At 49.8% G+C, this 144,179-nt stretch overlaps 1 long non-coding RNA gene across 1 annotated transcript; it reads left to right on the top strand.

Annotated features, from left to right (window-relative positions):
* The first annotated feature begins 45,301 nt into the window (after positions 1-45,301).
* On the top strand, positions 45,302-107,289 carry LOC144142700 (uncharacterized). The gene is made up of 2 exons (XR_013317032.1): positions 45,302-48,472; positions 107,149-107,289. It is a non-coding gene; the product is annotated as an uncharacterized LOC144142700 (long non-coding RNA).
* Positions 107,290-144,179: the final 36,890 nt, after the last annotated feature.

The following is a 144,179-nucleotide window of genomic DNA, read 5'->3' as shown; positions in this document are numbered from 1 at the left end:
TCGGACGTGAAGCCCCCGGCCACCCCGGGCGGCACGCCAGGATCCAAGATCCTCCACCGTCGGAAGCAGCAGCGGCGGAAGACGCGTCATCGATCGGCTGGGAACTCCACCCCAGAGGACCTCTTGAACGAGTGATGACTGCCATCAGTTGCGCGTCGCCCAACCTGCAGGTGAACTAGGCGCGCACGTCGAACGCGCTGGCATCTGGGCAGACCACCCCTGCCGATCCAGGACCCAGAGCGCAGATCGTAGCAGCCCCAACGGTTGCCCTGGAGACCTTCTGCGCCTGGCGTCCAAGATGCTGCTTCACTCAGCTCGCGCCTTCACTCGCACCGTGCACACTGCGAGCTCCGGCCGGCCCCCTGTAAGTTCCTACGGCGACGCCGTTGCTCTCCACCGCCGGCAGCATAAATTCTGGAGAGGAACGCCGACGAGTCATCTACGCAGCCCCGGCCTCCCCAGCTGCGTCTCGCCATCGCCGATTCCTGCTGGCCATTGGTTGCAATGCCATCAGTGCACAGCGGCGCTCAGTGACCGTGAGCGTCTCTTGGCGTCGGGTCGACAACGGCCGCTTGCATGGCTTGGATAACGGTCGTGATAGCCACCAGGTAGTGGATCGCACCCCTGTGAACTTGGGAGACCAAGCCCCCGGCTACCCCGGGTGGGACACCCGCGATTACCCGCACTCCACCGTCGTCAGAAGCTCCGAGGAGCAACACGCCACCCAGTGGCGTGTTGCTGGAGCCTGACCTTGGAGGCAGCCCTTAGCGAGCCATGAGTGCCGCCGATGCGCAACCGCTGGTGGAAAGCGGTTGCGCATCGGCCAACGTCGAACGTGCGGACATTTGGGCAGGCCACCCCACCCGATCCCGAACCATCGGCCGAGTCCCCTACAACTTCCAGGCGGCCCTGCAGGCAGGATGCGAGTGCGAGCCAGAGAATATAGAGCCACTGACATGTATATGGTCGCAGCCCCAACGATTGCCCTGGAGACCTCTGGGCCCGGGGTCCAAGGTACTGCCACGCCCAGCATGCCCCTTCACTCCCACCATGCACATGACGAGCTCCGGCCAGCCCCCTGCATCTTTCTACCGCGATGCTGTCTGCCCTCCACAAAGGCTTCTGCGGCATTGCATCGTCGTAACCCGTTCACCCCTTGCCCCATCCTCCAAGAAACGTTACGTGACACGCCTTTTCCACGGCACGTCGTTCACCGCCGCTGAAGACGGTCGGCGCGGCTCGACCATTTCGCTGTTGTGCGGTACTTCCATGACTGGTGCCACGTTCGCCTGGCAACTCGGCGGTTCGGAGCCTGTCTACTGCCTCGACGAGGATAACATGTGTTGGGGTCTTGACACCACTTTGATTACAACAAATCATGCAAATAAATGATATTTCGGCTCCCACATTGCCTCATTCCTTATGACTCGGCAACGCCACTTGCAGTACCGCTCTGTTGTAGCGTATCGAAAAGAAACACTTTGGTGTTCTCATCTCGTAAGAATATGATAATTGATTTTTTGCAACTGTGTTTAGAACCATGAGCTCAGATAAGGGCGATGATACGCCTATTAATGTATGGGTATCACATACGCGTTACTATAGGGTCACTTACAATTGTCTTAGGTCGCCTCTCCGCATAATACCCCCGCATGGGGATTGAGTGACCGGCAGTGTAACGACCGTTACAGGCACGTAGACAGAAATTTACAAGTTATTTTATGATGCGCGTCATGCAACAGCTTTGGGTCCATCTGAAAGTTATCTTTCGCTGTACATTACGGTCTCTGTACAGCTCCACCGATCCCAAACAAGGCGCCTACATCCTAAAACGCCCCCACAACTGAACCAGCATGAACCATGCATCCGGATGGTGCACTTTCTATGTTGCCAGAGCAGTGAAGATCAGTGCAGGACAAGAGTGGTTGGAGGCCAATTGGGGAGGCTAGTGTCACCCCCACCCGGGGGTAGGCATGAGTAGGTGACGGAAGCCGATTGGCCGGCTGACACGACGTGAGGCCGCGTCGCGTTTGCAGGACAAATAAAGATGTTTTCTCTCTCTCTCTCTCTCCTCTTGCAGTGGGCCTGAGCAGGCTGATGACGATGATTACGACGAGTTGAAGAGAGGGCTTTCCATGTCGCGGCTTGAGGACCGGGAATACCTTCCCAATAAATCCCGACCAGCGGCGGGACCCCGCGGCCTCCTGAAATGAGAAATGCCTTCCGCTTTTAGAGTGAAGTTGCCCCGGTTTCCGCGTATCATGTCCATCAGCAAAATCGCACAGAACGGAATATTTTGTCTCCAGAGCTTAATTTTGAATTGCCTTCTTGAAGGGCTCTGGGAGTGATGTTTAGGTCAGTGTGTTTTCCGTCCAGGCACGAGCATCTTCAAGGTTCAATGCATACCAACTAGCTCGATCCCATTCGTAATAGAGTTATTACTTTGAAAGTCTTCCGGAGTGACGTTTTGGCCCGTGTCTTTCTCGTCAAAGCAGAAGCATATCACCGGTGGCCCCTTTATGCGCGTGGACAGGGCGATGGTGGAGGGGCCGCACACACGTATCTAGGCTTCACGCGGTCACCGATGACATGTTCCACTAGAAGAGGAACAACAACAACGACGACGACGACGACATGTCTGTTGTGCTGGAGGGAGATTTCAACATGGACGTCTTCAATGCCCACTGCGACCCGACTGCCGTCCTAGCGGTCGAGCGGTTTGGGTTGGCGTGCTACACAGACAGTAAGATGCCTAAGACGAAAGAGGAAAACTGAGGGGCCCATTTTTGTTGTCCACTAGAAGAAAACCCTAGATTCATCGAAGTTTCATTCAGCTAATTAGCTATACGCTGTACGGTTAATCGCAAATTACGAAAACGTCGTTTGTTTCGTCCACTCCTTGGAGAGCGCCCAGCTTTGCTTGAAGTTGAAGTTTGAAGTTGAAGTTTATTTTTATTTTCACGATTTACGTTTCACGTTTCACGTTATCATCCTTCTTCGCGGAAGGGAAGGAAACTGATTATTTTTTTTGTCGGCTTCAAGAAATGTTTTTCTCTCCTATGTGCCCCTTGAACATTAAAGAAACCTTTGTTCGTCCCACCCTGCTTTCACAATTTTTCCCTCTGGACAACCGGCCTTCCCTCTTCCGATTTAGGACTTTAGTTCTACGCTCCTACTCGGCCCCGCTGCCGGGTAAGAGCGTAGTGGAGGCGAAGAGCGAAAACGTCCTCGTGTTCGAGATTAAGGTCAAAGTCAATCCGCAGCCCCCCCCCCAACCATCTGTGCAGCGTTGGCGTGTTAAACCTCATCATCAATCAATTTAACTACTGGTTTAGTATTTCTCCTTTTCCTCCGCCGGTCTGCAGCGCCTTCTGTCACGACGACGAGGAGGATAATGATGGTGATGATGAAGGCCCACAAAAAATGGCCCTACTACTATGAGCCAAGAAGAACTTGGTTTAACTGGGGAGTTTTATTACACACGATGAAAGCTGCAGAGCGCAAGGAAAGACTTAGTGTGAGTGTGAAAAAAAAACATTTCTGGCCGTTACGATACTCCCTAATGCGATATTTGTGCGCAGCAGCAGTGCGCTGAGGCAGCACTCACTCGTGGGTTCTCTCGACGGCAGCTTTGGTGAGCCTGTGTGGTGGCGGCGGCGCAAATTGCGTCTCAGTAAGGCACCGAGGAGGGCGTCTTAAGCGAACGCACGCGCACGCTCCCCTGACGTTTTCGCCCCAGCGTCGCGCCGTAGAGCGCCTCGTGCATCCACAGCATACCACCCCCTCCTCTCCCCCACCGCATATTTTGGGAGCGCGTTGGCTCGCACCGCCATGGCGAACCGCCCTCCCTTTCAATTTCGCGAAACTCATCCTTCGCTTTCTCTCATCGTTCCATTTTTGTAGCGTGAGCTACACTGGCCGACGTTGAACAGGTTCGCGTGGCTCCTGGAAAGCCATGCTGCGCAGGCGCGACACGTGGCGGCCCGGTCCACTTGATGATCATGCGAGGGGTGGCCGGGTGTGCAACCGATGGCTCGTGCGTCACAGCAACACCGGCGTGCTCCTGTGGAGAGAGAGAGAGAATAAACGTTTATTTAAATCAACAGGGAGGGATTGTACTGAAGCTTGAAGGAGGCGTCCTCAGTCCAGGATGCCTTGAGCGCGGGCAGCATCGACAGCCCTTTGAGCCAGCCGAAGCTGGTCGTCCAGGCTGGTGCTCGCCAAGGCGCTCTCCCAAAGCTCGACAGTGGGAAGTTGCAGGTTGGGAGGAATCAGTGGAGATTGGTCACATCCTCCGACCATATGGCGTAGCGTTCCGGGTTCTCCGCAAAATCGGCAAAGCGGGGACTTCTGTCGGTCGAAAAGGTGAAGCCGGATAGGATGGGGGAATGTATTAGTCTGGAGAGCACGTAAATGACGTTCGTGCTCTCGGGGTAGAGATTTATGTGGGGGAGCGAGTGTCTGACGCGACAGCCTGTAGTGCTGCGTGATCTCTGAGTAAGATGTCAAGGGCTGCATGCGCTCGGGTTCGGCAACGCTGCTCTCGGCGCCCGCTCGGTGGGTCAATTCTCGAGCGATGGCGTCCGCCGCCTCGTTTCCAGGGATGCCGTGATGTGCGGGAGCCCATACAATCCTGATTAGCCTCTTCAGGGGCTGCTGCTGAATGATGCGTAGAGTTGTTGTATGAAGGCGTCCCCTAGCGAAATTCCGACAAGCCTGCTGCGAGTCGGTGACAATGACCGCTGCATTAGTTTGTACGACGGCGAGGGCGATTGCTACTTCCTCTGCTTGTATAGTATTGTCGCCGGCAAGCGAGAGGCTGCTACGGGGCTTGTTTTCGACAACTACGGTGGAAACCGCCGCGGACCTACGTGAACCAGCTTAGCTTTGGGGCAATTGGTGACGCTGCGCTGGAGCCGCTTGGTAAATATACATGTGTCACATACTTCAGATACCGTGTGTGTGTCATAGAAGCAGCAGTAAGCATGATAATCAAGCTAATCCTACAGAACCAGGAAAGCTAAGAATAACCAGCTGAACCTTAACTCATGCTACGTATATCCGGGCATAGCCGAGCTAATTAGCCACTGCTAATTTTTCTTTCGCTCGTCGCTCCAGACCCTCGTTCCCTCTGTTACGCCGACAATAAGCTCAGCCCAGAGACGGCCGCCAAAGGGCTGAGCCCCCCCAAAAAAAGCCCGGGCAGCTTGCACTAGTAGTGGTGCAAGGCTGAAGAAACAGCAGAGCTGGCGGTCCCTCTCCCTTCGTTGAAGACGCGATGTTGCACCTCAAATTTCGTTCCGAGCTTGCCGCTGAAGGCTCTCTAAGACTGGCAAACCCGAATCGTTTTATCCGCAGCCTTTCACATCTCTTGCAAAGCAGACTGAGATAGCACGCGTTACAACCCGCGCCAACCGGTTTCGAGAACTCGGTGTCTGTGCTCCCTACATCAGGCGCCCATATCGCAGGCGAGAGATCACGCCATGACATGACATGACAAAGACTTTATTAAATCGCCTGCAGTAGGCACCCCGTTGCCGGGATACCTAGACGCGGCCTAACGTCGGTCCTGTCTGGACCCTCTACTCGTCAGCGTCCTCGCTACTCGCCCCCAGGCTAGTCGCCGTTACCCCGAGGGGTGGCTGACGCCTCGCAGCTTTCACTCGGTCGCTGTCTTTGGAGGGCCTCCAGGATCTGCTGGACGGCCAGGAGTTGGTCTTCCTTGTTATAGCTCCGCGCCGCGTCTTGAAGCCACGGCGGGATCACAGTCTCTGTTTCCGCTTCTGCTGGTCTTGCTGCACAATCCCACAGGATGTGGATCATAGTGGCCCGAGCTCTGCGGCACACCTTACACGTGTCGTCCGGATACTGTTCTGGGTATATGTGCTTCATTATGACCGGAGTCAGTAACGAGCCTGTTTGCAGCTGTCTAAATAACGCCGCCTGCTCCCTGGTAAGATCAGGGTGCGGCGGTGCCATTACTCGTCTGTTCATGCGATAATACTTTGTAATTTCGTGGAACGTGCCCATCCTATCTTTAGTTTCCGCCCACAGCTCTGGAGACAGGCTCGTTTCTGCTGCGCGGCCAGATAATTCTCGCGCAACAGAGTTCGCCGTCTCGTTGTGGTTGTCCGCAAGTTTAGACACATCTGTCCCCACGTGGGCGGGGAATCACTTCACTGTTACTTTTCTGCCCGTAAAATCCAACGCGGTGAGCACCCGCACTGCTCCACGACACAGCCTGCCCTTGGCAAAGTTCCTCACGGCTCCCTTTGAGTCACAGAGGACTGTCTTGGTGTTTGGGTCCGCGATGGCCAAGGCTATGGCCACCTCTTCGGCGCTCTGCGCCTCACATGTTTTAACGCTCGTTGCAGAGACTGTCTCTCCGGTTACGGCGTCGATCACCACTGCAGTGAAGGCTTCCCGGTTACGGTACTCCGCTGCGTCGACGTATCGGGTGCCAGGTGCGTTGGCGTGTTGCTCGATCATGGCTTTGGCTCTCGCCTTTCTTCTCTCCCCGTTGTGGATAGGGTCTATGTTCCTGGGGAGGGGTTGTACCCGCGTCCCGCTCCTGATGTTAGCCGGTATGTCCTCTTGTCTGTTAAGTGGTCTACCGCTCGTTCCGGGCTCGAGTCCTAGCTTGGCTAAGATGGCTCGACCGGTCTTCGATCCCGTTGAGCCTCTCCATCTGGGCGGCTCGCTGGGCTTCGCTGATTTCCTCGAGCGTGTTGTGCACGCCGAGGTCCATGAGCTTCTCGGTGCTTGCGCTGTCGGGAAGACCGAGTGCTGCTCTGTATGCTTTGCGTATAGCTGCATTTAAACGATTGCTTTCCGCCGCTTTCCAGTTGTGGTAGGAAGCGACATACGTTATATGGCTAACGGAAAACGATTGGATCAGCCGTATCAGACTGTCCTCCCGCATGCCGGCTTTCTTGTTGGCCACCCGCTTTATGAGACGAGTGGCCGCTGTGACTTTAGTTAGGAGTCGGTGGACCGTCTCCCCGTTGGTGCGATTCTTTTCGATTTGAAAGCCCAGCACTCGGATCTTCCTGACCTCAGGAATCTTTTGTCCGTTGCCGGTCCGTACCACGATTCGGTTGTTGACCGTGTTGTCCTCGCTCGTCTTTAATTTCCATCTGGGTGGAACCACCAGGAGCTCCGATTTGCTTGGCGAGCAGATAAGCCCCGTTCCTTTCAGCTGGTCTTCGATGGTATCGACTGCTTGCTGTAGTGTTGACTCGATATGTCCGTCGCTGCCGCCTGGAACCCATAGCGTTATATCATCGGCGTATATGGTGTGCCGTACGCCCGCTAGCGACTCAAGGCGGCGAGCAACCCCAATCATGACGAGGTTGAAGAGCAACGGCGAGATAACCGAGCCCTGTGGGGTCCCGACGCTGCCGAGCTTCTTCTCCTCGAGGGTTTCGTCACCTGCTTGGATCTTTGTCGTGCGCCCCGTTAGGAAGTCCCTAACGTAGTCGTACGTCCGGGCTCCCATGTTCAGGGCGCAGACTTGTGCTAGAATTGCCGAGTGCTTCAATTTATCGAAGGCACTTTGCAAGTCCAGCCCCAGTATTGCCTTGTTGTCCTTGGTCCTGGTCTCGTCGTCCAGGATATCCGCCTTTAGTTGGAGCATCGCGTCCTGCGTGCTCAGCTTGTTCCTGAATCCGATCATGGAGTCGGGATACAGGTCATTGTCCTCGAGGTATTCCTGCCATCTGTTCGTCAGAACATGCTCCAGCACTTTGCCGACGCACGAGGTCAGAGATATGGGACGGAGGTTCTCGATACCCGGCGGCTTTCCTGGCTTTGGTATGAGGATAGTCTTGGCTGTCTTCCAGGTCTGGGGTAGCTTGCCCTCCCTCCAACACTTGTTGAAAAGAGCCGTCAAGCTTGCGATCGCAGCCTCGTTGAGATGCTTGAGTGCCTTGTTCGTAACATTGTCTGGACCGGCTGCGGATCGGCAGTTCAGCTCGTGTACCGCCGTCCGTACCTCCCATATCTCGATGTCTCTGTCCAGGTTCTCGTTCACCATGCCCCAGTAGTCTGGATGCGTTTCCTCTGGGTGTTCCAGTAGATACTTGTCGTTGATTCGTTTGTGCATCTCTTCCTTTCCCAGTTCCCGTAACGCCTTGTTTAGGGTCTTGTTCAGACTGTCTCTCTGGTAAGACTTCGTCTTTGTTTCGTCCAGTAGGTGACGGAGCATGGCCCACGTCTTTCCTACGTGTAATTGGCCTTCGGCTGCGCTGCACATCTCGTTCCACTGCTGTCGGCAGAGCGATCGGCAGTGTTTCTCGATGGCGTGATTTAGCTCGGCCACCTTCTTTCGTAGTCTCCGGTTGGTGCGTTGTTTCTGCCATCTCTTGTGGATGGAGGTCTTTGCCTCCAGCATGTGCGCTAGGTGGCTATCCATCTTTACGATTTCCACATCCGTTTCAATTTCCTTGGTTGCTGCTGTGACGTTTTCCATGATCTTGTTAGACCACTCGTTCACGTCCTGTATCTCTTCCTCTTCGCTCGGTAATAGGGTTCTGTAGAGGTCCCAGTCTGTGAGCTTGTGGATGCGCTTCTCGTCCGATTTTCCTTTAAGCGGTAGCGTCACCTCGATTATTAAGTGGTCGCTGCCTAGGTTGTGACCAGTGTTGATCCAAGATGGGGTTCGACCGTCTTGTGGTATTCTAACGAAGGTAAGGTCTGGCGTGGTGTCTCGGCACGTTGAATTGCCGATCCGCGTGGGGTACGTTGGGTCTGTTATGAGTGTAAGTCCCTCTTCCGTAGCATCGGTTAGAAGACTGTTTCCCTTGGCGTTGTTTGTGATGTAGCCCCATGCTTGGTTGTGTGCGTTGAAGTCCCCACATATGATTAGGTTGTCGTCCCTGCCCGCAGTTCTGCAAGCCTTATGGAGGAGTGCCTTGAATTTCTGCCTGCGGTGGCTCGGGCTGCTGTAGATGTTCATGATGAAGGTGCTCTGTTTCCGCTTCTGTCCGGTGATAACTTCTATCATCGTGTGTTCAATCAGTGATTTCTTTAGTCCTTCCCTTTCCTCGTACTTCAGTCCCTTCCTCACCAGGGTGCACACGCCGCGTCCCTTGCCGTTGGCAACTCGGCTGGGCGGGCTGGCGTAGGTCTTGTACCCTGGGAGGTGGGTCTCCTCTACGAGGGTCTCCTGAATCAGAATGATGTCGGGCTTCCTGGTTGAGTGTCGAATGTGCTGTTGTAGGACTGCCTTCTTACTTGCGAAACCGTGGCAGTTCCATTGCCAGACCACGAGACTGTTAGCGTTTACTGTGCTGGTTGTGCTGCGGTCCATGTTGGGTTGCTCATGTTTAACTCTTCTCTGAGTTGTTGTAATGCTGCCGCCATGCTCTGTTGCACGGCCGCTGCTACACACTGTTGTACTGCTGCCGCCACGCTCTGCTGCACTGCTGCCGCCACGCTCTGCTGTACAGCTGCTGCGATGTTCTCTTGCATCGATTCCGTTTGGCTTTGAAGCGCTTGTTCCAGTCTTGCGAACCGTGCTGCTTGTTGAGCCTCGTTCTGTGTCATGCGTGTTGTTATCTTCTCTATACTGTCTTCCGTTCTGTCCATTCTGTCGGCGAGCTTGCGTTCCTTGAGGAGCTCGAGAGCTCTCCTCTTTGGCGCCGGCTCTGAGGTTGGTGATGGTTTCCCCGCTGCCTCGCTGTTGTCTGCGGTCGCTGGAGCCGCTTGCAGTATCTGTGGCACTTGCTGTTGTTGGCTAATGCTCTTCTTCATTAATTCTATGGTCTCTGTTAGCTTCCGTTCCAAATTTTCAATGGTTTTGCGCTGTTGCGCGTTCTCCCTGGTTAGCCTCTCCACTGTTTCCTGTAATGCCCTGTATGCTCCGATTTCCACGCCTTGTCCGATCTTCCCGCTGGCCGGGGTGTTCGGTCCTCTCGACGTGCTTGGCTGTGGCTCTGCTTTCCTCTTCCCGTTGTCTTGGGCTATTTGACTCCAGCTGACTCTGTCTTTTGACTTGGATCGTCCACTGCTCACGTCCCGGCTAATGCTGCCGCTTGCTAACCTTTCCGATTTACGGCTTAGCGAGCGGGGCGCTCGTTCCTGGCTTTTAGCTCTTCCGTTGTTCCCCAGTGCTGGGAAGCTACTTGGCGCGAGATTTTCCTGTTCTTGCCTACGTCTTTCCTCCTCAGCCTCCTTTCTTGCCCATCTCCTTTTGGTGACCACGTACGGACGTCTTGTACCTGTTCTTGCATGACTTGCTTCCGGTCGGGTGCATGCCGTTGCATAGCTTACACCTCGGTTTGCAAACCTCCGCGTGTCCTTCTTTCGGATTCTTCATTCCGCAGTCGAAACACACTCGTACATTTGGAGTTGGGCATACGTCTCTTCTGTGGCCTACTTCTCCGCAGATTGTGCAGAAATCAAAGTGTTTGCGATACAGACTGCATTTCATTACACCCGATCCGTAGAACACCACGTTCGGTACCTTGTCGCCTTCGAAGGTGACGATGACCGTGGTTGTAGTTCCAATTCGTCTAGCGCCCGTTACTGTTGGATTCTTTTCCGTTATGATCCTTTCCATTATGTCTTCTTGCGTGTGTTGTATTGGTACTCCTCGGATTACTCCTTTCGTCATGCTATCGGGGGCCGTTGCGTATGCCCCTACCTCGTGTTTCTGTCCTCCGATCATGATCTCTTTAACCCTTTCAGCCCTGAATTTTTCCTTTCTATAGGAAAACACATTTCGGTGTGTTTTCTTTATTATTTGGATGGCACAAGCTTACAAACTGAAAATTGAGCTTCTAATGCAAGTATTTAGCTATTTATAGGCATGACATCTAATTAGGTGATCAGGTAATTAAAATTTAAATTTTCAGCAAAAACTGTTTTTTTGCTTATTTTCTTAAATGTTCTAAAGCTGTGAGCCCACACACAAAAAACACGGCTGGTGGTGCAAGTAGTTTTAGATTTTCAGCTATGTCATCAAACTGGGACTTCGGTCCTTGGGGTCGCACGGACGCCAGTTTGGCCTTCCCTGCAACGCCTTCCCTTTTCTAGCATTCAGTTTTAGCAAAAAACGAACAATTGTGATATCTATCAAGCGATGCATCCTTGGAGAACTATTTTCCAGAAAACTAGCTGTTTTGGTTTTGTTCTCAAATTTCTAGAAATGTTTTGGTTCATGTCCTAAATATAGGACGCCAGGGCCGAAAGGGTTAATTGTAGAGTACTTGCATTCTCTAGAAGAGTCCGGGGTACTCACAATTACGATGTTTTGCTCGTTGTTGGGCAGAAAGGTGTCTTTCGCCAGTTCTTCTTTGGTGATGCCGGCCGCTGCTGCGATCGCCTCTTCGATGATCGCGATGGGCGTCTTCGCAATGCACAGTCCGCCTCGCGAGCGCACGACCACTTTGTTGTCCTCCTTCGGCAACACGTTGGGCATCCTTGCTGCCATCGTTGCCGCTGCTGCTGCTTTCCTTGCGAATGTCTTCGTGTCCGACCGCGTCTGGGGCGAGGTTCCCTGCGCTCGTTCCTCCTTGGGCTTTTTATTGCGGCTGACTACCTTCCAGCCCACCTTTTCCAAGTAATCCTCTGTCGTCACTTCCTCTCCGGTAACCTCCATGCACGATCGGGATCGGGATCGTGCACGATCGGGATCGGGATCGTCTACGATCGGGATCGATGACTACTCGGGCGACGAGGCCGTTTCCATCGCATCAACCATGCTTGCGTTCCTCGGTGGCAGTTGGACGCTGGGGAGCCAGCACGTGCACGTGGCGTTCGTCCACGGCGGGCTCCGGTGCACGCGCAGGTGGCTGCTATGCTCGCTCGTGAGTTCTATTGACAGTTCTATATGTTCATGGCAGGCCTCGCTTCAGAAATTCAAATCGTCGTAGATATTCTTGCAGTCCACTCACCGACTTGAGAATAGGTTTGTTCGACGCCGCTCGCAGCGAGGAATCGGGAGGGGCCCAGTAATCCACTGGATGGCAGATTTGGCTGAAGATTGGGCGAAATTTAACGGGAGCCCACGCACCGCATGTCAACACGACTCGGCCACCTGGTGGCGTCCTTCGAGATCACGCCACGAATGCTCAGCAGAGGTTCTCGAAGGTCGACGCAGGGCACTTCTCACGAGGCGCACGGTGATGTTTTTTAAATGCAGAGCATTTTAGTAGCTCACGATGTCACCCGCGTTCGCGTCCGTAGTCCGCATCACTACGTAGTCCGCACCCTACACCAGATAAAGAAATAATGCCTTCCGGCCCCAGGTTTCGATCCCACGACTCTGCGGGCGGAACGCAAGGTACACGGCACTTTACCGACTGCTCCACGGAGCCGACACAGAATGGAAGGTTACGCACGCGCCTTATATCCTTGACTCATTCAACCGTCGGCCACAGGTGCGCCCCCTCCCCCGCGTCCTCCTCGCCTTCTCTCCGCTCGGAACACCTTCTCTCGCCGCGTTCGGTTCGCGTTCATGTGGTGGCGCGATTTCGGCGCTATAACACTCTCTCGCGAAGGGCATTGGATTGGATTCGATTGGATTGCATTGGATTGGCTTGGCTTGGCTTGGATTGGGTTTGGATTGGGTTGGATTAAAGTGCATTGTGTTGGATTGTGTTGCGTCATAGCCGCGCCACGTTGCGTCGTAGCCTCTCCACGTTGCGTAATAGCCGCGGCAGGGGGTTCACGGCACGTTTCACGTTTCACCATCGACTTCATCGACAATGTCTACGCTGGAAGACAACAATTACAACAACAACAACCAATACGTAATCCATAAGACTTGCAGGCACGCCCCCGCGGAAATGCTCTGCATTTGATCATGCCCCTCGCGAGGGGGATGTTTTGATTTTTTGTTGCATTTTTTTGTGGGAACGCTATACAGAAGAGCTGAAAGCTTAAACAGCTCTGCTGTTAAAAATTTAAGCTGAGGTTCACTGGCCTAGCACAACACATGAGACGCGTCTCCAAAATGAATAAGTGGATGGCGTGGCACACATACCGACAGCAGTGGCTTATATTTGTGCAACCAAAAGATAGAAGCACAGTTGTGAGGGAGTGAGTGAAACAGTTAATGGCCCACAGGCATTCCCGCCATGCTCATTTCGAATCGGAGCAACGCGCCTTTTTTCTTTGACCTACAGTGGGCACGAACGGGCAGTGGAGTATGATGATGATGAATGTGGCGGCAAAGCCATGAATGAAATCGGAAAAGGATTCCTTGCAGCTCTCAGCGTTATATTTCAGCGTTATAAATCTTGCCGCACATGATCTGAACGCTCGCAAGATTTCTTCACATTGTTGTATTGGCTACGTGTTGCTACCAGAAGACGACGACTTAGCGGAAGCGCGATGCAACGAGCGCACGGCGTGGCACAGCTTGATTGGACCACGCCCGCCACGGCTGCGTTGACGTCTTCCTCTCCACTGCCGGCAACAGTCATAGCAGCCCTGGCCTCCCCTGCTGCGTCTGTTCCTCGCTGATTCCCGCCGGCTGTTCGCTGCAATACCATCAGTGCACAGCCGCGCTGAGTAACGGCGCACGTCAAGCATCTATGGGCATCGGGTTGCCAACGGCAGCTGGCGTAGCGGGACCTCGGAAGCGACGCCCGCAAGGGAAGGGATCGTCCTCTGCATGCTTCAGAACTTAAGCCCCGGCCACCCCGAACGCACACAATCGAACCCCGTTTCTCCGCCGTCAGCATCCTCTGCAATGAACTACACGTCGCCGAAGGGCCGCTGGAGCCCGATCCGAGCGGCAGACCGGGGCCGGCCATGAATCGGCGGTGGGAGGCGGTTCTGCATCGCCCATCGTCTAACATGCTGGCATCCACCCCTGCCGATTCAGAAACGTCGACCAAGTTCCATCCACCACGCGATGGCTCTTGATAAGATGTGAGTGTCAGGTTGGAGGATGCCAGCCGGGAGTGATCGAGTCACTGACCCTGGGCCGTGGACGTGGTAGAAGCCCCAACGGTTGCCCTGCCGATGTCTGCGAGCTTTGGAGATGAAGCCCCCGGCCACCGCGGGCGGCGCGCGCCCCTATTCCCAGTTCCTCCACCGTCGCAGCAGCAGCGGCGGACGACGCGTCATCGACTGCCCATGAACCTAGAACCCAGAGGGCCTCTCGAACGAGCGATAACTGCCACCAGTTGCGCATCGCCCAACCTGCAGGTGAATTAAGCGTGAACGTTGCACGCGCTGGCATATCTGGGCAGGCCACCCCTGCCGATACAGAACCGTGGGCGCAGATGTGAGCAGCCCCAGTGGTTGAGACCTCTGTGCTCGGGGTCCGAGATGCCGCCACGCCCAGCACTCGCCTTCCGTGGCACCATGCACATCGCGAGCTCCGACCAGCCCCCTGCAAGTTCCTTCTGCGCCGCCGTCCGGCCTCCACGAAGGCTACTACTGCAGCCTCATCGCACGTCCCGGTCACCTCTTCCACCATCTGCACAAATAACATTACGTCACTCGTCTTCGCGACGGCACCGGCGCTGGAGGCGGTCGGCGCGTCTCAACCTTTTCGAAGTTGTGCGGTGCTTCCATGGCTGGTGCCGCGTTCGTCCGACAGCTCGGTTGTGTGGGGACTGGAATGTAGACTGTGTCTAGGAAGTAGACAAGGACATGTAAAGTAGTGTTACTTTTTTGATTACACCGCATTATGTTAATAAACGAAATTCCTACTCTCACATTGGCTTCTTTTACAACAACGCCACATTGAAGCACCCTTCCGTAACAACCTAGCCAAAAAAAAACCTCTTGTTCTCAAATAATCTGAATGCACTTCCTGCAACATTTGTGAGAACTACCTGGACATACAGGGTGTCCCAGATATCATGCACGCAGATTTTAAAAAGCAATGGCGTTACTCGAAGAAAACTTAGTGCATAATGTTTGCAGTACTGTGAACAAGCGGACAGTAATTTTTTCGTTAATAAGACTTAACTAAGTAATTGTAATTAATTATCTAACTCGAGAATTACTGTCCTAGTTACTAAAGTGCCAACGAGGCACTTGTAGGTACGCACGAGGGGCATCCAACTGCGGTATTCTCAGCGAAGAAGTAATTGCGTGCTCATTTATCCTGACTGATTAAGGAAACCGGCAAAATATGAGAAATACCACGTGGCGGCGCTTCCGCGTGCATTGTAAAGCAGCGTCCCCAAATAAGGTGATTGGAAGCAACTGCTTCGCCTGTCATGCGCCCGAAGAGACAGCACATCATCTTGACAATGGCATGCAAGGAAGGAGCAGCAACAGCAAGATTCGCGGGGTGCGTGTGGCAGATAAGGCACCAACTCGGTGGCGATTTCTTCTTTCTTTCTTTTGTTTATTTCATTCTGGCTAACTCAGAGACAGCCTGTGTTCAAGCATTGCTTTACGGTGCGCCCGGAGGCGGCGTCACGTGATATTTTTCATTATTCGCTGGTTTTCTTTATCAGTCAGAATAACTGTGTTCGCAATTAGTTCGTCGCTGCAAATACCGCAGTTAGATGCTCTTCATAGGTACCTACAAGTGCTCATTGACTCGTTAGTGACTAGGACAGTACTTATCGAGTTAGATAATTAATTACATATATTAGTTAAGTCTCATTAACGAAAAAATGCTAACCGCTTCTTCACAGTGCTGCAAACATTATGCACTAGGTTTTCTTCAAGTTACGCCATTACTCTTTTTTTAAATCTTGGTGCATGGTAGCTGGGACACCCTGTATAAGGACGACATGCACGGCACGCCCGTAAGTGCATGAGCATCACGCGCGCATTACTTGGTTCACTTGGAATGTCTTGGTTGGCCTCTATCCGTAATCCACTTAATAGAGACCCTGTGACTTCATGGCCGTGACTGTTACGGGCGCGTAGACAAAGTTACGGGTTGTCTTAGTATAGTTTGCGTGATCCAACCACGCTGTTTGCACCTGAGAGGCATATTTAGCTCTGAAGTAGGGATCGCGGAGGATGGTGGGATGTCTGTGCAGCTCAGCGGATCCAAAATGGCGCCTTCTTCCTAAAACTCACCCATACAACTGCCCTGTTTGCGAAGTACCAGAATCTGCATTTAATTCTCCTTTGAGCATGTCCTCCACCACCCACGCCCCTCTACTCTACCCTTCACCAATGCAGTGGAAGGGGGTGATTTCCATCTCGCAGCTTGAGGACCGGGAATACCTTGCCAATAGAGCCCGAGCAGCGGCGGCAGCCCGCGGCCTTCTGAAATGAAACGATGGCAGGCACTTTTACAGTGAAGTTCTTAATTGGGAGTGATAGCAAAGCGGAGAACCGGTACCGGTACGGTACCTGCAAACCTACGCATGCGCACAGTGAGTTTTTCCGTCTCTGCGTACGCGCTGAAGCGCTGGTCGCCTACCGGATACCGCACCGAAACCGGTTCTCCGCTTTGCTTTACCTGTCCAATGTCTCGCTTTCCACATATCGTGTCCGTCAGAAGAATATCGCAGAACAGAATTTTTTTGTCTCCAGAGCTTATTGCGTTGAATTGCCTTCTTGAAGGGTTCCGGTAACGATGTTTTGGCCGGTGTTTTTCCCGTCTAAGCATAAGGATGCCACCGGTGGCCCCTTTATGCATGCACGGCAAGTTTCGGAGGGTAAGGGGGGGGGGGTGCACTTGCAGCCAGCCGCATTTCACGCGTTCACCAATGACACGTCCGTTGTTCTGGTTGGAGATTTCAAAGTGGACGTCTCGCAGCCCTGTGCGACCTGACTGCTGCCCTCGTGGTCGAGCGGTGTCGGTTGGTATATACACAGACAGTAAGATGCCGAATACGAAAGAGAGAAGCCGAGAGTCTATGTTTGTCCCCTTCAGTATAACTACAGTCATTCCAAGATTCATTCAGCTAATTAGTTCAATCGAAAGCGCAAAAACATTTGTTTTATTTCATGCACTCCTTCGAATGCGCACAGCTTCGCTAATCATCCTTCTTCAACGGAGTGGAAAGGAACTGATCTTTTTTTTTTTTAAATACCGGATACAATTAACGTTTTTTTTTCATTTTTCCCTCCTCCGATCTGCAGCCCCCGCTCGCTACCTATTTCCAGACTCTTCGCGGCACAGAGCACCAAGGTGACATGTCTGTTCGGCGATGCAGAACGGTAAATAAATGTCGTCATTGACTGCTTCCCAATCTAAAGCGACCTTTAAGATGCCAAATTACTATTATTAACAAAAACAGCACATATATTTCTGTTTAAAAAAATCAATTTAGAAAAAAAGGTAAGCAATGAAAACAAAACTACGCGATACAGCTGCTGGGGCTCGAACCCAAACCGTCAGCACTAGTAATCAGTGCTTTACATCTAGGCCACAGAGCCCGAACCTTGGTCTTCTTTTAGCGGGCGTCAAAGAATAGCGCGCGCAGTGACATCACAGATGTCACGTGGGTGCTCTGTGCAGCGAATCGTTTGGAGAGAGAGAGGATAAACTTTAATAAGATCCGGAAAATGCTTGAGAGAGGTATCCTCATTCCAGGATGCCTTTAGCTCGGGCCGCGTCGACAGCTCTTTCGAACAGGCGCAGCTGATCTTCGAGGCCGGTGCTGGCCAAGGCTCTCTCCCAAAGCTCCGTGGAAAGGTGGATGTTAGGGGGGTCTAGGGTAGACTTATCGGAGCCGCCCACTATGTGTCTGAGAGTCCCAGGCTCTCAACAGAAGCGACAAATTGGAGAAAAGTGTATCTGGTCAAAGAGGTGAAGTCTGGTGGGATGTGGGAAGGTGTTGACCTGCAGGGCACGCAATGATCTTTCCTGATCCCTCGGTTGCGATTTGTGGGGTGAAGAGTAGGTTTGGAAACAACCCGCCCGCCACGGGACTCGCTCAGCTCGAAGGCAGCCCATAAATGATGATGATGAGGGCCTACCGGAAATGCACATGCCCACTCTGGGAGATTGGCCAAGAATAATTTGGTTTAATTAGCGAGCCGATTTACACGAGATAAAAACCGAATAGTGAGAGGAAAGATTTCACGTGAATGGTAAAAAAAGAGCGCCAATAGAAGAAAAACGATTCGAGATGACCTGATCAGCTCTAGCGCAACACGAGCCGTCTCCAGAATGAATAAGTGGACGACGTGGAATATACATGGCAGTGGCGTAACTTTGCCGCACCGAAAGATAAAACCACAGGGACAGTTAATGGCGTACAGGCATTCCCGCCAATCGCATTTCGAATCGAAGCAACGCGCCTTCTTTTGTGACTTGCGGTTGACTCGAATGAGCAGAGGATGATGATGATGACTGGCGGCAAAGCCCTGAATAAAATCCGAAAACGAGTCCTTACAGCTTCCGTGTTGAACTGGAAGGGAGATAATCTGTTCCTTACTTGTACCATTTTTACCACCGACGCTGAGCAGTTCTGTCTTTGTGGGGAAATTCAAATTACCCACCCTTCGCAGTGCTCGCATGACCCCTGCCTAAACAGCACGAGCGGAAGCTCTGTTCTTTTTATTCTTGTTTTCATGCCGCACTTGCGGCACCTTTCTGCGCAGTTTGGAAAGCGCCTTTTCTGGCGGCCACTTTTAGCGTCTTTCGAAGGGTGAAAAGAAGGGCGACACCGCGTCTTTAGCGTCATCTCTCTCCCTGCTTGCCGCTCACTCTTGTTTCATGCGTCGCCCTCCACTTCCCCACGCGCTGAATACGAACCGTCGGTCTCCTCCTACTTACTACACGTCTGACCGTAGCTTAGTCGTCAAGACGACAGGCTCTCACTCCTCTTCTCTACGGGGGCCCAGGTTCGATCCCTGGCAGTGCCAGCAGTTTGTGTAGCCAGAGTGTAGCCAGTAGCCAGTAGTAGCCTGGGGTGTACGTTTGCGTAGCCAGTAGAAGCCTGGGAGTTTTCTGCTGACGCGGACACGAAAATTTCTTCGGATGGTTGAAGGTATACTGCTTGGCATTAATAAAACAATCTGAAACTTTGGCTAGGAGCGTTTAACGGCCACAAAGGTCCCAACGAAGTTAATTACGCGAACAGGCCACCTGAGACAATATGAGTGCGTGATGCTCATGAGTCAGTCAATAGGCGTGTCATCGTCCTCCCTTGAGCATAGTCTTACAAAATGAGAACGCGAAGATGGTGTTGCGGAGGGGTGCTGCAAAGTGGTGTTCCGAAGTAATTAGGAAGGAGGCAATGGGGGAGTCGGAATTGCGTTTATTTGCAACGCCCCTATAGATGTGTCTTCTACATCCTTGTCGAGGCAGTAGGTGTCCCAGGCTTCGGAGAGCCAAGTTGCCGGGCGAAGGTGGCGCCAACCATTGAAGTACCGCACAACTGCGAAATGATCGAGCTGCGCCGACCGCCTTCACCGCTGGTGCACGTGCCGTCGCAAAGACGTGTGACATGCATGTATTTGCTCGGATGCTGGAAGGGGTGGACGGGTTACGACATCGCAGCCCCGGTGGTAGCCTTCCTGGAGGGCGTCGCCGCAGGAACTTGCCGGACACTTCCTGGAGCTCGTCGTGTGTACGGTGCGACGGAAGCCGTGGGCTAGGCGAGCATCTTGGACCCCGGGCACAGAGGTCTCCAGGGCAACCGTTGGGGCTGCGACCATATTCACGGCCCGGGGTCAGTGGCTTGGTCTCCGTTGCTTGGCACTAGCATCCTGCCAGAAGGGCGGCCTGGGTGTCGGAGGGAACCCGGTCGACGGTTTTGGATCGGGAGGAGTGGCCTTCCCGGGTTCCACAATATCGGTCGCCCGCGCCGAATTCGCTTGCAGGTTGGGTGACGGGCAATTGCCTCCCACCGGTGATAGCCCGGTGGCAGTCATCGCTGTTTCTATCGACACTCCGGGGTCGAGTTCCAGATGCCAGTCGATGTCCCGTCGCTTGCCGCAGCTGCTGTCGACGCCGGAGTACCGGGGATCCGGGGTGTGCCGCCCGGGGTGGCCGGGGGCTTGATCTCCGAAGCTCGATGACGACGATATTTTCCCCGCAGGCGAGTACGCTGGTGAGGCCTAACTATGCCGTTGGCGATGTGATGGCCAGAGATGCTTGAAGTGTGCCGTCACTCAGCGCCGCGTTGGACTGATGGTATCGCAACGAATGGCCGGGCGAACTCAGCGAGGGCCAGACGCAGCCGGGGAGGCCAGGGCTGCGCGGGAGGCTCGCCGGCGTTCCTCTTCAGAATGAGCTTGGCCAGCGGTGGAGGGAAAGACGACGCAGCCTGAGCGCACCTCGTCCAATCAGGTTTCGCCAACACATGCGCTCGTGATTTCGCGCTTCCGCAACGCCGTCATTTTCTTGCAGCATTACGTGGCCAATACATGAGGGAATGTTGCGAGTATTTATCTCATTTGCGACAATACTTGTTGAACTCTAAAAATATGTCGATATATTTTACACGGAAGCAGTAAGGACTCGTTTTCGGATTTTGTGCAGGGCTTTGCCGCCAGTCATCATCATCATCCACTGCTCATTCGTGTCCACCGCAAGTCAAAAAGAAGGCGCGTTGCTCCGTTTCAAAATGCGATAGGCGGGAATGCCTATACGCCATTAACTCTCCCTGTGGTTTTATCTTTCGGTGCCACAAAGCTAGCACACTGCCATGTATATTCCACGCCGTCCATTCATTCATTCTGGAGACGGCTCGTTCTGTGCTAGAGCTGATGAGGTCATCTTGAATCGTTTTTCTTCTATTTGCGCTCTTTTTTTTTCACCATTGACGTGAACTCTTTCTTTTTGCTATTCGGTTTTTATCTCGTGTAAATACACTCGCTAGTTAAGCCAAATTACTCTTGGCCAATCTCCCAGAGTGGGCATGTGCATTTCCGGTAGGCCCTCATCATCATCATCATTTATAGGCCGCCTTCGAGCCGAGCGAGTCCCGTGGCGGGCGGGGGTGCAGATCGAAAAGGGGAAGGATGCAAAAACGTTAATTTAATGCGGTATTTTAAAAAAATCAGTTCCTTTCCACTCTGTGAAGAAGGATGAATAGCGAAGCTGTGCGCAGTCCAAGGAGAGCATGAAATAAAACATATTTTTTGCACTTTCGATTGAACTAATTAGCTGAATGAATCGTGGAAGGAATGCAGTTGTAATGAAGGGGACAAACATGGACTCTCGGTTTCTCTCTTTCGTATTGGGCATCTTACTGCTAGCTATAATACACAGCCATGTCTGTGTATTATACCAACCCACACCGCTCGACCACGAGGGCAACAGTCAGGTCGCATAGGGCTACGAGACGTCCACTTTGAAGATCCAAGCAGAACAACGGGCGTGTCATTGGTGAACGCGTGAAATGCGGCTGGCTGCAAGTGCACCCCCCCCCCCCCCCGAAACTTGCCGTGCATGCATAAATGGGCCCCGGTGGCGTCCTTATGCTTAGACGGGGAAAACACCGGCCAAAACATCGTCCCCGGAACCTTTCAATTAAGGCAATTCAAAACAGTAAGCTCTGGAGACGAAAAAATTCTGTTCTGACGGACGCGATATGTGGAAAGCCATACATTGGGCAGGTATATCAAAGCGAAGAACCGGTTTCGGTACGGTATCCGGTAGGCGACCAGCGCTACTGCGCGTACGTAGAGACGGAAAAAGTGATTGTGCGCAAGCATATAGGTTTGCTGGTATACTGTACCAGTACCGGTTCTCCGCTTTGCTATCACACCTAATTAAGAACTTCGCTGTAAAAGTGGGTGCCATCTTTTCATTTCAGAAGGCCGCTGGCTGCCGCCGCTGCTCGGGCTCTATTGGCCAGGTATTCCCGGTACTCAAGCCGCGAGCTGGAAATCCCGCTCTTCCACTGCATTGGTGAAGGGTATTGTACATCGTGTTGGTGGGGGGGACATTCTCATAGGAGAATTATTTGCAGATCCCGGTACTCTTCGCAGGCAGGGCTGTTGTATGGGTGAGTTTTAGGAACAAGGCACCATTTTGGATCCGCTGAGCTGCACAGACATCCCACCATCCTCCGCGATCCCTACTTCATAGCTAAATATGCCTCTCAGGCGCAAACAGCGCTGTTGGATCACGCAAACTATACTAAGACAACCCGTAACTTTATCTAGGCGCCCGTAACTGCCACGGCCGTGAAGTGACAGGGTCTCTATTAAGTGGATTACGGATAGAGGCCAACCAAGACATTCCAAGTGAACCAAGTAATGCGCACGTGATACTCATGCATTTACAGGCGTGCCGTGCATGTCGTCCTTTTCCAGGGTGTCCCAGCTATCATGCACCAACATTTTAAAAAAGAGTAATGACGTAACTCGAAGAAAACCTAGTGCATAATGTTTGCAGCACTGTGAAGAAGCGGTTAGCATTTTTTCATTAATGACACCTAACTAATATTTCTAATTAATTATCTAACTCAATAAGTACGGCCCTAGCCACTAAAGTGTCAATGAGCCACTTGTAGGTACCCACGAGGAACAACTAACTGCGGTATTTTAAGCGACGAACTATTTGCGTACACATTTATTCTGACTGACAGAGAAAACCCGCGAAAAAAGTTACAGCCGTTCCACTCTACGTGAAAACTGTCGGAAATGCAGAGCACTGATTCGCCATAATGGGCAGTAGCGCCGTTATCCGCTCACTGCTACTACCCGACGCATTTCAAATTTCCCGCCTTCGCAGTGCTGGCGCGCCCCCTGCCTGAAACTGCGCCAGCAGGAGTTGTGTTCTTTTTGTGCTTGTTTTCCCTCCCGCGCATGCTGGCGTTGCACTGCCACTTTATTTGGAGTTTGGTGGTAGTGAATGCGTTGTATCAGCAGCTTCTTGACGTAGTTTGAATGAGTCAAGGATATAAGGCGCGTTCGTAGCCTCCCATTCTGTGTCGGCTTTGTGGCGCAGTGGGTAGAGCACCAGGTACATTGAAATGTTCCGCCCGCAGGGTCGAGGGATCGAAACCAGGCGCCGGATAGTATTTTTTTTTATATAGTGTAGGGGGAGGGGTGCGGACTACGACTACGGACGTCAACGCGGGTGACATCGTGAGTTACTGAAATGCTCTGCATTTAATATGAAAAATACCACGTGACGGCGCCTCCGCGCGCACCGTAAAATGCTTTAACCCAGGCTGCCTCTGAGTTAGCCAGAACGAAATAAACAAAAGAAAGAAAGAAGAAATCGTGACCGAGTTGGTGCCTTATCTGCCACACGCACCCCGCGAATCTTGCTGTTGCTGCTCCTTCAATGCATGTCATTGTCAAGGTGATGCGCTGTCTCTGCCGGCGGGTGACAGGCGATGGAGGGGCTTTGAATCAGCTTATTTGGGGACGCTGCTTTACCATGCACGCGGAAGCACCGTCACGTGGTATTTCTCATATTTTGCAGGTTTTCTTAATCAGTCAGAATAAATGAGTACGCAGTTAGTTCGTCGCTGAAAATACCGCAGTTGGGTGACCCTCGTGGGTACCTTCAAGTGCCTCATTGACACTTCAGTGATCAGGACAGTAATTCTCGAGTTGGATAATTAATTACAATTAGTTAAGTCTCAATAACAAAAAATTACCCTCCGCTTCTCCACAGTACTGCAAACATTATGCACTAGGTTTTCTTCGAGTAACGTCATTGCATTTTTTTTAAATCTGGGTGCATGATAGCTGGGAGACCCTGTATAGGCAGGTGGTTCTCAAAAATGTTGCAGGAAGTGCACTCAGGTGAGATGAGAACACGAGGTTTTTTGGCGAGGCTGTTACGGAAGGGTGCTTCAATGTGGCGTGAGAGTCGGAACTGCGTTTATTAACATAACTCGGTGTAGTCAAAATAGAGTCAGCACCACTTTACATACCCTTGTCTATATCCTCGACACAGTCTACATCCCAGTCTCCACACAGCCGAGTTGTCGGACGAACGTGGCGACAGCCATGGAAGCACATCACAACTGCAAAAAGGTTGAGCCGCGCCGACCGCCTCCATCGCCGGTGCCGTCGCGAAGACGAGTGCCGTAACGTTATTTGTGCGGATAGTGTAAGAGGGGGACGTGGCGATGCGGCCGTGGTGGTAGCCTTTGTGGAGGCCGGACGGCGGCGCACACGGAACTTGCAGGGGGCTGGCCGAAGCTCGCGATGTGCATGGTGCCGCGGAAGGCGATTTGTGGGCCTGGCGGTATCTCTGGCTCCGAGCACAGAGGTCTCCAGGGCAACCGTCGGGCCTGCTCCCATCTGCGCGAAGGGTTCTGTATCGACAGGGGTGGCCTGCCCAGATATGGCAGCGCGTTCCACGTTCGCGCCTAATTCACCTGCAGGTCGGGCGAGGCGCAATTGGTGGCCGTGATTGCTCGTCCAAGAGGCACTCTAGGGTCGAGTTCCAGGGGCCAATCGATGACGCTTAGCCCACCGCTACTGCTGCCGACGGTGGAGGAACTGGGATTCGGCGCGGTCCGCCCCGGTTTGCCGGGGGATTCATTTCCGAAGCTTGCAGACACCGGCAGGGCAACCGTTGGGGCTGCTACCACATCCACGGCTCAGGGTCAGTGACTCGATCACTCCCGGCTGGCGTCCTCCAAGCTGGCACTCACGTCTTACCCAGAGCTATCGGTGTGCTGGATGGAACTTGGTGCACGGTTTAGGATCGGCAGGGGTGGATGCCAGCACGTTCGACGATGGGCGATGCGGAACCGCCTCCCGTCGCCGATAGCTCGGTGGAATTCATGGCTCGCCCCGGTTTGCCTCTCGGATCGGGCACCAGCGGCCTTTCGGCGACGTGTAGTTCATTGCAGAGGATACTGACGGTGGAGAAACGGGGATCGTGGTGTGCCGCCCGGGGTGGCCGGGGCTTAAACTTTGAAGCTCACAGAGGACGATCCCTTCCCTTGCAGGCGTCGCTTCCGAAGTTCCCCACCGCCAGCTGCCGATGGAGATCCGATGCCTAGAGATGCTTGACACCCGCAGTCATTCAGCACCGCTATGCACCGTTGGATTGCTGCGAACATCCGGCGGGAATCAGCGAGGAACAGACGCAGCAGGGGAGGCCAGTGCTGCGCAGAGTGCTGCCGGCGGTGGAGAGGAAGTCGTCGTCAACGCTGCGGAAGTGGCCGTGGTGCAATGAAACTGTGCCACCCCGTGCGCTGGAGGACTCGGGCTTCCGCTAAGTCGTCGTCTTCTAGTATCAACACGTAGCCAATACCACATGACGAAATCTTTCGAGCGTTCAGATTATTTGCTGCAAGATTTCTAACATTGAAAGATCTTTTAATATAGCGTGCGCGGGAGCTGTATGGGATCATTTTCCGATTTTATTCATGGCTTTGCCGCCATTAATAACATTCATCATCATCATAATCCACTGCCCGTTCGTGTCCACTGGAGGTGTAAAAAAAAAGACGTGTTCCTCCGATTCGAAATGAGCGTGGCGGGAACGCCTATGGGCCATTAACTGTTTCACTCACTCACTCACTTCTATACGTTCATCTTTTGATTGCACAAATCTACGCCACTGCCATCGGCCTGTGCGCCCTGCCATCCACCCATTCTTTTTGGAGACGCGGCTGTGGTGCTGTATTAGGGCTGTTCTGGTCACTTCAATTTTTAACACAAGAGGCGTTTAAGCTTTTGGTTCCGCTGCATAGCGTTACAAGAAAAAAAATACGCCGAAAAAAAAATACCCAGTGCATGTGAGCTTGCGCCTCGTGAGGAGCCCCCAGCGTCGGTCACCTCGTACTTCGAGAACACTTTGCGCAGCGTCCGTGGCGTGATCTCTCGCATGCTCTTTTCCTCGCCATTTATCGTGCATTGGCGCCTGAAATGGGGAGCACAGACGCCGAGTTCTCGAAACAGGCTACCGCGGGTTGTAACGCGTGCTATCTCAGTCTACTTTGCGAGAGATGTGAAAGGCTGCGGATAAAACGATCCGCGTCTGCCAGTCTTGGAGAGCCTTCAGCGGCACGCTCGGAACGAAATGTGGGGTGCAACAACGGGTCTTCGACGAAAGGAGAAGGGCCGCCAGCTCTGGTGTTTCTCCATCCTTGCACCATTAGAGCAAGCTGCCCTTTTTTTTTTTCATTATTCTGTTTGCGCTGTTTTAACATCTGAGCTGTCCTAGAACCGACCCTGATGACAATGTCGGCTGGTGTCGTGTCACGGAGCAGGTTTCTCCTCCGTGCAAATACTGGTTTCAAGTATTAAAAAATCTTTAAAGAATAAAAAAAGATCCTACGGCCTCCATATATTCATGCAGGACGGTTTATATTTCGCCTGGAAAAGTGTCTTCCTCAGCAATGCAGTTGTGTTTGGAGGTGAAGGCGACTTAAAAGAAGCGTTGTAAGCTGGCTTTGCCACCTCGTGGGTTGCGCAGTGAAGCATAACCCAACTCCAGAAAAGGGCTCTGACTCTTGTGTTATCGAAAGTATCCCGAAAAAAATTATATTGCTACGAGGGGTAGGCCGGATACAAATTGTATTTATAGTATGTACACAGAACTTAGGACGCAGTGTAAAACACCACCGAATCAGCTAGAACAAGGCGATGACGATTTCTCAAAATGCCGTCGTTGTTGTTACCCTGTTATTGGCGCATACCCAAGCCAGCCACCGGAGATGTGCTTCTGCTGTGACGGGAAAGACACCTGCCAAGACGTCGCTCCTGAAGCCCTTCGAAGTAAAAATGACCGCGTATCTGCTCCTTTCGTTACAAATGTCGACGAAAGACAACAGTCGTCTGGCGCCCCTGCCAAGTAAAGGCCTCCCTTCTCTTTCCCGCTCACCTGTCATGCTGTTGCTCTCCCGTCTCGTTCCTCCCAAGATAACACGCTGGAGGGTTGCTCAAGTCAGTTAAAATTCTCCGCGTTTCACTGCTCCAAGTCGGGTGCCTCGATGACAGCTCTGCCATACGGCAGAAACGCGCGCCAATTGAGGCACCCCACTACAACGTTTATAGAACCACATTGCCCTACCCCACGAGCGTTACAAGCGAACGTGGAACCTATCTAGTGGAACCTGTCGTTGCTACTGCCGTTTGATTTCTAAATGCCGCCAGGTCGCGCGGAGAACAGCAGGCGACGGTTTGCGGCAGTTGTTGTAGCATTTCATTTGCCAACGCAAAAACCAAGCTTCCATGAATTTTAATAAAGGAGCGCTGCAAATATGACTCAGGTATTGATTTTCTGCCTTATATTAGAGGAATGTCTTGTTCTTGCTAAACAATGGTCACAATTATGAACATTGACGCCGGGCTTAGACGTTTAACTTTGGGTGTGGATATATAAGACTATTGCGCAGCTTCCATTTCACTTTGGCCAGGTGGCTGAATCGAGTCACAGACAGACAGACAGACGGACCAAAATTTCTGTGTTCAAGAAGCCCAAGAAACACTATCGTCTTAATAACTTCATTAGTAATTACGAATGGGCTCGAGCTAGTTGGTACGCCACTTGGTGAGCAATGGAGCGGTGCACCGGGTAGCTCCGCCCCGGCCGTACAGATCGCCTTGATGGAACGAGCTACCGCCGATCTCCAACCGGCGGGCGGCCACCACGCTTCCCTAACCCCAGTCGCTCAATAAAAGTTTTCTTTCTCTCTCCCTCCCTCTCTCTCTGGACGGCAAACACACCGGCTTAACCGTCATTCCAGTAGCCCTTCAGGAAGACAATTCAAAACTATATGCTCTGGAGACAAAAAAGTTTCCGTTTTCCGCCTACGCTATTTTGCTGAAGGATATATCTGCATATTTTGCTGAAGGATATATCTGCAAACTGAGACATTAACAACATCGCTGTAAAAGTGAGCGCCATCTTGTCATTTCAGAAGAAGGCGGGCCACTGCCGCTGCTCGGGCTTTACTCGCAAAGTATTCCCGTTTCTCAAGCCGCTACCCGGGAAGCCCTCTCTTCCACTGCTCTGGCGAAGTAGAAAGTTCAGAGTGCGGGTGCTTGGTGCACGCCCTTACAAGGTGATACAGATACCTGTTCGCAACAGGTAGGGCAGTTGTGGGGGCTTTTTAGGATGTAGGCGCCTTATTTGGGATCGGAAGAGCTGTACAGACATCATAATTTACAGCGAAAGATGACTTACAGGCCGAGCCAAAGCTGTCGCATGACACGAATCATAAAACTTGTAATTTTCTATCTACGCGCCCTTAACGGTCATGGCCGCGCCGGTCACAAAGTTCCTTTGAGGTTATTACGTGTAGAGGCCACCCAATACAATTATAAGTTGTTCTAGTAACGCGTATGTGTAGCCCATACATTAATTGCCGTACCATCATCCTCATCTGTGCTCATGGTTCTAAACAAAGTAGTAGAAAATACATAATGACGTGAAGACGAAACTGTTACTTTTGGCTATGTTACTACAGAGTGGTGCTGCAAGTGGCGTTGCCGAGTCAAAAGGCATGAGGCAATATGGGAGCCGAAATATTGTTTATTTGCATTATTTGTTGTAATCAAAGTGGTGTCGACAGCACTGCACATACCCTGTTCTATATTCTCGTAGAGGTAGTAGGCGACACCGGCTCCGGACCGCCGATTTGACGGGCGAACGTGGCGCCACTCATGGAAGCTCCGCAAAACAGCGAAATGGTCGAGCCGCGCCGACCGCCTTCAGCACCGCTGAACGACGTGCCATGGCAAAGGCGTGTCACGTAACGTTACTTGCGAGTGCGGGGGAAGGGGAGAACGGAATGCGACGATTCAGCCGTGCTGGCAGCCTTCGTAAAGTGCAGACAGCGTCGCGGTACGGAGTTGCAGGGGGCTGGCCGGAGCTCGTCGCGTGCACGGTGTGAGTCAAGGCGCGTGCTGGGCGTGGCAGCATCTTGGACCCGGGGCCCAGAGGTCTCCAGGGCAATCGTTGGGGCTGCTACCATATTCACGGCCCGGGGTCAGTGACTATATTCTCTGGCTCGCACTCGCATCCTGCCTGCAGTCCGGGCAGCCTGGCAGTCGTGGGGTACACGCCCGAGGGTTCGGGATCGGGACGGGTAGCCTGTCCAATGCCCGCACGTTCGACGTCGAGCCATTCGGAACCGCCTTCCACCGGCGATAGCTCGGTGGCAGTCATGGATCGCTAGGGGCTGCCTCCCAGATCAGGCTCCGGCGGCCACTGGGTGACGTGTTGCTCCTCGGAGCTCCCGACGGTGGCGGAGTGCCGGGGATAGCAGTGTCCCACCCGGGGTGGCCGGGGGCATGATCTCCGAAGCTCACAGGGGGGCGATCCAATACCTGGCTGGGATTACGACCGAGGCCCCGCCATTCCAGCTGCCGTTGACGATCCGTCGGCCAGAGACGCTCGCAGTCACTCAGCGCCTGTGCAGGCATTACCACGAATGCAAGCAGGAATCGGCGAAGGCGAGACGGAGCTGGGGAGGCCGGTGCTGCGTTGGACTCGTTGGCGTTCCTCACCAGAATGGATGCTGCCACCGGTTGAGGGCAGACAGCGTCGCAAAGGAACTTGCAGGGGGCTGGCCGGAACTCGCAGTGTGCATGGTGCGACGGAAGGCGCGTGCTGGTCAAGGCAGCATCTTGGACCCCGGGAGCAGAAGGTCTCCAGGGCAACCGCTGGGGCTGCTGCCATCTGCGCCCAAGGTTCTGGATAGGCAGGGGTGGCCCGCCCAGATGCCAGCGCGTTTGACGTGCGCGCCTAGTTCACCTGCAGGTTGGGCGACGCGCAACTGACGGCAGTCATCACTCGTTCAAGAGGCCCTCTGGGGTGGAGTTCCCCGCCGATCGATGACCCGTCGTCCGCCGCTGCTGCTTCCGACGGTGGAGGATCTTGGATCCTGGCGTGCCGCCCGGGTTGGCCGGGGGCTTCATCCCCGAAGCTCTAAGACGACGATACCTTCAAGGCGAGCATAAAGATCTCCGTCCCGCCATGCCAGCGGCCGTTGACGATCCGACGCCTAGACGCTGGTTGTGTGCCGTCACTCAGCACCGCTCCGGCGAACGCCCGACGCAGCCGGGGAGGCCAGGGCTGTGTAGAAGACTCGCCGGCGTTCCAGAAGTAAGTCGTGCCAGCGGTGCAGGGGAAGACGTCAACGCAGCCGCAGTGGACGTTGCCCAATCAGGCTGTGCCAGCGCATACGCTCGTGCTCTCGCGCTCAGCGCTGCTGCTTCGTCGTCATCTCGAGTACCTACCTCATTTGCGACAATATTTCCAATGATGTAACACATAATCACAGTAGCTGTAAAAGAGTTTTTACTGATTTCCTCTATGGCTTTGTAACCTATCACCATCATCCACAGCTTATTAGTGCCCACTGCAGGAGAAAGGAACAAAAAGAGAATTGCTCAAACTCGGAAGAGCACGTGGCGGCAACTTCTACGCGCGGCTTCGAACTGCTCAAGGCACGTCGGGGGGGGGGGGGGGGGGGGGAGGGAGCTTCTGGCCGCGTGCCTGGCGCCGTTTTTAAACAGCTAAGCTGCAGTAGACATTAGAGAGTTTTAGCAGTCCGTACGTTCCGTCGCGTACGTAGCTAGCGTGTTTACCGGACCCGTCTGGGCACTTGGGCATTCGTCACGGTGGGGGGATTAGTTCCGCGCGCCTGCCTTCGCCATGTCCGCGCCTCCTCGCCCTTCCGCGCGCGCAGTCGCAGACCGTCCCGGTAAACCCGGTAACAACGTAACGAACGGAACGGACGGTCTGCTAAAACTCTCTATTCTACTTTGTAGATAACCTTCCGGCAGAGCCGGGTGTGCTCGATGACACATTTTGACACCTGATTGCGCAAGATCTCCATACTAAATGCACACACTTCAATCGGGCACACGCGCAGTGTGTGATGCTTCCTCTCCATCGAAAATTAAAGCCGACGCATGTTTCTTTCCATCATCACCCTGTTTTCTACTTACAGACAAAATATAGTTTTTTTTATTCGAAAGACTTAGTCTTTTATATATATATATATATATATATATATATATATATATATATATATGTATGTATATATATATATATATATATATATATATATATATCTGTATATATATATATATATGTATCCTTGATATGTATCTTTACCGAGTCCCTCGTCCCGTATCTCTCTGTTCTGCTACATATATATATATATATATATATATATATATATATATATATATATATATATATATATATATATGCGCTCAACGCTTGTCCAGCAGCAAACGATGCTTTATTAACTGATAAACTAAACATAGTAAGCCAAAATTTCAAATGTCCCGCAAATTCGTGTTTTTATGACGGCGACAATGACGTATCCATGGCAGAGCCTTAAAACTAAAGACAGCGAGTCCCTATAACCCATCCAAGAGGTTGAGCAGTCCTTTGTACACAGGTTTCAAAATAAATTTTCTCTCTCTTTCTGCTTACCACGGCTGCTTCTATCTCACAGACAGCCGTTTTGTTATCTTGTTTATCGCCCACTTTCAGAGATGGCGCTGAAATAGTGCTGAAGTGCTGCAGGCTATGCGGAGAGACTTCTACCCTCTTCCATGCCACGTGGGCCTGCCCACACCTCTGGGCAAGGGCCGAACACCAAAAGGACCCGCCACTGACTTCCCGTGAATCATGGGAGGCCGCCCTCGTCAGCCCCGACTTACAGATCCAAGAGGACCTAATCAGCCGGGCGAAGACGGGAGCAGAAGCCACTGGAGCTCTGGACAAAGGGTTCCACTTATGATTCTCGTATGCTTTTCTCCTCTTCCCCCTTTCCTCCATCTTTACTTCAATAACCTCTTCAGTCCCAAGAATGCGCAAATACAAAAATCTTTTGCAACACACTTTTTTTCGATTCGTTATCCATCGAAATAAACACAAAAAATTACAATAGCAAAAAACCAAACGAAAGTAATAGAATTTGATGGTACCCATTTGAGTACTCTAGGTCTTCTTACCCAGTGGACGCATTTGAGCGCTCGCGCCGTTGAAAGCCAATTTTGCAGCCTGCCTCTTCAGAAATGACTTGACACATCGCCCCACCTGGGGGGGTTAGTGAAAGCAAGGCATGCTTTTTGCGGGGAAACAACTTTTGACGCGCGAATTTCGAATGGGGGAAAGCTTTTGCCTTTATGGTTATGGTACCCATTTGGGTACCCCGGGACCGCGGAGGGTAAAGTTTATTCAGACAGTCAGTGCCTGTGTTCACGCTTTGCTTCTGTCCGGACTTCTATAATCTGTGTTTTTATTAGGATTCATACTAATCGTTTCCTAAAGCGTAAGCTACGACTCAACAAACATGGTCATGTAAGTGCCCGTGCCGCTTATGTCATTTGGTCAGTGTTGTGTCAGAGAAGTCCAACGTATCCGATGGGTGTGTCAAGCAGTGTCAGCCGGCAAAGTGCCACACTAACTGCTTTGGTGTTTAGGTGTTCGTTCGTAAGTTTAATTTTTCAGTGCACCATAGTTACTGCTATAAAAAGAATAAGACTAAATTTAAGCGCAAATAGCTCGTTCGCCAAGTTAGTACCTAATTTTCGTTTCGGGCCCTTTTCCCCCCTCTTTCCCCCCCTCAAAACCTATTAGCTTAGCTTTGCCGGCCTCCGCCAATCGCAGAGCTGGGCATATGACATCATAGGTTCTGTTGCGGGAAATGAGCTAGTGGGCCGCATGGCCATTCTCTTTTTTCATGGTTATGTAGCATATTTGAGCGAAGTTTACGTTGAAAGTGTTGTCTGAAGACTGTAGCGAGGCAATCATTCGAATGAACCAGACTTGTGTTCTGTCTGCATGACCCCTTTAAAGCCAATAGCGTGAACCTTATAACATACATGTCTACCCCTGCACCTTACCAAGTAAGACCGGTTTGTTGAACAATAGCCCTCCCTTGTATGTGCATATGTACAAAACGGGGCGGCAACTACGAGAAGCACCGAATAACACTTCCAGTGTGTACTAAATAACAAAATACGCTACCACATATCACTCAGTCTTCCCGTGCCCACACAGCTCACCCCCCCCCCCCCCCCCTTCCCACCTTCCCCTTGAGCAATAGAGACCACACGGACCGCGTGGTCCGTGTGGTCTCTATTGCTCAAGGGGAAGGGGGGAAGGGGGGTGTGAGCTGTGTGGGCACGGGAAGACATCACCAAAGAAACAGCAAGCCGTCGTGACTACAGCATTGGAAGCAACACGGACTCGCAGGAGGCTGAACTCGCCTCCATACTTTCCATCTGAAGTCACTGAATGTTTATTACTACTATTACTCTACGACAATATACCTGCCTACCAACCTCGTGCTCTCCGCTTCCATTGGGCACCTCCTGCAAGTTCCTGTTGGAAATATCCGCCACACTTCACGGAGGCTATGACCACTGCTTCATCATTCCAGAGCCACTAAACAGGCCTTCTGTAGTGGCTCAAATGTGAATTATTCGTTAAAGAAAACACAATATAACCATCCAAAACGAAGCTTGATATATAACCCAACATGAACTAAAAATCAAAACTACCCCAATTCATCTAATGATAGGCAAATTGGGCTATAAAAAACTGAAAATGAGGAAGAGCCACTTTACAATCTTTCCCCCACATTGAATTAACTCAAAGGTCATGTGTTTCATGGCCCTCTCAGATTTTGTTTAACAGTCAATGATGCGTTGTTTGTTGGAAAATAGAGAATGAAAGCTGGTATTTCTGCCATTTCCCAGCCGCTCTTTGGAGCGCGTCAAAGAGTGCCCAGAGCGAGCCGGTACCCAACTTTGCTTAATCATTGCCACTTTGCTGAAAGCCTCTTCTGGTTGGCTTTCCCTTTCGTCACAAAGACGGTAAGCTAATCAGAAAGGGTTTTTTTTTAATGCCATCTTAATATGTCGGCGCCTAAGCAAAGTTGGCCATCAAGCCTCGCCCCTGTATGTCCCCCCAACGGGAAACTTTCCAGTGGGGGGCTGCCGCTTAGATGAATGTGTAGAAAATCCTGCAGTAAAGTTTGCTACCACTGTGGCCCAGACGAGCAGCCGACCTCAATAACTCGAAAAGTTCGAACTGTTGCTACTGGCTCTTGCGTATACATAAATGTATGCACTACTACTCAGTAGGTACGGTAGGCTTTTGCGTTCATCCGAATATATCTTCCTTCCTGGAAATAGGAAGTCGGCTGGTAATATGGGCAAGCTTAAGAGCAACTATAAACGAGCTAGCTATCGGGTACGCACTCACAGCCCAGCAGGGTATCATTACCCCCAACACGGACGAGATAATAAAAGTAGCGGAACGATTTTACACCAGGCTGTATGCCAGTGCCGTTAGACCAAGGGAAATTACTGAGCGTACATGCTTATCTCGCGATGATCCCACTAGTAACCAAAAACGAATTATAGAAGGTTCTCAAGGGCATAAAATGAGAAAAAGCTGCAGGTGACGACGGCATAACCGCGGACCTTTTAAAGGAGGGGGGAGGCGATTTACTGTAAAAGCTTACTGCACTACTTTCGGAATGATTAACGGTTCTAAAAGTGCCCATGGCGTTGGAAGCGCCACTGCAATTCTGATTCACAGGAAAGAGGACACAAAAGATTTTAAGAACTACAGACCCATATCAGCGTATACTCTCAGTTGTATACGAGCTGTTCACCAAAGTAATAGTTAACCACATATGTTACAGCCTATAGATTCCCAACAACCCAGCGATAAGGCTTGGTTAAGGAAAGGATGCTCAACAATTGACCACATCCGTGTCGTCAATCAAGTGATAGAAAGCAGAGTATAACGAACATGGCCCTCATAGACTACTGAAAAGCGTGTGATTTAGTAAACACCACAGCAGTGCTGGAAGCATCGAAAGACCAGATGGTTGAAGATACTCTTTCAAGGAATAGACATAAGACTCATAAACGACATATGCAAAGGATTTACGGGAAGAATAATCCTTCACGAGCAAAGCGACAAATTACCGATCCGTGAGGGCGTACGATAAGGAGATACCATCTCTCCAAAAATGTTCACAGCATGTCTATAGGGGGTATTCACGAAGCTTGAGTGAGAAAGCACAGGATTACGGATAAAGGGAGAATACTTGATCCCTTTCAGGTTTGCAGACGACACGGTCTGGCTGAGTGAGTCTGCAGAACACATGCAAAGATTGCTTGAGGAACTACAATTAGAAACCGTGGCCGTGGGGATAAATATAACTATGAATAAATTTAAAGTAATTACGAATAAACATGCCGCAAGCGTCCTGTTCAGCCTGTGTAACAAAGCGCTAGCACAAGTAAACGATTATAACTACCTCGGACAGGTTGTCCGTGCTGATCGCAACCACGAGAAAGAAATCTGGCGCAGAATAGGAATGGGCTGGGATGCCCTCGGCAAGCATCCCCAAAAGCTAGGCTACGTACTGAAAAAAAAAAAAAATTCGCTCCGAGATAGAACACAGTGGGCCCCTGGCGGCGGCGGTACGAACCGCTCCCAGTGTGGATGGCGCTCTCGCGTCGTCTGCTCGTTCACGTTACGCGCGGCGCAAGACTCGTGCTGCACACGATCAAACAACGAATATGTGTACTTTTTTGGCAGTAAGCAATGACATAGTTTCCTCTGCTTGCGCATTTCCTCTAGAGACTCAATAATCAGCGGCCGTTGCAGGTTAATGCGCTGGTTTAATTCCACGAAACATCTTCACCGTGGTGAAACGTGTTATACGTGTGAAACGTGTTATAAACATTGCTTCGACACATTTCACTTTTCTTATTGATGAGTGCAGTCGTCTGCCGTCCCGGGAACGTCAAAGGGTGCTTTTTGAAGGTGGCGTGGTGGTTATTTAAAGGATAAAAGTGAAACGGGTAAGAATCGACAAGACCAGCGCTTACCCGTGCATTTGCCACACCCTTCTACAATGGCGCTGTGTAATATATAGAAAGAAGAAACAAACAAAAACAATTACACTGCACACGACCCGTGCGCTATCGCCCATACATTACTGGGGCCGTATTTTACACCCGCAAGCGCCTGTGTGATCGAATGCTTGCCGTACCCTTTCGAAAATAAATACCATTTTTGGACAGTCATTGGTTATTACGTTATATTTAAAATACGTTTCTGTGGATGCGCAAGAGTATTTCGGGAAGATTTATCGGTAAGATTAAGCAGTTGTGAGTTTGAGCCTGTCCTGTGGCATTTCGTGTGTAATTTTCATATATCCCATTTTCAAATCCCGACATGAACCACCTTGTCTAGAAAGGTGTTTCACTCAGCATAACCAAATGCCTAATATGGTCACGTCCTAACCTCTTAAAGGGACACTGAAGTGATATGTAAACATCGCGGGATTACTAGCGCAAATTGTAGTCCGGAGTCCCCAGGCCATGTTTCGACCACTCTAGGCGCGTTTACGCGATTTTATTTAGTAGAAAAACTAATTCGAAAATGCTGTCCTCCTCTCTTTACGCTCGCCCATTTTCTGTGGCGTTTTCGTGTGACGTCAGGAGGGGATGAGCTGGCAATTGGCTGCGCCACGGCTGCGCTACTGCACGGCTCCCCGGCCGACAGAGTCAGTCGGGCCAGCGTTTCGTCCGCCGGCCGCCGGCGGGTCGTCGCAATCAAGGAGGTTAAAAAAAAATTGCTTGGTCGCAATTCGTTCGCTTAGTTGAAACGAAGCCAGGACACGTTTGTGAATGGAAGAATGTGCCTTTCTTTACTTGGTTTGTTTGTACTCTGTATCTAGCTCCAAGTCAAGGTCGCTTCACACAAGTGCTGCACAAGCGCACATGCGACGCTTCGCTGACTGGTACGCCAGTAGGAAAATATAAGGCCTCTTGAAGGCGGGAGAAGAGTCAGCGAAGTCAATATAGGTACTAAGGAAATAAAATCAACTGATATTTTTACCGTACAGCGTAAAACTAGGGCGCGGGAAGCACTTTTTTGCGCTGGGCGAACAAGCACAGCGGTCAGCAGCCCGACTACGCATCTGCGAACGCTTTTCCGTCTACGAAATGCAATTGCTAGACGTGAGCTACTGTGGAAACTCGGGCGACGCTTACTGCACGATCGCAGTACAACAAATAGTCACCTAAGCTGCTTGAAATGCCAAAACTAAATAAAAATGTAAACCGGTTGTACAATATATACCATATATTAGCAAGGTCTCCGCGTTTCGCTCCGTGGCTCAGTGGTCTGAGGCGTAGGTATGTCGCCGCGAATTTTTTGCAAGTTACGAGGTCGAATCCCCACAGGTACGTGCTTTTTTTTTTTTTGTAAGTTAACTTTTTTGTTTTCCGCCGATGTTTTCTATATTGAGTTCACCTTTTTTTGGGCCGCAACGTGCATGGCTACACGAACTAGTTCACAAAACGCGCGCAGGCTGGCACTGGCGCGCTAGCGAGTTCTCGTTGGCGTGCTGTTGCCATAAGCACCGACTGCTTGCAGGCAGTGGGCACAGGCCAGAATGAACAGACCCTTGGCCTGGTGCGAACACGCTTTTTACGATACAGGCATGAGGGAGGCAAGCTCCAAATATGGGGGAAAAGCGCATGACATTTGGGCGTCTGCGGGTACGCGGAGGGCGTTCATGCACTGCGTAGGTCTCGGCTAGTGAATGCTACGACTACAAGCCGTCCTGGGAGGCTTATCTTGTGCATTTTACAGCCGACAACATGGCAGAAGCGCGGTACGATGATTACTGAGATATTGAGAATGCCCATCCAACAACGCCATTGGTTATGTTTTACAGAACCGAAACCGAAACCGAAACTTGTGTGATTGCTAACCTTGGGCATCGCCCAATCACGGCGCCCCTCCTCTCAACGTCACAGCCTTAGTTGGTGCGGCCGCCGCAAACCGCGCATGGTAGTTTTTCTTCTTTCGCGCTTTGTAAAATAATTACCGATTTGTCAACCGGATAAACGATGAAAAGTGTGCTAATTTGAGCCAGTCTACGCAGTGCAAGCAAAAACGGGAGCTTGACAAATTCACTTCAGTGTCCCTTTAACTAAGTCTACAGAAGGAGGAAAAATCGCATAATATAATGCGCGTTGTTGCCCACATGTGTGGAGGGTGTGTGCCATGACTCACTGGATTTTTTTAATATTTTCCACGATGCTCGGTTTCAATACAGTTTTGAAAAAGGCGAGCCATCATTCCTGATCAATCTCGGACCAAAAGGTGGGTTAATCAGTTTTGAAAATACTGGCGTCTACTCGTTGAAGTACTGCTTTTTCACCGCTACCGAACACGACGCCTAACGTACTTTCAATTGCAATGCTGATAACCAACGTTTGGCTTTTCGCGTTACATGCATTCTCTTTTCGCTGCGCTTGGAACGTCGGCAGAACCCCCCCCCTCCCCCCCAAAAAAACAAAAAAAAAACAACTTAATGCACAGAAAAGTTTATCCGTGCCGTTTTTAGTAAATCTTCAAGATATAAATGCTAAGACAAAAGCGAGGTTCAGTTTACAGCACAAAGTAGTCACCGGGAACCCGTTGCGCTGTTTCGTATCGAGAAATAAAAAGGGAACGTTTTACTACATGTGGAACAGGTCAACTTCATTTGCCATCTTTATGGTTCGTAAGCGACATTACGCAAGGATGCAAACATATCTCGCTGTTCTGTTCGATTTTAAAAGGAACGCAAATGGTCAACAGAGCAGCCGCAACAGAAAATCTGTGCTCACTGTGAGGTCCCATAAGCTTGGTATTACACACTGTACACCTGCTTGTCACTTTGCAAGTCTAGCTAAACAGGAGATGTTGATTGTACAGCGCGCATTAGCAATTAAATTCGCAAGTTCACTTGCGACGAAAGCCTTGCATAAGTGATTCGACACCGTTATTCATCAAACCTGCCTTCACAATCACTAAAATTTGATTTGAATAAAGCTGCGCGCAAAGAACCCGTTAGAACGGTAAAATTCAGTAATTTTATGTTGCGTTTCGAACACAGAAAAATATTGTAATCCCTTAGAAAACATTTCGGGGCAGTTAAGTCGTGTTACCACTTCAGGGCATCCCACAAACGCAATAATGCGTCATATGCTACCAGTGAAAGCGATTGAAACTGCTGTTGTAAACTAAATTCCGGAGATCAAGGCTGCCTGATTTTTTGCCATTTGTGATTTTATTTAAGGCTCAAAGCCATACTATGGAAAGATCGAGCTTGCTACGAGCCACGGCGTACAAGTTCATTGTCATTATTGCGGCCGTTCTGAGATTCCCGATGGGTTGCCGCTTTATTGGCGTAACAATGAAAACTTATTGGCGCTTCTATGCTATACATTGAACGTTGAGGAACCGAACTACAGCGTACCACTCTCGTCTGCGCCTCTTTCGTGCGCACATACGGCACGAGAAAGGCACGAAGCGCGCCCACAGCGTGCGTTCTCCCGGGCCGCTCAGCGGAGCATCAGCGCGACGCTGTCGCCACCTACATGTCGATCTCGCGCCAGCGTCCTGCAGGTGATGACATATGGAGTGGAACCATGGCGCGTTACTAAACAACTTGAAAGCAAACCTAGGTCGCTTTACGGAAGGAAGGAAGGAAGGAAGGAAGGAAGGAAGGAAGGAAGGAAGGAAATAGATAAATAAATAAATAAATAAATTTTTCAAGCACCCTTAGTCCAGGCTGCGTTCAAGCCAGGAAACCTGGGAAGGAATGAAGGAAGGAAGGAAGGAAGGAAGGAAGGAAGGAAGGAAGGAAGGAAGGAAGGAAGGAAGGAAATAGATAAATAAATAAATAAATAAATAAATAAATAAATAAATAAATAAATAAATAAATAAATAAATAAATTTTTCAAGCACCCTTAGTCCAGGCTGCGTTCAAGCCAGGAAACCTGGGAAGGAATGAAGGAAGGAAGGAAGAAAGGAAGAAAGGAAGAAAGGAAGGAAGGAAGGAAGGAAGGAAGGAAGGAAGGAAGGAAGGAAGGAAGGAAGGAAGGAAGGAAGGAAGGAAGGAAAAATAAATAAATAAATAAATAAATAAATAAATAAACTTCAAATTTCAGGCACCGTTCGTCCAGGGTGCCTTCTTTGGGAGCCAAGGAACCTGACAAAATTATATTTAAATGCCGCAGACATGAATACGGGGCAGCTGTTTGTATCACGGTTGATTTTCTTAGTGTAGATATCTGCAACACAAAGTAGACAGCGGCTTGGATTACATTTCGACCCGAGGACACCTTCGTCGCCTTAGACAAAACAGCGTGAAGCTTACCTTCCTTTCGAAGGCCGGCAAACATGTAGACCAGCCTTATCTGCGAGCCCTCCCACTCACCTCTCACGTTGGTATTTATGGAGAACATGGTTCTCTATTGCCTTCAGCAATATCTCAATAATGGAGTGCACCGACCTGCATTGCCTTCATCAATATCTCGACGAAACCCAAGCGCTTCCTCAGTCTATGACTGGCTATCGCTCACACCTATACAGCCAGGGCACACTGCTTCAAATATACGAGGACCTGTCGCAGTCTGCTAGTTTTGTACGAAGGAATAAGCTTGCGCAAAAGACGAGGACGAAGAGAAGAGAGGAAGAGGCGAGCGCACTCGTGCTAGTTTTGGTTAGCTTAAAGCCTTCCTCTCTACGTACCTCACAAGGGCGTGTAACTGTGAGGATCACAATGTTCTGCACTCAAAGCTAAGTGACATATTGGGGTCGCACATGCACAATTACATGATGGACTTACTGCGATCGCGTATCCTTACCGTACAAAGCGGTGACCATATATGGTCGAGGCTGTACCTCACCCTTTGATAGGCATTCCTCAGGGAGCAGTCTCTTCTCCTACATTATTCAACCGTGCAACGCGTCATACCCACCGTGCTCTAGCGCTAATGCCAGAGATCCGGTAGTCTCTTTATGCTGATAAAGTCACTATCTGAGCACAAAAGTGTTTTTAAAAGGAAAAAGTTGGGCAATAAAAACGTTGCCTTGTTTTGATGTTTCAGACGGGACCCCCCTTTTTCAAGGGCCATCGACGAACGAAACGTTAAAATAACCGGAAAGTTTAAGTGCGCCCTTTTTACCTCTCTCCCTCTCTCCGCCAACTCCGTACATATGAAGACCTGACTCAGGTCGAAACGTTGGAATAAAGTCTCAGAAGAGTGTACTTTTACTTTGTGCATATTCCTGTTGCAACTAAGTACTACACTTCATAACTATATATATATATATATATATATATATATATATATATATATATATATATATATATATATATATATATATATATATATATATATATACGTGTGTGTGTGTGTGTGTGTGTGTGTGTGTTCGCAAATATATAGAACCATAGAACAGACACGTACGTACAGGCGCAGAGCCATAGTTAAACTCCCTCTTTCTCCCACCCAGACTGCACGTTCCGTCGAGACGACGAATTCGATCCGCCGATTACACATCGACTTTCGCCGCGGCTTGCTTCGCAAGACGCCTCTACGTTCTTTTTTTTTTGTTAACTTGCTGCTCAGCTCGGCCATCATTCCGCATATGGCGCCACCAGGAGAGGCTCTCGGAGCAGGCGTATAGTGAAAGCACACGAGAGGAGGAGAGAGGGTGAGAGAGAGAGAGAAGAAAAAAAGAGGAGACCCACTTTGTGTGCCCGAATGGACTCGGTAATGCCGTAATGATAGTCAAGGATCCAATTTTGAAACGCCGAGAAAGGGGGACATGATGGGTGCGTGTGCGTGCGTGTGTGCGTGCGCGCAGTCGTTGAGCGTGCAGCAGCAGCTGCCTTGGTTTCTTCCCACCCCTCCTTCCTCTGTCATGTTTGCTTCTTTTCCCCTCCCTCTCTCGCTGAACTAAAATTACAGGCGGATGCAAAAATGGCCGGTTGTTGATTTGCAAAACTGCGTACTTGAGACGAAAGTTGGGGGCTTCGTCAGACGCTCTACCTCTCCACTTTCTTTCACGGCGCGCTGGCGTGTAGTGTGTCACACTCCGCTTATTGTGAATGAACGCGTAGACACACCGTAGCGCGGGCTGTGACTTCGGTGGAATTGTGGGAAATTAGGCATACGAAGACCGCGTGGGGAAGACTGCGGGCTGTATCGAGCAATTAAGGTTAACTATTTGGGAATCCTCGTTAAAGAAATTAATCGGAACTGGAGTCTGGCTTCGTTATAAATGATACTTTGTTAAAATTGGATGGGGTGTCCTCTCTACACTCTGCAATGGAGGCCATAAAACACTTCGAATTCAGCGAGATTTTGTAATAACGAGGGGTATGAAACACAAACAAAATGGAGTCTTGAGCCACTGAAGGTTTGGTGGCGCTTGTGTGAATTAAGAACACGGCAGCATTTATGAGGATTAGGCTTCACCTCTTCGTGTTTAACGTGATGACGAAAACGCTTTCGTGCTTCTCTTTCCATTATGTATACTGTCATGCGAAATAAAGGCAAGAAGAGAAAATAGGTCTGACACCTGTCCCCGTATACCTCTTCCCTTCTGAAATGAAAATTGATCCCCAAAAGTGCATCAACTTCATTTCATCCTGCACAACAGTCGAGGCTGTGAGCACTTACTAGGGCTAGGTTGAGGCTACAGTTCTCGGCAACGTGCTCTCATCCACGTGCGATTGGGACCACGGCCCACGCCTTTCCAGTCCTTGTGCATACCGTCACCTAAAGCGACTACTGGGTACGCTATCTTTTGGCGTTATAGCGTACGCTACCTTTTGGCCAAAAGATCTATAGTCAAAAGATAGCGAACGCTATCTTTTGGCTTTCCTTCCCGGAACCCGCAGCACCAGTCGTCGGTGACCGGCTTTGCGGCGACGCGCAGGATACGACGACGCCTGGGACTCCAAGCGACCGAAGAGTTGCATTCAGTCCCTTACCACTTTCCCCTCCCCTACAAATCTCCTTACCAACCCACCGCTTTTCTATAGCTGATCCCAAGCGGAACAAAATGGAATAAGCGTGTTCTCGCTCGCTCGCTCACTCACTCACTCACTCACTCACTCACTCACTCACTCACTCACTCACTCACTCACTCACTCACTCACTCACTCACTCACTCACTCACTCACTCACTCACTCACTCACAAAGTAACTTACTAACTTTACTAACTAGCTAACTAATTAACTGAATAACCAACCAGCCAACCAACCAACCAACCGACTGACTGACTGACTGACTGACCACTTGCTACACTAACAAACTAAACTAACCAACTAGCTTGTCCATGCCTTGACACGGGGGGGTCTCTCCGCCGTATACACTCCGCGTGTCTTCATGGGGAGACCACCGGAGTGCACTTAATTTACCCTATGCACTTGGTAGGCGTGCCTTCCTTGCCCTGCCTGGCTGCATAGCAGTGGGCTTACCGCGCCCATAGTGTGAGAACGCAAATAGCTTTCCACCACCATATGTAATAGTGTGTGAAATTATGGCACTCTACCGCGAGTACACCCTGTGCGTATGAGTACTTGGTGGAGGCACTGTAGCGGTCCCCCCCTCTGTGTTTGTGTAAGCTGAGGGGACTCCACCACGTGTGAACGCGTGTTGGCCTCTCCGTAGTGCACTGCGCTCTTCCCGTGAAAGTTCGTAAGTGGCATAGAGTGATTTCTAAACCTTGCATCCAGTTCCTTAGCACCACCAAGGCATTATATGTTCCATGTCCTAACTAAGTTCAAGGCACGTGGTGAGTGAAGGGAAAAATGCGCACGCATTTTGCAATGTACCCGGAAATGTAGACAAACAATGCCTTTAAGGCCCGTTGAAAAAGTCTTCGGTACATCGGATAATTCGTTTCAGGTTCCAGGTTTCAGGTTTTATTGAAAAATATTTGCATACAAGAAAGAATAATAGCAATTAGTATTACAGATGGAGGTCCCCGAGTTTACACTGCCGGGGGGTCCTCCTGTGCCAAGTACAAAAAAAAAAAAAACGTACACACAGGCAGGTAGAGCAGGCAGGTAAGCAGTATGAACCAATTACACCTTAACGATGGCAGTGCACTGTTAAGTGCAGAGCACTTTAGGCGCTAGCTTTGTCGTCCTAGCTCGCTCGCTCGACCCAAGTATATAAAGCCCAAGGCGGCGTCCCCGGGGTAACGCTGTTGTTCGCGGCGTACCCCTTCACGCCTTCACGCTTGTAAAACGTGTCAGCGCTTGTCCTGTTTCCATCGCCCTTAGTGCTGTCTGCCTTGAGCTGAGAAGATGAACATTTCCGATTCGTTAGATTTTCAACGTGACCACCGAAGTCGACTGCGACGTTGCTCGCTGGGCTTGTCTGCTTGGAACCCGCGGATGAATGGTAATCGTAGACCATGAGATATCTTGCACCTTGGCGTAGTAGTAGTAATGAACGTTTAATGAGCATGAGGTGTAGAACAGGGGAGTGGAGTCATCTTCCTTGGTCCAGGAGGCCGCGAGTCCGCGCTGACTCCAGGGCTTTAGTCACCAGGCCTTGCCAGATGCCGGTTTCGGCACAAACAGGGGAAAATGACGTTGGAGATTCCATCACCACACACTTAAAAATGGATATATGATATTGTTAGGAAACTTTTCTTGCACGTTATACCAAATCCCTTCCCTTGCACTCTGAAATACCACCAGAGCAAGGAACACTTTTCGGGCTACCACAATCGTCTTGAAGAAATCGCGTGTCGCTATTAGAAATTAGAAACATTTTTTTGCTCTCACAATGTTAAGGAACGCATTCGCAAGCATAACTTAATTCAGAACTAAACAACTACGCATCCGGGATTAATATTGCGAGACATTTCACGCAGCTGTATAGTCGCGTATTCTAGTGTGATTGCCGATTGCATCGTGCGAGACGTGACGTCGAGGTCTGCGCCGTGTAGTTAATCATCCTCGACCACGTCGAGCGGGAGCAGCTATCTGCGGAAATGACAACCCTTTCATTCACGCCGACGCTGGCCTGGCATACATATCGTGAGACCGCGTATACTATAAACTTCGCTTACTGCGGACAGCTCCGAGTTCGCTTAGGGCGCGCAACCCGCCCGGACTTCCGCCTATTGTGGAGGCAAAATTGACAGCGCACACTAACCAACGGAAAACGACGACGATTGGCGTTATTTGGGGCCGCTTTGCTCGCCCTTTCCCCCCTCCGTCTCCCCCCGAGCCCACCCGACGGCGAAATATCGACGCCGTGAAATAAGCCGTAATTTCCGCCTGCGGAAGACGAAGGCGAGGAGGGTTGTGCGTAGCGAAGCCCTCGGAGAAAAAAAATACTAATAAAACGTTGGAAGAAGAGGGGGTGAGGGCTCGACGTCGGCCGGGGTTTTCGCGAAATGATAGTGTTCCGTGTGGCACACACACGATTGTTAATTGTGGAACACGAAAAAGATGATGCGCGCCGCGCGTGCGTGTTGTACACGCCGCGGACGAGAGGGACAGACAACGCGTCCGGACTCTTCGTCGGAGGCAGGGAGGAGAGACAGCGACTTCTCTTAAAGTCCTGTAAGAGGGAGAGGAGGCGGGATCTACGGACCGATTTGGTTCCCCTGCCTCCCCCCTTCAGCGAGACGAAATGGTCTGGCAGCTCGCTATGGGCCAGTGTACTTAAGCCGGCGTTCGTGTCTCTCGCCGCCGCGTGCACTGGGGCGATTATTATTATACGGTACTTTTCGTGCGGGCAATTTGCACTTTTATGATATCGCGTGGAAATAAGCGCCAAAGTGGCGGGGACCCCCCCTCCCGTCCGTCGTTGTCGGCGGCGTGGAGGGGGAGAGAAAAGTGCAGCATAGGAGGAGAGAAGAAATGATAGTGGAAGAGTGGTCCCGGAGAAATAATACGCGAGCGCCGGCGCCAGCGAGCGCGAGCCTCTGGCGCACCGCGGCTGCAGAGGCCCGCCAGAGCCGGGCACCGGCACCGGAGGAGAGACAACGTGCCGTTGTTTCCGCGGCAGTCCACGGAACCCCGAGACGACCGACACGCCGGGGTGAAGACGTCGTCGTCCCGGTAAGAGACCGGAAGGGAAAAGTCGACCAGCTGTCGTGGGCTCCGTGTGGTACAACGCGGACGTGGAGGCCACCTGAACACTTCAAAGCAGCAACCTGAAAGCATCTCATGGGATGTGGAAGAGGCTGTGGAGTAGGGGATGACCTGGCTGCATGCTCTGAAGACGTCGTCGTCCCGGTAGGAGACCGGAAGGGGAAAGTCAACCAGCTGTCGTGGGCTCCGTGTGGTACAACGCGGACGTGGAGACCACTTGAACCCTTCAAAGCAGCAACCTGAAAGCATCTCATGGGATGTGGAAGAGGCTGTTGAGTAGGGGATGACCTGGCTGCATGATCTCCGGCCTGACACGCCAGGGGAATGCGTCGTCGACCCTGCAAAAGGCCGGCAGGGGAAAGGCTACCAGCTGTCGAGGACTCTTGGGTGCAAAGCGGACGTGGAGGTCACCTGAACTACTGGAAACAGCAACCTGGAAGTGTTTCGTCGGATGTGGAAGCTCTAGAGTACAGGATGACCTGGCCGCATGCGCTCCGGACTGACACGCTCGAATGAAGACGTCGTCTACCGTTCCGATACCGGAAAGGGAATGTCGACCGGATGTGGTGCGCTTGGTGTTACACAGTGGACGTGGAGGTCACCTGAACCGTTTGTGGTGCTAGGTGGACTTGGAAGTCACCTGTATCCATGACGGGAGCAACCTGGCAGCGTCTCATCGGATGTGGAAGAGGCTCTAGAGTATGATGTGAACTGGGCGCATGCGCCCTGGGTGCTTTGTGGCGCAGCGAGAGTCTGCAACGTGGACCAAGGAGAAATCATCCGCCTGGTAACTAACCGTCTGGAAGTCCAACTACGAAATGTGAGAGAAAGCGACCAGCTGAATTGTGCTCTGTGGCGTTTAATGATCCTGGACCTCAGCCGTGACATCCCACTGTCTCGTGCGACGTCCCCCTGGTGGTGGAATGTTGAATCTTTGGAGTATGACGAAAGCCTATCGCATGCTGTGGATTCTGGCACCGATCTGACGTGGAGTTACGGCGCTACGGATCAGGGCGAAGGTTTAGGATGCTGCGAGGTCATCATTTCGCCGCATGTGGTTGTATACGCTCTTCCGGCACAGCAACAAGTCAGCATAGAAATCTGGGAAAGGCGGATACGCCTCGGCAATACGAGCCGTAAGAAGCACCACCTTAGTGGTAGGTGGGAGCCGTATATAGTCGCGGAGAAAGCGGGGGAATTCGACGTACCCCGAGAAAAACAGACCCCACTGTGCGCAGATTGTGGTGGTGGCGTAGGCATTCGAATACTATTCAACCCTAAGAAACAAGCTAACCGATGCAAACTCCCGTGGTGTCGACGGGCAATCGTGGCTGCGGCATGTGGATTATGGCGATCTATGTGGAAGCTTGATGGTTAAAGCACGAGATACAGACAGCATAGAACCTTCAGCGCCGAGCAATGTATTTCCAGCAGTATACGTAGAAAGCTGTCAACGAGTGTGCGTTCGGGTTAATGACACGGAAGGAGTACTGAATGGAGTACCTGAGGGAAGAGAAGGGATATTTGTGAATCATAGAGTCATTTTAAGGATGCTAGCATTCGGTAGAAGGTGGAAACAAGAAGGTGTAGAGTGCCGCCCGTTTAGGGAACGCACGCATATAATAGTGTGAAAGGAGACCTCCTCACTCGGGAGGGAACGAGCCAAGGGAAAGGAGTCGTACGAGCCAGAGTATCCGGATAAAGATGCCCGAGCAGCACGAGAGATTGATGGGGCATGTCCCAGATCCGACGCCCAGCTGGGAAGCTGCAAGGCTATTGAGTTGCAAAGCAGCACGCCAGTTGAGGTACGGTTTATGCCGCTTTCTTGGGGGCGAGAGCTGTTGCATTGCAGATTCCCCGACCCGCTTGGATGTAGAAACCCAGCAGTTCCACGGCTACAATACAACGGGCATGAGGTTTTGACACGCTCATTATTTACATTGTAATCGTAGATCTGCAAGGCATAGCACGCCAAGAATGCATTAACCCACCATGATGAGCGTCTCTATGACTCGCGAACCTTTCGAAATCCCGATGCTAATGAAAAGATATAAAAGAATACCGAAGAAGGCTGCAAAAGCGCCCGTCTGGCATGTGCTTTGTGACATTTTCCACCGAAATATCACAGCCCACAGGCCGACACCACACTCCAGCCACCGCATGGGTTACAGTCATGGCATGACGACTGGAAATTTTTGTAGGACGATCGTGCCAGCTTCAGTGTCCACCTAATACTGAACGGAAGTGTTTTCGCTCTATGTGTGCGTTGAAGAACCTCTACCGCCGCCTCGAGCACGACGGTGGGTGTTCATTGGACAGGTAAAACGCGTGTCTGCTGACCAGCGCGCCGCCTGTCGCCTCGTTCAGCAACCTCACTCAGAGCGCAATCGTTGCCTTGCAAGTGGACCAACATCGTACCAAGCGGGCCTCTTTCATCTAGGTGCATTGTGTCAGCATGTGTTGCAATGCATATGATTTACACCCGAAATGAAATACGAAAAGAAAAGAGAGCATAGATTTTAGGTACAGAAAGTGCGCAGCAAGAACTTGTTACGAGTTGTGCTGCACCGACTGCTGCGGGAGCGACTGCGGATTGTACAAAAAGGTGTGTGGTTACTGCACGACGTGATCGCCGTCCTTGGCGTATGTGCTTCCAGTGACGACGTCATCCCTGGAGGGACTTACGAAGAGCGAAGGATTTCTCGCCTCTTCAAGAGCAGCAAAGAGGTGAAACGAGGTTTGTATATCTCACGCGCTCTTGTTGCCTTTCGGTCTATGCGTGATTTGAATGGCGTGTCAGGTGCAGGCAAACACTGTTCGAACATTCGATATTTTAACTTTTTTTAAATAAATTATACAAGATTGCTTTGCTCTAGTGCTTTGCACAGTTTTATTCTGTAAGAAGCGGTGTTTCCTTCACCCAGAAGTTCGGACTTTAGGGGGAGTATTTTGAATCCAACCGCATAATAAGCAACTTTTATGTCATACCAAAGTCGACATCACATAATTGTGGAATCAGGCAACTACTGGCAGACAATACACTGACAACATGTTTATGAATGCGGTCCAGCAGGAACTGCAATTCGGGCTGTATAGCCTCTTATACTAATGAAACATATGCTCCAACTGTGTTGCGATGCGCATGTGGGTTTCGTGCTTCTTGAGCCCAGGTTCATTTATGGCTGGAATGGGACAACTCTATTCCACCGGAACTCTCAATGTCCCCATGTGAAAAGATGCCAGAATTTCAGATACCTCTATGAAACTTCAATTGCGTCGTGCAAAACGAGATGGCGCCACGTCTCTAGCCTGCGGGATTTTCTCTTCCGTCACGGTTATCTTTTGCACCGTCACCATTCGTTGCTAGTGTTAGCGCTTTAAACGAGCACCGTTTCAAATTTGGAACAGAATTTTTAGACCTGGAAGCCCACAGTTCTTCCAACTGAAAGTTTGCGTTTGTTTCCAAACGGCATCAATGGATTAGTACGGGCAGCCTGGTAACATCATTCGGCGACTCCGCAAAAGTGCCTGGAAGAGTCACCATGCCCTTCTAAATACAATAGACTTTCTTGGGATGCCTAAACGCGAAATTTTTTTGTCCATCTCTCTGTTACTCGATTCAATAGCCTGGCTAAGAACAGTCCAAAGAACACCTCAACACCAAGTGTGTTTATGCCAGAACGTTCAAAACTGTGAAAACTGCTGCTATGACCCATGCATGTCCAAATTATTCAGCGCAAAGTAAACACTAGTCATATTTGAGGCAGAATACAAGTACGCAATCGAAAATGCCAGCGTTCTTTTAATTAAGAGTACACGTGGAACTCGTTTTTTTTTCTATTACAAAAATACATTAATAGCGGTGTCGATGATAAGCGAGATCAACGCAAACACAGAAACATAACGTGTCGTCTGCTTCAGCTGATCCAAGGACAATAGAAACAACAGTTCCCAACAGATGGCGTGCGAGCGGTGCGAACGCGGGAAAATTGAACTTAATTGAACGAGACTCCATTGCATTCATTATGTGAGGAGAAAAAAGTAAAAGGGAAAAGGGTGAGGGGTGGGATGATAATGGGGAGAGAGGGCTTGTTGTTATGTGGCGCGGCGGCGGAAGCCTGTCGTCTTTTGACGACTTTTGCAGCGAAGCGGGCGTATACGCGGCCTGTCTTTTCTATGTTTCCTAATTTTCTAGCTCTTTAAGTAAATGCAGTATGCGCTTTAGATTGCCGTATTCGATATCCTGCCATAGCAATGTCTATGTTGAAACGAGGCTGTATGCTGCTGTGGTTATAGACCCTGCAAATGTGAAATCATTTCTTTTATTTGAGTTTTTCTGAACCTCGTACGAGAGAGGCACACTCTACGAACGAAGACAATGCTTCGTTAGGCATTTAGATCAACAGTACATCAGCTAGCATACTACTTAGGCGAGAATGTACCGCGCAGAATCGACGTCTTCACCCGCAATGACGCAGCTGGCCATTTCGATGCTCTTACTTTTATGTATTTTTTGCAAATGGAGGTCACGTACCAGGATTTCACGGCGCGATACCGCGACGTAATATTAACTTTTTAAAGCCTTTTCGCGAACATTAAGTCGCGTTCGTTGTACGTGGTCACCAGACACGTATGCAGTTGAACCTCGTTATAACAAAGTAGTATCGTGGTAGTAAATTAGTTCGTTATACCCGATATTCGTTGTAACAGAACAGGTAAAACTCGGCTGCAACAAATCAGCCATCTGGCTCGCGCAAAAATTCTAGAAACTAAAACGCATCATTCTAGGTTTTGAACCTGCTATAAACGAGGTAATCCTTAGCTTTCTCCTCGTGCAATTTCAGGCTAAACAAACCATATCATGAGAACGCGAAATTACAACAGAACGAAGTTCGTTTGACAAAACGGGCATGCGTTCTTATTTATTTGAAGAAAGATGTGATCGACGTCTGTTTGATTTTCACATCACTGAGCACGATGAAGTTTTTCACAGTATCCACCCACGAAAGGGCGTTTCTACTTTTGTAGTTTTACAAACTATGAAAAAAATGCTGTTTTCTATTTTTATTTTCTGTTTTAGCGCTATATTTCTAGTTTTGACCGTCGCGCGAGCCAAATATTACTTCGTTATAACCGATATCACACGCTGCTCTCGCGGCTTTTATTTCGCTATAAAAATCATCAGTATCAGTGAAATAAAGCCTGACCAAGCAAAGTTCGTATTTAGTTCGCTATAGCCGATGTTTTGCTACGTCAGTGTTCATTATAACGAGGTTAGACTGTAATACGAATGGCGGACAACAGGGAACGGACAACGGACGGACAAGGGACGGACAACGCGAAAGCGCGGCTATCAGGATACTCAAGGAATGCTGAAGGCCAAAGAGAGTGATGGGGTGATGAAAAAAAGATCGCGCGAAAGGAAATGGTCGAGCTGGCACGCAAAGGATAGAAACGAGTTGAATGGAGTCGGTGTCGGTAGAGTCCATTCGAAGAGGCCCACGTTTAGCAGTGGACATTACTACCTATTTTATAAAGATGGTTATAACGATTATAGGATAACAATCAGCATAGGTATAATTGAGAATTCTGCAATTGGTAAAAACAATTTGCAAAGGTTTAGGTTTCAAGTAACGTGGGGATATCAACAGGGAAATATCCTTCGTCTTTAAGCCGGCCACCTGAAAATATTTGGAAGCAACATAAACTGTAAGTGTATATTATCAAGTTCGGCACTGCGAATCGAATACGAATAGCAAAAACTGATTGCACAACGAATCGAATGCCTTAGGGTTATATTATCTTTGGTATGGTATGTAGATATCTTCTGAAGCATTCCTACAAATAAAAATCATACACCTTTCCGGTAAACGAGGACGATGGTTGACCGCGAAGGTTTCTCATGACGGATTCTGTGGTTGTCGTCTGAGTTCCGGACAACACATCGGGGCTTTAATGTACCGCTGCTTAATAAGAAAATGCACAGCAAATTTACAATAAAAGATTAAGACAATACGACAAAGCATTTGGACAGAACTTTGGCATACACTGCCATGGTGAAATGTGCGTAGCTCATACATGCTGTGAATACGCGGAGCAAGCATTTGGTGGTCCTCCTGTCCCTAAAAAGAGAATAGGCAAACTCTGGCTGGTATGACCTTACTGCAAGCCATCAAGCCATAACTCTCGATTCCTCACCTATGACAGGAAACTTCTTTTCAGCTTGTAAATTTAAGTTGTTTTCCACCCCAACCAAGATACGCCATCTACTAGTTTTAGCGTAAAGCTACACCGGGGTAGGCTTTTCGCACAGCTTAGGCGTCCTGCCAGAAAGCTAACCCAGAGGGCCTTGCCGTGCAGTGAAGCTTGAAAGCTTGCTTGTCGTGCGGCAAAGCCACCCTTTATACCTCTACTGTTCGGAGTATTTCTTCTTAAATTTCGAATATTAGAAAACTTCGCATACTTCGAAAGGTAAAATCGCGCTGCGAACCAAAGCGCACAGCGAACACTGTTCGCACACTGCCCGTGTTTTATTTGGTGGCACCGCCATAAAAGAAATAACAATCTGATTCGGGAAGAGTAAGCTGAAGAGTGCGTCCCTCAGGGAAAGAGCGAATTTAGAGAGGGAGAGAAAACCAGAAAGAAAGAGGCGTGTGGGAGAGCGAGTGATAAACAAAAAGAGAAAGAGAATTTAGCGTGTTCGTCGCGTTTCCACCAGATGGCAGCACCCGTTCTTTCACGTCGAAAGCGGGGCGTATGCAGGCGCAGACGGGGTCGTCCGGATCTGCCTCCATGCGGATCTGCTCCGATCGCTCCAGCCGCGGGATTTGAGGAGTGTCTTGGGTGCACTCAAAACCTAAAATTTGAGCACAATAATATCCTCAGTGCACTCCCCTTTTCACACTCAACCGAGTGCATTCAAAAACGTAGCCTGTGCCACGTTTTTCCCGGCGAAAGGCCGTCCTTCAAGGCGGACCGGTGCAATAGCTTACCTGACAGACTTGCACCGCTTCGCCCACAAAGCTTTGCCCACAAAATAGTCACTGTGTGCACTATATATTAGAGCTTTCAATATTTCGAAAAGTGCAGAAGGAAGGTTCCTGTGGTGTTCTTTGCAGGCAAATTTGTAGCGCGTATTCCGTGGTTCACTGATATCGTAGCCGTGAGATGGGTAGCGCACTAAGGGTAACTTCGGGCGTACGGGTGTTAGGGGGGGCGTGTTGGCTGCTCCCTCGCATCGAAGTTGGGGCTTCAGTTACCCGCATAAGATGAGCTTAGGAACAATTAGCCCTTAATTTCCGGCAGAAAGGATCCTGAGCACGTGGTCACGGTTCGGTTCCATGTCGCGGGCGCTTTAGGGGCGAAGCCACTTAAGACCGGGGCTGTTGGCGTCTCCTGTCGTCGTCGTAATCTTCGCCTCATGTAGTCACGGCACTACAACATCGGGAAACTCGTGTACGCCTCGCGCTAGAACGTAAAGCGTACTAAAAGACACCGGGGCACTAGTTTACGACTCGCGCTACAGAGCTTCGTGCTTCAAAGACAAGAGACTTTTACAGCGAAGCTGTCTAACTCTACCCCCAACGGTTTCATCTCCGTTGGCAAAAACGCCAAGGCGCCTAGAATACACTTATACACTGCATGCTTCGCCCCTTCCCGGGTTCACGTTACTGGAGATGGCCCGGGATATTTTTGTTGGGGCACTTGTGTGAAGTTGGGATTCCTGTGCAGAGGTTTTGCCGTGCGCCAGGCGCCATCAGGCCGGCATAGAATGCTTCTCTTTGAAAACACGGGCTTTTTTATGATGTATGTAAAGAAAAAAAAGAACCACATGTGTGTCAAGATTGCGGAGAGCGTTAAAGATTCCCACTTGGTCTACAGAATCTCGTGGCTCTCTTCGGCCCGTAAAACCCAGATTTGAACTTTAGTTGTTCCACGAAACGACTTACACCCCCTACACCATTCTCGGCCTCCAAACCAATTATGTAGACGCCCATGCCCGCAACCCAATGTTGAGCCTTATATAGTATACCCTCAAAAGCAAAAACTTACTTTACGATCTCGCGCAAAGTTATCTTTCAGCAAAGTAACAAAATAATTACCTTTCAACTTTGGGTGTCTCCGGCTGGCGTGTTTGAAGCGTAAAAGGCTAATTGTCGCGAGAACGAATTTACATAACATTTGCTATGCGCCGTCTGAAAACAAAAGTGCTCTCCGAGGCACGCGTGGAGATGGAGCAATTAGCGCATAAATTATTTTAATTACGTAACCTTGAATATCATTACTCGGAGCTGTTGGCGACGGGAACATGCAGGCTGTTAAGACCGCGGCAACTATTACACTGTATGTGACTCAGTTCAGCTACGTAGTATCAAGTCACATAATCTTTTCTGTGACTGTTGGCGCCATCTAGCGTTCGAGTTCACCAGGAATGAAGAAAATGGCAGTCAGGGATTGCTTACTAATCGCGAGTTTGGTTTACAGAATATACACCACGTAAGGCAGTGACCTGTAACTGAAGTGCTTGCGCGTGCACTAAGTAGAATTAAACCCTTCCATATGTTATAACGAAGTTTTAACGAAATCGCCTTGTTCAATTTCTCGTGTTACCCGTAGTTTTTCGCGGTCCCCGCTACGCTGATAGACAGTAAACCATCCCCCCTTTTAACGAATTACCCTTATAACGAAGTTCGTTTTCTGAACCGTGGACTACCTAATAGTGAGACCCGCCGCGGTGGCTCAGTGGCTAAGGCACTGAGCACGAGGACGCGGGTTCGATTGCCGGCCGCGGCGGCCGCTTTTCTGATGGAGGCGAAAAGCAAAAACTCCCGTGTGTAGAGATTTCGGCGCACGTTAAAGATCCTGCAGGTGGTCAAAATTAATCTGGAGCCCTCCACTACGGCGCGCATCATCGCCTGCGTTGCGTCGGCACGTTAAACCTTAAAACCAATCAATCACAGAGAGGGTTTGCTGCCCTTCTATGCTGTCAATATGAGGAGTGCGCCCGAAAAAATAGAAAATATAGACAAGATTGTGCGCACAGGCAGTTTTTCTGCTGGGTGGAGGCGCATATCTCGTTATATGACTGAACACGATAAACGCGATAATCCGCATCCCTACGCCGCAAGTACGCATCCGTTCCGCAGATACTATTTCTGTAGAGATCTTGCAGAGCAGTCGGTTGTGAAGGGAGCGGGATTGTCACAGTTAAGCCTTTTCGAGCTTTGTAAACAAACGCCGAGGAGGACCCATGTATTCGATGCGTTGAACGATATATGGTTTTAACTGCTGTTAGGCCTAACCCTGTGTGTTACAAGCACTGCCACACCCGGTATTATGTGGCTATTGTGAGGCATATTCCATTTTTTTTTTACCGGTGTAGCCATGCTAAAAAGGAACCCTTACACGCAGGTATGTGTGCATGCACGTCTGGTTAGCTGGAGAAGAAAACTGAAGAGATGAATTTGGCTGAAGCAGGATGGGAACTTCATCTTGTAGCAACCGATGAACGGAGATTACGGTGATGGTAATTATGCATGTAATAAAAACATCGTTTCAATTCAACTCGTGCGAGTGGTATATTTGTTGTGCATGCGGCCTTTACTCTAACGATATAAAACAACACGTTGTTTTGGGCATGTGCGGGGGTGGGGGGAGTTCCTTCAACCGTTTTCTTCAACCACGGTGATATCCAAAGACGAAGCGTGCACAGCCGTATATGGCATAGAGCGTGCTCAGGGATCACAAGTGTGTCGTGGTGTACGTCTGTTGCTTAGGGCCAGAGATAAGAAAAATGAAAAGAATGTGCTATCACGCATGCTGTGCTGCCCATCGCTACGAAGGGCACCCGAATCCTACAAACGAAACCGAAACCACCTTCCGGCTGTCTGCCGCCATCTGGCGTGTTCCCCCCATTGGCACACAACACTGGGGCAAACCCTCGCCCTGCTTCGACTATGAACCCGGGTGTGGTAGCCCACTTCAGAGACAATGAGCCAAGGTGTGGCAGCTGGTCGCACACCACTGCCTTTTTACGGCATGGACTGTTGATTTTAACCACCATGTGTATTCTTATTCAGTTTATCATAAAGTTTCGGTTTTAATCGTCAGTACTGTCGTCATCAATCAGGAAAGCAGGCGTTCTTGGCGTGAGTCGAGGGCTGCCTGTGAGGCCTGCATAGTAAAAAGGCAAGGTTTCGTCGCCACCGGACGCCAACCCACGCTTTCGGACGCCATCGGAAGTTTACGGACGTTTAAGCAACGCTCCAGTGCTTGAGGATACGTCGTTACTGCAAGGCATCTTTCTGCTTCGCCGCGACAATCGCCTACACCAAGCACGGTGCACGCTACAAGCGCTCCAACTCCCGACGGCACGCGAAACGCAAGGTGGGCTCATATCACGTTTCTCCGCACGGCGTGCGTCCACGAGAGACTCAGGCGCTGCATGAAATACGAGCCTTCCCGCCGCTGGCATGGACGACGTTGAATCAACATGCCGGGGCGCCAGCGCGGGAGCTGCGAGTGGGGCCAGACCACGGCGAGCAGTCAAGCTCTCGTTGAAGGCGAAAGAGCAGTACGAGGCCGACCGGGAAGAACACTGCACCGAACTAGATGCAGCTTGGTCAAATGTTGAACGCGTCTTGCGAAAGCTGTCGGGCGCGGAGCAAAGGGAGTTTGAAACCACCGAGGACACGCTTCGTGCGAGCTTCGCAGAATATAAAGACGCAGCTGCCAAATACGAGGCTTTCTTGGTGACCACGAACTGTCCTGAAAGCTTACTACAACGCGACCAACAAAAGGAAATTGACGCCAAGCGTGAGGAGCTCGTCATGGGAGGCCTAGACAAGTTCCGTGCGGTTCGCAACACCGCGCAGGACACAACGTCGCAGAGCTCTCGGTCCACCCGTTCCGAGCGGTCTTCGTCATCCCAGCAAACCAGCTCGTCTACGATTACCGTAGCGGCGGCGCAGGCACGCGCAGCAGCAGAAGCGGCCAAAGCGAAGGTGCTTTTCAGTCGAAAAGAAGCAGCCATGAAGTTGGAGAGGGCCAAACTCGACGCTGAGCTCGATATTTTGCACCACGAAAAAGAGGCAGCTGCGGCAGACGCGCATGCGGGTGTTCTGGAGGCTGCCGCGGAGCAGGATGGCGGGGAGAGCCTTCGTGCGCTCCCCTTGCTTGACTCAAATAAGCGCACTGAGGGCTACGTTCTGGCCCAAGCCACCACGCATGACCCAAGGCATGTCTCTCCGGAACCTCGCATGACTGAGGCCGATCACGGAGATGTCCATGATGAAGTGAATGTGCATGCCCGGATTGAGGAGCACCAGACTAGCCGACAGGCGGATCAGCTATCAATGAACGCCTTGGCCTCAGGCGGCGCCAGTTCCGAAATGACCGGCGTCGTAAAATTTCTGTGCCGGAAGGACCTCCTGTCAACTAGGATGACACGGTTTGATGACCGCCCCGATGGTTTTCGGGCATGGGCATCCTCCTTCAAGGCAATGACGAGTGACCTCGACCTTTCTGCCCAGGAAGAGCTAGACCTGCTCATCAAGTGGCTTGGGCCGGAGTCGTCTGCACAATCTAGTAGGCTCCGGTCCGTGTACGTGCAAGACTACGAGGCAGGGCTAAATGCTGTCTGGAAACGGCTGAACGACACCTATGGCAGTCCTGAGGTCGTTGAAGATGCCCTCATGAAGCGTCTAGAAGACTTACAGAGAATACCCTATAGGGACAACGTGAAGCTCCGAGAACTTGGCGACCTCCTCCTTGAACTGGAGACAGCGAAGGCTGACCCATACCTTGCTGGTTTAAAGTACTTGGACACAGCACGAGGTGTCAACGCCATCGTTGCAAAGCTTCCACCTGGGCTTCAGGAGAAATGGATGTCGGCGGGCTCAAAGTATAAAAAAGACAATAACACCGCATTCCCACCATTTTCATTCTTCTCAAAATTCGTTAGAGACGAAGCTGAAATGCGGAATGACCCGAGCTTCATACTCCGTCAGCAGAATACTTTGTCTGACATCCAACCAAGGAGGGAGAAGCAGGCTTCCAACGCCGTCAAAGGAAAGACAACAGTGTCCTCCAGGAAAACTGATGTGGATTCGAAACCAGAAAGCTGCTACGCGACAACCCTGAATGCCGACGGACAAAAAGAAAAGGAATTGAGGGACCTAAGTAAGTGGTGTCCCATCCATAAGAGACCACATTCTCTCGAAAAATGCCGTGTGTTCCTTGGGAAGACATTCGACGACAGCATCACCTTTCTGCGAAAGCAAAGGATTTGCTTCAAGTGCCTGAAGTCTACGAGCCACTTCTCGAAGCAATGTGAGACAGCCGTTAGGTGCTCTGTGTGTGACTCTACCGAACACCATGCAGCGCTTCACCCGATGGTTACACGCACATACAGCCCTTCTAAAGCTGCAGAAGGAGAAGACAACACTCAAGAGACAGGAGGAAGCGTAACTGCTACGCGCACCGAAGTGGGTGACAAGGGAGATCAAAGCAAGTCTTGTGCGAGGATCTGCCTGGTGAACGTAACCCATGACTCTCAACCGCAAAAGGCAGTAAAGGCTTACGCCATTTTAGACGACCAGAGCAATCGGTCACTGGTGACGTCGGAGCTCCTAGATCTCTTCCGTGTTGATGGGGTACCCACAGGCTACACTTTGAGGACATGCTCTGGAATAACGGAAGTCACTGCAAGGTTGGCGAGCGGCTTCTCGGTTCAAAGTGTGAGTGGTGACGTCGATCTGAAGCTTCCACCGTTGCTTGAGTGCAATGACATTCCTAACAGCAGGAGCGAAATACCAACACCTGAAGCTGCTCGGTGCTACCCACATCTCCAGTCGATAGCCTGTTTCATCCCTCCGCTGGAACCAGAGGCAGAGATATCGCTTCTTCTTGGCCGGGACATCATTAGGGCCCATAAGGTGCGTCAGACATGCAACGGTCCGCATGATGCGCCTTACGCCCAGAAGCACGACTTAGGCTGGGTGATAGTTGGGAATATTTGCATCGGCCGGACGCGGAAGCCAGGTACCATCAACGTGCTGAAGACTCACATCTTGAGCGACGGACGTCCATCTCTGCTAGAACCTTGTGACAACCATTTTGTGGTGAAAGAGCACCCTGTCCTGGCGTCACCCGGCAAGCATGATCCCACGCTGGATTACGGGTTGGCAACGGAACCGAAGAACTTTGCCTGTACGCTGTTCCAAACGACTAGTGAGGACAACGAGCTCGCTCCCTCTATAGAAGATAGAGCATTCCTTGACATAATGGAAAACGAGTTCGTCCAAGATCAGTCTAACAGCTGGGTTGGTCCCCTTCCGTTTCGCATACCGAGACCCCGGCTGCCAAACAACAGGCAACAAGCCTTGTCCCGCCTTCTCGGACTACGTCGCACTTTGCGTAGGAATCCTGAAATGAACGCGCACTTCGTGGCCTTCATGAAGGAACTGTTTGTGAATGACTATGCAGAACCTGTTCCACCTCTCGCTGATGGCAAGGAGTGCTGGTACTTGCCTTTGTTCGGGGTGTACCACCCTCACAAGCCAGAGAAGATCAGGGTCGTCTTCGACTCCAGTGCTCAGTACAAAGGAGTGTCTTTGAACAGTGTCCTTCTCACAGGTCCGGATCTCACAAACAGTCTCATAGGAGTGCTGATACGCTTCAGGAAGGAGCCAGTGGCAGTGATGGCAGACATTCAGCAAATGTTTTACAGTTTCTTTGTCCGTGAAGATCATCGCGATTTTCTTAGGTTCTTGTGGTTCGAGAACAACGACATGTCAAAAGAGATTGTTGAATACCGCATGAAAGTGCACGTCTTTGGGAACAGCCCATCGCCCGCTGTGGCTACCTATGGACTTCGGCGAACGGCTCGACAAGGCTCACTGCTGTACGGGGAGGAAGCGGCGAAGTTCGTGGAAAGAGATTTCTACGTCGACGATGGCCTCAAGTCAGTTCCCACCGAGGAAGACGCCATCAACCTGCTGCGAAACACACAGGAGATGCTGGCAACGGCGAACATACGACTGCACAAGATCGCTTCAAACAGGGAGAACGTGCTAAAAGCATTTCCGGTTGAAGATCACGCAAAGGACTTAAAGGAACTCGACTTTACTGCAGAGACGATGCCCGCGCAACGCAGTCTTGGGCTCCTTTGGAATGTGCGCGAGGATACGTTCGTATACCGTGCTCCACCTCAGGGCAGACCCTGCACGCGGCGTGGTGTTCTGTCCACTGTTAATGGCCTCTATGACCCGTTGGGTTTTGTGGCTCCAGTGACAGCACGGGCAAAACACTTTTTGCGTGAGATCACAGCGGAAGGCTACGACTGGGATGCTCCGCTTCCAGCTCACAGAGCGCAAGATTGGGAAGACTGGAAGAGCTCGCTTGGGGCACTGGAAGACCTGCAGATTCCCCGGACTTACGCAACTTCAACAATGCTTGAAGCTGAGCGAAAGGAAATTCACATCTTTTGCGATGCGTCCACAAAAGCCGTCGCAGCTGTGGCGTACCTCAGAGTTGTTGACAAAGAGGGAACGCGACATGTGGGTTTCATAATGGGAAAAACAAAGCTGGCACCCCTGGCCGAACCTACTGTTCCAAGACTCGACTTATGTGGAGCTGTCCTTGCAGTCGAACTGGCTGAACTCGTGCAACGCGAGCTGGACATTCAGCCGGATGCAGTGAAGTTCTACATCGACAGCAGGGTCGTTTTAGGCTACATCTACAATGAGACCAGAAGATTCTACGTTTATGTGGCAAATAGAGTGTTACGTATACGTAAGACCACACGGCCAGAACAGTGGACATACATCCACACGAGTGAGAATCCTGCGGACCACGGCACAAGAATGGTGTCAGCGATGAAGCTCAAGCACACGACCTGGCTCAGTGGCCCCCACTTTCTCCGACAAGGCGATGAACCAGCCCTACCGTCACCTGTCTTCAATCTTGTACCTCCAAGTGAGGACAAAGAATTATGCCCGGAAGTCAACACGCTGGCCACAGCAGTTACGTCATCCAGGCAACTGGGTGCGGAGCGCTTCCTTAGGTTTTCGAGCTGGAAAACACTTGTTCGCGCAGTGGCATTTCTTCTTAGAGCTGCGCAGCATGTCAAGGGTCTGACCGCGCAGCAAAGTGCCGCCGAATATCTTTCTACAGCGAGAACTGTAGTAATTCGTGCTGTTCAGCAAGACTGCTTCTCTCAAGAAATAAGCCTCCTCGAGAACAAAAGACCTGTTCCCAAGAAAAGTCCCCTTCGAAGACTCGACCCATTCATTGATGGGAACGGCCTTGTGCGAGTCGGTGGCCGCCTCAGCAGAGGGGATCTACCCGAAGAGGAAAAGCATCCTCTTATCATACCGAGCCGACACCACGTCGCCACACTGCTCATACGTTACTACCACGAGCAAGTGCAGCATCAAGGCCGACACTTTACTGAAGGAGCAGTCAGGTCGGCTGGTCTGTGGATCATCGGCGGCAAGGGACGCATCTCGTCCATCGTAGGGAAGTGCGTCACGTGCAAAAAACTGCGAGGTCGGTCACAGGAGCAGAAGATGGCCGATTTACCAGTAGACCGGCTGACCACCGAGCCCCCTTTCACCAACGTAGCCGTCGATGTCTTCGGACCATGGCTGGTTGTTGCTCGCCGTACAAGAGGTGGAATGTCCAACACTAAACGCTGGGCGGTGTTGTTCACGTGCCTAAGTATTCGTGCAGTGCACATCGAGGTGATCGAGGCGATGGACACGTCCAGTTTCATCAATGCACTCCGAAGATTCCTGGCAATCCGGGGACCCGTCAAACAAATCCGCTCTGACTGTGGCACAAACTTTGTGGGAGCGTGCAGAGAGATGGGAATCAACCCAAATGATCTGGGAAGCTCGACACCGGGGAAGTTTCTCAACGAGAAAGGCTGTACGTGGGTATTCAACCCTCCGCATGGGTCTCACATGGGTGGAGTTTGGGAGAGAATGATAGGTATCGCTCGTCGGATATTGGATTCCATGTTGCTTCAGACGCACCATAACCGTCTGACCCACGAGGTCCTCACGACATTCATGGCAGAGGTCTCAGCTATCATAAACGCAAGGCCTCTCGTTCCCGTATCCTCTGACCCGGAAAACCCCATCATCCTCACACCAACGGCGATCTTGACGCAGAAGCTGGGAGCTTCAACTTCAGCCTTTGGGGAAGCTCTACCAAGCAATCTGTACCGACGTCAGTGGCACCAGGTGCAAAACTTGGCCAGTGAGTTCTGGAAGAAATGGCGCACCGGGTATTTGACTACCTTGCAACAGCGAAGGAAGTGGCAGATCGCTCTACCTGACATCAAGGTCGGAGACTTCGTCTTGCTCAAGGAGAAACAAGCCAACCGGTGTGAATGGCCGGTCGGGGTCGTCACTCAGTGCATACTCAGCGCCGACGGGCACAGTCGAAAGGCTGAAGTCAAGACAGCAAAAAACGGGATCGTTAAGATGTTCATCCGTCCCATATCATACATTGTTCGTCTGATGACTACCTGATACCATTGTGGCGCCCACGAAGCGGTGCACCAGACGGGGAGTGTGCTGCCCATCGCTACGAAGGGCACCCGAATCCTACAAACGAAACCGAAACCACCTTCCGGCTGTCTGCCGCCATCTGGCGTGTTCCCCCCATTGGCACACAACACTGGGGCAAACCCTCGCCCTGCTTCGACTATGAACCCGGGTGTGGTAGCCCACTTCAGAGACAATGAGCCAAGGTGTGGCAGCTGGTCGCACACCACTGCCTTTTTACGGCATGGACTGTTGATTTTAACCACCATGTGTATTCTTATTCAGTTTATCATAAAGTTTCGGTTTTAATCGTCAGTACTGTCGTCATCAATCAGGAAAGCAGGCGTTCTTGGCGTGAGTCGAGGGCTGCCTGTGAGGCCTGCATACATGCCAATTGCGCGGCTTCGTTGACGCCGGTATACGCACCATTATGTTTGTTCGTTTGTTCAATCCATAGCATTGCGTGCAATACACGGTTTTGTTTTTCGGTAGCGTTGCGGGTGGCGCTAAAAGGCAACGACGACCACGCAAAGTACGTTACTTGTCAGCGTTAAATAAGGGGTGCGCGCTAAGACCTCGGCCACCACGGAGTTTCATGGTCCGATGATACTGCCTTCGGAGCGACCGATGCGACGCTGTTTGTTTCGTTGTTTGCAAACACCACTTATACTTTGAACATGTCTTTTTTTAATTCCTTTGCGGGGGGAGTGGGGGGGGAGGCATACTAAAGGCATAAATGATCAACAACTTTAATTCACTTGTTTCTCCTTCCACTGTTATGATAACAGCTTTCGCGGCAGTCATTTTATGCCTGTTCTTTTTTTTTTTTTTTTCAGGACGGTACAACGTTAACCGGTGGCGCAGGAAAATTATTCGGACGTTTAGCCGGTATGTGATTGACTGTTCCGTGCAGAATTTCAATATAAGCTTATATTCAAAACGTTCAACGTTAACTGTAACAGACTCGCAGCAGGGCCAGCTACATCAAGGCGCTAATCAGTCAGATTTTAAGAGGAGGTGCTGTATATATATATATATATATATATATATATATATATATATATATATATATATATATATATATATAACGTTAACTATATTGATGTCCGAACATTTTTTTCATCGCATAAAGAAAGTAAAGACAAGAAATAGACTTGGGATGGGCATGTATTGAGAAGCAATGACAACCGGTGGAGCACCGCAAAGTAACAAAGTGAGAGTGTATGCCGAGAGATGGCGCTAAAAGAAGGAGAACGCCAATAACTCGATGGAAGTATGAAATACGGAACTTCGGGGCTAAACTGTGGACTTAGTAGCGCAGAACGAGGAGCGGTTGGAGGTCAGTGCGAGAGGCCTTCGTGCTGCAGTTGACCCGAGTAGGCTGTTAATAATGTTGATGATAAAAATGTTAACTTCACCAACCGTATTACTAAGTCAAATAATGAAATTATTCCCTTGTGCCTTCCTTAGCCATATCACCATATCCCCATACGTGGTGATATGATGATAGTGTTATCACCGCCTGTATTGGGAAAGGATGCATGGCGTTCAACTCCAGAAGTATGACGGTCTACTAAAGATGGAGTTGTCGACTACGAATAAGTTTAAAAACGAAACGAAATTATTGGATCTGGGGACAGCAGTGTCCGGGCAAAAAGTGTCAACACTTTTTGTTGTTGCGTACGCACTGAATCTCTGTGAACTATACATCCAATTTTTCCTTCTGCCCAAGTGTCGTGTTTCCTACAAAAATGACTGACTTCCGAGTGCATTTAGCATAATCTTCTTTTTTTTTTTTGCACGCTATTCGCACAACTAACCTGGAAGAAATAACTAAAAGGAGCGACCGGATGGTAGAGGCACGTATAGAAGGGCTCTTAATGGGGAGAGCGTCCTGCCACGGCCCCTGCACGGATAGGTCGGATGATCCGCAGTGTGGTAAAAACGTTTAGCGTTTATTACAGCAAAAGTTTTGTCTTTTGAATTTAAACTCGGCAAACGCACGCTTCGCCAAAAAAGCCGACTAATGTGCGACATCCTGCAGTTACAACGGCACATCCTTCCGACAACCTGTTTTCGGACCGAGAGGCATGTTTTAACGTATGCGAGTGAAAATAAGCTTGGTATACACTTTTTTACAGGAAATCTGTGCAGAAGGTACTTTTTACGGGGACGCGTTGTTTCCGGTTATTTGTAAGCACGGTCAGCCACTCATTGAACGAAGGGAAAGAAAGAAGTCCAGGAAATTCAGAGTGTAAATTGTCTGACAAATGCGCACTCAAATGCACGGGGACCTTTGAAGTTAGCTTTGGTGCTGTACAGAATTGCATTGCTGAAAAGGCATTTTCCAGGGTAATATAAGGAACCTGGTATCAAAACATTTTTTGCGGGGCAATATAGAAATCTGGTATAAATATAGAAGGTCCCTACAGCCTTTTGGTAAATACCTTCATTAGAGATAAAATATGCCCCTACGAAGTGCTATACTTCAGTAGAACACGCTGTTGGCGAATTTGGTGCATATTTGGTAAAAATTTGGTAAAAAAATCAAGCACAACAGAAAAACAACAGCGCTTGTGTTTGTTGTCTTTCTGTTGTCCTTGTTGAGTCGTGCTCAAACTTTTACCAGAAATGTTGTACACTGAGCCGCTTTAAAGCCGGCTTCCCTGCTATACATGAACGGATTGCTTGGAAGACATTTCTGGGGTCCATACAAAGAGTCTGATTTGGTGCATATTTGGTAAAAATTTGAGCGCGACTCAACAAGGATAACAGAAAGACAACAGCGCTTGTGTTTGTCGTCTTTCAGTTGTCCTTGTTGAGTCGCGCTCAAATTTTTACCGGAAATGTTGCACACTGAGCCGTTTTAAAGCCGGCTTCCCTGCTATACATGGACGCATTGCTTGGAAGACATTTCTGGGGTCTTTACAAAGAGTCTGATATGAAACTGTGACGGTGTTCTAGCGCGTTATTCCACACCTGCATGAGACCCCATGTATCGAGCGCTATGCACCGAGTCCTAGAAAGTCAGCTTCACTTCTGCACTCAACTGCGCTGCTGGTAAAACACCTCTTCAGGGGGCAGTACACCTGGTGTTTTACGAATACATTAAGGGCCCCGCGTCCTTTCATTAATTGCATTGTGTTGGGCACCGAAAATTTGAGACATTAAGTTTTACAGACAGACAGATGGGTTTCGTTGTTCAGTTCCCATGTAGAAATGCTTACGAATTTAAAGGAAAGGCTTTACTGGATGCGCCCACGTACTGTTAATCGGGAAACATAAGTTCTGACATATATAGCCACCATGGCGCGCTGCCGAGACTTGCTTCGAGCGTTTACAAAAACGAAGCTTATGATACCAGTAATACATAAGAGTGTACACAACTTCGTATCTGACGGTTAACGCAAACCTTCAAAAACCGAGATTAATTTTAATGGAAGCAGATGAAGCAGGGCCAACTGAGCGGCCACTCACTTGCCGGGCCCTTATGACGTCACAAGGACTCGTTTGCGATGGCGGCGGCAGACTGAAGCGATTGCCAAGATAAGTTTAATCGCGATCACTTGAACGCTAGCGTGAAGGTAATATATAACTCTGTTTCTAGCATTCCACCTATTCAGCCACTGGTTATGTCACGTCGGGCGAAATTTGAGTGTTTTTCAATATTTCTTAACTCTTTTCGGTGACGCAAACATCTTCCGGGGATGAAATTGAGTTTGACATCAGTTTGGCATCAGTTTATTGCAACAACAAGAACAGCAACGCTGCAACAACATTTAATGCAGAAGGAGGTCCCAAAGTTACAAAACTGTCAGGGGGACCTCCTATTAATACACAAAACAGATGAAAAGTACAATTTCACGGGCAGTGGAAATAATGCGTTAGTAAAACAGAATAAATTCAAGTCTGTAAGCATGCTTACGCAGTGCACGAGTGAGAAAATAACACAAGAAAAAGAAATCTACAAAACAAATATACTGCAAAAAGAATTGTGCAACACGAAGGATAATCAAAACACATTGCTAATATTTACATCATTAAAATAGAACCGCAACATAAGCAATATGTACTTATTTAGGCAGCGTAAATGCCGTTGATGAATCATCAAGTGGGGTAACTAGGTGGTGTTTGACATGTTTTATAAATGAATAAGACGAAGTAGAAGTTTTGCTATTAGTAGGTATAGTTGGTTCCAGATCGTAATTACCGTAAAATACACTGTAAATATTTCACGGTTTTTTTTAACTTTGGGTATAGAGTTTGTTCTCTTCAGAAAATCTCGTGGGGTTGAGGTTAAGCAGGTTAGATTCTGTTAAGGTACCAAGGGATATCTCGTTAACTACGCGGTAAATAACTCAATCAGTTCTTTCAATTCAAACCTACTTCATTGAGATAAAACAAAGTTATCTTTTGTCGTAGCGGTCCCGTTGAACACCCGCGCGACTGTAAAAATCGGGTAGCGACACACAAGTGCTAAACATTCTGCGCGAGAAGCTCCCGCAGCCAATAGGAGCACTCCCTCAGTGACGTCACCGCCGCAGGCGTAGCGCGATGTCCCACTGTGCTCAATCTCTGGGTTGAAAATGGTTGGACTGGCATCTCCAACCCGTCAGCTCCCCACTGCACTGTGGGCACCTTCGGCGCTTCATCGGAAACGTAGCACGTAAAGTCAGCTCTCCGAATCGAGTTATCCGCCCATCGATTTCTAACGTCTGCTGGTTTTGTGATTTGCGACTTGACGGTTCTTCTTCCCCGCTTCCTGTTCGATGGCTGCAGGCATTTCGTTGCTTAACGCTTATACAGCATTACTCTTCTAATCTAAATAAGGTCAAATTATTTAATGAAAGTATTTCATCGTGCGCAGACAAATAACCCAAGTCCCGAAGTAGCGGTCATATTAAGGTCGTTCCGGTTTTTATTGTCTTCAAAATGTTTCCGTTTTTCTTCATTATCGTTTGTATTTTCTTCGTTTTCGTTCGTTTCTCCCGCTATACCCGGTTGGTATACGGATCCTTTAGCTACCGGTGGAACCGTGATTCGCCAACATTTTCGTCGCCTCAGCAGACAGCGCTTTCACGGTATCAATCCTTCTTTCACAGCGCTATTCCCAAGTGTGCTCAGTATAGCACCAGCGTTTTCAGCACGTATACGTTACGCCAGCTACGACCAAGCACACACCAACTCGCCGATACATTCGACGCGGGACATTTGTATACAGAACTGTTCGGTGTTGGCCCGGCCAGAGGATGCCAGCCGGCTTGTCGCCGTCCAAAGGGCCCGCGCGAACCCGCACTCGAACATCTGTCAGCAGAACCGTGCGTACACACACGCACGTTCGTATCCGCTGAAAAAAAAAAAAAAAACCCAAAATGAAAAGAATCAGAGACAGCGCGCCCCCTTGGCAGGATCGCTGAAGTCCGTGCGTGTGTGCGCCCGACCCGCTTGGCCCGAGAGTTTACGAGGAAGGGAAGTCTGGAGGCGTAATTACAGGTTGCGAGCGGGTCCTGCAGCCGCCAGAGAGATGCCATTCGTATATATGTAGCCGGCCTCTCGTCGTAGTCGCTTGGTCGATGCTGCTTCGAAGGACCTCCGGCCGGCCGGGCGACCGACCGTCCTCGCGCGGCCGCAAATGTTATGCGCGCTCTTTTCTTGCATGCCAAGCCGAGCCAAGCGCCTGTCGCAGCCTGCGCCGCCTGGGTGGCTTCTTCGTCGCTCGGGATGCCGCGCAGGCGCTCGGCTGGAACTGCGCATGCATTCCGAGAAAAAAAAAAAAAGGCAGACGCGCTTACGTACGTGTTAGTTATTCAGAGATATGCGCCTCGTATGCGTGAGAGTGGTGGGCGGTTTTTTTTGTTCCACCGCGGAAATATTTCGCGGTAACCGCTCTTTGTCTTAAAGGGACCGTGAAGACGAAGTACAAGTCAGGTGCATTCAAAAGATGGCTTTGTTTTAGTAACTATGCTGTCTCCGAATTCTAGCTGACCCTCCTGAGACGATTTCTTTTTAATATGGTAATGTATTATGACTGTGGGCTTGGGCCGATGCAGAGTAGATTGAAAAACAGCCAGTTTTCTTTTCTGCACGCCTAGGTCTAATTCGCACTTTTTTCGCCTGTGAGGGCATGTTACAAGTCGTGCTTTAACTGATGACGTGTTCGCTGTCATGGCGAAGCCTTCACTTTCAAAGTCGCTTCGAAATCTGCTTCTGCGTCACCAGTGTGGACCCACTTTCAATGGAAGTCTCTCAACCGATCCTCATTGATACAAAAAATAAGCGTTAGAAGCCGGAACCAATAACCTGACAGTCAGGCATGCGTGTTTTGGTGGGCAGTTGCTAATCTCTTGTACAGCGCCATGCAGGACTGTATACGTGTGCAGTTACTGTGTCCTGACTCCAGTTGGCAACTCGTCCAATGCTTGCACTGCCACAGCCGCCGTTGGACGGGGCATCTGCCTTCTTCGCATGTCCTACAAATCATCAACAATTGTATTGAGCAGTGTTTAATCACGGCAGTAAATCGGCGACGCTATACCTTCGCATTTCATTGGAAATGCGATGCAAACAGCGCATAGCAAGTCTGCGGCTCTTATGCTGCGTCGTGCAGATAGTGGTAAGATCCACTTGCTTGGTAGCAGTGTTCGCTCCTTTCTCCAATTTTATCGCATTCTTTTAACGCGAAGCCGATAATAGGTAACGTTGGCGCAATCGTGTCCAGAGCTGGCGTAAGCAAAAGGCGTCCCCAAAAAGAGCACAAAAATGGCGTCATCCAACTAAACATTACCGTGCCAGGGCCGGCAACCCAATTTAGGGACTTGCGGTTACAGACAAGTGGCTTAACCACTCAGGAGAAACACGGCGTCCGAGGTAAATTAAAAAAAATTAGCAGTGGCTTAGCTTGGCTGTGCCAGGATATAAGTAGCGTGAGCTAAGGTTCAGCTGCAGGTTTTTCTTAGGTTTCCTGGTTGTCTAGGATTAGCTGATTATCATGCTTACTACTGCTAAAACGATTTATAATCCAATCCAATCCAATCCAATCCAATCCAATCCAATACAATACAATACAATACAATACAGTTGCGCGGTGGCGGATCCGCCGCGCAACTTGTGCGCCGTGAGACGTCACTGGTCCTCGCGCATGCGCAGCACGGCTCTCCAGGAGCCACGCGAAACTGCTCAAGCTCAGCCAGTGTAGCTCACACTACAATGTGAACGAAACTGGCTCCACAGCGCGCACTCAACAAAACCTAGCGGTTTCCTTCAGTTTAGCCTGAGGTGTAAACAAACGTCGCTGTGAACGCAGTTGGTCGCTGCCTCACGGGCGATTCACTAGATGGCGCCAGCTGGTCTAAGGCGCGTAGTTTGAAGAGTAGTTGCTCAAACGCCACTCCGCGATCTCGGCGGCAGGTAAGGCCTTCGCATTCACACGTCGTAAGAACTGCTTAGATGCATCCATTGCCCTTTAGCCTTCACGCTTTATAAAGTCAACTGGTATGATTGGCCGCATTTGTGGTGGCAAGGGTTGACCCTAAGCGTACACTCAAAAACTAATAAGGACGTCAGCGGATCTTAATGAACAGCGGCATATAAATGGCCGATGACATGAAAATAAAAAACATGTTACCTTGGGGATCGCTGTAGAACTAGTATAATGACAGCTGTATAACTGCAGTTATACGACTGTAACCGGTAATTATTCAAATTATAATTATTGTGTTGATGTAAAGACATACAAGGATGGTGATGGCAGTGCGGGCGATTATAATGACTACGTTGGAGATCCTTATTCACGACTATACGGTGACCGCGCGACATGCTTACGTGGCTCCGTGCACCAAACCACGGTCCACAAGCGCTTAATGCAAGCAGCGCTATGCGGTTGGGAATCGCACCCATGACCTCAACCTCAACAACAGAAAAACGCCTTCGTTTACAGCTGAGGGGTGCGCGCGAGCTCACACCGGTAAATCATATACACTTAACCATGAACGTAGGGTTCAGGTTACATTCGCGAAGGCGGCGCTATCACTGCCGGATACATGCGCAGCCAGATAGCGCACTTCCGTTCGGGTTGCGCGATTAACTTCTATCCAGGACGAACTAATGACTGAGCCACGTTTTGCTAAGCGTCCGACATTCGTTTTTTTCGTTCCTTTCTTCCTTTAGCGCGCGCCTACATGCGTTTCACTTTCTCCTGTGTGTATGCGCGCTGCAGGCAAGTTGCGGGCTACGAGAAGGCCAACAATTTGACTCGGTGGCTGATAACGCGTGCGAGTGCGCGCTCTCCAAACCACACGAGCGATGCCCTTGGATGCAACAACGGCCATTGATACATGTAATAAACGGCGAACGGACCTGAGGCGCTTGTATGCGAAGCAAGTATTGGGGGCCGGCACCACTCGTCTCATTAAGGTCAGGAACAACAACGCGTGACCGATCGCTACGAATGCATAGCTTATTCCTGCGCATGCGCTCGAACACGTTGACGGCATTGATTTTTCTTGCGTAAGGGTCACGAACACGTGTCGCTATTACGGTACGCGCTCTTTTTTTCGCCTCTGTGGGTATTGTTGCTTGCTGCCTGCATGTAGCTTTCAGGCTTACAGACCGTGACCGCATACGCCTCGTTAAGCTTCTGCGGCGGTTTTGGAATTCGGGCTCGCCGTGGGAGTTTCAACGCGTTGCGTGGCGAGCAAATTTTGGGGGATTCCGTTGCGCTGCAGAGCTCGAAGACGCGGGTTCGATTGCCGTCCGCGGCTGCCGCTTTTCTGATGGAGGCGATAAACAAAAACGCCCGTTAAAGATCCACAGGTGGTCAAACGCCCGTTACAGATTTCGGCGCACGTTAAAGATCCACAGGTGGTCAAAATTAATCCGGAGCCCTCCACTACGGCGCGCCTCATCGCCGGCGTGTCGTCGGCGCGTTAAACACCATAATGATCATCAAATTTAGGGGATAGCTTTTTTTATAGTTGCGCGGCGGTCAGCAAGTTTCCTGAAACGGAATCCTCGAATGCATTACGTTTTAAAACCAATTCGCACTGCCATATCTCATAAATTTGCTGCTTTCGCCGCGGGTTTCACCCATGCAGACTTTTTCGAACAATCAGTCCGCATAAGGACATAATGCGTGAGTTATCGTGAAACGGAAGTTGCTGGGTCGAACACTCTAGCCACCCAAGCACCCATATACAGATGACAACTGTTTTAAACTTTTTAAATAGCGAGTACACTAAAGACTAAAGTCGAAGCTAAAGTGTCTGAATAAAGCTAAATACACAAGAGGTAAAATCCCTCTCCTTCTCGTCATTATATAATATATATATATATATAGTCAGGTAAGAGATAAGAACAACTTTGCGGTTAACTTGTTTATTATAAATTAGTCCGACAGTTTTGGAAGTGGAACTTCCTTGTCCCTGAGGAAGGAGGTTCCACTTCCGAAACTGTCGGACTAATTTATAATAAACAAGTTAACCGCAAAGTTGTTCTTATCTTTTACCTGACCGTTTCTTCTGGCCCGTTGCAAAACTCATCGAAATCTATATATATATATATATATATATATATATATATATATATATATATATATATATATATATATATATATATATATATATATATATATATATATATATATATATATATATATATATATATATATATATATACATATATATATACATACATACATACATACATACATACATACATACATACATACATACATACATACATACATACAAGGAGAAGGCCTGTTTTTCGTTGCCGTAAACAGTAGGGAAGAAGGTGAGCTGTTCTTAACAAACGGTTTATTCGTCGAAGTTTCCGTTGAGGGCCGACATTCATCAAGGCCTTTCTCAACAAAAGTCGCATCCGGCCGAGGCTTCGTCGACGAATTGACAATTCTACAGAAGTGCATACTTTTTCCTATATATATATATATATATACACTGCTGTCCAATACTGTTGGAACGAGCGGGCCGCCATCATTGTCTAACCGCGCTCCCAGTCGTTCGAAGTGCTCTGAGTCGTTGGAACTTTCAAAGGACGAAAGCTTTGTAGACGGTCCGAGTCTCTTTGTCTCTGCTGTAGGAAACTCACAATTCTTCAGGCTTGGGGTGCCCTCTGTCGGACGTTCATAAGCCCCCTCCTCGCACTACAGGAATTCACTTTTGCGTGCTCTTAGCGTAGGTCACACGAACGGGACGGAAAGTAGATTCTTCGGCGTGGCACTGCTCGCAGCAGTCACGGTTCAGCGGCAATGCACAATATCACCGCGGTGGCGGCCGCCGTAAGCCTCCATTGGCAAGAACGCAATACTTCGCTCACAGCAGACCTACGGCATATGTATGGCCAAAGCAGAGGGCTTCCACACATATGCGGCAGGGACCCGAGGGTTTTCCTTTCACGCACGGTAATTTCGAGAGCCGCCGTGGACGGAGGTTTCGAGACCGACCAGAGGGAAAGACTTTCACCACAACCGAAGGACCCGTCAAGACTCGGGGAGCGCACAACAAAAGCAGCAGCGGCTCTGCGCAGACACGCACGCACAAACAAAAAGGCACAGGCCACTCGAGACGGATCTCGCATCCGTCTCCGTTACCGCTGGGCCTTGACAGCGAGACGCTGGCCCACAGCGGATGTAGACGTGCGCGGTGCGCCAGCGTTTGTTTGGAGGAGCATGCTCGGCGCTGCTGGCCGTCGCATGTACGAGCTTTCGCGCCGTGGCAGAGATTGTGTGCAGCAGTTGGCACAGGTGGTGTGGAAGAACGTCCAGGGAGGGCTAGGGAGGAGGTCGTCATCGACAAAAAATTAGCAGTGGCTTAGCTCGGCTATGCCAGGATATACGTAGCATGAGCTATGGTTCAACTGGTTGTTCTTACGTTTCCTAGTTGTCTAGGACTAGCCGATTATCATGCTTACTGCTGCTAAAACTGTTTCCAATCCAATCCAATCCACTCCAATTCACTCCACTCCAATCCAATCGAATCCAGCCCAGTCGTGGCGGTGGCGGCTCCGGCGCGTCAGCAGTGCGCGTGATACGTCACTGCTCTTCGCGCATGTGCAGCATCATCATGGCTATCCAGGAGGCACGTGAAACTGCTCAACCTCGGCAAGTGTAGCTAATGCTACAAAAGCTGATGTATTTACACTATTTAGAGAGAACCGCTGTGAAGGGTCATCTTGATTACTCGCCTAGCCGTCTTCTTTGTAAGGTCGCGCCTGATTAATCAGTGTAGTATAAAAAGAGGCATGGCGTTCGGAGCGGGCTTGGTGTGCCGTGATATACGAACGGCCTATGTTATCCGGCGACGAGAATATGGGGCGAATTCTCTGCCTTGTGTGGCCAGGCAAAGTACCTCCTGTAAACTTTTGATGGCTATCGTAAAAAAAAACAATAACAATTAAGCTACAGTCAAGCCGTCCAGTGGAACAGCAAAGTATACACGCCTATCGCAGGCGGTCCTTCGTTTTTATGCCCGTAACACGCAAAAGACATTGCCAACTTTAAAAACAGGAAGGAACGCTCATAATCGGGAACTGTCCCGGTAAAGATAAAGTTGATAAAATGAAAAAAAATGTGGACGAGACCGAAGGGACCATCGGGCGTATTCATGTCGCTTTACGCATGGCGAGGTTTCGCCTCGGGTCTACGTACGCACCGTTCGGGCAGTCCGGCGGGAAGTTTGAAAAAAAAGAGCCGGTTTAATTGGAAGGGCTTCTTGCTTTCACACTTCCGCGCGGCGGGGCAAATCGTCAGCGGGAAGAGAGCCGCTCTGTTGACTCGAAGAAAGCGTGAAGCCGGGGAGAAAGTCTTTCGGAAGCCGAGCGTCAATTACCGGCCAGACTCGTCAAGCGCGCGGCTTCACTTAGGAGAGAGAATACTACGCTCGTCTGTACAGTTTCACAAAAGGCGAGGCGCTATCTCCCCGTAGAAAGGGGAAAAAGAAAGGGAGGGGCTGCCGGGCACTTACGGAGATCATTCAAGCGCAGCGGATAGGAGTCAGGTCTGGTCACGTGGGTTCGGGAAGCCGCGAGAACGAAGTCAGTCTTTTTGTCTGCTCTCACATAGCGAAATGTTTACCTAGGTCGGACGCAACTCACATTCCAACGCTATGTAGTAATAAATCCAAATTGAGTGACGTCACTTGCATAAAGGGGTAATGAAGACGGAATTCAACTCGGTTCAGTTTGAAAGAACGAGCGCTTGGCAGCTGCCTCTGCTCTATTCCAGGCGCGAATGAAAGGCTTTTTTTTTTGTGCCGAAAAAATGCAAGATTTAAAGAAATTCAAATTTCGCGGTGCAGGGACACAGAACGCGCAGCAGTGATGCAACAGAGATAACTCTTAGATAATAGTTATCAGTGTGTTAAAGGAGCCATGAAGAGAAAATACAACTTCGTGTGATTTGAAAGAACTAGGATTCAGTATCTCACTCAGCTCCATTACAGACACAACAGATGTTTTTTTAACAAAAAAAAAGCAAGAAGTATTTAAAAACTTTCAAATTTTGCGCCACAGTGACGTGCTATGAGCAAGAATGACGTCATACGGGCCAACAATAAAACATAATTTTCAGTGCGTTAACGGCACGTTAGCATTCAAGTGATGCGGTCAAATGGAACTAGAGGCCCCATTACAGACGTCCAGTCATGTGTTGTCGCGACAGGTCAGTTAGGTGGCCGCCAATCCCACAAACAAGGTTCCGTGACGTCATAGAAAAGTTGCGGTAAATTGGCTAGGGGATCGCGACTGCTTCACACGTTTTTTTCCATATTTGTTCGAAGATTGCGATGATATTGGTATCATTGTTATCAGGACTAAGCACTCTTTCTAATAAACCCAACTTGTATTTTGTCTTCATGGCTCCTTTAACTGCACGTTAGACCTCAACTGATACTATCGTGCAGACACGAATCTGACGAGTAAGATTCTGTGACGTCATACAGACCTCCTCAGAAACTAGCTGGTGAGTTACCTCGATATCCAGATTATTAAAGCGAAGCTTTCTACGTCTCACTCGTGGCGTTGGCGGAAAAAAACGCACTTCAGGAAAGCCATGTTGCTGCAGGAAAGCCAACTTTGTAATCACACAGTGCATAAACAATGGGATGTCTTTGCGTGCATAACGTGTTCCACTGCGGTAAAAGAATGCTGCTTTGTGTCATACGGTTAAGCGATGAGGACGACGATGATAATAGCATTCTCCAACATGCGCACAGATGAAACGTGGATCACGCCACACACTTAACCAACGGGAAGCCAAAATTAACGCCATGGCCAAGCTAACCGTACCAGCACTTTCACATGACCCAATCACAAACTAATAGATACAAAATCGTAACATCACATTCGCTTAGCTCAGCGTTATCTACGCTTGGACTTCGGCTGATTGGATTGTGGACTTTGCATTTGTATTGGAGAGAGCTTCGCGTTTCAAACACCTTTCTTCCAGAAAAGTGCGTTAGGGGCGTTTTTAACCTTCTCTCTGTAAGAAAGTCATTCATTCCTGTTTGTGCGCCGTGTGCGTGATCCTGCGTTTGTCAGTTTGTGTGCTTATTTGCTTTTGTAGTGTCTGTATGAGTTTTTGTGTCTTCGTTTCCCACTTTCCCACATCTGATGTTCATGTGGAGTAGCAAGCCAAGCTCGCTGCCAGGCTGACTTCTCTTCATTCATTAAATGCATTCATCCTCCTCCCTCATTCATTCATTCATTCATTCATTCATTCATTCATTCATTCATTTCTTGCTGCGTAACCGTCGGTAACAAGTCCCCTCGAGAGCGCGGTTCTCTTCGGTGGCGACAGATGGCGCTAGTGTCGCAGCAGGAGCTCCAGGCCGAACGACATGTGGGCGCTTTTCGTACCACCCAACGAGTGGCAAGTGTCATCATCCTGTACCCTCTCACACCGTGCTTCCAAGGAATCGCTACGTCAAGGAACGCTTCGTAGGTTAACCAACAGGTGGTATTATACCCTCACAGCTGCTCCGGAAGTTGTTCCAGCGAGTTGTAGACAGCGCAATGGTGGCGAGGGCGGAGTTCAGTAATTAAATCCTTTCGTACGGGAATTCAATTTCTAAGCTCATGCCCATGGATGAGGAAGGGACAGACAGAGACAACAAAATAGTCGGAGGTGCGCAGAGGTGGGCACAAAATTGTGCTGTAAAATTTTCATTACTGCGTGAGCGCTTCTCACGGCGTTAGCGAGCAGCGCAGATGGCTCGCTGCTCCATGCATTCGCTGTTATCACACGCCATTTTCTTGCACTTTTCTTCGTTTAGCGCTGCTTGCGCCAAGCGGGCGTCGTTGAATAATATCCACAATTAACTCCCGTTCCCTCGTTCGGTGCTCTACATGTATACTTAACGAAGCCCTCGCGCGGTCGTCGTGCTTTGGGGGCTAATTGCTTAAGTGCATGGCTGCTGCCCTAATGCCGGCGAATTATACTCGTCCCCACAACTCCGGCAATTCGTGTGTACGACGCCACTATGGATACGAACACTGTACACGAAGAAGAAACAACAACGCCGCACGACGCGTGCTGTTTTTGTCGCCGGGAAGTTTAAACGAGTCACCAGCGCGGGTACCTATCGCCGACATCAGGGCTCGGCTAAGTAAGCACGAGCTAAATGAATAGCAGGGTGCTTATGGAAACCGCTGGGCAGGTCTTGCGGTTTGCAGGCGCCGCGTACGTGCAGATAAATAGAGGTATTTTAGTAGATAGATGAGGGGATGCGAACTATACGGGTGAAAGTGCGGGTGATTCGGGCAACCCTCGTGTTTACACGCCTATGGAGTGATGCGAGGAATTAAAACTGTATACCACGGTGGAGAGGGAGGGTGGCTTGCGATGGGGGCTGGACGACGTTGATTAATTCTGGTTTATTATTTCTGTAATTAGGTACGCCGAGCTAGCGGCTGCCTCGTCTCCCTTATTAAGGTATTTGAGGGGGAATTTTTCTTTTTTCCCAAGTGGCGTGACGTTCAGGCGTGGGGAATAGAAGATGGTCGTGATTTAAGGTCTTTTGCGAGCACAGCTCTTAATTCGGGGGTACTGCTTTTGTTGCTAAGTTCATGGAGCTTGTTTCGGTCCTGGAACTGTTCGGGTGTCCTTTTTCACTTTCGTTTTTAATTAAAGGTTTGATGAACGCCGTCATTATAGAAACGGAAAGTAAAGTGCACAACATTAAATTAGTTTCTGTCGTAAGCAAATCAACTTTGTAATGTTGGGATCATTACTTGGTAATTAGTGCCCTTTCGCCATACAAATCTAGATTCGGTATATATATGCAAATGTATGCACATTTACAGAAAAGAAAAGTGTTAAAGAAAGAAAGAAAGAAAGAAAGAAAGAAAGAAAGAAGGAAAGAAAGAAATGGGCAAAGGAAGGTAAAGAAAGAAGGTATACACGCACACAAACACTGCCAGAGCTGACATCTAAACAACTCAAGAAGTTTTTAGATCTCTTTACATAACACCTGTTACGGATTTTTTGATTGATTGATTGATTGATTGATTGATTGATTGATTGATTGATTGATTGATTGATTGACTGATTGACTGATTGATTGATTGATTGGTTGATTGATTGATTGATTGATTGATTGGTTGATTGATTGATTGATTGATTGATTGATTGATTGATTGATTGATTGATTGATTGATTGATTGATTGATTGATTTGTTTGTTTGTTTGTTTAATTTAGGGTTTAACGCGCCGACGCAACGCAGGTGATAAGCCTCCGCGTTAACTTTGATCACCTGGGTATCTTTAACGTGCGCGGAAATCTCGTACACGCGGACGTTTTTCCTTTTCGCCTCCATCAGAAAAGCGGCCACCACGGCCGGGAATCGAACCTGCGTCCTCGTTCTCAGCAGCACAGGGTAATTTGTTTGGAACTTACGCTTTCAGCTGAGTCATTTACCTATAATGATATTCAATCCTGCATTCACCTAAAGTGATACTTAACTAAATATAAGCGTGACAATCGTCAACGCTAATCTTCAATTCACTGATCGCGGTTTAGCTATATGGTTTTGGTTTAGCCCCGTCTGACCGGCCACGTTGATACCCTTGTAAATCTTCGCGCGTAGACTTAACACTCACTCACATTATACGTTGTTCTTTCTCGGGTATGGTTTATTTATTTATTTATTTATTTATTTATTTATTTATTTATTTATTTATTTATTTATTTATTTATTTATTTATTTATTTATTTATTTATTTATTTATTTATTTATTTATTTATTTATTTATTTATTTATTGACTACGCAACACTTCGTGGACCAGTATCGCCGCTTGCTTGAGAACACACGCGGGACATAGTATACTAGAAGCCTATTAAACTTTTGCAAAGGACTTCAAGCCTTCAACTTTGGACTTCAACTTTGTAGCAGTCGATTTGCGTGTGGACGTTGTTACTATTGCGGCTACTCCACATTACGGAACGCGTTCCTGTCTATCCTTTTACACGCATGCAGTTGCAGACGACCGCGCGGTGCTGTGGTTCGTCATAGACGGGATGCATTTTATGTGATTGACCACGAATCTTTCTCGTCAAATGCGATAGGATAATTGGAACTTGACGCAACTCTTCTTCGCCGTCTCTAGCTAGGGTGGAATTCACAAATGTTTACTCATACTTAATAGGAATGACAGTAAGTGAGGAGTGCGAAACGTGTGGCACGCCGGAGACGATCCGGCACGTTTTATGCGAGTGCCCACGCCACTCGCCTGAAAGAAAGAAGCTGTCGTCAGCACTGTGGAACCTGGACTCTCGGCGGCCATTTTCGGAAGAGGAGATTCTGTGTCACTGCTCTTCTCTGTAAGCCGCCCAGAAGGCTATTAAGGAACTCTTGCGCTTTCTAGGGGCAACGAACTGAGACACCAGACTATAGACTGAAAGCCTCCAGTGTCAATCACTGAACTTGAACGTTTAGTGTTTCAGCGCTGGGCATACCTGTCTGCTCCAATTTTTCTTCATTCTTTCCCTTCTCTTTTTTGCTTATTTTCCCTTTACCACGTGCAGGATAGCAAACTAGGCTCAATAGCCAAGTTAACTTTCCTGCCTTCCTTCCATGTCCTTCCTTCCTTACTTCTTTCACGTTTGGAAGTTTCTGAACACCATCCTGTCAAAATGTTATCGGGCGATAGATTTTTTCTCTATTCAAGACGTAACATAGACGACTTCTGTCTTGTCTCAGCGTTGACGGCAGCGCCGCCTATGGCTCCCGTCGGTCGCTCCAGGTGCACCCTTGGTGTGGAAAGTCCCTATACGTTGCCCGCGGGGTTCGCCACTGTTGCAACACTGGTGTGAGTTTGTTGTGCGTGACGTGTGCCAGACAGCGCCAGCATCTTTCACGGCCGTGTGCGTGCACACTGCATTCCTCAGGTTCTCTGATCCGTGTCGGCGCCAGTGCGCGTGCGACCGCAGCTTGATGCCCGGTCACTGCGTGCGGCGGGCTCGATCAACCGCGGGGCTTGTATCCGAAACGTCGGCGTGTGGTCGAAGAAAAAGAAGCACCGTAAAGAATGAGGACGACGTGATCGAAGAATACGCGGCAGCGCTACCAGAACGTGCCTTCCTAACCTTCTTTCCTTCGCCTTCTCAACTTCTTGCTGATGCGCTTTCGTTTTTTCCGCGCCGCAGAGATCCTCAAGGCATGGAAATCGCCTGCGGGTTTTAAGAGCGCTGTCTCCGCAGCGAGAAAGAAGCGGAAGTTTTCGGTCGACTCGCCGATGGCGCCGTGCTCGTCTGCCGTAGACGAGCAAGTGACAGATCCTTCGCACAGAGCTTCAGACACGGACGTTTCGGCTCCGGCGCCCTCCTTCTTGCTTGAATCGCGCGTGACGCCAGATCCCAATCTCCTGGCGCGCGGCGAATCAACTTCTTCGTTGTTTAGTTTGTCCCCGCGGTGTTTTTCGCGGGACTTTCCAAGGCGTCGCGGGGCTTGTCTTACAGAAGGCGTGTACGGCGCGCCGCGAAGTCGGCCTGCATGCCGCGTCATGGCGGCGCTGCGACGGCAACAATGGGGATTCCGTCTCGGCCGTCCGATGTGAGAGCCGCAGCAGGCATGCACGCATGCCGGCCATGCGTGCGTGCAACGCCCGCGGATGGCGGCGGCAGAGGCAGGACGGCTCGTTATTGATGAGCTAGCTCCGTGGTATTGATTGAATGGAAAGTGTGGAGCCGAGCTCGCGTATACCGACGGATAAGTCTGCATCCTCCCACGGCCGCTCTCCTCATCCTCTCCTCTCTTATTCCTCTCACTTTATATATGCTGCTTTCATAAGCTTCAACAAAGAAAAAACGCCCCTTTCAAGAAGAGAGATGGCTGAAATGTCAAGCTTTCTCTGATACAAATGTGATCCAATCAAATCCAATGAGCCAAAGTCCCAATCTACGACAACTGTGAGCTAACCGAATATGACGTCATGATTTTCTATCTGTTAATTTGCGATTGGGTCATCTGAATGTACTGATTTGTACTTATTAACTAAGCCTTGTCGTTGATTTCGACTTTGTCTGATTGGATTGTGCGCATTGCATTTGTATTGAAGACAGCTTCGCCTTTCATCCTCATAATCGTCGTCATCACCGTGTACCCTTTGTAAAAACACATTGTGTAAAGTTGGCTTTCCTGTAGTGCGCTTTTCCCGATACCGCCACAAGTGAGATATAGACAGCTTCACTTTAAAAGTGGAGTCTGCTTGGCGTCACATAGCGTAAAGAAAGGCTGCTGAGAAGTGAAGTTCACTTGCTTCGTTTCGGTACCGTCGTACCAAAAGATGACCACTCTAAAAGTGGGGCGAGCCCCAGAGTTTACAAAAAAAGCGCAAATTTGTCCTTAGGTTATCCTGGTTGTCGTGGGGCATACGATTCCGTATTGGCATTTATCGCGATCGCTGTAGTTCACATTACGAGAAGCAAATGAAGTTTGGGAATAAAGTTATTGGGAATTATTTTAGGTAAGTAGAATATGTATAGTCAAACAAGGTATAGCTGGTGTGCATAATGACTCGCTTCTAGGTATACGCCAGGAAGTGTTAAGAATCAGTGTCCTGATATTCGGTTGGTTCACTCCACGCGTGCGACAATGCTTTACTTTATACGCTGCCCTTCACCTCCTTGCTGAAAAGGTCGCCGAAAAGGACTTGCTACTGAAAGCCAACTTTGCCAGCTCGCCTTCTGCTATACTCGACGGTACGGCCGGTAAAGACGTGTGCCGTGGATGTCCGAGGACGATGAACCCACTCCAATTGTATATCTTCACGGAAGCCGGGCATAGTAGTTTGTGCGCGCCTTCACATTGGTGACGACGCGCCGATAGATTGGTCCCACGGCTCGGCGTTGAACAGTGGCACGTCAGAATAGACGAGGCTTCAGACACGACGGCGCCAGACGCAACGCTGCCTACGTGGTGAGCTGCATTCCGTACAAGCCGTCGGCATGAAGCAACGACAACGTCGCTCACTGTATATGTGCAGACCGAATAAGCGCACACTGCCCGCTCGCACACGCACGTCTACAGTCAGTCTCGTGTCCACTCCAGAACATCATTACGCTATTCTCACCGCCAGGTTAAGAAGGCCTACTAGCGTCTTCATCGACTGCCATGGTACGACCCACCCAACCATTGTTGTCTTGATGCCGCTTCAGTGGTAGTGTATTCTTCGCTTACACTTTTAGACGGATTCAGTCGGCGGATTTCGGAGTTGAGGATCACTTTTAAATCGCGAGGCTTGTTACATCGGTGGTGTGCGACCGGGTAACGAGAGCATACGGCGGCGGTGTCGGCGTACCTGAATCAGAAGCGATGCCGCGGCGCCACTCTTCAAGACACGCGCGCTTCGGCACTTCCCAAGGCTTTCCCCTTGCTCCATCTCTTTTCAGCCTTCGACGTTGCCCCGTATGCACTACTACTACCGGTGTTGGGAGGTTTTTCGGCACGTATACGTCGAGCCCGACGTGTTTGCCGAAGCCGGCCCGAAGTCCCACTGACAGCTTCAAAAGAAAACACCTCCCCTTTCCCACCCACCGCCGCTGCATCTTCACCATCCTCCGAAGCGGGGGCTAAGGCTACCGCCACCACCGCTGTCCATCGGCCGGGCGGTGGGAGGGGGGAACTGAGTCTACGGGCCGAAGAACAATGACCGCCGCGCGTTGCCAGTAACAACACCTCAGCCTCATTTTGGAAGCGAGAGAAGAGCGGAGCCGTGCCGTCGCCGCTGCTGCCACGTCGGAAGTTGGTGGCGGCGGCGGCGGCGGCAGCGAGCAAGACACTGTGGCGCCGTCAGGTCTTTGTCGGCAGCCGTCCCGTTCCTCCGTCGGCGCCTCGATGGGCGGGGATCGGGGCGGCTCACAGGGCTTCTTCTTTATTTCTCGCCCCTCTGCTTTTCTTTTTCGGCTCTGGCAGAGCCGCAGTTCTACGAGGTCCTGGACGACGCATCTGCCGCCGCTCTGTGCGAGAGAACCCTCCCCGTGCCGCAGGGGATGATTTCTGCGAGTCGCCCGCTTGGTCCAGGCGCGTGGCTTGGGGCACTCTCCAGAGTTGGAGGAGGAGGAGGAGGAGGAGGAAGAGGAGGAGGGAGTTCCTGTGGCCTGGGGCTACAGACAACAACCTTGCCGTTGCCTCCTGTCCTTGCGGTGTTGCGGGGAAACGCTGTTGGCGGTGGGTGGGCAGGTGGTGTGAGGACCACGTTTGGGTGCGGAAGAAAGAAAAGCGGGTGATGAACGGATGCGCTCGCAGGAGGGTCTCAGGAGGGCGAGAGGCTTGAGAGGAGCTCTGGGAAGGACGTCTCATCCTTCTTTTCTCGCGAAACGTGGACATCGTAAGGTTCGGTATCACGAGATCGTCTTTCCGGGTCGGCTAACCGCGCTCGGGAAAGAAAGAAACCACTGTCTGGCGGCCAACGATTTGTTTCGGAAATTGTATATGATTCGAGCTGGATGGGGGCTACAGAATAATGGTCATGGTAGGCTAAAATGTTATTTGATCAGTGGACCAGTTATTTATGGGGCCAAGTGCGCTCGAGATGGAGAGGTGAGAAGTGAGTCTGTTATATGCAGCAATATTATTGTAGCAGTGCTCGCATACCGGGCGCGATATTAAAAGAAAAGCTCGTTTCGCCACGAGTTTGCGCCAACTAGTACAAGCACACTTTTTGTGTGTGTGTGGAGGTAAGGTGGGGAAGTATTCTGGGAAGGGATGGTACTGCATGATGTAAAACAATATTAAGGACAAACCAGTACATACATACATACATACATACATACATACATACATACATACATACATACATACATACATACATACATACATACATACATACATACATACATACATACATACATACATACATACATACATACATACATACATACATACATACATATTTGAAATCCACGCTTGCTATACAGCAAATATGAATATCATGTACGTGTAGGTATAACAATTTTTACAATCGGCTTCGCTGGCTTCACGTGCGCTATTTTGGGCACAACAAACTTCGGTTTATGAAGTATGCCAAATTGTACGGGCCATCACTTGTCCCATTCTTAAGCTGACACAAAACCTTGTGCGTAGACACTCACAGTTGGCTTCGCCGTGCATGATATGCAGAGAAGCTGCCCCAGAAGGGGGAAGGCTGTTTTCGACCCGCTGAACAATCGAACTTGTCGTCGAACATTTGACGTCATCGGACGTCAAATTTTCGACGTCCGATGACGTCAAATGCTCGACGACGTCCGTCCGTAACTGACCTGGGTGTGAGGAACGGAGCGAAGCTTTCTATGCCGGACCGATGGCAACTGTCCCGTGACGAAAACGTATTGCAGGAAGCCAGGTTTACCCGATTGGTTTTACACAACGATGATGATGATGATTATGATAAGCTAAGGCACATCAAGCGTCTGAAAAAAAGGTTTCCGTGATCGGAATCAAGCCACTATCCTTCGCGTTATATACGACTGCGCCCCTCCGACGCGGTCGAGGCAGCTTGGATTTAAAGCGAAGCTTTCTTGTCATCACTGATGGCGGCCGTCCCGTCACCGAAACTCTGGGAACCCCTACACCCCCAACGACAGTGAACGAGTCCCTCACTGGAAAGCCGAGCGTTTAAACCATTGTTGTTGTTAGAAAAAGGGGCGTTTTTTGTTTTATTTTGTTTTTTGTGACGTTAAAGTTCCGAGATTGTAGTTCCGTGCCTTGATTGTTCCTTGCCCCCAAAAGTTCTGTGCCCTGATTGTAGCGCAAGTGCCAAAATTGTCACCTCGCTTTTGGCGAACGTTAAAAAATCGTGCGTGTTTTGTTGGTACAAAAAAAGGTGTCGTCATCGATGCTGTACCTGAAAAGACAACGATGAAAGAAAAATTCCCCGCATTTCCCCGAGGGGAAGAATGTGAAAGTGCGAATGCACGAGTTGAATTTGCGCGGTTCGGTAATGTTCGCGAAAGAGAGATCACACACACACACACAACTACAAAGAAAGAAAGATGCATTTATTCACAGACACCTATTTGTGTTGTCGTTGTACTTGATTGCTAGAGCGGATCTTAGCTTTGAAATTTCGTGTCAGTACTCCTTTAGGCGGGTGCATTAGCCCTTCTCACGCCCGATTCCTGGCCAATCCCCCACGTGGGTATGTGCCATGTCAGCGGCCAGGCAGCGCGCGCCCATCTCCCCCCGTCGCCAAGGAAGACGAGGAGATTCCTGGCCAATCCCCCACGTGGGTATGCTATGCGGACATCGCCGGTGGACGCAGGTTCAGGATCGCTTAAGAAGTGCATTCGCACTTAACTGGCCAATCCCCCACGTGGGTATGTTATGCGGACATCGCCGGTGGACGCAGGTTCAGGGTCGCTTAAGAAGTGCATTGCACTTAAAACCTTATGTTTTATGAAGGAAAACCTTATGTGCTTACGCTCCAATGCGTCGCGACAGAGGGATCGTGACGAACTTGGTGAAGCAAAAGGGGCTGAGAATTTGTTGCGATCACAACAAGAGCAAATTCGTAGCCTGCTGCAGATTGGTGGTGTTGGGCTCAAGTGGATAAACCGTTAAAGTCGGTTTGCACTGGTGGGTCGCTGCCATAAAATACTCATCTTCTAAACTGTATAAACTAAATAAACTGTCGTCTGATGGCTGCAATCAGCGCAACAATGCCCACCAACGCCCAAGTCAACGCCCACCATAACCACTTTTATTCTTAACTTAACACACTTTGCATTAATGGCACAAAAAACTGCTTAACGTTAGCAAAGCAGGAGTTGACTCTCTTTGCTGCGCAGCAACATTCTTTTCGGCTACACTTTTCCACGACTAAAGTGTTTAAAACCGGCACCTTGTGGTTAGGTCACTGCGTTAGAACGGTGGTTTGGGCTAGTACAGACATAGCGTAGAGTGGTGTGCCTAGCGGTATAGGACACTATAGACAAACAAGTTCAGTGAGTTCATGGGAGTCTTTTGCGCTACAGTCTTTTGTGCAATTCCGTCGTTTTGATGAAAAACAGGAGCGCTTATGTCGCCTTGTAGAAGGCCAGTGGCCCAGGATTGTCTCCTCAGAGAACGGGCTCCGAGAGTCTAACTTTCGTAGAGTCGCAGAGAGTTGGCTTCGTTCCGATGAAAACCGTGGACACTCGGATAGGACATGTCGTATGGTCTCTTTTTTCTCATTGTTCCCCCTTTCCCGCGTGCAGGATAGCATACTAAGCCGTAGCCTGGTTAACATTCCTGCCTTTCCTTTACCTTTTCTCTCTCTCTCTCTCTCTCTCTCTCTCTCTCTCTCTCTCTCTCTCTCTCTCTCTCTCTCTCTCTCTCTCTCTCTTGGGCTAGTTGGTGTATACTAACTGAAATTCAAAACAGCGCAAAAAGACCGGACAAGAAACGACAATAGACGGCGCTAACTAACAACTGGTTGCTTTATTCCTCGGCTTGCGAAATATACCCAAGGAAAGAAGGCGAGAAGGAATGGTGATGGAAAGTAAGTACATCAAACAATAAACACATTACGCAGGATCTATACACGTGCGAAGACCCCCAAAAAAAGTACCGCTGATACTGCGCATATCATCTAACACGTAGTCAGGTGCGCGAGGCAAGGAAAGGCAATAGTGGACATTGCAGCTTGTTTTTTATGAATCCAGATAGCGGATTTTCTTACGTCGTAATTCAAAAGAAGGCTTACTAACGCAATCGTCGCCTGCCTTGTGAATGAGGTATGCTTCATAGATTTCACGCTCGCGCTGACCCTTATATGTTCGTGCAACACGCGTATCGTGGAATCTGGGCGAGCAGCCGTAATCGTGACAGCGTGAGGCAAGGTTGCTTGCAGTGCCCGTTTTTAGTGTGTTCCCGTGCTCGCGAAGCAGATCATTTAAACAGCGTCCGGTTTGACAAATATAGGTCTTCCCACAGGACAGCGGAACTTCGTATACAACACAGCACTTACAGTCTATACGTAAGGGTTTGTGCGGCCTTTCACGCAAAAGATGCCCTTTGGCTCATTTGCGTTCACTCGCCTGCAAAGGCCACCCTGTTTGTTTGGTGCAGAAAACACAACTCCAACCCCTGCGCGTCTCGCTACCTTTTTCAACATGTACGAAACTCCATGCGCATAGGGGACGACAGCGATTTTAGCCGGCCTGTCTTTCACTGATCCACCTTCGCTGCGTTTGTGAATCTGCCCTAGCAACACCTCAGCCAAGTCACGAAGCAAGGCAGCTGGGAAGCCTGCCGACAAAAGCCTCGCAACCTGCGAATTAAAACTGGCCTTTACTTCATGCGGACAAGACCTCTTAAAGGAGCCCTTGAAAGCAGCGAAAGCACGTGTATAGATCCTGCGTTATGTGTTTATTGTTTGATGTATTTACTTTCTATCATCTATTCTTCTTGCCTTCTGTCCTTGGGTATATTTCACAAGCCGCGGAATAAACCAACCAGTTCTTAGTCAGCGCCGTATATTGCCGTTTCTTGTCCCGTCTTTTTACGCTGTTTTGAATTAAAGTTAGGTCACTGCCATGACCGCTGCAACCAGGACTTATCTTCACCTTAGAATGCAGAACGATGCTGTGTGAAGGAAGTAACGGAGTTTAAAGAAAAATCAAGTTCTTAGCCTTCCACCTTAAAATTGCCGAGTCCATTCATTGCCCCGAATTTTCTGAGTTCATCTCTCCGTCCACGGTCCACGGTCTGCCCTGATTTCGTCTACGCTCAAACGACAAACAGTCAAACGGTTTAAAGACAAAGCTTCCCAGCTTGTCCTTGGAGAAAAAATGGTGCAAAAGGTGCAGGCTGCAAATGCTGCAGGCATATTAAAGAAACAAACGGGTAACTTCAGATAACAAGGAAAATATGGATGAAATGTAGACCAAGGAAGTTGGCAGTGAATGTCGCCGAGACCAATGCTCAGCCGTCTTGCCCCAGTAACGAACGTTATTGAACCCCCTCCCCCAACACACACGCACACTCTAGGAGAAACCCATACCGCAGAAGAATTGCGACACCGAGAGGTATATATATATATATATATATATATATATATATATATATATATATATATGTATGTATGTGTGGTGCGTGTGTGGGGGTGCGTGCGTGTATTCGTATTCTCTTCAGCCGAACTTCCACGCCACTGGAATGACTTGGGAAATAAAATGAAATCGAGGAATGGGAAAGGCGGTGGGGTGGTGTAGCTGCCTTAGCTCCTGTAAAGGCGACAAGGAGGGGAGGAAGATAACGTTCTCCGCGCGTCGTCGGCGCCACAGTGCACCCGCTGCCGTCCTCGACCGATCCGTATCTGTCGAGCAGGCGAACAAATTATATGGTGCTGCCGACAACGTCCCCCCGTCAGTCCCAGCCCCGCTCTTGCAGCACGGTGCCGCCGCCAAGGCACCAAACTGCATCCGCGGCTGTTCAGAAAAAACACCCGCTACATCACGAGAAAGCCTTTTCGCAACTGGTCACCGCTGTGAAGCGAGTCTAGTAGAGGAGATTGGGGGAATTTTAAGCAACGTCGCAGCATGCTGGCCTGACCAGGGCGTAGCTTGACGATTCGAAGATGAGAAGGTGCTCATGACTTGTCCAAAGGCTTGTTATTGAGCTAGGTGTTGTTTCCGTGCTGCTTCGCTTGTGTGTGGAGGTGGCTCGGCATGGCGCGCTGCAGACGATCGAATCGGCTGCCAACGCCGCTACGCTTATCCCTCGTCGGCTCCCACTTCCTCGTCATTGTCGCTCTTTGGCCTGCAAGAGCGACTGGCTCTTGCAGGCAATATGGCAATATATATATATATATATATATATATATATATATATATATATATACACACACACACACATACTTATACATACATTCCATAGTTTCTTCATAGTTTTCTTTGGTTTCCTTTACTTTTCGGCGCGTCACACGTCGGTTTGTTCCTTCGCCTTGCAGTGGCCCGCCTCTCTTAATTGCGTAACGAAGTCCATGGATTGAGAATAACCTTAAATGTGGTGCACTTGCGCTAACGGAAGAGGAATGCGCGCTTCGTTGGCTCATTTTATTCCTATATTGCTTCCTCTTGTTCCATTTGAACATCAGCCGGTCGATGTGCGCGCGGTCAGGATTGTTGTACTCGAATTTACCTTTCCCGGTTTACCCTTCGTTGCTCTGAAACGGTTCGCATGAAACACGCACACATTTAGACAAAGATGCTCTGAAGCGTTCTAGGAGGGGCGTATTTTAATAAATTATGAGAAAGTCATGAAGTCATCAAGTGTTTCCACATCTTCAATAGAAGACGTGGCAAGTTCGTATCACAAAGGGTGTGAGACAAGGAGAGACCATGTCACCGAAGGTATTTACAGCTTGTAGAGGGCTTATGTAGGAAGGCTGATACCGCCGAGTCAGGGATTCGAGTAGGTACCACGTTCTGTTCAAACTGTCCGTGTAGTGGATGTGTGTGTGCGTGTATGTGTGTTCTGTGTGCGCCCGTTCGTGTGTGCGTGTGTGTGCGTGCGTGTGTGTGCGTGTGTGTGTTTGTGGGAGTTTGTGCGTTTGCGTGCGCGCGTGCGTGTGTGCACGCTAGGTTCATTTTCAAGTTTCAACGTACGGCACGCTCAACCACAGGACGCCCAAGCTATGCAAGAAAGCCACCCTCTCTCGGCATCCCTTCGCCAGGCAGGAATGACGTCGCGGCGAACGCACGGAAGCAAATGCCAAACGCAATGGCGTAGAACTGAGCACAGCGAAAGAGACGAGATTGGGTACTACGCGAGCCTCAACTGGCTGTCTTACTTAAGCTGGATATTTCTAAGTTCAGAAGGAATTATCTGGGACCTAGTTCTCTAAGACGACGGTGGTGACTTTGAAAAGACGCGTGTACTGGCGCGCAAATGCATGTATTACTAAGCAGTCTTCGTGCAGCGGTGATCCGTGATCGTGTTGTATACATGAAAGTAGAGTACTCGGCTATTTGGTCGCTATAACGAGTGCAGTCCGGTTGAGAGGAGCCATTCCCTCAGCCTCCACCGAAAATGCGAATGCATAGTTTCCGCTATTGCGAGTTCGGTCGGTTAAAGAGACCCTGCAACAAAAATCTTAAATGCTTGCACAAAGTAGTCACCCAACACACCCAGTACTTAGATTAGAGGGTCGCAAAGTACCTCAGCTGAAAATTACTGCTGTATGCCCATCAGATAACTTGCAAACTCACTCAGAAGATTTTTCTCTCTTCCCGGTCTTGACGTTCTTCGACGGCTCGAATTTCGTCATTAAGGCCATTTACCGGCTGTTGGCCGGTTTTTGTTGAGTTGCAGCAATGCACGTGTTTCGATAGCAACTTTAAAAATAAAGCCGCAAAAACAAAGCAGAAACAGAAGGCGTATCTTCAGCGACGAGCGAATCACGCAGTGCCGCTCCGTGTTGGCGATAATTACAGCTTTACCGGTGCTTGGCAGGCGCGAGGGAAAGAGTGAAAGCGTTTATCCAAAGTGTTGCAGCGGGCCTTTAAGCTAGGTTAGGCTTGGAAATAGGGTAAGATTTGTGAGGCTGTACTGGTTTAGTTCACTGTATGTTTGATTAGGTCAGGCTATGTTGTCTTCAGACGGAGTATCAGAAATTGAATTATGGTTGACCTAATTATAAATCATGAGAACAATTGATTCATTGTAGGGTTTAACGCACCGACGCAACGCAGGCGATGAGGCGCGCCGTAGTGCAGGGCTCCGGATTAATTTTGACCACCTGGGGATCTTTAACGTGCGCCGAAATCTCGTACACACGGGCGTTTTTGCTTTTCGCCTCAGCGGCCGCCGCGACCGGGAATCGAACCTGCGACCTCGTGCTCAGCAGCGCAACGTTTTAGCCACTGAGCCACCGCGGTGGGTAAAATCATGAGAATATACGCCTCACTCGACAAAATCGCGTAGATCTTCGGCACTGTAGAGCGGCAGCTTGTAATATGAAAGAGTGAAATTACGATGGAAAGTGTTAGCTAAACTTTCTGATAAGCTCAGCAAATTTCGGACCCGGTTACGGTGCACCAAAACCATCAGATTTTTTTTCTCTGTGCGCTGCGGCACTTTGTCCTATATTTTCTGTTACTTCGCGATTCTGTATCTGACGCTGCGCACTTTATTCTTATTCGATTCAGTCGAAGAGCTATCGCGTCGCTTTGTGTATTCTTACAGGGTCTAATAGGGCTGCTGTACCCATTTGTTTGTATTTGGCGCGTTTTCTTAGGAGAGTTCTCGCGATTGGCTCGAAATATGGGCGCCAGAATGCACTTTTTAAAGCGAGACTTACAGTGCCTCACTGATGGCATATGATGTCGCCCCACAACGCATTGCAGGAAGGCCAACTTTAGTCAGCGGGTTTCAGAAACGACGACGACGACGACGACGACGATGATGATGATGATGATGATGATGATGATGATGATGATGATAAGCGAAGGCACATCAAGCGCCTAAGAAAAAAAAAACGCTCCCCGTGGTCTGAATCGAACCTGAGTCCCTCAGTTATGAAGCCGACGTCTACCCGAGAGTGCTAACCGTTCCATGAGACCATGCGCGAGCGCCCAACTGCCCGCACAAATAAAATTTGTTCCAATCCAATCCAATCCAATCCACCCAATTGCGCTATTCCGACACGGCCGAAGCAGCATGGATTTCGGAGCTCGACTTTGACTCAGGTTGCGTCGGAACCATCTTTCTCTTAGGAAAGGGGCTTTGATTTTCTTTTCCTGCCTGGATTCAGAGGACCTAGGCGGGCTGTTAATGGTGATGATGCTGTTGATGCAAATACTTCTCACTCGAAAGCGCTTACCGGCCGACCTGGCGGCAGTACGCCGGCAGAACTTCTCCAGTCAACTATGCACCCCTGGGTATCACTGATCACTGTTCGTATATTTTTATTTACGAAGCGTAATGCTCGAAATGCATGCCTTGCATTTGGTGGACGAATAGTGTAAGTCATTAAAACACGTCAGTCCCACAACTTACAAACCCGTAGCCTTTTCGGCCCTGGTGGTGTCAATTGACGCCATCACATAAAAGTTCCTCTAGAACACGGAGAACGAAACCAAAACTGCTAGTTTTATGGGGAATTTTCCCTCAACGATGCCCATTGCGATAGATATCCCGGTTATTTCATTTTATTGGAGCTACTCGCTACAAATAAGAAAAAGCTCCGGTGCAGTCGAAATTACGACACCGAGGCTGAAAAAAATGGCGGTCTCAGTTTTATTCCCAAGCTTGTATATCTATAAATACGTGCACTACGAAGCTGATTTTTTTGTTTTTAGGTTTATGTAGTCATAACGCTTAGGAAAATCTGCAAAAATGATGTCATGGCTCTACACAAAATTTTTAATAGCGAGTTGTCTTAATTAATTGTCTCATTAATAAAATCGGTTATTACTTTTACCTCCAGCTCTATTTTTCATTTGTGGGCTTACGGGACCCTAAAGTTTAGGAAAACACACAGAAAACATTCTTTTGCTTGAAATAAAAAAAATCAGGGCTGAAAGCGCTAGAGTCATTTACTGCGGCAGCGACACGCAACAGTTACGGACACGACAACAGACTCCGCTACAATATAATCCTAAAATGACACAGCAGAGGTGGTGAAACATCTATTGCGTGCGTCGTCGCAAGCTGATTAATGGAGTAATTTTCGGAGAACGCGGCACTGTGCTCACGAAATCATTGCGGAACTACTCCTGACCCGTAATTTACGGAGCGAGCAATGAATGTTGAAGGGTGCGCACGTTACGAAACAGTGAACGCATCCTTTCTTTCAGCGGAACGAACGAACGAACTCCCACGCCCTTTCGACGAAGATGACGGTTTGCAAAAACAACGGTGCCGTGCTTTCACCGGCTACACCCCAAAAAGTCACGCGCAGCCAATCAGGAGGCAGCTCGGGTTTCATATCCGCCGCTGTGTGGCGCGTTGATCAGTCATCGCCGCATAGTTGTTCCCCCGAGGCGTTGCTCAGCGAACGCAAACATATCGTGCCTTCTCAGTTGCTCTCGAAGCGATTAAAAACCAGATTTCAAAGAAGAAGAAAGAAATACGAAACTGCGGCATTCCGGCCAGACCGCCCGCCAGTTCAGCATCCCCCTTCATAACTCTCAAAGCCTCCCCTCTCCACTAAGCCTCCTCCGAGTTCCGCAGCCTGGCTGCAGCCTGGCTTGTACGCAAAAAGCCCCCCGCGTTACGGCAGCGCAAAAAGTCGTGATTCGACTTTGCTCGGAGGGAATTTTGACTCGCCTCCGCAGCCGCCGCACTCCAATCACGATTCGCGGCTTCACCTCTGCCGCACAACCGAGCCCTCTTCGACGCCGCCGAACCCCCGTAGTTGCGAACACACCCCGAGAAACCAAAGAGGGGGGAGGGGAGGGGGTAGAACGCCGCCGTGCCTTGTTGCGGGGCATATTTTATGACTCGCGATCCTGCCAGATATATTATGAGCTCCCCCCTTGCCTTCCCTTCTCGCGCGTATACTCGTACAACTGCGGTGCATGCCAGCTATTCCATCTCCCCGGGCTATAGCCGCGACGTGGCGAACTCCGACGTCCGGCCTGGCAACGCCTTTTTTTTTATCTTTCCCTTGGTACTTTCCTAGAGGCGCATCTGGTGCTGCGTGTTTGGACCGGCGGATTTTCTTTTTTGCGAGTTCCGTGCTTTCCGCTGTGTACGCCTGAAGCGCGCGTCTTGTAGTACTAGCGAACTGGGCATCCTGCTCAGTCGCCGCCGCGCAGCATCTTGGGTTGCTTCTGACCTTTCCTGCTTCGGCTGCAGGGCCGGGTGCAATTATAACTGAAGACGAATTCGCTGCTGGAACGGCGCCTGGTGGCTGTAGCCAGCCTGTAGAAGAAGAACAGGAACGGGCGGAGGACGCTCCCCTGCGGGCTCCCGGGATGCCCTGATCACCATGAAAAGAAAGGCAGAAAAAAGGTAGCTGAAAAAAGGAAGCGTTTACGAACAAGAAAGTGAAATAAAAGGAGGTCGTTGGAGGACGGTGCGTTTACATGCCTTCTGCACACAAGGGATGTTTAATAAGTTCTTACAAATGCAAACTGAAGCGCTGACTTGCCCTAGGTCGGCTATTCCACACTGAAACATCTTAATCTGAGAAAGCTACAACTGAGCAACCAGGCGAAGAACGAAAGGGCAAAAAACTCCTCTGGCCACTTCAGTCTTCAGTCATCTTACGTGGCTTGAATGCGAAATCATTATGGCTTCCGCTGGTTTTGTGCGCCTCCTGCGCTCCCACCTTGTTGGTGTACTTGCGTGCTCGACCGTGCTTAGCCGTCGCAGAAACCGACAGTACGTCCGATGTCGAAGCCCTTTTCCTCCCGAGATTTGGCGTGAGTCACACCAGCTCCGATGAACTCCCGGGAAGCTGACAGGGACAAAAGATATTAATAAGCACATTAGGACGCTCTTGTATGAGTGGTTGCATTTTTGTAGGAATCCATGAGCCGTCTTAGCATCTACCGCTCTCCCTGTGAGCAGGGCCTGATTAGAAAGGCAGCGACTCCAAGCTACAACACTCGGACTACTACAAAGCAACACCGTCCCGCACCCAATCAGATCACATCGAATATCCGCCATTGCTGCTCCTGACGCGCTATGAAGCTGCGAGAGCCTCGCGCTCGTTTTGTGTTTGTGCGTCTAATTTCCCTATCATGGAACCCGTTCATTCAAAAGCCTGGTTCCAGAGAGGGTATCTCTAATTTTGGAGCCACCTGTTGCTCATAACGCCAAATTTTCTACCTCGTGGACCTCATAATGCGTTAGCATTAAGAATCTTCAACGATACGCAGAACCAATCTTCCACAACCAACAGGAGTGCTCAAACGACACACCAAATGAACTGCCTTGAAAAGTTTCGAACGCTTATGACTACATAAACAGATTGTCTTTCGAAGCCTTTGGGCTACGCCGGCACCACAGCCGCTACGACGGAACGCCGTGTGGCTCTACTTGTGTCCATTGAGCGAGCTACTACAACGAGGCAAGCCCCTAAAGTGCTCTGCACTTAAAAGTCACCATGCAGCGCCTGCGTGTCCGGTCCAACCCTTCTCTGCGCTCTCTTTCATCGCGATTGAACAAGTCTTCTAAGAAACCACGCTCCTGAACCACTTTCCAGTTCGGCGTCTTCTTGTCTATATATGTACCCGTCTGAGGAGGCACAAAGCGTTGTCATGCATCGACTTTTGCTACGCGAATGCGTCAGTGGCGGTCCCAAGGGGGGGGCGAAGGGGGCGATCGCCCCCCCCCCCCCCCAAACAGGTCATCAGCTTCCTATTTCTTTGTGTTTTTTTAAAGCATTCCACTTGCGCGAGATTAAATCCCGCTTGTGCGCGGCCGTAAACATGTTACACCGCGGGTTACACCACCTTCGCGCACATGCCTGCATGTTTATCACTTCCTCCGCAGAATTTGCGCAGGAAAAAAAAAAAAAAACATTCGCCCCACCTAAAACCAATTTCTGGGACCGCTACTGGAATGCGTCATGGCCGCCAGCTCGATATGTCCTCTCTCGGAATTCATGGTGAAGCCGTCTTCAACAGGCTCATTCATGATTCACTCTTTTGAACCCGTGTGCGCCCACATGGGGAGTGACTCGGAGGTATACACACGCACACCTTCGTTTGAAACTTTAAGACGAGAAAATTCTGCTGCAGTTCATAATAATGTATGCTTGCTCCGTATTGAATGATAAAACTGCCCGCGTAGGCGCTCAATTTTATAGTGCGCACTCCTACGGTGTCAAGTTTTAACCCATCTCGGGGGAGAGATGATAGAGAGAGAGAGAGAGAGAGAGAGAGAGAGAGAGAGAGAGAGAGAGAGAGAGAGAGAGAGAGAGAGAGAGAGAGAGAGAGAGAGAGAGAGAGAGAGAGAGAGAGAGAGAGAGAGAGAGAATAGACTTTATTAAAAGAGGAAAGGCTTTAGGGATGTGTTCTCATTACAGGGTGCCTAGAGGTCGGGCCGCGTCGATAGCCCACCTGATGAAGTGCAGCTGATCAGAAGGACAGTTTTTGTTTTTTGTTTGTTTTTCTGAGACAAAACTGGAGTAAGAACTAAGAAATGACAACTGGGCTAGTTGGTATTGCATTTGGAACATCTTGATGGTAGCGCACTTACACACGAACACTAAGAATGGAGGAGACTTAGAAAGCTGCGCTGTCGTTTGTCGTCTCCTTTCTTAGTGTCCGTGTGTAAGTGCGCTACCATCAAGATATACCAATTGTAAAAAACTAAGCTTAACCTTTAGCGTGGAACGCAAAAGCATTATCGTTCATACCGGTGCACATGTACAGCAGCGAACCCGCCGCTACGGCGTATTTCACCTAAGCGCTGACGTCATCGTACCCTGTGGCGGCACCCGCAAGCTGTGAAAACTTTCCGCTCCTGCCCGCACGTTGCCATGTTGGGGCAGCAGCGCCTTGCGACTCCGGGGGCTTCACTGGGCTCCGCAAAGGAGCGCTGCGGGAGTTTTCGCACACGGTCAACGTCGCGGATGACGCCGGCTTTTCTGCGACACGGGGGCCGTAACGCCACGCGTTAATAAGCTGGCCTGACGGTTGAACGCAGCCCATAGATACTCCAATGGTGTATAGTTTTAACGAAACCAGTTCTCTGAGGGATCAGCGGTGACTGAGGCTTTCCGCTCATCGGCACGAATAGGTCCGCGGCTTTGTTTCTCACAGTTCTTCTTTTTTTAAGTGCAGAGCATTTCAGTAACTCACGATGTCACCCGCGTTGACGTCCGTCGTAGTCCGCACCGTCGTAGTCCGCACCCCTCCCCCTACACTATATAAAAAAAAATACTATCCGGCGCCTGGTTTCGATCCCTCGACCCTGCGGGCGGAACGCAATGAACATGGTGCTCTACCCACTGCGCCACAAAGCCGACACAGAATGGGAGGCTACGAACGCGCCTTATATCCTTGACTCATTCAAACTACGTCAAGAAGCTGCTGATACAACGCATTCACTACCACCAGCTCCCCAAACACTAAATGTTAACCCAATACACCCACCCTCTATGCGACGCATTTACTCGAGTCCCCCTCGCGGGGAGATGGGCCCAATTTTATTTTTCTGAGAGAGGCGAGGGGAAGATCTTGCGGAGACTCCAAAGGGGGAGTTGTCGGATAAAAGCTTGAGCCGCTCTGCGGTAACATGAGCCCCTCTAAAGCCGACTTCTTTACTACACATGTGTGCAGCGCGGGGAAGACTTTATTTCCAGTGACAATATAGGAAGCCGGATAAGAAGCCCGATATAGAGGCATTTAATGAAAGCCCATTGGGCCTTTTATTCGTGTAACACACACACACACACACACACACACACACACACACACACACACACACACACACACACACACACACACACACACACACACACACACACACACACACACACACACACACACACACACGCACACGCACGCACACGCACACGCACGCACGCACGCACGCACGCACGCACACACACACACACACACACACATATGGGAAAATGGTTGACTCAGGATTAAAAGTGAAAACAGTGTTTTACTGACGTTTTCACAGGAGAACCATTCTTCATCGGAGTCTAGTCCTCCAGTCGAAACGTCAATAAAACAGTTTCTGTTTTTAATCGTAACTCAACCATTTTCTCAAATGTTCTTCTGGCTCCTCGAGAATTTCCTTCTACTGCTATATCATCATCATCATAATCATCACCACCAGCATCATCATTATCATCATCATCAGCAGCAGCCTATCTACGCCCACTGCAGGGCAAATGCCTCCCCCACTAATCTCCAATAATATATATATATATATATATATATATATATATATATATATATATATATATATATATATATATATATATATATATATATATATATATATATATATATCGGTAAGCAATTATTGTAATGAAGTCCTGAAGTCATGGGGACATAAAACTGACTCCGTTACAAGCGGTACCTCGCTAAAACAGGGAATCAATTGCCTTCCCCGCGCTGCAGTTGGATACGGAAAAAAATTCTAATAAAGCGAAAATTCGAGCAACGCGGTCTCGTTATAACGTGGGCTTAACTACATATAGTCGGGTGCGTGTATGTGTGTATGTGTGTGTGGCGGTGCTGGAAACTTGCAACTACGTCCGCACGCCGTCCTCCGGATGGCACACCAAAGACCAGTTCACGCTGCGGCCGCAATCAGAACGATGAGACAAATGACCGTACCGTCTGGGCGCGAGCAAGGCGTTTCTCTCGGTGCCCTCAACCGCCTTCTAGTCCGCGAAAAAGCCTCGGTGAGTAAGTTATCACAACTTACGTCCGATCTCGGTCCCCGCATTACTCACATCTAGCCAACTCAACAGAGTCACCAAACTATCACAAAAGTAAACAACCCAAACTGAAAGCAATCCGACAAGACAACTCGTCGCACAGGCTTTCTGACGTAGGTGTCGACGATGCCCGCTCCGGGCAAGGCGGCCCGGACACGGATCCGCCTGGATATGTATTGCACTGGCCCGTTCGTGAGCCTTCTGAGCTCAGTAGAGCCGCCCATGCGTGTACGAAGCACAGGCGAGCTGCAAAGTACTATAAAGCGCGGCCTCCGGGGCATATTCACATGCAGAGCACGAAGCAAATGAAGGACGACACCGCGGTGAAACGGGTACAATCCTTCTCCTCCTCCTCCTCCTCTTCCTCCTCTTCGCGATTTCGAAGCCCGTCCTCTGCAGGCGAATGACGGCGGTGCAGGTATGCGCGCAGCGTTGCGGCGATCCGAAGGTTGCATAATTTAAATATAATATTGAGGCAACCGATTGTATGCGAGGGGCGCTTTTTTTGCACCAAGGCGGCGGAAGAGAACGGCGGAAAATGATTCATGGTATTGAGTTATTTATGCGTGCTTCAGCGTTTGATGGCGGAAGCACTTTATTCCACTAAATTAATGGAAAGACATTTCTGGAAAATAAAATTGTAGTTATTGCTCTTAAGCGCATTAGTGTGTTGGGTAATTGAAGGCAACAACCACGTTTATTACGCTGAGTAATTTGAGGGGGTTTGCGGTATCTTCAACAAAAACCACGTCCTAGTCTTTTTAGTCATTTCTCTCGGACAAATCAGCCTACGCGCAGTCACGAAGTTGGCTATGCTGCACGGAACATGCGTTTCCGAGTTTTCCCCAGGGCGCGCGTAATTTGGATGGCTACTCTGTAAAGCAGCAGAGCAGAGCGAGAAAGCGAGACACGCGAACGATGCGCATAACAACTCGTGTACGATCAGCTTCACGCATATGAACACTCTTTTTTTTTTTTTTTTTTTTGTAGCGTGAGCTACACAGGCCGAAGTTGAGCAGTTAAGCGTGGCTCCTGAAGAGCCGTGCTGCGCATGAGCGGGAGCAGTGACGTCATACGGCGCACATCACGCTGCTCGCTGCCCAGCGTCTCTCACACACCCCACGCGCCCAGCGTCTTCGACGACCCCCGTTCCGCACGTGGCGGCCCGGTCCACTTGACCTTGCGAGGGGTGGCCGGGTGTGGAACCGATGGCTAGTGCGTCGCAGCAACACCGGCGTGCGCCTGTGGAACCAGCTTAGCTCTGGGGCGATTGGTGACGCTGCGCCGGAGCCGCTTGATAAATATACATGTGTCACATAATGCATATACCGTGTGTGTGTCATTGAAGCAGCAGTAAGCGTGATAATCAAGGTAATCCAAAACAACCTGGAAAGCTAAGAATGACCAGCTGAACCTTAGCTCACGCCACCTATATCTTGGCATAGCCAAGCTAAGCCACTGCTAATTTATTTTTGGCGATATTGTTTGGGAATCCCCCCTGGTGTGCCCCATCGCTTTTTATTTAAGGCGCTGGTCCCTGAACTTTTACGGTTTCTAATCAATAGAACAGCGTACGCGGATATATTGAGATGTACCGTATTTTCGCGCGTACAACACGCCCCTTCCCCCACTTTTAGCCCACGAAAACAGAAAAAAAAAAAATCCTCCCGTATTTCCCGCACATTTGATACAGGAAAGGCTGCACCAAAGCTACTGCTCAAGCGACCCATCACATACTACGTCGAGAGAAAAAGCGCATATTTAGCGAGCAGAATACACTGACTGCAAGGCGAAAGTCACAGTTCACTAATAAAATTCAGTTAGAGTGCGCTCGTGCTTGTTTTATTTCTTACTTGTCCTTGTGTGTTTTGCGCAATCGCTCAGTTAGTGTTACTGTGTAAGAGCTTCACGGCACCACACGCATTGCCGTGAAGCTGCACTAAAGGAAAGACCCCGCGTATTATCCGCCCCCCTACTTTGCCACTGAAATTTTCGTATTTTTGTAGTGGGCTATACGCGCGAAAATACGGTAAGTTTTCGTTTAATTGCCATAGTTAGTGCGTGAATTTTGCAGCGTTAGCGCGATTACAGATACGTTGGCCGTTGGTATTTTCCGTGCTTCATGTCTGCCCCAGTTATCACCACCGTCGAGGGTCACCTTTGAAGCGTGCTTCACAGCAAGTATCATTACGCTGCGGTGAAGCTAAACAAGCAGCCACCAGCGAGGGAAACAAAGGCAACGTTCGCTGGCTATTACAACGATAATTTATGATAGTAATCCTCGGGATACGCGCACATGCTCCGCGCTTAGGGTGGTTGCTCGAACATCGATTAACCCCTAAGCCACCGCTCGCGCAAAATGGACAAAGGGTTATCGGGTGATGGCGAAAGAGCAGCAATTCTGATCACAAAATCGGGCTTCTCCAGAATACTGCTAGGCTCGAAAAATGAATACCTCCAACAACATGCGATATGCCCAATTCCAGGAGCGCCGTGTTACCACTTTACCTTATGGAAGACTCACCTTATCACATTCCTGTGGGACCGCGTACCGATAAGCACCGCGTACCGATACGAAACCTTTAACAAATTCATAGAAATGTCCCCAACGGCCTAGTTTGCTTGTTCTAGATATATATCACTTCTTTAGTGACATAAATAATAAATAAGGAACGCATTTTAGTTTATCCAGCTTTCACTAGATGGCGCCAGCTGTCTAACAAGCAAGGAGGAGGAGGAGAGAAACGTTTATTGGAGCGGAAAGTGCTGTTGTGGGTGGCCTTCCTAGTCCGGATAGCCGCAAGACGTGGCAGCTGCTCTTGCCCGAGACACTAGGTTAACCTGCGTCTCTAGCAGGCAGCTGTTCAGCTCGCACTCCCACTGCTCCAGGGAGGGGGAAGGGATGGGATTTGGGTGGTAGGGGCAAGCCCAGACAAGGTGGTATGTGGTGTTGGGGGTTTTACAGGATGGGAATTCGTAGGGATACATGGTTGGCGATATGTTGTGTAGACTTGTTGTGTTGTTTGTAGTCGTCGCCAAAGGCGTGCGTCGTTGGTGTTGAGAGAGGGATGAGGAGGAGCCTAGACGAGTCGATTTCAACGGTAGTGGTACAGGATGTCTGTGTAATGACTCGGAACTGGGAGGTGATTGAGGGATTCCGGTGGGTCTTCTCTGCCTTCAGGGAATGCCCGGGTAGTGAGTTCGCGGGCAGCGGCGTGTGCCGCCTCATTCCCTGGAAGGTTGGCGTGGCCTGGTGTCCACGCGATGTAGATGGAGCAAGAGTTTAATTTTTTATTTCAGTACAGAAGTGACATATCTGTAAAGTAAGTAAACGGGGCTGTTGTGAACATTGATATGTATTTGTAAAGTTTTTCGCATTGGTTCACGATGCTTTTTAAGCCAGTGGGTCATGAAGTTGTGAGACACCTAGTAATGTTAACAGGTGAGTTCCCCCTTAATTCCTTCTCTTGTTGGATAAATTTCGTACTGAAAGCGAAATGACGGGCGCCACGTTGGGATAACCGTCTAAGCGCATGCAAGCATAAGGGATTTTTTCTATACGCTTATGTTGCCGTTTGCTCCCGCGTCACTAGGTGGCGACACTATAGGTTCAATTCCCTGTCACAGGCAGCTGGCAGATTGACATTAGAAGATCACGCTATAACAATACGTGGACTGTAGACATTATAGCACCTCTTCAGGTCGAGTATACAGGACAGAGTCAAATGTGTTTTGAAGAGAACTTCAAAACTTATGGGCACTGAGAGTGGACAGACAGCTGCATCTTTAAGTCATGGACGCTCATTGGCGGAAGGTGAATTACTAATAAGGTGAAAAGAGAGCAGTACTGGGGATGCGAATCGTCTGTCTGTCAGGTGCCTTAAGAAAGAAAAAAAACATTTTGACGAAATCAGTACGCTGGATGCCTATGATAGGCGACAGCATCGTGTATGAGGCTCACGACGCAACATGCACAGAAAATAGCCCTTCTTTGGCTACCTAAGCATGGACATGTCTGTCTGTCTGTCTGTCTGTCTGTCTGTCTGTCTGTGACACGATTCAACCACTTGGCCAAACACAGTTGAAAGAACAATTGAACTTCAAGTAAATACATAGGCAGGATAATTCCAAACTATCCTAAAACTGCCGCCATGGCAGTCCACTTTCTTCTGCAGGTTATTCGTTGCTGATAAGACGCATATCTGGAAGCTTTTCAGCACACGTTTTAGTGGCTGTTAGAACGCCCATGAAGTTGAAGAATGGGGGCTCGAACATTTTGTACTACTAAATAGCAACCATAAATAAAACACCGCGTCATGTTCGAACTTTTGTACGTTCGTCCATGAAGTCTAGAAAAAAAGGAGCAAAAAGAGCCTCACGTCCACTTGCCTATGGTTTACATTACAAATGGCAAACGGCGATCAGGGGCGTCTAAAAAGATGGATAGGCCAACTTTTTGAACTTCCAGGTTACACACTGCCGTCACAAAAAAGTGCCCCAAAACAGTTGCGACACGTTGACAGGAGCCGCGTGTACTCCCGCAAGAAATTCTCAAGAGGGATGATGATGATGCTAATGAGTAGGAGCTGGCTTCCTGGATTCTTCGTTTCTCGGTTCACGAGGTCCCTTTTCCCTTTTCTTGCGATCGACGACGTTCTGGTGAAAAGTGCGCCAATTGCCTTTTTCTTTTGTACTTGCACTTTGTGTAGAAAGCGGTCTAGCGCGAGCAGTTTAGAGCCGTGAGCCTGCTCTCCTCACCCCGCGTGGCCTCTTCGGCATTCGTAAGGAGCCAACCAGCTTCAACTTGAACGGCTTATTTTCAAGATGTCCCAGGCTACGAACATCCGACCCTCTACTCCCGCTTCCCCCTCTTGACCTAGCGTCTTCCTGATGAAATAAAGGCTTTCTCCTCCTCCTCCTGAAGCCGGAGCTGCCGGACTAAGAAGCCTGCGGTAAAGATATTAATACAGTTGAGGACAGTGTGCTTGCTTACCAAAGTACAGTAAGCCGCCACCGGTGGCTCAGCGGCTAAGGCGTTGTGCAGCTGAGCCCAAGGACGTGGGTTCGATACCGGCCACGGTGGCTGCTTTTCTGATGGAGGCGAAAAGCGAAAACGCATCGGTGTGCGGGATTCTGGCGCACGTTAAAGATCCCGAGGTGGTCAGCATTAACCTGGAGGAGCTCTCCACTGCTGTGCACCTCACAGCCCGGGTGCGGCTTCCGCGCGTTAAACCCCACAATCACTCAATGATTCAATTAATGAATCGATCAATCAATAAACAGTATACCCGCGTATAACTGGCCCTCGGTACATGAAATTGGCTTCTTTATAAGCGAAGCTTCGTTAAAGGCCAGTGCTCTGCACTGGGGGGCCATGAAACATTTCGAACAAAGGGAAATTTCGAATAAAGTGATTTTGTTATAGCCGAAATAGGCCTTGAGGGCAGACCGGTCCGGTAAATGATATCGTCACCGGATGCTGTATCTGCTGACGAAGACAAGGAAGTTTTAAAGCTCTTGGGAGGTATTGGCACGCCAAGCGGAGATTTCGACAATGCACTTTAAGTCTTGGTGAAAAAAAAAAAAAAGGCAATGCTTGAGAGCATAATTAAAACGGAATATAACCGTTGCTGGGAAACGACAATAAATGCAGAAGCTAAATAACTTCGGCTTCTTAGGCGGCCTCTGCTATCAGTTTGTTTTAAATTGGAAGCCTTTGGACGGAATCTTTATCATCCTCTGGCAAACCTGCCTTTCAAAGGTATTGCGGACACGTCTGCAGTATCCGTATCTTTGGGTCCCTAAAAATTGGCACGGCGTATCAATTTACAGCGCCACTGAGCTCGTTAGGCGATTAATATCTTAAGGCTTCAGATAAAACAGTCACAACGCCATTGACAAAAGATTATTCTGCGAAACTGCCGCACCAGGCATGGAATTCCGAAGAAGACTGCCGGAAGGCTTCAAGGCAACGTGGCGAAACGCAACCTTTGCCAAGCGAGCACTTGAAAAAACAGCAACACATGCATTTATTCATGCGACACTGTTCCCATCCGCTGAGGACACTCTTCCAGACCGAATAAAGGTTTTGAGCACCAACATAGAATCGCAAAGGCGAGAAGCAGAAGTGTTGCGTAACAGTCTGCTATCGCAGATTCCTCACGGACGAGGAAAAAGAACGCGCGGACGAAACACAGCCGTACGCACGTGCCTAGTTTTGTTACTCTTTTTTCCTTATTATCGCATCGTCTTTCCGGAGACGTGGCATCCCCCGCGTGCACGTAGCCGAGAAGGGGCGTCGTGCAGCACGGTACGTGAGCTGGCGTGCTCCGGAGAACCCACCCATCCGAGACGAACCACCAATGAAGTGGCTCCCTGCAACTAGGCCCTTGGCCAAGGAGAAGACGTGCTCCTCCTTGCTTGAAGGCGGTCCTACCACCACGCCGGTCCCAGTCGAGAGGGGAGGGAGTGCCGCAGGGTCTTCCTCTGGCTCCGTTGCTCTTTCTTTCCCCCCACCTCGAACGGACACGGCACCCCGAACTGCTCCCCCCCCTTTGCCTTCACCGCAACACCCCCTCATCCCGCCGCGACCTCGGCATGCAGACGTGCTCGCACGAACTCGCCAACAGCCGTGACCCGGCGAGAACCCGTCTTCCAGCATACCCGCCTCGCAACCTGGTCGTCGGCCGGTGGTGGCGCCAGGCAGACTGCCGAGTGGCGGCAATTTTCGAAGCGCATTCGAAGCTGATTTAATCATTGCGTTTAGGGTCAGCAGCATGACACGTCGTTTAACCGGGACGCGCGGTGCCAAAGCTGCGTGGAGGCATATTGAATTTCCGAAATTGGGCCCTAAAAGAGCGGTTGTTATACTAGAACGTTTCTTGCACTTAGGATGAGCGCGGCAGAAAGAAAAGTCGAGCAAAGAGTTCTTTGAGTATCGGTCTCTTTGGATAAGTGTGGTTGTAGTGCCTTCAACGAGGTCGTTAGGGTCGGATGTGTTTATAGAGAATAGCTTTCCCGTTACTACGTAGCGTGATTTGGCAGGCGTCCCTTCGTGAGTTGTGATGACTGAATGGCTCCGCCTGCTGTTTCACTTGCCATGGAGCAAAATTGGCGTGGAAAGAATTTACAAAGCAAATGGATTAGTGGCGTGAGGTTGTTTCGATAATAGCTGCTATGAAACAGAATAAAAGGCGCTTTTTACAATGGCTTTGTCTCCCTTTTTTGTGCCTTTCCTTTGCCCCGTTCCTATAAGTTTTTTTTTTTGCTCACTTGTAGTTGATTTTTTTTCTACAATGACCTTGTTTTGAACGACAAGAAAATTACATTTCCCTCCTTATTTTCCACACTTACTGCCAAATTCCAGGCATGAATTTAGATTAAGCGGAGTTTCGGAATAACGAAAATATCATACTTGTCAGTGTACACTGGTCGCACGTACATCACAAAGATTTTGCGCACCCAGAAACATGTGTAAAAAAAACAAGCTTATATAAATGAACTCGCAACTACAAAATATTAGTATACTCTGCTGCCCTGATGCGTTGAGGGGTGTTTTGGGTAGCCTAGGTGAACAAAATTTTTTTCGAGTTCGTCTCTCTCTTGACTCTGTTGTCGGTTGCTTTGCTTTTCGGTTAAATTCGGTCTAAGGAACTGCCACAAAATTTCGTCTTGCGTGGCATCGTGCTGAACACAATCGACACCACTTGCGGAAGTATAATTGTTGGGACATGGCAGTGGAAAAGGGGAAAGGAGAGGGTGAAGGTACGAGGGTATGCGCAAAATATTTTCTCCCTGAAACTTCTAAAGAAGCCAGTTCGCTCCTTCCTGAAGTTCACGGTGTATTGGAACACAAATATACAGGGTTTTACGACGATAATTGAACATTTTAATATTTTTTCCTGAGCAGATCGCTGCGTTCCCGCTCGAACTTCACACGAAGGTCGCATTCCGTGGTCTAGTTTGTTTGACCTCAGGAACAACGACGGTACTTGCCCGTTTATTCTGACAATAAAACCATTTTCGCTATTGGAAAATCGCGGCCGATTTGGACGTGTGAGCCACTGCAAGCTCATCTTGGAATGACGGCGCCACCTGGGGTTTTCAGAGCGAGACGGACGATGGGGATTCACGCTCCTTCCACAGCAGGAAGGAACCAAATGGGGTAGCAGACAATCAGAAAATGTGAAAGTAGGTTTTGTGATTGTCTGCTACCTAATTGTCTGCTACCTAAAATGTGAAATCAGGTGAGGAAAGAAATTCATCAGTTATTGGCAACGATGAACAATGGGAATATTTTATTGCCATTGGTATCAGCCGTTGAGCATTTATTTCCGATCATCGTCAACTAGCGACGACAGAAATTTTCTGATCGTCTGCTGCCACGTTGGGCTCCTTCCTGCAGTGGATCCCCATCGTCCGTTTCGCTCTGCATACCCCAGGTGGCGCTGTCGTTCCAAGATCAGCTTGCACTGGCTCGCACGTCCAAATTGGCCGCCATTTTCCATTAGGCAAACATCATTTTGATTAATTTTCAGAATAAACAGGTAAGTACCATCGTTGTTCCCGGTGTCAAAGAAAATATACCACAAAATGCGACCTTCGTGTGAAGTTCGAGTGTGAATCGCGCAGCGGTTCACTCAGGAAAAAAAAAAATTCCTGTTTTCGTCGTATACCACCCAGTACCTTCGAGAGACGACGTTTTTTCAGCAGTTCGTAGGGCTGATTTTGAGTTAACCGGAATATGCCTTGAAACAAATCTGAAAAGGCTATATAGGGCATGGAAGACAACACTGCTCGTTCTGGGTAGATACGAAACGCCTTTTAGTGAACCAAGTTTAGTGTTAGCTGAGGTGGAGTTGGAGATAGACGAACAGGGAGACATGCATATACAGAGATATTTTTAGGATATCTGAATAAGGGGAAGAATAAAAAATATAAACCACTATCGCAGCTTGAAAAAAAAGGGAAATACATTCATACCTTGTTCTCACTATCTGTTTGCTTCTTCGCAGGATACCTTGGAATGATTTCTTCTGCTTCACCCGGGGAACTTGCGGAGCATGCGAGTCTTCTGCCGTGGTCCTGCACCCAACCAGAAGAAACACCGGCTGTTATTTTGAAACGCTAATAAAATTCCGACATTGTGTTATAAATTATCAGTTTTACATGAAAACACAGGACGCAATGACTTTTAAATGCCCTGGTATGCGAAATACTAAATAATTTTATCAATTTGCTGTCTAGATTGTTCAGACGACATTAAGAAGTACACGTTATGGGAGAGACAAGAAGTCATGGGAGTGCCGCGCGCACTCGGAAAGGTGTCGTGTATTCCGAACTGAGCGGAGAAGCGGGCCGATTGCTACAAAAAGAGTTTATTACACTGCAGGTTGGTTACAACGCGCGTACAGGTGCCTCCAAAAGTAATTGGAACACGGTCTCGTAAATTTACAGAAATTTCTTCTTCCGGAAACTGCTTGGCTGCATTGGTGTGCGTTTAAAGCAGTCCTCCTTCCTATAAAAAGCTTCCTGTAGGCCTGTAATGGCTGTCATAAAGCCAGTAAGACAAATATTTTGTATTATTCCCAAATGCTTGTTCCAATTAACTTATGATGGGACCTGTACGTCCATCGACTTCATAATGCGCCGTATTTTAGTCGTATGTCGTTATCCCAACAAGCCAGACCCTCAAAATAATGCCAACTCTAAACCAGGGGGACGCTGTTACCATGTGTGTTAAGGCGGCTCGAACTCATAGTTCAAACTCCGCCAGGACTTCGTGGACACGCTATTTCTCGCACCTCTGTTGACTGCCTCAGACAGGTGTGGACTGAGATAACGTCGCGAATTAGGCAGTGAGTTATCGGTGACAAAGGAATGAAGTTATTTTCTGTAAGTCTTGTTATTCTTCCGGGCTTTCCTTTCCTATCGAAATGAGGGACCCCTGAAGAGGCCTATATTTGTGCTTCACGATGCTCTTCTTAAAATAAAGTCAAACATAAAAGAATTTACTGTAGTCTTGAATTAACCCATCAGATTAGTTTTTTCATGACAGACTAATCTAAAGGTTCTTCTAAGAAAGTGATTGATTGATTGTAGGGTTTAACGCGCCGACGCAACGCAGGCGATGAGGCGCGCCGTAGTGGAGGGCTCCGGATTAATTTTGACCACGTGGGGATCTTTATCGTGCGCCGAAATCTCGTACACACGGGCGTTTTTGCTTTTCGCCTCCATTCTTCTAAGAAAGTAAAAGTTCGTCTGAAATATATGCTTTTCTTTGCCTTGTTTGACGGGATTGTTTACAAGAAGGTGAGAAAGTTCTTCAGCATATCCGAAAATTCGTTGTAACCGAGTGCGTAATATACAGTCCTTTAACTTAGCCATCCCTATAAAGTCATCATTTGACACGGAACAGGAGGAACACACAAGTGAATGCCGTAAAGCCCAAATGTGCCAGAAAGTATTTGACGTTTGCTGCAACCCTCGCAATTTTCTTCGTCGAAAGTAATCGGTTGTAACGAATCCTGTCTGTAAATATTGCTTCATAACCTGTCATCAACATGCAGTTGCATGCATGTGCTGCTACATGCAACAAGGAGAAATTCCTTTTTTTCCCTCGAACCAGCCTTGTACGAGGTACGAGTGCAGACTTTGTTTCTTTGAAATACAGTAAACTCTCGTCATAACGTTGTCTGGGAGAGGAAACTGACTTTGTTAGCAACGTTTTGGGACAGCAGAAAATCCAGGAGAAAGCATAAATTTGAATAAAGCGTTTTGTTATAACGAAGGTTTTCTGTATACAGGAAGTCCACTTTACAACGAAGACAGCGAAGTTGTTCATTAAAAGCGGTACTTCGCTAAAAGCGGTGATGCATGACAGCTTGAACCGTGGAACACATGGAATGAAGCGGGAATCCGACCCCAGAGATTTCGTTACAACGAATGCTTACGGTACGTCAGTTGCATGAATCAGCGGTGGGTTCCTTCTCGTTTTATTCGCTTCCTTCTCCCCTTAAGATCAGCTGGCGCGCACGTCAACCAAGGTGAGCAGAGACGCGCGCGTCACATATGCGAGCGTGTGCAGCCAAGCGAAGGCTCTAATCAAGGAGAGGAGGACGGGGTGCGCCTTATTGAAACAAGCTTCACTGCGCATTACATCGGCCGCGTATAGACAGCCACAATGAACAAGAGAAGGGGGACACCGTCACCGACAGCTCGCTCCGCATAGTGCTTCGCTCAAGCGTGAACTGCGTACAGTACGCGTCGTGCTGGTCGCGCTTCTTTCGTCTTCCGTCAGTCATCCACACTTGCTGTTTATTCGGATCCACTGCGAGTGCCTTTAATGTGGTCGTGTTACAATAACTGGAGTACTTTTTCCTTTTATTCCGCATAGTACGGACAGCTTCGGTCTTTGTGACGAGGGATGATGCGAATGAACGCCGGAGAAAAAGATTGTCGCAGCTTGTACCGGCGGTGCAAGGCTGGAGAAACAGCAGAGCAGGCGGCCCCTCTCGCTTCGTCAGTGACCCGCTATTGCACCTCACACGTATTTCCGAACTTGCCGCTGAAAGTTCTCCACGACTGGCAAAGCCCGGATCATTTCGTCCGCAGGCTTTCACATCTCTCCAAGAGTGGTCCACTCTTAGCATGAGCTGGAAGCAGCGGCAACCAACTTTGCGAACTCGGCGAGCGCGAACTCGGTGTCTGTGCTTCCCATTTCAGGCGCAAACACACCTGAACTGGTGAGTATAGAAGAGCAAGTGAGAAATCACGCCACGAACGCTGGGCAGAGTGTTCGCGAAGGTCGAGCTGGCCGACGCGGGCCGTTCCTCACGAGGCGCGTGCTCCCGTGCGCTCGGTATTTCTTCTTGGTATTTCTTGCGAGGTCCTCACGTGGCACAAGCCTGGCGGACGCCGGGCGCTCATAGCGATGCGAAGGCTCACGTGCTCTGGGCTGTGCTTTCTGCTGACGCCCCACGGCGGAACAAAAAGATTAAACAGCTCTGCTGTTAAAATGTTCGTGCCATGACTTGGCTCAGTCGGTGCAGAAATGGCCACTTGAAACCAGAACGTCCTGAACCAGTTGATACTAATAATTTGTCCTCTTGATTCCAGACCGACTTTGAGCATTTGGCACCGATGATTGGGCCAGGTAATACCGGACCGACACTTGGTCCGGTTGATAATAATTTGTCCAGTTGGTACCAAAGTGACTGGGGCTAGTTGATATAACTGGGCCAGTTAGCACTAGGCCTAGTTTGACGAGTTGATACGAACGATTTTTCCAGTTAGACTATGCCGACTACGGCCAGTTGATATTAATAATTTGGCCAGTTAGCACTAGGCCTAGTTTGACGAGTTGATACTTACGATTTGTCCAGTTAGACAATGCCGACTATGATCAGTTGATATTAATAATTTGGACAGTTAGCGCTAGGCTGAGTTTGACCAGTTGATACTAACAATTTGTCCAGTTAGAACTATGCCGACTAGGGCCAGTTGATATTAATAATTTGTCATTGCACCAGGCCGAGTTTGACCAGTTGATACTAACAATTTGTCCAGTTAGCACTGGGCCGACTTGGAACAGTTGACACTAACAATTTGTCCAGTTTATACCAGACGGACCGGGGCTAGTTGATACTTATAATTGGGCCCATTGATTGTGATAGTAGCGTCCAGTTGCGCAAAATTAAGGATTTCCCTGATCGACTTTTACAAAAAAAAAAAAAGGAACACGGGAAACAACAAAAAGATGCTACGGGACGTAGCCACACAGCCTCGTGGAAGGATGAGCGTATTAGGAGACGGGAGGTTAGAAGCTGATTGGCAGCTGCTGGAGCGGTTGCCAATGAAGAAAGGTGATTTCGACCCCAGGAGCGAAGCAGATGTAGGTAATACTGAAGTCAGTCCACACTCATAGGATTTCAATTGGGATTTTAAAGCAGAAGGTTGCACATTTTTGGAACTCTTTGCACAGTTGCGGGAAAGTGGTTATGCGTGCAGCACACAAAGCAGCGCAAAGAATGTCTGTCCTCTGGCATCTTGGACCAAAAAGACACCAAAAAGCATAACTTGTGAAATCTGTCTTTATATAGGTGCGTGGTATCACGCATCAGCTGGTCCATTAGACACTATTTTAGGGGCGAAGCCACTTAGGGCTCGGGCTGTCAGCGTCTCCTGTCGTCGTCGTCTCATGTGGTCACGGTACTACAACACCGGGACACTCGTTTTCCGACGCCTCGCGCTAGAACGTAACACGTACTAAACGAATAGCGTATAATGGATAAAACTGGTTCAAAATAAACTAACAAAATTTAAAAAATTGTGGAACGCTCCCTGTCCTATTCAGCTATCTTCAAGCACAAGCCGAAGCTGTTTGTATACGGGTTACACTCAAATACTCGCCGGCTCTCGACGCTAGGCCTGATCGGGTCGGGTGGTCGGTTGAAGCAACAAAAGGCATACACACCTAGTGCCGGTGCCTCGTTGATCACCGAGGACTAACCACCAGGGCGAGGCGCTTGCAGAGATTTACCACACCCCCTAACACCCCCAACACTCCGCAGGAAAATTTCGAGACCCCCCCCCCAAAGAAAAAGAAAGATTCCACAACTATGAACACCCCGCCCAGAGATGTAAACACGCACCCCAACACCCCCCACGAGGATTTCGACACCCCCCCCCCCAAAATCGAAATTCTGGATAAACCCCTTGGTGCGGGAATTGCACTGCGCTCGCGTTGACCCCTGCCACTACACCAAACTAGCACTGCCGGGTTGGGGAGTGACCCGGTCTGTAACTGCCTTAGGATGACGGCCTCCTCCCGACTGAGTGCCCGGTTGGGAGGCGGCATTGTCCGTCGAGCTAGGCGATAAGACTTAGTCACTGCACCATAACTGGCCATTCGTTCCTTGGTAAATTTATTTTAGGCCAGAAATTGTTGCTAGATCATCTTTGATCTGTTTAATCAGTATAGAGAGTAAACTCTCGGCGATACAGATAGCGGTGAAATTATTTTAGGCAGACAATTGTTGCCAGATCTCTGATACATCTATGATCATAGCGGTGAATTTATTTTAGCCGGGAAATTGTTGCCAGATGATCTAAAATCTATCCATGATCAATTTAAAGAGCGAACTCTTGGCGGTAAAGATAGCGGTGAAATTTTTTTAGGCGGCACGAAAGCATCGTACTCGTACTGAGCGCATATTTTTTCTCGCCAGCAGTAAGCGTTTTTGCAGCAAATGCTACTGGCCCCTCTTCTAAATCGGCTGCGCATTGGTACGACAACTTACCAAGACCACCTAGCAAGTAACATACATTGTACGCATTTAGGGCCACGAACCGACATAGAGGCATGAAGGAGGTTGACATGAACAGGGTTATCCAAGCATTCGCCCTCTTACGCATACACCTACGCGGCTACGTCATAGCTGAACAGAGCGGAACAAGACAAGGTGCGCAGGTGCCGTACAGCCCGTACTCTAGGGTACTCCGACGAGTACACCGCGATTGAATGTAAACGTTCTGTCGTTTGGTCATTGGCTTCGGTCGGGACAAGTGCTGTAGTCCCGGCAGCGTGTCCGATCTGGAAACTGGTAGCGGTAGCTTCTGCGTCACCCATAATCTGCTTCAACGACCGCCAAAGCTAGTTGGTGATCGCTGCACTTGTACCCGCGTGTGGTGCAGCCCAGCTCTGGAGGGCATTACACTCTAAGAAGACGAGGAGTGCTGGGCACTCTGTCTAGGAGTAAAAACTTTTGTCCCATATTTCACTCCCTTTGGCAGCATTGGGCGACTCTTCCGAGGAGTAGCGCGTGGCGGCCAAACGAGAGGCGAAACACTCCTCGTGGGATTTACTTGCTGCTGTCGAAGCGGAGTACTTGAACCCTGTGTGGGAATTGCTATGCCATGTAAAAGGCAGCGTTCCGCCACTCCCTTTAGGCGTGAATAAGCTCTATTGGTTTCGGCGTTCCCGGATACTGCTGACGGGTACTACTACTCTCTCTTGTAAAGCATCTCGTTACGCCTCAAGAGCGTTCTGCTATTCCCCGCGAGACAGCGTGTTTTCGCTCCGCCTGCTACTAGCCCCCCCCCCCCCTTCCCCACGATGGTACTATAGGCAGTTACAAGCAAACAAAACAGCACAAGCCATTTTGAAACATGGAAAAGAAGAAAAAACAAGGTCAGACTTTATTTTTCAAAAAAATACCACAACAATCGGTTCATTCAGCAATTTCACACAAAAAGCAATTTATTTTGAATTAAAATATCACAGCATAAAAACGGTTCTTACTCCACATGCACACAGGAGACGTAACGCCTATTGAGGATACATCCAAGAAAAATTCACAAATAAAAATGCAGCAAAGCAATTGATAACACTGAAATACAAACATTAAATTAAGACAATAAAAATGACATTAACACCCACAAATAAAAAGGTACTGGCATTAGCACGAAAACGTCAGTAGAAATATAGCAGTGGGAAAATAGTTAACAGTATTAACATAAAACAAAGTGGCCTTAGTACATCAGTGAGTGCTTCACATGGACTGGAAAAGCCAGCTCTTATTTAGGACACAAAAACATTTACAAATAAATTTTGCGAAACAAAAATCTTGGACTAAAACTATTCAGCGTGGATTACTATTAGCGCATTACAAGGTGCAATCAACACAAAGATACAAAGCCACTGACACGGGAACTTCGCAACAGATATATGTTGGTGGGACAATAGGAAACCACCGGAAACATTCCCACTGGGTTTTTTAGGCGGGTGGTTCTCAAATGAGGATGCGCTAGTAAGATTTAAAAAAGGCATAACTTGGTATTAAAAACAAACACGTTCGAGCTGAATGCTTCATAATGTTGGTGGCGGCCTTCAGAACAGTACCGACCAGGGCACCGTGCTTGAGCCGAAGTAACGTCTACAGAAGCAAGAAGGTGCGCTTCCCCTTTGAAAACACAGACAGCAGCAATGGGAACTCATCCACGATGTCCAAGGATGTCAGGAGAAGTGTCTTGAATGCGACGGCCACTCCTGCTGACGCCTCGGGGATCTCGTTCTCTCTCAGGAAAAAAAAAAATCTTCGGGCAAGTATCGTCTTCCCGTGGTTCCTACATAGGAAGAAAGAGGGGGACAGCAAAGATAAGTTCTACAATGAAAAAAAAAATTGACGAGTTTGACGACGTGATAGATTAGTTTTTGCGCCGAGAGAACGCATTGAACCCGTATTGGAATGCAATACAGCTTGGCGCAGTCACAAGTCTACATGCGAATGTGCGGTGACCTTGGATGCAGCCACGCTCATTGTGCCACTTGGCCAATGTCATGTCAGACAGCGCACCCTACAGCTGTCTGCCTACGCAATGCGCCCCAAACCCATTAGTGCTTACGTGTCCGTAGCTTCTATTGTTTACCCCGCTATCGTTCCCGGTATAAAAACATTTAACAAAATTTAAGTAAAGAGAACTCTTTTTGTAACGTTATAATCCCTGATTAATTTGCATAGGATTTTGCCCTCAGCCGACTGCAACGTAGGGCCAATTATACGTTCACAAGACCAGCGTGGAAAAGTTGCTAATGGGTCATATAGCTACTGTTTTCTTCATTCTCGAGTACGCTTCGTCGCATGCACGCTGCAGATCGCAACATCTGATGAGAACCAATAGGCTCGTTATTGAACGATCAGAACGCTCGAACATTAAACCACACGCAGCGACGGCGACAACCGACTAGAAAAAAGTACCGTAATGGGTACAACAAACACTATGGGCGACAGCGACAAACGAAAAAAAAAAATAATGCATTGCTGCCAATGCCATTCGTCGTCGTTGCTGCCGCTCGCTCGTGGGCTGCTTCTGGCCGGTATAAGCCCGCGACGGCGACGGCCCCTCGCCTGCCGCAGTTGCCGCCGTCAGCGGCCTGTGTAAAAAAATTTTGTCTGTGTCGCCAACAATACCTGTTTGCCGTACCCAATGAGTGAGTTTTCTCGCGTCGCTCATCGGCTTAGACGCATGTAGTTACCCCTTAACAGTGCGGGGCGTACGCCCCCAAAAGTCCCATCTCCGGCCATCCTGCCCTCAATCAAAAAGCAAAAAACCTAAACCCTGTCAGGACAGCATTTCAGTCTGCTGCTGTACGCGTGGGGGTCACTAAAATTATTGTAACTTTACTGACTGCCACGCGCTAGACGCGCTCCTATCACTCAGCCTATTGTACGAAATTCTTTGGAGCCGCGCAGGTCGCCACAGCTACTGCACGGCAGCCACTCTAACCCTAGCCGCCGAGCTAAGAGTACAAATCAAAACGCAAAAAACCTATCTGGACAGGATTTCAGTCTGCTGCAGTACGCGCGGCGGTAACTAAAATCATTGTAACTTTAGTGACTGCCACGCGCTAGACGCGCTCCTATTACTCAGCCTATTGTACGAAATTCTTTGGAGCCGCGCAGGTAGCCACAGCTACTGCACGGCAGCCACTCTAACCCTAGCCGCCGAGCTAAGAGTACAAATCAAAACGCAAAAAACCTGTCTGGACAGGAGTCTGCTGCAGTACGCGCGGCGGTAACTAAAATCATTGTAACTTTAGTGACTTCCACGCGCTAGACGCGCTCCTATCACTCAGCCTATTGTACGAAATTCTTTGGAGCCGCGCAGGTAGCCACAGCTACTGCACGGCAGCCACTCTAACCCTAGCCGCCGAGTTAAGAATACAGGGTATCGCTGCGACTACTCGCGCGACCGTGCTTCTTACCTGCGAAAACATTCGGCTAGGATACCAACACTTCACGAATCAAAGGGATTGAAACGGTGCAAGACTCGACGCTGTTTGCACACGGGTACAAAAGCCGCCCTTCAAATCTAAGCAACGGTCAAAATGAGTGACGAAAGCATTAGGGTTAGCCGCTTCCGCGGACCGAAGCTAGAGAGCAACTCTCCTTCGCTAAATACACAAGATAAGAATACCAGGTTAACTAATGGCTTACCTCCACTTCCCGCCAGCATTTCTTCGTCCGGTAGATAAATCCATGGTCGCCATCCCAAGATCCCAAGCTTAAGGTGCTTAAGGCGCGAAGCCTGCAAAGGCAGCGACTGCACACCGGCTGGCCCGGCGGCTTGCGCGCGCATTGCTACACAGTTCCGGTATCGGCCTCTGCGCCGCCGCAGCTGTGATGTCCGTCCGAAATAAAAACTAGTTCCACGCATACACGCACGCACGAACGAACTAATATACGGCTTGCTTACGTGTTCGTGATCTAACGCTGACGCACAGGCGTGCAAGCAGTTAGCGAGCACGCGTCACACTGCGTTCAAGCAAGTATGACGATAAGGGCAGGTCAAACTTCCCATGTTGAGCAAGCCGTCTCCGAAGCTTCGGATAATTCTCGCGCCGAGAATGCTGGCGCCGAGAAGGCGAAAACGAAAACAGACACCGGCAGCCTGCCGAGGGGCCAAGCCCGGAGCACGAAACACCTGAAACCGCCGCCGTCGCAGCGAACGCGGCCGGATGTTTATACCAACGAGTGAGAGCTTTGGAGTCTTGCCTGGGGCGTGTCACGTGTGTGTGCTGTTCGCCGAGGAGAGTCGCCTCGCCCCACGCCTGCGCACCGCGTGAGACGTTTTCTCCCCGTGCTCTTCTGTCCTGATCCACTGTAACCTCAGTTTTCTCAATAATTATACCTTTAATTCTCAAAACCTAGTTTCTCCTATTCGATGCGAGCACGCGTCGTACTGTGTTCAAGCAAGCATGACGATAAGGGCAGGTCGAACTTCCCATGTTGGATGAAGCGTCTGTTTGAAAGTCCACTTCGTGCGTAGCACATGGTTTACAAAGCGCAGCCCTGTGTTCCGCGCTGGCGGGACATCACGGTCTGGCGCGATCAGTCGTCGCTCGCCCGGTGCTTGCGGGTGCACCGCCTGTGTCGGTTTTCACCGTAGACGCGAGATCGCGCGGCGGAAAATCCGCCGTGGTAGTACGCCGTATCTTCGTCGGGCTGAGCTACGGAGACGCGGCGTCCACCGCCGCGCCACCGCCGCTGGGATGCCCTCAGTGTAATCGGCGTAATCGCTGAAGTCGGCGCGCAGTATTCTTTCCTCCGTGGTGCGCACCTTTTATGATGCATAGTCTGACAACTTTTTAAATGTCGATAACTAAGCCATTACAGAGGAAAAAACAAAACAAAGAAACAAAACCAAATCGAGACATGCGTTTTTTTAGTTTTGTTAAGCTTGCTCCATTCATGTCACTGAACGCTGAGAGCAATCGTTACATGAATTCATATTCTTGCACGTTTAGAATGCGCGGCGGAAGTACTCGGGCGCTTTTTACACAACTGCTTTATATAATATATACGTATGCAAATAAAACATCGCTGATGAGTTGGTGTGCGTAAATGGTAGGAGTGCCTCTCCATGCTTACTCCCGCACTTCACAAGAATGAAATTGCAATTTTACTCTTCGTACTGGAGAGAGGAGACGACGTGCAGCTTTACTCTTCACTGGTGCGGGAGCGGAACTGGGGCTGCACTCCGCCGCGCACGAGAAGAGTACGCTGTCAGTTTTGCTCTTCCTCCTCATGGGAGCGAACATTGCATCCAACTCCCCGCAGCTTTCGAGGGGAGCGCGCCAACGCTTGCAGGAGTACAATGACTGTTGGACTCTTCAACTACTCCCTCGATTTCTTAGAGTGTAGGCCTTATCTCACTCGGGAGTGAGGCCAGGGCCCGAGCTCTGGAAGCCGAGTAAACAGCGGGCAGAATTACAGAGCAGGTGCTCCAGGTCAGCCGGGGTGCCGCATGGGCTGCACATTCCAGTATTGGGATGGTCCAGGGAACGGCTGCTTTCCTTGCTTCGGAAGCGCTGTGCAAAAGGTAGGGGGTAAGGAAGGCGCCAGTGTGTACCCACTGGAGCGTAACTTGCTGCCAGCGCGTAGCAGCCTTGCGGGGAAGGGGAGGGATGTTAAGTGGATTTCACGCGCCGCGTAGATAGCTGCGTCGGGGCTGTTTGCCAAAAGATACCGTTATTGCTGCATCTATAGCCACTGACAATGCGGCTCCACGTAGTCGGCTAACCGGTTGGAAAATCGTTCGGATGGTTTCCACTGCGCGGATAGAAGTAAAGCGCGCGATAGTTGGTGGGCCCGATCGTTTCCTGGTATTCCAGGCTGTCCTGGGATCCATTCCAGTGTACGTGAACGTGGTGTCCCAGAGAAAGGAGGTAGCTAACGTATAGACGCAGTTTCCTGAGTAGTGCGGGTGTTTTCGCAGGAACTTAGCGCATCATCCCCAGAGCATTCAAATGGGTATCAGTTCTTTCAATGGCTTAGTTTTGTTCTGAGATTGTTTTATTGATGTTATTGGTACCTGAGGTCAGCTCGGTACCTGAGGTCAGCTCCTTCATTTAACTTTAGTTCGACTGCGCTTCCCGTTCTTGCAGTGGCCTTCAGTTAGAGCGGGATTGTACCGTACTTCGAGAGGGACTACGTTGTTTCACCTCGCTGTACTGTCTACTCCCCCGCCAGCGCCTCTCATGAAAGGCTCAAAATAAAGTTTTTCAACCACAACAGCCAGCGGGATCGCTCTGTGGGGACTCTTCTTCCCTTGGTTACGGGAGGAGGGGGCCATTTTAGTTGGCAGCTGCGTCAGATCAGGCCACAACGCACTCGACGTGCGGAATGTTTTAAATGCAGAGCATTTCAGTAACTCACGATGTCACCCGCGTTGGCGTCCGTAGTCCGCACGCTCACTGCGCATGCGCGTCGAGTCGAGGCGATAGCGAACACTCTCTCGCGAGGGGCATTGGATTGGATTCGATTGGATTGGATTGGATTGGATTGGATTGGCTTGGATTGAATTGAATTGGATTTGGATTGGATTGGATTAAAGTGGATTGTGTTGGATTGTGTTGCGTCATAGCCGCGGCACGTTGCGTCATAGCCGCGGCTGACGCGCTGGGGCCGGCGCATGTGCAGTACTCTCTCTTCCGCGGTTTCCTCTCCTTCGGGCGCGCTGCGCATATAACCGGTGTGCCGTTCTCCGGCGAAGCAACATCCGCGCTTGGCTCAAACACCTAGAGTCCACGCCACTTTACAAGTACGCCAACGTCGTCGACTGGGGCCGGCTTACGCAGTCCCCTCAACGTATATAAGCGGCGGAGCGCGCGTTCGGAATTCAGTCAAGGGCGTCTTTGCTTGGCTTTCGCCTGACGTGACGCTTTGCTTGACTCGAGTAGATGCGACGCATTTACTTGAGTTCCCCCAGTGGGAAGATGCGGGCGGCTTTTTAGTTCCTCATTGGTCACGTACTGGAAAATCTCCCGGACACCACAAGCCTAGGCTAGTTTTTATTGTCGATGGTGGCATAGTAAAAGCTCGTTAAGTCGAACTAGACGGCGACCATAAATTTGTTGGAATTAAGCGGGTTTCGAATTAGCGGACGGTTGCTATAGAATGAATGGACATCGCGCCACACTGCGGGGACAGAACACAAACAAGCCAACTCTAGACTCGTTATGGTGAATTAGGCGCTATGCTACATGTATAATGGAGCTAAAACAGCGAACGAAATTAATTGATACGCCAGGAACAGGCATCGACATGCATTCATGTGGGCAGCGAGCCCTAATGTCGAAATAATTACGCTGTTTATGCGCGATAACGCGTTTCTTTTCATGGACGGGGTCGAGTAGAAAAGTAAACGGTTGATTACTTTTAACGCTATCTAGCGACTTCTGGGCCGACTTCTGCGCCGACTTCTTCTGCGAGGAACAGTGCAAACCAGGGCGTCCTAGTTCAGATTAACAGTTCTGGATACTAACGCGTTCGAATTATCGGAAGTTTTCGCCCATTGAAATATATGGGGCTGGACCGGGACCGAGAACGGTAAGTTCGAATTAACCGAGTTCGAATAAGCGAGCTTTTACTAGAGTTATTACAGAGCGAGCATCAGCTGCTGATAGGCTGCAGAAAGGTCGAGAACACGACACTTTTCTACCAGGTATATAGGTATAATAGAGGTCCTCTCGTCTAAATAACGTGTAGCTGTTGGCATTGAGCACGAACGACTGACAGTCATCCCACAGTCTCCACACAGTCGGAGACTTTTGGCTCGCTTTATGGCCATGGCAAGTGGCGTAGCCTAGAGCTTGCAGAGTATCGGCCCTCTTTTCACTAATTGTTGAATGCTGGCGACCGCGGGCATTGGTCGAACAGGGTCACGTGACATTTTTTTTACCACGGAAGACCCATGGGCGCTGACATTTTCATGCCCCTGTGTTGTCGCGTGCGCTCGTTCTTCGATAAACCACGATTTTCCTAGCGTAGTGTGGCTGTATGATACGTTTAGAGTGAGTTTTTAAGCCCCAGACAGAGTAGGGAAGCCGTGCTGCTCTGTGCTGGGCTGTTTCAACCGGCCGGAATGTGGAAAACGCCCGCTTCGCTTCCCGTTAGGAAAGAACGACACAGGCCAACCATAACCATGCACAGGCACTAGGCAGGCATAGTGTATTTAAAGGGACACCGAAGTGAATTTGTCAAGCTCCCGTTTTTGTTTGCACTGCGTAGACTGGCTCAAATTAGCACACTTTTCATCGTTTATCCGGTTGACAAATCGGTAATTATTTTACAAAGCGCGAAAGAAGAAAAACTACCATGCGCGGTTTGCGGCGGCCGCACCAACTAAGGCTGTGACGTTGAGAGGAGCGGCGCCGTGATTGGACGATGCCCAAGGTTAGCAATCACACAAGTTTCGGTTTCGGTTTCGGTTCTGTAAAACATAACCAATGGCTTTGTTGGATGGGCATTCTCAATATCTCAGTAATCATCGTACCGCGCTTCTGCCATGTTGTCGGCTGTAAAATGCACAAGATAAGCCCTCCCAGGACGGCTTGTAGTCGTAGCATTCACTAGCCGAGACCTACGCAGTGCATGAACGCCCTCCGCGTACCCGCAGACGCCCAAATGTCATGCGCTTTTCCCCCATATTTGGAGCTTGCCTCCCTCATGCCTGTATCGTAAAAAGCGTGTTCGCACCAGGCCAAGGGTCTGTTCATTCTGGCCTGTGCCCACTGCCTGCAAGCAGTCGGTGCTTATGGCAACAGCACGCCAACGAGAACTCGCTAGCGCGCCAGTGCCAGCCTGCGCGCGTTTTGTGAACAAGTTCGTGTAGCCATGAACGTTGCGGCCCCAAAAAAGGTGAACTCAATATGGAAAACATCGGCGGAAAACAAAAGAGTTAACTTACAAAAAAAAAAAAGCACGTACCCGCGGGGATTCGTGACTCGCAAAACATTTGGGGTGACATACCTAGCGCCCCAGACTGCTAGGCCACGGAGCGGGACGGGAATGCCCTGCTAATATAGGGTATATATTGTACAACCGGTTTACACTTTTATTTAGTTTTGGCATTTCAAGCCGCTTAGGTGACTATTTGTTGTACTGCGATCGTGCAGTAAGCGTCGCCCGAGTTTCCACAGTAGCTCAAGTCTAGCAATTGCATTTCGTAGACGGAAAAGCGTTCGCAGATGGGTAGTCGTGCTGCTGACCGCTGTGCTTGTTCGCCCAGCGCAAAAAAGTGCTTCCCGCGCCCTAGTTTTACGCTGTACGGTAAAAATATCAGTTGATTTTATTTGCTTAGTACCTATATTGACTTCGCTGACTCTTCTCCCGCCTTCAAGAGGCCTTATATTTTCCTACTGGCGTACCAGTCAGCGAAGCGTCGCATGTGCAGCGCTTGTGTGAAGCGACCTTGACTTGGAGCTAGATACAGTGTACAAACAAACCAAGTAAAGAAAGGCACATTCTTCCATTCACAAACGTGTCCTGGCTTCGTTTCAACTAAGCGAACGAATTGCGACCAAGCAATGTTTTTTTAACCTCCTTGATTGCGACGACCCGCCGGCGGCCGGCGGACGAAACGCTGGGCCGACTGACTCTGTCGGCCGGGGAGCCGTGCAGTAGCGCAGCCGTGGCGCATCCAATTGCCAGCTCATCCCCTCCTGACGTCACACGAAAACGCCACAGAAAATGGGCGAGCGTAAAGAGAGGAGGACAGCGTTTTCGAATTAGTTTTTCTACTAAATAAAATCGCGTAAACGCGCCTAGAGTGGTCGAAACATGGCCTGGGGACTCCGGACAACAATTTGCGCTAGTAATCCCGCAATGTTTACATATCACTTCAGTGTCCCTTTAATGACTCTAGCGTAACCTACAACCACTAAATAAGCTACGCTAGTGTAACCGAGCCTGACAACGTACCCTGTCGCATCGGCGCGCTGTGTCGAAATCCACGAACAGTGTCATGGTTGCCAAGCGACGCCCAGACCAGTTCCGCCCGTCAAGGTCAGCTGCAGTTGGGTGCATGAAGCTGGCCACCCTGGCAACAGGAACCAAAATGGCTGCCGGAGTGCAATAAACTACGCTTCAGAATAACAACACTAATGTGTTGTTATTCTGAAGCGTAGCTTATTGGTTCTAGCGTAGCCCAATCACTGTGCTTTACCTGACGCAGCATAGTTCCCCTGCCTGCTGCAACAGTTTTCTTGCTACTTGTTTAAAAAGACATCGTACGGAACAGGCCTAGCGCGACAGAATATAGATTGTGATCTGCCGGTATAACGACAGCGCTCTTACCTGAAATTTTCGTATCGTTCCCAGTGTCTCTGAAGACACGAACATTCACTTCTTCTTAGAAGCTAAATCCAGTCAATGCTTTGGAAATTGGCAGTGACCTGCTCAATTTCGGCCCAAGGCTAGCCTCTCGAGCTTAGAAGAAGTAGCTCTGGGAGTCTGAGAGTTTTTGCACATCATCTCACTTAAAAATTACTTATATTTAGAGTTTTTTGTTCTTCTCACGTGAGATAGCAAGTTAGGCACACTGGCTCGGCCAGCAACGCCTACAACATTAAACGCATGCACCCTGTCTTCCATTGTCCTTTTCTACCATTTAGAGTCAGTACCGTTTTCTGGTCTTCGTTCACAACAGAAACTTCACATTGCTTTTTCAGCTATGCGCTTTCTGGTATGTCACTTCTACAAAGATTGATCGTATACCATATATTATATATATATATATATATATATATATATATATATATATATATATATGTATATATATATATATATATATATCGTGTTTCTTTTTTCTGTGCGAAGAAACGTGGCTGTCTTTCATATAGTGCCTCTATTAAACAAGGAAACCTTTGTTTCTCAGGTGTTCCTTGAACTTCTTATTTAACAAATTACTGAGAGGTAATCCAGACGAAAAATAATTAAATGGTGTCGCGACAGTCGTCAGTTCAGGCGCGGCGCACGTTAAAGATCCCCGGATGGTCAAAATTAATCCGGAGCCCTCCACTAAGGCGCGCCTCATCACCTGCGTTGCGTCGGCGCGTTAAACCCTACAATCAATCAATCAATCAATCAATCAATCAGTCAAGCACGATGCATTGAATTCGCCCCAGATAGGGCAGACTTGCAATCCTTCTGAGTTGTACTCAATTCCAACTTCCGCATATCTGGGTATAAAAGTGTCAAAAATAGTGCGAGTTCTTCAAGTTAAATTTCGCCTCTAAATTATTTGGTCGTTCATATATCCTCCAGCTGCGCCGTGATGCTATACGGCGATTATAATCACTTTAAAACCTCTAAATAATTCACCAAAGGCCTTTGAATTTCCCGCCAACAAGCCCAACGTTTCCGTGAATCACGTCGCGTATATTCGCGGTGAATTTTCCGCGAACGCGCTGTCATTCACAGCGACGTCAATGCAGAGCGGCTATGAATAAGTTCCCGAGTGTTCTTCTACTACACCAGGACGTATGCATATTAAACGGCGTCGTATACGAAACCGGGTTAGGCCTCTGCGCCGAAGCCTTTCTCTCGCGCCTCGAACAGTGCACGCGTCGAGTGCCCTGAATGCCCGAACGCATGGCACGGGGGTGGCGCGGGACTTGTTAATTAATTACCGCCGTCTGCAGCGCGGTGGGCGTGGCCGTATTGTTGCGCACACGCCCACTTGCCGCGGCTTTCAGCGCGAGACGCGCCCAAACAATGGACCCGTCGCCTCGCTCGGCACAGCCACACATGACGTCTTCATCAGCGAGCACCTCACGGAAGGCTGCACGCTGTCCTCACGGAAGCGTATCGGCCGCGCTCTTGGCGCGCCCTGCACGAACCCGTTGATTGACATTCAGTCGTGTGTATGCGATTCTCTGGATGAGGCGTGGGCGTGTGGAGGTGGAAGCACCGAGACACCTTCTAGGTGGCCGGGAAGCCCGCCTTCTTCAAGACGCCATAACACCCAATGGTTAGCCGTGGTTTCAGCTCCCCCTGGCGGCGAGGTCAGGGAAGCGGCACCAATAATACAACTCAAATGGTCGATAAATAGTTGGGCGACATTGGGACGAGAAGGCTTTGCAGTTGTCTAAGGGTTGTTCACGAACGTGGGCAAGCCTACCATTTAATATAGGGCCAGCCGGTCCTTGTCTTGGCCTCTATGCGGGGACGTGAAAGCCTATCGTACACCGCCTCATCTGCGTATTCAGCGTGGGACTCGGAACGATTTTGTGGCTGTTGGATGGGTATATATATCCGCTCCCACTCACTAGCAAGGCTGCATTGCATTGAAACAAACGTTGCAGGACCAGAAGTTTCCCGCCGTTGGTCGTCTTCATTGACGCTGTCCGGCGCTTTCACTGGTCAGATTGAAGGAGACGTTTTTTGCGGACAGCCCGTTGTGTAGCCAGTAGGAAACCAATGCTGGTGTATACTGGAATATCACGAACAAAAAAAAATGACCGACTGAAACTGTGAAGGAAAACAGGTCCAGGAATAAATAGCGCACCTCTAATAATAATGCTATGAAACCAACTAGAGGGTTAACCTTTGGATCTTCGTATAGCGGGCAGGTGAATCGAAAGTAAATAAACAGGTATTTTTCTCATAACCCAAGTAGAATGTTCAGGAAATCTAAAAAATACACATTTACACCTACAAATTTTATGTACGTCTTATCTCTGTGTGTCTGGCTCGTGCAGTTCTAATCGGCGCAAAAGTGGTCCTAGCTCCACCCGCACTTTTGAATAGGAGCACTGCATTGGTTTTCTCGTGTGACAAACAGACGTGGGAAAAAGTGTCGCTTTGCTACTTTAGTGTAAAAAACTAGTTAATGGATACTGAAAATTCGAAATATTGTCGCAAATAAAATGAGCACTTGCAAGATTTTTCATCTGGTATTGGCCCCATGTTGCTGCCCGAAGACGACAGCAGCACAGCCTATCAGCACGAGACGAGACGGAGTCTGCCACAGGGATGTTGTGTCTGGCCTTCATTCTTATGTTCCGGCGACAGGCCGGTTTTCCTGCTAGCCAGCTAAACGTTCACACTTATCTCAATTTTCATCCTGAATCTGCTTTCATATTATACATATTTAAAACATTCTGTTCGGTATTTCCTTTTCTAAATTTTGGGATCTAAAATAATATAGGTCACATCCTCATTAGGTACAAAACTTCTTGGCCAATCCCCCGCGTGGGTATGTGCCATGGTCTGAGGCAACCAATCAACCAACCAACCAACCTCGAGCCCATGGGCTGGCACAGATTGATTGGACCACGTGCACTCTGGCTGCGTTGGCGTCTTTCCACCGCCGTCGAAGCTCATTCTGGAAAGGAACGCCGGCGAGTGGTTCACGCAACCATGGCCTCCCCGGCTGCGTCTGGTCCTTGCCGATTCCTGCCGGCCACTCGTCTCATATCATCGGCGCACAGTGGTCTGGAGTGACGGCCCACGTCAAGCGTCTCTGGGCAGCGGATCGCACACGGCCGCTGGAATGCCTGGACATTGATCGCGATTCCTGCCTGGGAAAGGTTCGCCCCTGCGAGCTTCGGAGGTCAAGCCCCCGGCCACCCCGGGCGGCCCACCCCGGCATTCCTCCGTCGGCAGCAGCTGCGCCGGGTGAGACGTCACCAATTGGCCGCAGGAGCCTCGAACCCAGAGGGACTCCGGGCCGGTTGTCCCCGCCACCGAGCCATCGTCGATGGGAGACTCATTGTTCTTTCTGCAGACGAACTCGGCCTTAGTGTGGGCTTTTCTGGGATCTCTGGCGCCATTCCTGCCGCTACAACAGCCAGACGTCGGTGAACTGGGCGTGGAGGAATGACCTGGCCAGCGAAGATGGTAGCAGCCCCACCGGTAACGCCTGCCATCTCTGCTCCCACGTTTGGGGATTGTGGCTGGTGCCCACGGACGCGATGTGTCGCAGCGGTGGCGTCCCATGGGTTGCCCGTCCAAGGCTGGCATTTACGAGGCCATCTCCAGCTTGCCTCGACGGACAGGGCCAACCCTTCTGGGTACAGGCAACGCGGGAAAGGCAGGCCATCTCTGATGCACAGCAGCTCCGAAGTCCGTCTGCCCTGCGTGCTACTCGGCTCCGCAGCAAACGTGCCAGGTTTAGTTTACCGGCGCTGCATAGACGACTGACCTGGAAGAGGGCGGGGTTCGCTAAAGGGCCGCTTGAGGGCTTTGTGTAGTTGCCTCCCGAACTTGTGTTGCTGGGGCGGACTTTGCGGAGTTCTGCAAGCGAGGGCTCTGGACCGTGGGCTTTGTGCGTACTTTTGTCCGCATGGGACATTGTCCGCTGTGTCTACGTGGCTTGACGACCTCCGTTACGCAATGGAATCTGCACACTATATTACGTTGGGAAGGGTGAATTTGGCCTAATATCCGATTTTTTACCGTATTGCAAATGAATTGCCCTGTATGTATGATTGAAATGTGTCGTGCAAAATTACTGTAATTCAGCCTGAATTGTGTTAAATAAACTTTACTAGGCGCAACAATGTGCTGTGTGTTTTTTTTTTTTTTGAAGCATAATGGAACAGGAAATGCACCATAAGCAAGATGTCCTATAAGTAATGTTTCCGTTCACGTTCTAGTGGGTCGATTTTAAGTTCGTTAGATGAAATCTCTTATTGCGGTTTGCGGACCGGCTCGGTGATCGAACTGGTAAGCAAGTTTAAAGCCGTTCCGCTCAATATGAACGCCGTCGGAAGTGCAGCGATTCACCATAATGAGCTGTGGCGCCGTTATACGCTCACTCTTATCACCAATCACGCTCTTCGCCCCCCCCCCCCCCCTCCCCCTCCCGTCTCATTCCTCTAGTGATGAATTCAACGGAGGTTTGTCCAACGCAGTTCAAATTTCCTGCTTTCGCGGTGCTCGCGCGAAAGGAGTGCTGCCCTTTTAAGTGCGATTCACTTCTTAAGCGACCCTGAACCTGCGTCCACCGGCGATGTCCGCATCACATACCCACGTGGGGGATTGGCCAGGAATCTTCTCGTCTTCCTTGGCAACGGGGGGAGATGGGCGCGCGCTGCCTGGCCGCTGACATGGCACATACCCACGTGGGGGATTGGCCAGGAATCGGGCGTGAGAAGGGCTAATGCACCCGCTTAAAGGAGTACTGACACGAAATTTCAAAGCTGAGATCCGCTCTAGCAATCAAGTACAACGACAACACAAATAGGTGTCTGTGAATAAATGCATCTTTCTTTCTTTGTAGTTGTGTGTGTGTGTGTGATCTCTATTTCGCGAACATTACCGAACCGCGCAAATTCAACTCGTGCATTCGCACTTTCACATTCTTCCCCTCGGGGAAATGCGGGGAAATTTTTTTCGTGCTTGCTTTTCCTCCCGCTCGTGCCGGCGTTGCACTGCCACCTTTTTTCGCTTACTAGTATAGTAAAAACCAAGCAAGCGAGCGTTCCTGGCTAAATGAACGAGGGCGCTGCCAGTTAGTCAGGTATACTTTGCCTCAAATGTCCCTGCAGTTATCTTTGCGCTAAACAACGGTGAGATGTATGGAAAGTGCCAGCGGTTCACGAGTTTCGAACGCTTATGCTTATTAAGCCGCTTGGTTTTCCGAAGCTTCTCTGGGACGCCGCGGCGACAGTCGCTACGACGGATCGCCGTGGGGCTCTACTTGGGTCCAGCGAGCAAGCTACGATGACAAGGCGAGCCCCTAATGTGCTCTGCGCTAAACATTTTCTCACAATTCTGAGAATTGTCGAATAAATGCTTAAGTAGCCCTGCCATGCACCGAGCTATTTGTCAAAGGCAATATGAGTGGTTTTACATAAAACTATGAAGGTACAGGGATTTAATATAAATAATTCCAAATGCAATTTGTATCTCATTGGGGCGCTTCAACAGACTATCTTTAAAACCACCTTTACGATTTGTACGCCTGGCCTGCTAGATTAAAGGACAACCTGGACATGAACAGGCTAAAAAACGTTTTTCACCACCCATCACCAGACGAATACCTTATGGGAAGGCATTTTTTTCCAGCGATATCGTCTGCTTTCAGTTGCTTGACGGTAGGTTGCCCAATTCCCGTGGCCAGAAGGGGGGGGGGGGGGGCAAGAAGCGAGTTCATTCTGTAGTGCGAACACAACCTCGCCATCTTGCTCTTTTTGGAGCTTCGAGTCGTCCACAGACAGCTCGAAAAGGAGGTACAAAATCGTTTATTCCACCTGCTCCTCCAGCTGCTATGGATGACTCGAAGAAACTGACATGGTGCATGACAGGGCAATCCCACTGGGTCGGTGTGTGTCTTAATGCGTTCCCCGGTGCATTATAGGATAGAGACGCTGCCTGACACTATACGGCATGCTGCGCTGTAGAAAAGGCAGTGCCTGTTCTGTGGACCTGTGGATGATGATGATCCTGAACGCAGAATAACGGGCAGCATTAGTCTGTGGACAATGCCATAAGTAATGTTTAGTTTTATTCACGGGACCGTTCCACGGTATAGTTGATCTTTATTCGTCTAAAGCAACCTAAAAGATGCCAATACACACTTATTTACATAAATACATTGATTGCTGGGTTTGACACGCCGACGCAACGCAGGGGAGCAGGCGCGCCGCAGTGTAGAGCTCCGGATTAATTTTAACCACCTGCGCATCTTTAGCGCGCACCGAAATATCGTACACACGGGCGCTTTTGCTTTTCGCCTCCATCAGAAAAGCGGCTTCCGCCGCCGGGAATCGAATCCGCGACCTCGTGCTCAGCAGAGCAACGCCTTAGCCACTGAGCCACTGCGGCGGATTATTTACATACATAATGAGTAGAATTGACTTATTAGAAAAGGTTACACAAAAAAAGAAAAAAAAGCTACATAAACTCATGGGACTCGAACCTATGGCCTTTGCGCCATAGCTGCTCTACCTCTGAACCAATGAAGCCGACGAGCGGAGCCGTTTTAGTAACGTAGTTCAAAACAGAACATAACCTTGTGGTCTGGACCTCGGAGCCAGACCTCACTTCGTGGCATAGACCGCAGAATAAAGCTGAGCATTATTCTCTCGTCTGCTCCACATAACAGGCAGTAAGGTACAAAAAAACTGTAAAACACCAATCGGGGTTTCTTTTCCGCCTGAGTGAACACCGACAAAAATTACACTCACTATAGTGCAGATACAATTAATAAATTACAAGGGACGCCAGGCGCAGTTCGTGCAGCCTGATTACAACTTCCTTCTTTACGGTCTGGAAATGGTTCTCGTTCTTCTATTTTACGGTAATGGCGCGTACTCCTGGAAGGCAGTGGCCACTGGCTTGTGATTGGCTAACTAGTAACTTTTTTTTTCCGGAAAAATAGGTCGAAAAATCGCATGCGCGTTAGAATCGGATACGAAACCAAAATTTAAATGTGGATGAGCTACGAAATCGATTGGGTCGGAAAACGGACGTACTGCAGAATCATAGCAAAAGTGATATTTACAAAAAATCATATACACTCTGCGAAGGCGGGGAGAGACATAAAAGCAAGTACATATCAACACAGGAGTGTTCCTGTGGCTGCGATGAATTCATTAATTGGGGAGTACATTGTCGCAGCCTCCGGTGGCGCCTTCCTCTACGCAGCTTCACCGAGCCACTTTACTTCTAGGAAATGCCGATCTGCAGCGAGTACAAAGGCAGACGAATGTTGTTAGATCATAATTTGAATCATCCGACATCGATGGCTGTGTCTGAATCTTAGGTTTAGTTAAGAAGCGGGATCATTTCAACCGGGCCGATCCGAAACTCTCGTACTTCTGGACCAAATAAGGCTGTTCGTCATGATCGTCATCATTGTGCGGCTCGTCTGAGGCCTGGTTCATGTGGTCACGTGTCTCGTGCACTTCTAAATCGTCGCCACGTGGGCCCGATCTCCAAGCGCACGTTTTAATCAATGCGAAGCTCGTTCTTTCAAATGACGAACACACAAGACATCAAAGTGGCCATTTATTGCTGCGTAGTAAAATAACGCATATTGAAAGCGCTCGAAACATTGTCTCCAATAAAATTAATACTCCCGACATACTCTGATGGGGTATTGGCCACATGTTCCTCCAGAAGAAGACGACTGGGCGGCGGCACTTAGCAAGAGATCACGAGGCATGGGCTGGCCGAGCCTGGCTGGCCTGCTTTCACTGCGATGACGTCCTTCACCACCGTCCGAGCTCTTTTTGGAACGAAACGCCGGCGAGTTTTCAACATGCATCCTAGGCCTCCCCTGCTGCGTCAGTGAATGACCAACGGCAGGGCTGCGGGGCCTGGCTGGCGATGCCCTCCAGGCAAGGCATCGTCCTCTGTAGCTTCCGGAGATCAAGCCCCCGGCCACCCCGGGTGGCACCCTCCCGATTCGCGCGGTCCATCTCCGTGGGCAGCAGCTGCAGCGGGTGACATGGCCTGATTGGCTATCGGAGCCCGGTCCGAGAGGAAGGCGAGCCCTGTCTCCCACTGAACTAACGCCGGTGGCTACCTTCCTTGCCCATGTACCATCCCGCAGGCGAACTCGGCCCTGGCGTTTCTGGTATCCAGGGAGGCCATGCCGCCCGATCCAGACCCTTGTGCCGAGTTTCCTCGAGCGGCCAGGCGACCCTTGGAAGGATGCGAGGGCCAGCCAGAGGGGATCGATTCCAGTCACCGTGGGCCGCGGAGATGGTCGCAGCCCCACCGGTTGTCCCACCGACGTCTTCGCCCGGTGCTCGGGATCGTGTCTCGCCCCCACGAGGGCCATGATCCGCGGAAATGCCCCATGGATTGTATGCTCACGACCAGCTGCAGCCAGCCTCGACGCATCGAGCACCATGGCCAAGGCAAGCCGTCCATGGAGCACCTTGCAGGCTTACAACACCCTCGGATCGCCCTCTAAGGGCCACTCGGCTGCCCTCCGGCGGCCCGACGACCCTGGACAGGATGTAAGTGCCAGCCAGAGGCGTTCGAGTCCCTCAACCTGGGCCGCATAGATGGTCGCAGCCCCACCGGTTGTCCCACCGACGTCTTCGCCCGGTGCTCGGGATCGTGTCTCGCCCCCACGAGGGCCATGAGCCGCGGCAATGCCCCATGGATTGTATGCTCACGACCAGCTGCAGCCAGCCTCGACGCATCGAGCACCATGGCCAAGGCAAGCCGTCCATGGAGCACCTTGCAGGCTTACAACACCCTCGGATCGCCCTCTAAGGGCCACTCGGCTGCCCTCCGGCGGCCCGACGACCCTGGACAGGATGTAAGTGCCAGCCAGAGGCGTTCGAGTCCCTCAACCTGGGCCGCATAGATGGTCGCAGCCCCACCGGTTGTCCCACCGACGTCTTCGCCCGGTGCTCGGGATCGTGTCTCGCCCCCACGAGGGCCATGAGCCGCGGCAATGCCCCATGGATTGTATGCTCACGACCAGCTGCAGCCAGCCTCGACGCATCGAGCACCATGGCCAAGGCAAGCCGTCCATGGAGCACCTTGCAGGCTTACAACACCCTCGGATCGCCCTCTAAGGGCCACTCGGCTGCCCTCCGGCGGCCCGACGACCCTGGACAGGATGTAAGTGCCAGCCAGAGGCGTTCGAGTCCCTCAACCTGGGCCGCGTAGATGGTCGGAGCCCCACCGGTTGTCCCACCGACGTCTTCGCCCGGTGCTCGGGATCGTGTCTCGCCCCCACGAGGGCCATGAGCCGCGGCAATGCCCCATGGATTGTATGCTCACGACCAGCTGCAGCCAGCCTCGACGCATCGAGCACCATGGCCAAGGCAAGCCGTCCATGGAGCACCTTGCAGGCTTACAACACCCTCGGATCGCCCTCTAAGGGCCACTCGGCTGCCCTCCGGCGGCCCGACGACCCTGGACAGGATGTAAGTGCCAGCCAGAGGCGTTCGAGTCCCTCAACCTGGGCCGCATAGATGGTCGCAGCCCCACCGGTTGTCCCACCGACGTCTTCGCCCGGTGCTCGGGATCGTGTCTCGCCCCCACGAGGGCCATGAGCCGCGGCAATGCCCCATGGATTGTATGCTCACGACCAGCTGCAGCCAGCCTCGACGCATCGAGCACCATGGCGGAGGCAAGCCGTCCATGGGGCACCTTGCAGGCTTACAACACCCTCGGATCGCCCTCTAAGGGCCACTCGGCTGCCCTCCGGCAGCCCGACGACCCTGGACAGGATGTAAGTGCCAGCCAGAGGCGTTCGAGTCCCTCAACCTGGGCCGCGTAGATGGTCGGAGCCCCACCGGTTGCCCCACCGACCTCTGCTCCCCGGGTTCAGGGTGGTGGCTCGCCCTCACCAGCGCGGTGTGTCGTTGCGGTGGTCCATGGGTTGCCTACCCCACGTGGAAGCCTGGCGCAAGGCGACCTCCAGCCAGCTTGGACGCATCGGTCATCCAGTGACCCTCGGCGTGATCCCCCGGATCGACCTCTACGGGCCACACTCATGCCGGAACAGTCTGCCGGGTGTTTCGCTGCTGCATAGCAGGGCGCGATGTGAATGCGGCCCGGTTCGTCCACTGGCAGCTAATTTCCTGGCCGTAGCATGTCTGGTGGTGTTCCGCATGCGGGGGCTGGGGACCGTCGTTTTTGTGTGTTATTTTTTCCGCATGGGACATTCCCAGGTACTTTTCTGGTCTACGTGGCTTGACGACCTCCGTTACGCAATGGAAGGTATAGAAACTTGACGTGTCATCATCGTTGAGGCCCCGACATCACCACCATCAATGTAGATCATCACGCGAGCGGCCATCTCCAGCTGCTTCATCTTCTTCAAAAAGTCGCCATTAAAAGTAGTTTCGATGTGCAAGGTCGCTTTTCGTTTCGGTGAAGAATTTGCACAGTATATTACGTTGGGAAGTCGGAATTCGGTGTAATATCCTATTTTTTACCGTGTTGTAAATGAACTGCCCTATATGTATGATAGAAATGTTTCGTGGAAAATTGTTAATTCCGCCTGAATTGTGTTAAACACTTTACCAGGCGTTAAAATGAGCTGTAAGTGTATTTGATGTATAATAGAATAGGCATTGCACAGTAAGCAAGGTGTCCTTTAAGTAATGTTTCTGTTCACGTTCGTGTGGGTTTATTTAAGTTCGTTAGAGGAGAGCGCTTATAATGGTTTGCGAACGGGCTCGGTTATCAAGTTGGCAAGCAAGTAAAAAATTTGTTGAACGTTCTGAGAACCATCGAATAAATGGTTAACTCGCCCGCCATACACCAAACCCTTTTGATAGAGTTGGATATGTTTATCAAAAGCAATATAAGTGGTCCTACATGGAAGTATGAAGGTCTTGCGAATTATAACTAATTCCAAATGCAATTCGTATCGCATTGGGCCGCTTCAACAAATTGTATTCAAAATCAGTTGTGTGACTTGACTAGTACATGGGACCTGCTAGATTAAAGGACAACTTCCACATGACCAGGCTACAAAAAAAAACGTTTTTCAGCCACCCCCCCTCACCAGACAACCGCGTTATTAGGAAAGCATTTCTTCAAGCGATATAGTCTGATATCAGTTTGTTGACAAATGGGTCTCCAAAGAGATGCACGGGGCCACGAGGAGGATTGGACAAGAAGCGCAATCATTCATTCTGTAATGTGAACACAACCTTACCGTCTTGCTCTTTTTGGAGCTTCAAGTCGTCCACAGACAGCTCGAAAAGGAGGTACAAAATCGTTTATTCCACCTCCTCCACCAGCTTCCATGGACGACTCGAAGAATCTGACATGGTACATGACAAGGAAATCCCACTGGGCAGGCGTCTGTCATAATGCGTAAGCCGGTGCATGATGGGATAGAGACGCTAGTTGACAGGTTACGGCGTGCTGCGCTGTTAAAAAAGGCAGTGCCCAATCTGAGGACCGATGGATGATGATGATCATGAACAGAGGATAATGTGCAGCATTACTCTTTGGAACATCCGAAAGGAAAGGTTGAGTTTTTTTCTGGGGACCATACCACGGTATAGTTGATCCTCTTTGGCTAAAGCAGCCTAAAAGATACCAGTACACACTTATTTACATATATATTTCGTAGAATTGACTTAGTAGAACAGGTGACCGCAACAAAGACAAAATCCGCTTAAGTGTTGGGACTCTAACCCCGGGCGTAAGCGCCAAAACTACGCTACCCCTGCAGCTCCGGAGCCGACGAGCGGAGCCTTTTTAGCAGTCGCTCAAAGCAGAAGATAACTCGGTGGTCTGGACCATGGCGCCAGATCTTACTTCGTTGTCACGACCAAATGAAGCTGAGCATTAGTCTGTCGTTCAGTCGACAGAATAGCAAGTAAGGTAAACATAAACCGTGACACACAAAGCGGGGGATCTGCTGCGTCTGAATGAACACCTAGAAAAATTCCACTCACTGTAGTGTAGATAAAATTGATAAATTACACGTGACGCCACGCGCAGTTTTTTGAGGCTGATTACAACTTCCTTCTTTACGGTCTTAAAATGGTTTTCGTTCTTCCACTTTAACGTAATGGCGCATATTCCTGGAACGCATTCGCCATGGCTTGTGGATGGGCTAAGTAGTAAGCGTGGATGGGCTAACTAAAGGCATTGGATTGGAAAACAGACGTACTCTAGAAACGTAGAAAGAGCTATAGTTACAAAAAATCATATGCACTCCGCGGAGGCGGGGAGAGACATAAAAGCAAGTACATACCAACACAGGAGTGTTCCCATGGCCGCCATAAATTCATAAAGGAGGGAGTACATTATTGCAGCCTCCGGTGGCGCCTTCCTCTACGCAGCTTCATTGAGCCACTTCACCTTCTAGGAAAGGCCGATCTACAGCGAGTGCACAGGCAGACGAATGTTGTTATATCATAATTTGAAACATCCGACATCGATGGCTGTGTCTGAATGTTAGGTTTAGTTAAGAAATGGGATCCTATCAACCGGACCGATCCGAAACTCTCTTACTTCTGGGCCAAATAAAGTTGCTGATCATCATCATCACCATCATCATAACCATCACCATCATCATCACAATAATCATTATCATATGTCGCGGCGCGCCTGAGGCCTGGTTCATCTGGTCACGTGTTCGTCCAATCTCTACACACAAGTTGGTCCAATCTCTACGCAGACGTTTTAATGAATGCAAAGCTCCTCATTTTCAGGTGACGAACACACAAGACATCAGAAGCAGCCATTTATTGCTGCATAATAAAATTACGCATATTGAAAGCGCTCGAAATATTGTCTCCAATAAAATAAATACTCCCTACATACTCTTATGGGGTATTGGCCACATGTTCCTCCAGAAGAAGACGACTGGGCGGCAGCACTTAGCACGCGATCACGAGGCATGGGCTGGTTGAGCCTGGCTGGCCTCCTTTCACACTGGTGCGGTGACGTCTTCCCTTCACCGCCGTCCGAGCTCTTTTTGGAACGGAACACCGGCGAGTTTTCCACATGCATCCTTGGTCTTACCTGCTGCATCTGTGAATGCCCAATGGCGGGGCGGCGGGGCCTCGCTGGCAATGCTTTCCAGGCAAGCCATCGCCCTCTGCTAGCTTCCGGAGATCAAGCCCCCGGCCACCCCGGGTGGAACCCTCCCGATTCGCGCTGTTCATCTCCGTGGGCAGCAGCTGCAGAGGGCGACGCGGCCTGATTGGCTATCGGAGCCCGGTCCGAGATTTAGGCGAGCCACGACTTCCACTGAACTATCGCCGGTGGCAGGTAGCTGCCCATGTACCACCCGCAGGCGAACTCGGCCCTGGCGTTTCTGGTATTCAGGGAGGCCACCCCGCCCGATCGAGACCCTTGTGCCGAGTTTCCTCGAGCGGCCAGGCGACCCTTGGAAGGATGCGAGGGCCAGCCAGAGGGGATCGATTCCAGTCACCGTGGGCCGCGGAGATGGTCGCAGCCCCCCCGGTTGCCCCACCGACCTCTTCGCGCGGTGCTCGGGATCGTGTCTCGCCCCCACGAGGGCCATGAGCCGCGGCAATGCCCCATGGATTGTATGCTCACGACCAGCGGCAGCCAGCCTCGACGCATCGAGCACCATGGCCGAACCAAGCCGTCCATGGAGCACCTTGCAGGCTTACAACACCCTCGGATCGCCCTCTAAGGGCAACTCGGCTGCCGTCCGGCAGCCCGACGACCCTGGACAGGATGCAAGTACCAGCCAGAGGGGTTCGAGTCCCTCAACCTGGGCGCGTAGATGGTTGGAGCCCCACCGGTTGTCCCACCGACCTCTCCTGCCCGGGTTCAGGGTGATGGCTCGCCCTCACCAGCTCGGTGTGTCGTTGCGGTGGTCCATGGGTTGCCTACCCCACGTGGAAGCCTGGCGCAAGGCGACCTCCAGCCAGCTTGGACGCATCGGGCATCCAGTGACCCTCGGCGTGATCCCCCGGATCGACCTCTACGGGCCACACTCATGCCGGAACAGTCTGCCGGGTGTTTCGCTGCTGCATAGCAGGGCGCGATGTGAATGCGGCCCGGTTCGTCCACTGGCAGCTAATTTCCTGGCCGTAGCATGTCTGGTGGTGTTCCGCATGCGGGGGCTGGGGACCGTCGTTTTTGTGTGTTATTTTTTCCGCATGGGACATTCCCAGGTACTTTTCTGGTCTACGTGGCTTGACGACCTCCGTTACGCAATGGAAGGTATAGAAACTTAACGTGTCATCATCCTTGAGGCCCCGACATCACCACCATCGGTGTAGATCATCGCGCGAGCGGTCATCTCGAGCTGCTTCATCCATCTTCAAAAAGTTGCCATTAAAAGTAGTTTCGATCTGCAAGGTCGCTTTTCGTTTCGGGGAAGAATTTGCACAGTATATTACGTTGGGAAGTCGGAATTTGGTGTAATATCCTATTTTTTACCGTATTGTAAATGAACTGCCCTATATGTATGATTGAAATGTGTCGTGGAAAATTATTAATTCCGCCTGAATTGTGTTAAACACTTTACCGGGCGTTAAAATGCGCTGTAAGTGTTCTTGATGTATAATAGAATAGGCATTGCACAGTAAGCAAGATGTCCTCTAAGTAATGTTTTTGTTCACGTTCGTGTGGGTTTATTTAAGTTCGTTAGAGGAGAGCGCTTATAATGGTTTGCGAACGGGCTCGGTTATCAAGTTGGCAAGCAAGTAAAAATTTGTTGAACGTTCTGAGAACCATCGAATAAATGGTTAACTCGTTCGCCACACACCAAACCCTTTTGATAGAGTGGGAGATGTTTATCAAAAGCAATATAAGTGGTCCTACATGAAAGTATGAAGGTCTTGCGAATTATAATAATTCCAAATGCAATTCGTATCGCATTGGGCCGCTTCAACAGATTGTATTCAAAATCAGTTGTGTGACTATAGTACATGGGACCTGCTAGATTAAAGGACAACTTCCACATGAGCAGGCTAAAAAAAACGTTTTTCAGTCACCCCCCCTCACCAGACAACCGCGTTATTGGGAAAACATTTCTTCAAGCGATATAGTCTGATATCAGTTTGTTGACAAATGGGTCTCCAAAGAGATGCACAGGTCCACGAGGAGGATTGGCCAAGAAGCGCAATCATTCATTCTGTAATTTGAACACAACCTTACCGCCTTGCTCTTTTTGGAGCTTCGAGTCGTCCGCAGACAGCTCCAAAAGGAGGTACAAAATTGTTTATTCCACCTCCTCCACCAGCTGCCATGGACGACTCGAAGAAGCTGACATGGTGCATGACAAGGAAATCCCACTTGGCAGGCGTCTGTCATAATGCGTACGCCGGTGCATGATTGGATAGAGACGCTAGTTGACAGGTTACGGCGTGCTGCGCTGTTAAAAAAGGCAGTGCCCAATCTGAGGACCGATGGATGATGATGATCATGAACAGAGGATAATGTGCAGCATTACTCTGTGGAACATCCGAAAGGAAAGGTTGAGTTTTTTTCTGGGGACCATACCACGGTATAGTTGATCCTCTTTGGCTAAAGCAGCCTAAAAGATACCAGTACACACTTATTTACATCTATATTTCGTAGAATTGACTTAGTAGAACAGGTGACCGCAACAAAGACAAAATCCGCTTAAGTGTTGGGACTCTAACCCCGGGCGTAAGCGCCAAAACTACGCTACCCCTGCACCACCGGAGCCGACGAGCGGAGCCTTTTTAGCAGTCGCTCAAAGCAGAAGATAACTCTGTGGTCTGGACCACGGAGCCAGATCTTACTTCGTTGTCACGACCAAATGAAGCTGAGCATTAGTCTGTCGTTCAGTCGACAGTATAGCAAGTAAGGTAAAAATAAACCGTGACACACAAAGCGGGGGATCTGCTGCGTCTGAATGAACACCGAGAAAAATTCCACTCACTGTAGTGTAGATACAATTGATAAATTACATGTGACGCCACGCGCAGTTTTTTGAGGCTGATTACAATTTTCATCTTTACGGTCTTAAAATGGTTTTCGTTCTTCCACTTTAACGTAATGGCGCATATTCCTGGAACGCATTCGCCATGGCTTGTGGATGGGCTAAGTAGTAAGTGTGGATGGGCTAACTAAAGGCATTGGATTGGAAAACAGACGTACTCTAGAAACGTAGAAAGAGCTATAGTTACAAAAAATCATTGCACTCCGCGGAGGCGGGAAGAGACATAAAAGCAAGTACATACCAACACAGGAGTGTTCCCATGGCCGCCATGAATTCATAAAGGAGGGAGTACATTATTGCAGCCTCCGGTGGCGCCTTCCTCTACGCAGCTTCATTGAGCCACTTCACCTTCTAGGAAATGCCGATCTACAGCGAGTGCACAGGCAGACGAATGTTGTTATATCATAATTTGAAACATCCGACATCGATGGCTGTGTCTGAATGTTAGGTTTAGTTAAGAAATGGGATCCTATCAACCGGACCGATCCGAAACTCTCTTACTTCTGGGCCAAATAAAGTTGCTGAACATCATCATCACCATCACCATCATCATCACAATAATCATTATCATATTTCGCGGCGCGCCTGAGGCCTGGTTCATCTGGTCACGTGTTGGTCCAATCTCTACACACAAGTTGGTCCAATCTCTACGCAGACGTTTTAATGAATGCAAAGCTCCTTCTTTTCAGGTGACGAACACACAAGACATCAGAAGCAGCTATTTATTGCTGCATAATAAAATTACGCATATTGAAAGCGCTCGAAATATTGTCTCCAATAAAATGAATACTCCCTACATACTCTGATGGGGTATTGGCCACATGTTCCTCCAGAAGAAGACGACTGGGCGGCAGCACTTAGCACGAGATCACGAGGCATGGGCTGGTAGAGCCTGGCTGGCCTCCTTTCACACTGGTGCGATGACGTCTTCCCTTCACCGCCGTTCGAGCTCTTTTTGGAACGGAACACCGGCGAGTTTTCCGCATGCATCCTTGGCCTTACCTGCTGCATCTGTGAATGCCCAACGGCGGGGCGGCGGGGCCTCGTTGGCAATGCTTTCCAGGCAAGGCATCGCCCTCTGCTAGCTTCCGGAGATCAAGCCCCCGGCCACCCCGGGTGGAACCCTCCCGATTCACGCTGTTCATCTCCGTGGGCAGCAGCTGCAGAGGGCGACGCGGCCTGATTCGCTATCGGAGCCCGGTCCGAGAGGAAGGCGAGCCACGACTTCCACCGAACTATCGCCGGTGGCAGGTAGCTGCCCATGTACCGTCCCGCACGCGAACTCGGCCCTGGCGTTTCTGGTATTCAGGGAGGCCACCCCGCCCGATCGAGACCCTTGTGCCGAGTTTCCTCGAGCGGCCAGGCGACCCTTGGAAGGATGCGAGGGCCAGCCAGAAGGGATCGATTCCAGTCACCGTGGGCCGCGGAGATGGTCGCAGCCCCACCGGTTGCCCCACCGACCTCTTCGCCCGGTGCTCGGGATCGTGGCTCGCCCCCACGAGGGCCATGAGCCGCGGCAATGGCCCATGGATTGCCCACTCACGCCCAGCTCCAGCCAACCCCGACGCATCGAGCACCATGGCCGAGGCAAGCCGTCCATGGAGCACCTTGCAGGCTTACAACCCCCTCGGATCGCCCTCTAAGGGCCACTCGCATTCATGTTCTGGCGCTGTGTTCACGGAAGCGACGTGAATGTGGCCCGGTTCTCAAAAGGGGGATTTTAATGCTCTGCGTTCCCGAGACCTGAACTTGATTTGCTCAAGCCGAACTTAAGGGGTTCAGTATGCGAGTGCTGCGGACTTTCTGCCTTGCACGCGCTTTTACGGGCGTGGTCGCAACACATGCTTACATTTGCGAGTACCTTCGCTAGTCGTCTATAAGCTTGGCGACATCTGGTGCGCGCTAGAAATTCAACTTTAGGTTGGGCTGGGGCGTGTGAATTTGCTACAATTTTGTATTGGTACCCAAAACCACAACTGCAACGTGACACACAAACACAAAATAACTGTGCCCAGACTGTGTTACATGAATTTTACTCGGACTAAAAATGCGCTACAAGTGTTTTTAGAGTACCACCTTTAATATATCCCATGCGCAATAACCAAGGTGTTGAACGAGTAACTGTTGTGTTCATGGACGGTTGTGGGTTCAATTCATTGCGATCAAGTTTGAGTAAATAAGTTTCAACGGTACCTAACAGTTTGGGTGAGTTAAACTGCATGATAAAGTGCAGAGTAATTTGCCGAAACTCCCGAGCGGGAATTGTCGCACAAATGTTAAAACCACTCCTATACACCGATCTCCTTGAGTGTCGCTTTCACAACTACAGGAACGAATTGCTGGGAATATAGTTGTGTAGCGTGAGCTACACTGGCCGAGGTTGAGCAGTTTCGCGTGGCTCCTGGATAGGCGTGCTGCGCATGCGCGAGGAGCAGTGACGTCACACAGCGCGCCGGAGCAGCCGCCGACGTGAATGAATTGGATTGTGTTGGATTGTATTGTATTGTATTAGATTAAATTGGATTGAATTGGATTGGAAATCGTTTTAGCAGCAGTAAGCATGATAATTAGCTAATCCTAGACAACCAGCGAACCTAGGAATAACCAGCTGAACCTCAGCTCAGGCTACGTACATCCTGGCGTAGCCGAGCTAAGCCAGTACTAATTTTCTTTAGTCGCCATATATGCGCGGTCGTAACGGCAGTGTCCGAAAACTAGGGTAGGAAATGGATGTACGACGGGATTTTTTGTGATTACTTTCTTTAGAAATGTATTCCAATTATTTACAGGCAGTGCCTATTCTGTGGACCAGTCGATGATGATGATCATGAACTATGTGCACCATTATTCTGGCAGGCCACAGGGTAACGTTGAGGCTTATTCTGTGGACCGTACCACGATATACCTAAATGATCGTTATACCAGTCCACACTTGACTTATGAGAACAGGTTACAGCAAAAAAAAAAAAGACCGAAAAAATACTACATAACTGCTGGGACTCGAACCCACTGCGTTTGCGCCAAAACCCAATACTCTACTTATGGGCCACGGAAGCCGATGAACGGAGTCCTTTTCGCGCTAACTCAAAATAGAAAATCACCTGTCGTCGGGACAACAAAACAACGCTGGACGTTATTTTGTCATCTGGCCCACAGAATAGGCAGCCGGTTTGACATCGGTTTTTCTTGGAAATCCGGCATCAGAGTGCCTCCCTATAAACATCGCTGGCTGTGGGCACCTGGAGGCCCACTGCGAGCTAATCGACAGGTCCTCGGCCGGGGCAAGCGCATCAGGAGCCCTGGAGGAAGAAGGAATCCTTTTCTGTTTCTCCATCTAACCACTCCACCTAATGTCTTAATTAAGTTTGTGATGAAAGTGATGATGCATGCACCTCTTATGTCTGAACAGGAAACTGTAATTGTTAGATTGGCTACGAGGAGTTTCTAATCATATTTGCCCACCGGTACGCTGCTGGGGACAATATCCTCGCTCACGGTATTGCAATACATAATAATAGAACAGGATAAAATTATGCTGGACGTGGAGAGTACTTTGAGTTGCTTGTTATTACTTATTCATTCATTTACTAGTATTCGATAGCCTATTAAATTATATAATAAAAGTATACACAAGCTACTGACAACACATAACAACACGAAAAGTAACATCATTTTGAGTCACGACTACCGAGGTTATAACGACGCCGTCACTTGTGACTTACTTCCGGTAATGATGCCACGTCTTTCATTAACCATCTGCATCGGATTCCACTGCCTCAACAGGCCGCTCGATATGTTTTAAAATTTAGTAGTACTACTCCCCGGTTTACACATGGTTTAATTCGGCGGATCCCAGAAATAGGCAGGTAGTTTAATTTACTCTAACGGGTTGGCGCTAATTCTTTCCGCATTCTCACATCTGCGATAAAATTCTGGCTGAAGAGGAGATCAAGGAATGCAATTATAGAGCTCGTCCTATGCCCACACATGCTACAGCATTTCGGGGATGAATTGCAGTATGATTTCTATTTTAGTTTCTTCGGTCTCCCGTTCAAATGGAGATGTTTGGACATGCAGGTGGTGGTGAAAAACGTTCTTTACTGAGCTCAAGGGGTAGGGAAAGGGGTGTGGTCAGCCTCCTTCGTCCAGGAGGCCGCGGGCCTGCGCTGCATCCGTGGCTCGTTGCACCAGCGCGATTGACGCTCCGGCGCCGAGCTGGTCAGCGCAGACTCCCACTGCTCAGGGGATGAGGATGGGATGGGGTGAGGGTGGTGGGGACAGGAGTATACTAGGTGGTAAGTTGAGAGTGGGATGTCACACTGTGGGCAATTGTAGGGCAACAGAGATGGGGAGATGTGCGACAGGATGGTGTGGTTGTAGTATGTCTCGGTTTGCAGTCGCCGGTAGATAAACGCTTGATGTGTGATGAGGAGGTGGGTATATCCTTCTTGTGTTTGTGTAATGAGAGAGAATGGAGCTGTATGTGAGGTCGAGGGGGGTCAGTGCCTGTGGGACAGGTGGGGCTTGTCCGGTTCTTCCTCGCCTTGCTGTTGGGAGTGCCCGGTTGAGGAGGTCGCGGGCTACGGCGTGGGCCGCCTCATTCCCTGCAAGGCCGGTGTGGCCTGGTGTCCAGATGATAGAGATGCCGATGTCTTCGGGGAGGTGTTGTAGGATCTGGATGGCTTGAGGGGGTGCGAGGCCAGCTTGGTATAGGCGGCAGGCTTGTTGGGAATCCGATATGATGGTCAAGTAAGGTTTTTGTTGGTGGGTAGTGGTGGCGTTAGCGATGGCTAGCGCTTTGGCCGTTGCTACAGGTAGGTTCCGATAGGAGGCTGCAGTTGCTAATTTACCAGTTGAGTCGAGGACTACAAGGGTTGTGTGCTTGTGGTCTGTAGATCGAGCAATGTCTGTGTACCGTGTGTAAGGGTCTGAGCTGTGTCGTTTTTCAAGGAGCCTCACCCTGGCCTCTCGGCGTCCCCGGTTGTAGGTATGATGCATGTGTTTTGGAACAGGATGGACCTTGAGGCGTTGACGGATGGTGAGAGGAATACGTTGCGGTGCTTGCTGTGAAGAAGGGGTAGTGCGTCCGATGTCCTGGAGAACTTTTCTTCCTGCTGGTGTCAATATGAGTCTCCGAAGGTGTGATGCGCGTTGTGCTGCCAACAGTTCACTTAAGGTATTATGCAGGCCTAGTTTGAGGAGACGATCGTTAGATGTGTAGGTTGGGAGGCCGAGGGCTGCTTTGTAGGCTTTTCTGATGAGGGTGTCGAGTTTGTTGATTTCCTGCGGTTTCAGGTTGACAAATGGGGTGCCATAGGAGATGCGACTGACTATCAGCGCTTGGATTATCTTGCAGGTATCGTGT

This window comes from Haemaphysalis longicornis, unplaced genomic scaffold (genome assembly GCF_048455015.1).
Source record: "Haemaphysalis longicornis isolate Haplotype H1 unplaced genomic scaffold, Haemaphysalis longicornis Haplotype H1 scaffold_6, whole genome shotgun sequence".
NCBI classification, from domain to species: Eukaryota; Metazoa; Arthropoda; class Arachnida; order Ixodida; family Ixodidae; genus Haemaphysalis; species Haemaphysalis longicornis.
The sequence above is the reverse complement of the archived record's forward strand: the minus strand, read 5'-3'. Positions and strand labels throughout refer to the sequence as shown.